We start from the raw sequence: 117,846 nt of genomic DNA on the forward strand, positions 1-117,846 counted from the left end.
GACCAAGAACTCTGCAGGCTGAGAAAGGAGAAGAGAGCATTCCAACAGAGACATCACCATAAGCAAAGACTGTTTGGGAGACAATCAGAGGTTTAGGGTGACAGAGAACCTGGTGGGGAGGACGTTAGGGGAGTGTAGAAACAAGTTGGAGATGGTGGTGGGTGCCGGACCATCCAGGGCCTCACACATCTTCGGGGACTCCAACCAGACATGTCCAAGATGGAAATGGTCTTCTTCCATACCCCTGCTGCCCCTCTTCTTGGACTCTCCAGTTCACAAAGGAGACCATCACCCACCCAGGTGGCAAAGACCTGAGCAACTGGCATGATTGTACCCCACTCTCTTTGCATCTCCTGAATCTGCCTGTCCCCGCTATTCCTGTGCCAGGCCATCACCACCTCCAGCCTGTACATTTGCAATGCTCCCCCTCTCCTCCATCCCTAGCACCCCAGTTCTTGGTTTCCAGTCTGACTCACCTCTGCTCCGTCCTCTACCTAAAGCCACAATGTTCCATTTAGAAAACACAACTAATCCTATCATCGGGATGGTTGTGTAAAACTATAAACTATTTTAAGTTGCTTACAAGTTTCTCTGCAATATGCCTTCTGATCAAAACACTACGGACACTGAGGAACTCATACCAGAAAGCAATAGTGTTCCCTGGGGCTGCAGGATGCTTTCTCCCCACAGAGCCTCTTTCCACCAGTTCTGGGTTTTAGCATTTCTGGTCCTTATTTCCATATCCATTCTAAAAGGAGAGAAAAAAAAAAAAAGTTAGCAAGGAGAAGGAAAGATACAGCATTCAGAAACAGTGCCTACAGCCAGGGAGGGCAGTAAAGGGAAGCCCAGAATGAAAGCTTAGAACTGTCCTGCAAGCTAGGGGAACTTCCAGGCCAGATGGTCCCCAGAGCTTTTGTGGCAGGTTGGGTGGTGGGAGATTGGGGCAGAGTAGTCAATAGAATAGATAGTAGGTTCGATGGCTTGGGAGAATGTAAAGAAGAGGAGGAAGAGGAGGAGAAGGAAGACAGGCAGGCAGGCAATTACACTCCCAGAAAAACAAAAGAGTAAACAAGTGTGAAGCAAACTAAAACAGCACAACCAGGTGTGGTGGCACATGCAGGTAATCCCAGGGAGGTTGAGGCAAGAGGATCACAAGTTCAAGGCCAACTAGGCAACTTGTCAAGACCCCGTCTCAAAATAAAATATAAATGGTTCAGTTACTAGCAGACCAAGTACTCCCACACTAGGCACACCGATCCCACCACATCAAAATAAATAAATAAATAAAGGTATTGTGTCCATCTACAACTAAATAAATAAACCCAGAAGTTATATATCATAATATCATAGAGGGCAAACTCTATGCTATTATGGAAAACTTCAAACATATATAAAATAATATAATGAATACTCATATATCCATCAACCAGCTCTAGAGATTGTGAACTCTTAGCCAACCTTATTTCACCTACACTCTGAGCCATGACTTACCACTCCCAGGTAACTTTGAAGCAAATTCCAGAGATCATACAGTTATCATATCATGAGAAAATATTTAAGAAAGTATCTGGAAAAGATAAGGGCTTTTAAAAAAACACATGATAATTATACCATGAATTTACCTAAAATTAGCAATAAGTTATTGTCATCAATTGGTGTTCAGATTTTCCTGATATATATAAATGTTTGCTTTTTTGAATTGGATCCAACTGCAGTTGTTGATACTTGTGGCTGTGTTGTAGGGAGTGTCTTATAATGTTTTCCAGAGTCTGAGTTTTGCTGAGTGCATAGCTATTGTAACATTTGACAAAGTCCTTTATCCCCTGTAATTCCTATGCATGAGATCTGCAGTCTTCTTCAGATTCAGGTTGGATTCCTCCCCAACCACTTCCTGGGTACTGGGGACAAAACCCAGGGCCACATGCATGCTAGCCAAGCAAACTACTACTGAACCACATACCCAACCCCCGCTTTTTTTTTTCCTCGTAGACAGGGTCTCACTAAATTGCCCAGACTGGTCTCAAACTTGTGCCTCCTGCCTCAATCTCCAAGTAACTGGGATTCAGGTATACACCAGCAAACCTGGCTCAGGTTGGATCATTTTAGAGGTACCTTCTTCATAGGTGGTGTTGTGTAGTTCCAGAAAGAGGTACAACATGTCCACTAGTCTCTCTATTATGATGTGAGCAGCTATTGTTGATCTTTGCATATATCTATTATTATATTAGGGGTTACAAAATGGTGATACTGTATTCTAATTCTATCAACCCTTACTTATTAGCTGGAAGATTTCTATGATAAAGAGAAATTTCCTCTCATCTACTACTTACCCTGAGATTCCTGTGGCAAAGGTAAGATAAATTCTTGATCTTTTTCCTTTTATTTAAACATTTTTAAAAAATAATGAGTCCATAGCAACTTCCAAAGCCAAACTGTGAGGTTTTTAAAACATAAAATGTGTTTCAATTCATTGCACTTATAATCCTTAATAATGCTCCCATTTTCCTGTCTATTGCCAGTGGAAACATCTTTCAGTTAGCTCTGAGGCTCCTGCCTTGATTCTTCCTTGATATCTGAAATGATTTGATGTTCCAGTTTCATCTTTTATTATTTCCTACCCTTTAGCTGGAATGAACTATTATTGTTACTGGATTGGTCATTTTTTCTAGGCCTTTTCAGTTGACAGAGCTAGAAATGCAATTGTTTAAAGATAAAATACATCATCAATTCATACTAAAAATTCTAAATCCAATCAAAAACTAAGGGTTTTTACTTAACTTTATTGCACCTATTTCTCCTTTCTTTTCACAAACTTTATACCTTTAAAACTGTTTCAGCATGCTCTTTTCTCCTTTATGGTGAATTGACAGCTTAATTCACTACAGTTCTGAGTTGAAAGTCAAATTTTGATGACATCACTCCATTTTCTTGCAAATAATCAGTGTCGCTAATTAGAACTCAAAGGTCATTCTGAGTTCTTTTTCTCATATGTGTCCTCCCTTTTTTTTTTTTTTTATTTAAGGGAGCCTTTAAGATCTTACATATTTATCCTTGCAGTTCTGTAGTCTCATCATGCCATGTCTAGGTATGGGTCTTTTAAAATTAACCTTGATCCACACTTGTCTAGGGAAGGTGGGTGGCGGAAAATATTCAATCTGCAAGTGGTCACTCAGTCTCTGGCTTTTTGCTCCCACCTCTTCCAGTCCCCTCTATGGCATCTATGGCTTCTGAGTCCAGAGTCTGTGAGGGTCCACTGGCAGGTGGATGCAGCCCACATCTGTGAGAGTTCTGGACTTCGCCCACTTTGCTTCATCCCTGAACACACATGCTTCCACATTCTGTCATCTAGAAAGTTGTTGAAATCCTTTATCTGCAAATATCTCCTCCTATTCTTTCCTGCACTATGAAGAAAAGAAATAGGGCAGGGAAGTAGCTCAGTTGGTGGAGTGCTTGCCTAGAATTTGCAAGGCCCTGGGTTTGATCCCCAGCACCACCAAAGGGGAGAGAAAAAAAATGTGTGTGTGTGTGTGTGTGTGTATGTGTGTGTGTGAAAATTCTTTCCTTGCAATTATTATAATGGGATCTTAGAGAGACAGGAGAAGTCCAAGGACTGGGAAGCCCCAGCCTTGTCTCTCACCATCTTGCCTTGCCTCTGACCTGGCTCTTCTCATTTCCTGGAGGGGAATCTCACTGCCTCTTATTCTCGGACATTTGCAAACTCTTCCATCGTCTGGGAATATTTCTCCTTCTCTACCTCCTGCCCTACACCCACTTTGGGCTTGGTTAATTCCTATTCACCTTCCAGGCTGTGCTCCTTCCCTGAGAAGGTCTCCTCTGACCCTCCACTAGATCAAGTCCCCTTATTTATGCTCTCATCACAGTCTGTACTTAATCATCACATTTCTAGACCATTCTATAACAATGTCTCCAGCTATTGCAATTACTTCTTCAGTACCTGCCTTCTGACTCTGAACCCCTTGAAGGCAAGAGTTCATCTGTCTTGTTCAAAATCTCATCTGCTTTAAAGATGTTCCATGTGATTAGCCAGGAGTCAGTGCATGGCCATCCCAGCCTCTCGGAAGCTACCTGGAGTCTAGGTGGTGATAAGCTGAGAGATGCATGTCAGAGAGGTGGACCAGGAAGTTATCTCTAGAATCCATAGGAGTTGAAAAAGCCTTGGACTAGAGGTAAAGAGAGAAGGGAGTCTGGTTTAGAAGATGTATCTGAGACTGACTACAGTCAAAATTTGGTGCTCTTTCATAGAGGGATGAGGGAAAACAAGCATTCAAAGATGATTCCCTATCTTGTGAGAAGAGAAAAACCATAGCTGTTTGCTGAGATAGGAAACAAAAGGCAAGGTGCAAATTGAGTTTGCACCAGAAAAGGTTTTAAGGTAAGAGGTGTTTGTGGGTCACCTGGGAGGGAGTTGCAAATGAGAATCTACAGCTCAGAAGAGATGTCTGGGCTGGGACATGGGCATCCTTACCTTCTTGATGCTGAACCCATTTAGGGAGAAGGTTAGCAAGCAGGAAGGAACAGTTGGAACCCCCAGTCCCAAAGGGACTTTGGAAGAACACCCATGAAGGGGAAGAGGAAGGGATGGGCAGAGAGACAGGTGAGGCAGGAATGCCCAGGGGACAGAGTTTCAAGAAACAAAAGACCTGGGGAAATGGCTCAATTGTGGCATGGCCATCCTCTTGGAACATGACAAGCAACAGAGTACGTACATGATATTTGAAAAACAAAGTCATCAACTTTATTCACTTTACCAGCATTTCTTAAGGACCTACTAAGTTCCAAGTATGGCTCCAGGCCCTGGGGATGCAGTAGGGTGCAAAACAGATAAAATCCCTGCCTTAATGGAGTTGGCCACGCAGTGAGAAAGACAGATGATGAATAAGATAAATAAATGAAACATGCTCTATGTTAGAAGATGATGAATATTAAGGAGAGAATTAAAAAAAAACAAAACAAAACAGTGAAGAAGGGTATGAGATATAGGGAGGGTTGGGATTCATAGCATGGCCGGGGGAAACCCTGCTGACTCAAAAGTAAGGACATGAGCCACCTGATGTCTAGGTAAGAGCATGCCAGGTAGGCTAGAAGTGCTGGAGGGACAGCAGAGTGCAGTGTAGCTGGAACAGAGAAAGCAAGGTGTCAGTGAAGTATCGAGTGGGCTCCAATCATATACAACCTCACAGGCCATAGTAAGGATCTAGGCTTTTACTGCAAGGGAAGAGGGGAGCTATACAGTTTTATGAGCATAGTAGTAAAGGATCTGCTTTAATTGAATCTCTTACTGAGCGAAAGCATTGACATTGAAAGTTCATTTTTTTTTTTTTTTTTTTTTTTTTTGTCCCAAGGTAATGATAGATAAGCAAAGAAAGAGAAAAATTCAGAAGTTAGAGGTATATTCTAACTAGGTAGAAATTTCCATGGACCAGAAATAGACTGTAAACACAGAAACTTTAGGCCACAGGTTTGATGGGTCTGGAGTCCAGATGTGATGGAGCTATCCAGGACATTGGCTCTTGGGAACTTCCTAGGCTACCACTTCTTACAAAGTGGGGGCTTGAGTCATGCCCGCTGTGAGGAGTTGGGTGCTGGGATAGAGCTTGTAAAACCACAGATATACTTTTTCATGTTTTAAAAATAATCCAAACTAACTGGGTGTGGTGGTGCATGCCTGTAAATTCAGTTACTCGGGAGTCTGAGCAGGAGAATTCCAAGTTCTAGACCAGCCTTTGCAACTTAGGGAGAACTGTCTCAAAATAAAAAGGGATGAGGATGTAGCTCAGTTGTAGAGTGCCCCTGAATTTAATCCCTAGCACTGCAACAATAATAATAATGATAATAATAATAATAATAATAATCATCATCATCATCATCATCCAACTCTAAATGTGTATGAATTCTACCTTTCTTATGCATGGACAAATGTCTAGAAAGATGTGTTAACATAGGAAGTGCTGTAGGGGGCAGGAGCAGGGGTCTCCTGCTTTTTCCTTTGTGCATACTCATAGATTTGACTTTTTTCCTCTCAATGAGGAAAGAAACAGAGGCCTAGTGCAGTGTGGAAGAAATAGCATCAGAACTGAGCCAGGTGCAGCAGAATATGCCTGTAATCCCAGGCACCCTGGAGACTGAGGCAGGAGGATTGCAAGTTCAAGGCCAGCCTCAGCAACATAGCAAGACCCTGTCTCAAAATAAAAAATAAAAAGGACTGGGGATGGAGCTCAGTGGTGGAACATCCCTGGGTTCAATTCCCAGTACTGGAAGAAGAAGAGGAAGGAGAAGGAGGAGAAGGGGAAGCTGCCACTGGATTTGGCCACTAAGAGGACTTTGGTGGCCTCAGCAAGAATAATTTCTTGGGAGGTATAGAGAGAGAAGACACAAGTCACATGAATGAGTTGAAGAGTAGATCGTTCTTTCAAGAGGCTGCACAGGAAAGAGAAAGAGAGCAATAAAGAGGAATCCTGCTGGGAACAGGGTCAAACAGGTCAAACAGGTAGAGGAGACTTGAGGGTGCTGGCCTGATAAGAAGACAGGAGAAGGAGGGAAGAGAGAGTTTAGATATGGGAAAAAGAAGCAACAGTTGAGACTGTAAGAGGGACTACCCCCACAGAAGAGCTGGCCCACTTCTTTCTTGGGGTTCAGGCAACTCTATCTCACAAGTCCTGGGCTGGGTGAGTGGAGGGAGGCTAACTCAGGAAGGCTTGAGGCTGGGCCTGGCAGCTTTGGACAGAACAGCATGCCCACCTTTACTTTTCTGACCCCCACTGTACTGTGAGGGCAGGAACCAGGCCTGCTTTGTCCCTGTGGCTCTAGGGCACACAGTAGGCCTTTAGTTAATGTTTGTTGACTAGATGGATTTTCTCCTTAAAAATGAGGCCAAGATATCAACTGAGTGTGGAGCGGGACAAAACAGGGGAGAGTGATTAATATTTGAAGCAGCAACCATGGGGGGTGACTAGGAACGCAGGCAGGATTTCCAAGCAACTCCAGGAGCTGTGCCCAGCATGGCACTGTTGGGATGTAGTGCTGTCAGGCTGCAGGGCTGTGAGACATTTCTTTTCCCACTCATGCAACTCTGGGCAGCTCAGGAACATGCCGAGAAAGCAGATGGATTTTTTGTAATGTGAGTTGACCTGCTGTCATTCTCTCAGTGGTGGCTTGGAAGAGTTTGTGTAACTCCCCAAGGCTCTGGCTTCATTCCTGGAGGGTGTTTATGCCTTGGGTGGGCTTCTCCTTTGTGTCTGAAGCTGCTGCTGACCAGAGCAAATTAGAGTGTAAGCCTCAGTCCAAATGTCAACCCCTGGGACGCCTTCTCCTCCCCCCATCGCTCCTCTCATTCTCCTCATTCCAGGGTGCCTGGCAGCGGGTACCATACTCATGAACTTCCTGATTTGTGCTTGTCTGGGTCCCATCAGGACATCCTGTGCAGGGGGGCGCAGATTCACCAGAGCAGGGCCCACACTGACCGAACAAGAGCCAGGCTGAGCCATCAGTTTCCTCAGCAGGCCTTCTGTAGGAGGCTATGCCCAGGGAAGCAGAATCAATGGTGTTAGCTGCATATGGGGTTCTAGAGACCGATCACCCGAGGCAGACTGGGAGAACAAGGTGAAGACCTGGCAATTAAAAATACGAGCAGGTTGCAGGTGTAAGGGTGCCTCAGGATTTGGGATTCATGATGCTAGTGTTTGTACCCTGTTATCTGACTCATTTTGCTTTGCTGAGAGCAGACTCTTAAAGAGATGTCCAAGTTGAGCTGTATGTATTATAATTAATAATCATTATGTTTGCTCTCCTGTTGAACTCTGAACTCTGGTAGGTAGTAACATGCCTTATCCATCTTCATGCCCAGAGCACATAGTAAGTGCTCAGCAAATCTTTGTAGTGTAAATGACTAAATAACTTCAGTGTTTAGTCAGTAAATGTTATAATTTGAATCTGGAATGTCCCCTAAAGACCCACGTGTTAAAGACCCATATGTTAAAGACTTGGTCACCAGTCTATGGTGCTATTTGGAGGTGTATTAGTCATGGTTCTCTAGAGGAATAGAGCCAACAGGAAGTATGATTATAAAAAGGGGATTTAATAGGTTGGCTTACATGACCAGAGCTGGATAGTCCTTAAAGGCCGTCTGCAGCTAGAGAGCTGGAAGAACCAGTAGCTGTGCAAGCCCCAGAACAAGAAGGATCAACAGTGCTATCCTAGTCCATGACCAAGGCTTCTGGGAACTACCTGGAGAATCACTGACAGAGTCTGCTTTGGAAGAGTGAAGAAGCGAGAATCGGATATCCTCAGATGATGGAAGCAGCAATCAAGAACCTGTTTAAGCAGAGTTGAGCTTGCTTCTGCATCTGCTTCATTGTCTCCTGTTGATGCTTAAAGACTCAGTTTTGTTCAGATAGCAATGTGCCCAGTCCCAGGGAACAAATCTTTATCATTTGTCATATATGGAATTATCTTGTTACAATTTAGCCTCCAAGTTCTCCATCCTGCAAGCTGACTGGAGGTCTTGAATAGAAAGACTCAGAACCAGTTTAAGAGTTTTAAATCACTCAGTTTATTGATTCCATTTCAAACTTATGGGGAGAAACTAGGAAACAGGGATGGGGCAGATTAACCTAGTTAGGACAAGGTATAAGCAGGGTGATAGGAACACACTGCCTGAATCCTGTGTTCACACGCTGACCCCCCAAGTCCCTCTCTTACATCATCTGTCCCCACTGACAAAGTGGTTTTGAAAACAAAAGTCAACATTGAACAAAGGGGCTGAATAATCAGAAGGTTCCTAGAGCTAACACATGCTCTCTCAGAGAATCAGGTACAAATACACCTGGCTATAGCTAACACACCCCAGTGACCCGCCACACAGCTAGGGAAGAGTACAGGAGGGACCAGAGTGGGATCACAGTGGTGGGGGAGTGTCATTGTGACAGTTGTCAATCTGAAATTAGCATGATCTTTACCTTGGGGTTTCAATCCCTATCTATAAGTATCCCTTGTGAGTTCTACTCTTTTCATCTATTTTTTTTTTTTTTTTGGGGGGTGCTGGGGATCGAATCCAGGGCCTTGTGCTTGCAAGGCAAGCACTCTATCGACTGAGCTATCTCCCCAGCCTTCATCTATGTTTAATACCCATATGTCTCATTCATTCTATGCCTAGCATATCTCACAAGTTACTAACTTAATATCTACACTTCACACATCTTCTGAATTTTACCTACTATTTTTTGTTTTTCTTGCCTTCTAGCAGATTTAAATATTCTCACTATGCAGACAACACACATTACATCAATCTGGGCATACCTTTGGAGATCTTGAAACTTCTGTGCAGTTAATGAGACCCCAGGGAGAACATTTAGGGAGGTTTCTGGAAAAGCTTTTCTTCCATGACAAATGGCTAGAGTAATGCAGGGAGGAAATCCTTTGACACCTTTTCTCTCTTCCCATATCTTCAGCATCTGAAACAGTGGCTGGCACATAATAGTCACTTGCTATTGGATGTGGTTTGTCCCCCAAAGGTTCATGTGCTGGCTAGAAGCATGATCCCTAGTGTAGCAAAGTGGAGGTGGTAGAATCTTTAAGAGATGGAGCCTCGCTGGGCACTGTGGCAAATGCCTATAATCCCAGCAGTTTGCAGGGCCGAGGCAGAAGGATTGCAAGTTCAAAGCCAGCCTTAGCAATTTAGTGAGACTCTAGGCAATTAGTGAGATCCTGTCTCTAGATAAAATATAAAAAGAACTGAGAATGTGGCTCAGAAGTTAAGTGCCTCTGGGTTCAATCCCTGGTCCCCCCCCCCCCAAAAAAAAGGAGGTGGGGCCTAGTGGAAGGTCATGGAGGTTCCACCCTCACAAATGGATTAATCCTATCTTGCAAGAGTTGGTTAAGTCTTTTGTGACTGGATTAGTTCTCCTGAAAGCAGATTGTTGTAAGGTGAGGCCACTCCATGGGATTGACCCCTTTTGCACACAACCAGTACCTTTCTGCATCTCCACCATGTTGTGATACAATCAGGTGTCCTGGCCAAGATGCTAGTGCCATACTCTTTGGGACCCTGAAGACACCAGAATCATGAGCACATAAACCACTTTTTAAAATACATCGTACAGTGTCAGCTATTTTGTGATAGCAATACAAAAAGGACCAAGGCAACAAATACATCATTGAATGAGTGAATGACTGGTGCTTACATTCATTCTTAACCTCTGTGTCACAGAAATCAGTCTTTGTCTTATGATTGAGCTTCATTTCTTAGTCCAGGGTTAAATATGAAAGCAGGATGGTAAAAGTAAGTTTGCAATGCTAATTTAAAATAACGCTGATATCAACAACAGCTAACATTTATTGGAAAGCCTACTCTGTCAGAAAGGGTTCTAAGCACTTCACACAATCCTCACAATAGCCGTAGAAGGTGGCAATTATTATTATACTCACTTTGTACATGAGGCACAGAATGTGAGGTAACTTACTCGAGGTAACTCTGCTGGCAAGTAGTGGCCCTGGAATCAGAATTCCGACAACTTGGGCTCAGAGAGCACACAGTGCCGTCTGTATTAGTTTCCTCTTGCTCCTGTAACAACTTACCACAATGACTGTGGCTTTAGACAACATGAACTTGTTACTGTAAGTTCTGGAGACTATTTGACTATTAACTGCTTAATGGGCCAAAATCAAGGTGTTGGCAGGGCTGTGCTCCTGGGAGCCCTAGGGAAGAACCCATTTCCTTGCCTTTTTAAGTTCTGGAAGCTGCTCAAATTCCTTGACATGCAGCTGTCTCCCTCTCATCTCTGTTTCCACCATTACATCTCCTCTGACTCTCCCGGTTCCCTCCTACACGGACCCCTGTGGTGATATTGTGTCCACCCAGATAATCCAGGATTATCTCCCCATCTCAATTTCCTTAACTTAATCACATTTGCAGAATCCCTTTTGCCATGTAAAGTAATATACTCTCAAGTTCTGGGGATTAGGATGTGGACATTTGGGGGGCTGCCATTACTCTACCATCCTGCCTGTGGGGGCCTATAACCCATCTGTAGCAGCAGTTCTGCTACACACTAAGGAGTAGAGGAGTGTTCCCTGGAACCTGCTCTACTTTCCCAAAGGCTTCTTGTTACTCCTCCTTCACAAGCCTCTTGCTGCAGCAGGTGAGGAACTCTTAGGAAGCCAGGAGTGTGAACCAAAGGAAGAGAGAGTTAGAGAGAGTTATGGGCCTTGGCCTCCCCCTCACCATCTATATGGCTTTCTATACATTCATCAGGTCCTTTGCTTTCTCTAGTTTTGTCCCCCAGTTAGTCAGGCCTATCTCTGTGTGTGAGTGTTCCTTCTTGCTTATTTGCTGTTATTTCTGCTCCTACCACGAGTTAGAATCATTTCTCCTGGTTCCCTTGAATTTTCTTCCCGTCGCCCCAGCCAACCCCTTGGAGCCAGGTGAAACTCTACCTCTCAGCCTCCTAACTCCCTCTAAGTGGTTTCTGTTTCCTCCTAGCAGCAGCCTTTTCCAGACCCGTTTTGTCTGAATAAATTCTCCCTAGAGATGTAGTTTTCAGACGTATTTTTAGCTGCCGAAGAATGCTTTGTTGAAATGAGACCCTAATATGTAAAGCAGATGGAGTGGAGCTGTTTGGGGAGGGGGTAGAGTCCCTCCCACAGAGCTCTCTCTCTGTCTCCCACAGCTCATCTGGGCCCAGTTAGAAAATCATTGCTCTGCAGGGTCTTCACATTTTGAGTCTTGCCTCTTGTTAGTTAAGTAACTCCTTCCCTAATGGCTTCCTTTAGTGCCTTATACAATTTGAAACATTCTTTCTCTTTCTACTTCTCTCATGCTCTTTGATGGTCACTTTTTCCCAAGAAAAGTGAGAAGTTTTAATTTTCTCATCTCTGCCTAGCAATGTCACTGTGTGGGACTTCCTCTCACCTGCTTGTATCCCACCTACTCAAGGCTACCAAGATGAAGGTCACACTGAAATGGGCAGGCCAGCCAGCTGTGCATCACCTGGCCACCTCCACAATGTGAGTATCATACAGTCCTCCTTTATATAAATTGTGGTTGCTAGACAATTGACATAATTGACACAATTTTTCTCCAAGCTTGGAGTGGGGTTTCTGAGAGAAACCCCTCTGAACCATGGAGTTGCTTCAGGGAGTCCTGTAGCATGGGGACAGGGGATCTGTGGGTGTTTGTGTGGTTTATTTACTGAGGGTGGCTTGGACCTCAGGAACACCATGAAACTTACATTTCCAGGGCTCTCACTTGCAGGCATCCCTTCCTTTTCTCAGTCTAAATAAACAACTGCTTTGTTTTTGTAACTGTGCACTTTTTTTTTTTCTTAAGGAAAACCTTCCAAATTCTATAAGCTTTAAGCTCCTCAAAACCTGGTTGCATCCCTGGGACCATGGACTCAGATCTCTCTCAGGGGATCCAGGGACCCATATACAAGGGGATCCTCTTCTATGAGAAGAAGCAGAGATTCTCATTTCCAGGGCTTTCCAAGGGATCCCTAGTACTATCTTCAGGGCATTCATGCCAAATTCTTGGGCAGAAAGCAGGAAGGCATGCAGTCTCCCTCTGCAACATCAGGGTCCATGTTGGGACTCTGAGGCAGAGGACAAATAGAAAGTTAAGAGGCCAGGGAAGGACTGTTTTCTACTGTCTGCCTCCCCAGCCCCCAACCTGGTGCTACGCAGCTCTCACACCAAGACTTGGTGCAAACTCTGGCCAGTTTTCCTGGCAAAAGGTATCAGAACATGGTCTCTTACTTCTGAACAGCTTTCCATCAGACTAGGATTTGTGGTCTAGGCCTCAAACAGGCAGTACTGCCATTTGACTGTAATCCCTAAATCTGGGTTTTAAGAACCATATTTTGCAAAATGGGAAAGTTTACCCATCTGGTTGGGAGACCATGGAACTTGTGAACCCAGTGCCCAGTACCTAGCAAGCTCTCCAGGTCTCCCTTGCTTTGTATTATTTCTGCCGCTGTTGACACAAGTAAGACCTGGAAGTCAGAGACAGCAAGTGTTACTTTAAAAATGTGTAGGGACATTTCCATAATAGGTAGTGGATTAGGGCTTCCCATAGTTTTCCTTCTCAATTCCTAATGAAAGAGAGCATATAAAGTCAAGGGGGAGTTGGGCATGGTGGCACTCACCTGTAATCCCAGCAACTTGGGAGGCTGAGGCAGGAGGATTGCAAGTTCAAAGCCAGCCTCAGCAGATTAGCTAGGCACTTAGCAACTCAGCAAGACCCTGTCTCTAAAAAAATATTAAAAAAGGGCTGGGGGTGTGGTTCAGTGATTCAGTGCCCCTGGGTTGAATCCCTGGTACCAAAAAAACAAACAAAAAAACCAAAGGGGAGATTTACTATTAGTGACCAGTACAGTAAGTCTCAAAAATAGCATCCAAAGATATGGAGGATTCTGGAGTGGCCAAAAGTGGCCTGGCACACCTCTCTCTGCTCCCTACCCTACCCTCAATGCCAAGAAATTGACAAACTCCTGAGCATTCTATCTACTGCTCCTGCTCCTGAAAAGAAGCAGGTATGAATCATGCCCTATTCTTCCTATTCTGAATGAGTTCTATAAAGTGTGCTGGGGAGACTGGGGACAACAGAGCTTGGTCCACCCAGCTGTCTTGGCTAATAGAAATATAGTCTCCAGAACAACACTCCAGATAGGGACAGTGTTATCCTCCTGAGTTACCCCCCTTTTTGGGGAGAAGTATAGTGTCTTCATCTCTAGCCCCAATCAGGTGGCATGAGCCTTGTACAGGACTTTAAACAGAACCTCAGGACAGGAGCATGCCCAGGTATTCCAACAAAGTCTGCACTCTGCTTTGACCAAATGCTTCCCTTCTCCTTCCTTCCCTTCAGACTACCTAAAAGTGTAGAGAGTCCACAGATCCAGCCTTGCACTTAGCTCTGAGGGAAAACCAAACTGGACTCAATCAGTGGGGTGATGATCAGTAAGTCCCTTTCTCCCATCACCCTATTTCAGCAGTATAAAAAAGATCTGGACAGAGCCACCAAACCAAAATGACAAGAAAAGGATTCAGACAAATGGGAACAAAATATAATGATAAATAATGGGGAATCAGAGGGCAAAAGAAGACAAGAGTTCCTCCTTCCCACACCTGGCAAAATAAATGTGTGTGTGTGTGTGTGTGTGTGTGTGTGTGTGTGTGTGTGTAGGGGATGTTCAGGTTGGATTGATTTCTTCCCAGAAGAGAAAGGAGCAAAATCTACCACCTTTTATAGGAAAGGAGGTGTGACTCAAGAATATTATACCAGCTAAGATATGGTTCCTACAAAGAGGCAATAGATAGACATTCTTAAACATACTTAACTCTTCTTGGAAAACAGCTAAACAATGAAATTCATCCCATTAAGAGATTAATTGAAATAAAGAACTTGCAACTGGAAAAGGTTGGTAAAAGACCAGCAATGAGCATTAAATTAATTTAAATTTATAATGTCTGCTAAGTAACTATAAAATAGTGTTTACAGAGCACAATATGATCGTTGTAAGCCTGGATATTGTAATAAGAACAAATAACAAAGCCAGCATGTAGGATCAGGGTAGATGGAAAGAATCACAAAAACTAATATTCCAGAGCAATGAACACACACACACTCACATATATTTTAAATGTGTAACATTAAGAAAATGACTCTAGCCTCTCATTGTTTTTCACAATTTTTGTTTAACCTCAGAGGTATCTTTTAGGAAGTAATATTTCTTGTGGTCAAGAAACATTCTTTGAAGTTCAACTCCTCCTTCAGTTTCACTTCAACTTCAAGTAAAATGAAATGTAATACTTTTATTTAAATAGCATCAGTATTATGACCCACACTTCTATAAAATATCTCTATTATCTTTCCTCCTATATGTAAATATTCTTAGCCTTCTGGAATGTAATGTTCATGATGGGCATTTCTTTGTGATGGTATTGGAATAATTCAAACTTTTCTGTTTAAATTACTTAAAGTGTGCATATATAATTTTTATTAAAAAGGGGTGGATAAAATAAGATATTATTTTTGATTAATTCTGAATGGCAATGTCTGATTATTTTGTTGCTTGTCATTTTTTATGTTTTAATTTTCCAACAAATAAACAAAAGAAGTTTTCAAAGTGTTGGGAAAAAAATTTTCAGACATCTCACCACCCAGAACTAGATATGGTAAAGATTGCTTCTGTCTTCCAATATCTCCTTTCTTTTTCTGATATTTAAGGACGTTCTGGCTGTGCATACAATGAGCAGAAAAGAACCCTATTTCTTAGTTTTGATCAACGGGATGTAAGCAGACACACCGTGTGGCAACTTCTGGAAAGATTTGAGAGTGTTTACTTCTTTTCTCTGTAACTTTCATACCCTCTTGTTGCCTGGAATGCAGATACAGTAACACCATGTTGAACCATGTTGGTCAGTCCATTCAAAGTAGAGCCAAAGGGCTGGGAATGTAGCTTGATGGTAGAGCACTTGCCTAGCACCAAAAGAAAAATAGAGGTGGGGAGGAGGGAAGAGTCTATGTTTCCCACAGAAACTTTATTCTTGTAGGGAACTCAGTATTCCCCATGGCTATTTGACTATGGAACCAATCTTTTCCTGAACTTCCCCTTGGAGTACAAGGAACACTTGGAAATGCTATTGTAAGAGATAACAATTTGCAATGTGAGAAATGATTGTTATACTCACCTTTGAGTCCCCATAGATAATTAGCACTCCTTCATAAGTTCTGACAAGCAGCAGCATACAAAGAGAAGACATGTGGAGTTTGGAAAATAGGGGTAAATTCTCCTGGTAGAGTGAACATATCCTAAGAGAAGGAAATTAGCTGAAGTCTGGGTTTTTCCTTCTCATAGGCACTGGGTGTAACTTTGAGGAGTAGATGCTTTTAGATATGCCAAAACAGGGATAAATGACCATTTTAAAGATAATTTAGGACAGATCCCAGGAATTGAGATGCAGAAAATGGCAACTGGGAGTGACTTCTTGCCACTTAAGAAAAGGATACAGCAAAAAAGGTCTAGGGTGATCAAATCAACATTGATTGATCATTCATTCATTCATTCATTCATGTTTCTTCTCTCTCCTCCTCCTCCTCCTCCTCCTCTTCTTTCACTCTTTCTCCCCTCTGACCTTATAGTCAAGAGAGAGCTATTATTAAGCACTATATTTAAACTACAGTTTAAAGCCCTTAACTTATTTTATCTTATTTAATTCTGTGATATAGTTATTATGGATAGTATATTTACTTTTAGGGCAAGGCAAGGGAAGTGCAATTAAGTAATTGCCTAAGTAATGTTAAAAAACTAGCAAGGGGTAAGGCAGGATTCCAACCAGGAAGGTTTGCCATAGATTCAGCTTTCCTAATCACTACTTATACACAAAAATGTCCAAGAAACAGCCACACAGCTAGGTAGAGAGGAACCAAGTGAATACACGTCAGGAAAGTCCAGCAGGATGGGATGTCAATTCATCCGGGTGATTAAACTACTGTTTGCTAGGGAGAGAAAGGAGGGGGAAGTCACCTCAGGGCAAAAAGGTCTGGGGCAGGGAGGCCACTCCTCTTAGACAGGGGTGTGCCAAGTCCAGTTGTGGTCCCCTGGCACCTCCAGCCCGTTCAAGTTTCTGACTGGGATGGAAGGTTGTTTCTTAGGAAGATATGGAGAGAGGGGTTGGAGGGTGGACACACGTGGGATGAGGCCACGGGAGAGTCAAGAAACAAACCTTGCCATGTTACCAAAGAAAAAGCAGAGCCATGCAGAAAGAAAGGAAAGAAAAGGAGGGTTTCAGGGGATTTGGAATGGTATTTAGTACGGATAGTGAGAAGGACGGCGCAGAGCCCCTTGAGGCCTCTGGCTTGAACATAGCTCTTAGTTTTCCGAGTTTTGTGCACGTTTTAGGTGGGGAGCTTAGCAGCGAAAATGTTCATGCATTGGAAGTCGTGGAGTTCTGCACAGAGCCAGACTTTCATTAATATACTGTTCCAAGCTCTTGGGACAGGTAGGTGATGGTCACTAGAAACATGATGCTTTGACTGTTGAGCTTCGCTTTCTATTGCAGGATTCCCGGGCCGAACTGCGCATCCTGCGCATACATTGCGCAAGAAACCAGAGATTGGTCCCTTGCCCGGGAAGGCCGCCCGGCCGGCTGCGCCGGTCCTGCCCGGGTTCCCGCCCTAGCTCTGGCGGGAGCATCAGGTGGGACCCAAGACGTTGGCAGACGAGGCTGAAGCGGCCCCTCCAGGACCGGGTCGGCCGCCTGCAGCCCGTCGGCACTTTGGCTACTGGTCCCAGTACATTTGCCAGTCCAGTGTGCATAGGCAGCTTGGAGAGGGAGCCCCCATGGCGCGTACACCACCTCTCCCTACTCCCCACGCAACCCGCTTCCTAGCGCGGGGACCTAGGACACTTCCCACCCCGACTCGGCCCCACGCTCCTAGGTACACGCGGCAGGCCGCTGGGCACCCGCCCCAGCCCCCCGAGACAGACGTCCCAGCCCCCCAACTCGCGGACTACAAGTCCCAGCAGCCCCCGCAACTGGCACCTCCCGCCTCGCCGTGGAGACCCCCCGGAGGTCCCAGCGGCGGGGCTCCGCTGCGCTCGTGGCCGGGCCGGGCGGAGAGGCCGGTCCCGCGGGCGGGGGCGGGGGCGGCTCCGCGGCTTCTCCCGCCGCTGCCGCCAAGGGGAGTTTCCAGGAAGTGGCCATATTGGATCCATTCAGCCGCAGCCGCCCGGGCGGAGCGCGTCCCGCAGCCGGCTTGTCCCCGTCGCGGCCCCGGCGCTCGCTCCAGTCCGCCCGCCCGGTGCGGAGCTCACCATGGCGGCCACTGACCTGGAACGCTTCTCGGTGAGGGCCCGGGTGGCAGCGGCGCGCGCGGGGAGGCGCTGAAGGGGGCCGCCCTGCAGCTGGCCGGGGGGCGCAAGGCGGGCTGTCAGCGCCGCGCGGCCGGGCCTCGACGCCCAGCGGGCTCGGGGACACTGGAGCGGGCTCTCGGCAGCGCTAGCCCGGGGTCTCGAGAAGTCGGGCGGGGTGACTTGCCCGGTGGTTAGCGAGGCAAAGCCCCTTCTTGGGAAGAAGCAAGGACCCGCCTGACTCTGGGCAGGTGTGAAGATAGACCTGGATCCCGGAGGCCAGAGGAGAGGATCCGGGGTACTCTCGACCCCCATCTCCCAGGGTTTTTCTTTCTGCACAGTTGGGGAAGATTCCTAGCCGCGCAGGTGCTGCTGGATGGGCACAAACGGTGGGGATGAAGCCCTAGGGATGCAGGGAGTCCCCCCAGATCGCTCGAGGTAGTTGCCGACTTAGATCTTGAAGACCCTGCGCCCACTTTTCTTCCGCCTTTCCCCTCCACTTCCCTCCCTGCGCCGGGATCTTGGGTGCGACTCCCGGCAGGTCAGGCCTCAGTGGTCGGGTCTGCGGCAGCCATTCCCCAGGAACAGGAGCAATTCCAGATTGGGTGTTTGGGTTTCAGTCCAGGTCTGCCTTCTCCTGGGCTAACATTCCTGGTGGTTCCTGCAGGGGTCTCTCTGGACCTGAGCCAGGCCATAGTCAACTTCCTAAAGGTTTTTATAATTCATTTGGGGAAGGGAGGCCTTTTGGGGGTTGTGTTTGCACGTCCCCTGGTTCCTAAGGCTGGATCTGGGTGTGTCTGAGAGGCTAAGCTGTGACAGTGAAGGAAGCTGTGTCCTCTTGGCCAGCATGTGAGGCCCTGGTCGGCTGGAACGGGAGGAGGGAGAGGAGAGGGAAGGAGGGAGGGGAGGGAGGGGGAATTCTGACTATGTGACCGATAACGAATTGGTTGTGGGGCTAAATAAGGGAGCCAGGACTTATGTAATTAATGCTATAAATACTGTCATCTGAATTTATATATGTAAATTTCCCCTTTAATCTGAAAATACATTTGTTGGTCTACTTTGGAAATATGCATAACTAAGCAGGAGCTCATGGTTTCATAATTTTTAGACTGGGGTGTTTTATTCCTCTTGGGGAAGTGGGGGCATGTGTCTGTTAAATAAATTTAACTGGATGAGGAATGATTCAGAGGCTGGTCGAATCTGACCCACTTCACCCCTGTGCAGTGAATTGGAATTTATATACTCAAGGAAGGCAGTTCTTGAATCCTGATAGACGTGCTGGAGGCTGAGAACCTTGTGTGCTTGTGCGTCTCTGTGTGTGTCTGTGTGCATTTTCTGAGCCCAGCTGACCAGAAAGTTATGTCTGGTTCTTGTCTGTTGCCAGAGGTTGCTCCAACAGTTGATCTTGTAGGTGGGAGTGGTATGTAGGGTAACCAGAATCAGACGACCTGATTTGAATCTTACATGCTACTTGTTGGCCATCTGACCTTGAGCAAGTTATTTAACCCCTTGTTGTTCTTATCTGTATAATAAGATAAAAAGGCATTATTTCTCATTGGGTTATTGTGAGGATTCAGTGAGAGAATTCGAATGAGGTACCAGAGTGTGGCACCTGGTAAGGACACAGAAAATGACACATGATATCTAGTATTCATGTGGATATACAGACTCATTCTCTGTGAGAAAGCAGCAGAGAACATGTTTGCCCCTATGTTGCACTTTCTGGAAAGGCTTCCTTCTATCCAGAGATAGTTCTTAAAGGGTCAACTGAGAGGTCTGCCTGCACAGCAGTGGTCTGGAAGGGCCTTCCTTTGTGTTTGCTCTTGGACCATTTCTGCAAGGATTTTGGATGTTATTATCCCTGTGGTGCACTGAGGCACTGAGAGGGCACTGTGAGTTAAGAGTGTGGTGCCTGAGTACCGTGCCAGGTTGAAATGGAGAGATGGACACCTACCACACCCTCTGTGCTTTGGGTTGTCAGCCACCTGGGAGGACTTGGACGGTTGAATTTGGGTGGAGATCTTGGGTGGAGTTTGGCCTGAATTTTAGAGCCTGGACACCATTCTCTCCTCATATCTTGTCACCCTGGGAAAATAATCTCTTATCTTGCTTTTCCCTTATCTTGCTGCAAATTGGGCACAACTATACTGAGTCTTCAAAGAGTTCATGGAAAGTTAATTGTAGTCGTGGTGTGTTTGAAGATGTCTCAGGTGTCTCACCAGCCCTGGGGTCTAGATGTAGCTGTGGCAGGTCTGCACTGCCCCTCTGGCCAGCACAGTGGTGAGATCAGCTTTTAAGGGCCAGGCACTGCCTTAACCTGGAGCTTAGAAGAGCATATGGAGTTATGCTTTGAGGTCCAGGTGTGCTGAATTCCTGTTTCCCCTATAGCATGGTTGTAGGTACCACAAGCCCAGGAGCCTTTACCCCTGACTGGGCCTGCTCAGCCCTAGATCAACCCATCAACCTTGGGGTTTGGGTTGATGCCCATTGTATGTGCATGTTGGGGGACAGCCCTCAGGAGTTTCTGTTGCCTCTTTCTCCTTGTGCAGTCAGACTCCTGTCCACTCTTGCTTAGCCTCTTTTCTCTACTGGACCCTGACTCTGAGGCTAACCCCTTTCTGCCCTGAGGGCCAGTTCCTGTGTTTCTCCTATCAGAATCTCATGATGCAAGATTCAGACTCCATGGTGAGGAAACTTATAGGGCCTGGGGAAAGTAAGATGTGAGGCAGGAGGGAAGAAACGTGAGGCAGCCTCATGCTTGGCATTTTTCCCAGCCAGTCACCCCCCCAAACCCCCCCCCCGCCCATCTCGGCTTTATCCCCAGCACCATCTGTTGCTTCCGTTGTCACCCCTGTAATCTTGACACTTCCCCAAGAAGCAGACTATCTGAGAGTGCCTATTCTGCCCTGAAGCAAGAGATGTGGGAAGCAGCCCTCTCACCCAAGTGGTGTTTCAAGGCCTCTGTCACAGTGTGGTATCTCCCTGTCCTGTAAACATGGCCAGGGACCTCCTTGCCAAGCCTTTCTGAGGGGGAAATGAGAACTGAGCAAGAGATGTCTCTGCAGCTCTGAGCCTGGTGGCTTTGAGGGGTCACGTGTGAGCACCATGCACAAAACTGCAGCTCTTCCCCCTCCGCTAGCAGTGGGTCTGCCCTGCCCAACTCTCTCAGGACATCATGCCACACTAAGGTGCCTGCCTTAGGACAGTCTGTGTGGGATCTTGATTGGAATGGGTAAAGACGTGAGGCTGGTGGGGAGGCAGTGACAGTTCAAGGGAGCACTCCATAAGGGGCTGAAGGAATAGGTACAGAGCAGTGGTGAGAAGAGTTTGATCTCAGTGTCAAAGAGAATGGATGGACCTGAGCACCCAGGACCTGGACTTGTGTCAAAAACTGGAGGCAGAAACAGCACTGGATGATTTGTGTCCATCATCTTTTTTACGCCAACAGGTGAGGAAGCCAACTTTGGTCATTGGCCAGTGAAGGAAGGACTAAAGGCCCAGGCTGGAAACTGAGGACCCTTTGAGATGACCAAGAGGGCAGCCCACTATGTTTTGAGTTCTAGGATTGGCCAGATGGAAGTACATATTTGGGTCAGTGACTACCACAAATGTCCCTGTGACCCCAGTCCAGCTACCCTGAGGCAAGGCAAGCAGTTGCAGGATGACAGAGCTAAGGGCCGAAGGGCTGGCTGGTCTCCATGTGTTCCTTATCACCTACTTGGGCTTCCTACCTCTGTGCTGCCCCTTGGGTCTGGGGATTTCCAGGCATGGCCCCCAAGGCACAAACTTTGGCAGACAGCAGGATGTTGGGCTGTGCAGGAAGGAGGGAGATACATCTGCCTGCCTTGCTTCTCAAGATCAAAATTCCTTCATAGTAGAGCTGGGTGCTCTTTACTGGCTTCCTTAGGAGCTGTCTGCATCCTCGTGGCTCATGGGGAACTATGGCTGGGCAGAAGCATTGGAGGACAGGTCAGGGGACATCTTGGCAGTGACTGCAATTGCCCTAAAGGTCTTGGGACAAGTTAGATGTTCTCCTCCTCAGAACATAACTTCTAGGTGCTTCTTAGCCCCCATCTTAGAGACTTAATAGGGATAGAACAAAGGGACGAGGGAGTAAGGACCCATTTCTGATTGTGGCAGTTGACTGTTCTTGAGGGGCCTCCTGGGTGTGGGCCACCAGGGTACTGGGGTTCAGGAGGAGCAGTGCTTATGGACCTGGGTCTACTTCCCAGACCTGGCTGTGGAGCTGACCACCAGCCTGACCCTCTGTCTGGTACTGGGGTCAATGGACAAGCAGCAGAGACATGTAGCAGTGCCTCGCACACTTCTGTTCTCCATGTTTGTGCTCATAAATCCCTCTGTTCCTTGCCAGTTCTGGCATCTGTACTGGGGTGGGAGGAAAGAAAGAGGCACCTTTGCTACCCATGTTCCACCTTCCAAGTCTGAAGTCTCATTTTCTGTGGAGCAAAGACTGCCCCCTCCTTCCAGTGATGTCAGACCCCTCATGACTTTCTCTGTTGTAAGTGATGTCTGCCTCTGGAGTCCCTGGGCCAAGTGAAGAAATAGGGACACCTGGGTTTCAGTACTTTCTATAACCAAGAGCACCTTTCCCATCTGCAGAGCGTAGGATAGACCAACCTCTTAGACAGCACATCAAAGCCCAAGAATGTCTGCGTCCTAGGCCTGGGGACTAAAGGTGACAGGCATGGACCCAGGAATCAGCAAGTATGCTCTTGGCTCCTGGAAACCTGATTTTGACAGGGACTCAAATCATTCTCGATTAATAAGCTGCAGCCTGACTTGATGGCATGCAGGAAGAGGGAGGAAGTGCCTTCCAGAGACAGGGAAGCAGAGAGATGGAGAACTAGAATCAGGGGAGGGATGGTCTTGGCCTCCTGCAGATAGTTTTGCTCCCAGAGTTCCTTGTCTTCTTAGGATGAGGCGGGGAACAACCGGCTCATAGAGTTCTGGTGTCCCATCTGCTATCTCCCTATTATTCTGTCTGCCACCGCCGTGATGCTAGGAAGGTTGATCCCTGCTTGAACCTTCTCTGATTTTCTGTTGTGGAAGGGAGAGACACTTTGGTTCCTAAGTGTCCTGTTGATTTGGGACAGGTATGTCCTGCCTCTGTTCTTCCCTCTCTGCCCTGGGTGTCAGTATCCCAGCCTGCCCTTCCACACGTAGTCCTTTTGGTTATTTCCCGTAACCTCTGACCTGGGTTTTAGAGGCTTGTTGTGGAATCCTGGGACCAGAGCCTAAGCCTTTCCTGGGAAAATTCCTAGGATTCCTCTTGGGCTCAAGGACAGTTGTGCTCATTACCAGACCATGCGTTCTGGCCAGAGGCCTCTGCTCTGGCTATTTAAGGCCCCAGCTCCTAGGAGTAGCTGGAGTGGGGGTAGGATGATTTGGGTCAGGAATGCTGGTAGAGAAAGCCCCTGTGGTGCAGTGACTCCTGGTTCCTATGCTCGGTGACTTAGCAGGGCCTCTCCCAGGGCTGGAGCTCTCCTGGGGTGAAGGCTTCCAGTCTGCCTGGCAGGGTACAAGGGCCAGTGGATGCTAGACATAGGAACCCAGGTGAAGAAAAGTGTCCCAAGCCCAAGGCATAAAGAACTCTGTGGAAGGCCTGGGGTGGAGTTGGGAGCTATTCTTTGTTTAGGATTCAGAAACCACATACCCCCATGTGTATCCCCTCTGCTCCCACCCTAACAACTGAATTGGTTGGGGGTCTTTACCCACAGCTTTCCTGTCTCTGTTGGTTTGGACATTGATCAGATTTCTGTTTTTTTTCTGGATAAAAAGCTTTATTTGTGTGCTGGTAAGCCACAGCTGTAATTTCTTCCCTAAATCCCATTTTGCTTCTTGGTAAAATGGGCAGCTCCTCTTAGCTGGCAATTAAGTTAGGGTCGATCCAGAGGACTCAGAGAGCATTTCCTGATCAGGAATAGGACGTCCTAGTTATCCACTGGGCTGCATAACAAAATGCTGTCCTCTACTTTGTTCTGGATGCCCAGGCATGGAGGAATACAGCCGGCCCTGAGTAGTTATTATTTTGGTTGTTGTCTTTGATGTGCCAAAGAAATGATGACACCAAAGCCAGGGGCTTGGCTTAGGAGCCGAAAGCTTGTTAGTGATTAGAGAGGGGATAATGGCCCCATGGAGTTTCTCATTGTGTGTGTAGAACCCAGAGCTGCCAACTCTCACTGTCCTGGACTTTGAAAACATTAAGAGCTCCATGGGTGAGCACCCCAAGTTGCTGGGCATGTGGAAAGGACAGAGGCATCAGGGTCTGCCTCTCTCCACGGTCCAAGTTAAGTTGCCCACTCACCCAGGCTCCTCCCTGTGGAACAGTCTCCTGCCAGTCTCCACACCTGAGAACGGAGACAGGGGTGTGATAGTTCCAGCTCAGTCCCTTTCCAGACCCAGACTGCAGATTGTCAGGCCTCTGGTCTAGACTTGGCCCCTGACATGTCGTGTTGGTCCCTCCCAGTATTCTCAGGTTGTATTTGTTGCCAACATTTAAAATTTAGAGGATCTCACATAAAGATTTAGATTTTTGAATTCTCTTGAAAAATCAGATTTGGCAACACTAGATTTGCATTCCCACAGTTGGGGAGTCATGGAACCGTGGCCACCACAGGCCATGTGTGAACATGGACTCTGTAGCTCCCCACTATTTGCATCTCTTCCTGGGGGATCCCACATCTGGCCATGTCAGCAGCTGTCTTTGATCCAGTAGGCAGTGGAGCCATGTGGCCAACAGTGTGGGTTTCTCCTTCATGCTGTCTCCATTGAGATCCTGGCCTCACCCTCCTGAGCAGCATGGTTGTGTGCAAATTACTTATTCTAGTGTTGCCTCAGTGACTCATCTGTTCAATGGAAACTGTGTTACAGTCAATCTTATAGGACTGATGTGTGGATTAAATGATATTAAATTAGAGCTGTAAATAGCAAGTGCTCAATGAATGTTAGCTATTATTTTTGTTCTTGCCATCAATAGTACTGTACTGCTTCTCTTTGTGCATTCACATTACCTGCCTGGCCTCTAAGCATTTGAGTTTAGAATGAGCCTTTTGAAGACAAAGGATCTTGGGCCCTGTTTTTATTGATAGTCATCCCAGCACCTGGTACACAGCAGGTGTGTCCACTAGGTGTGTGATGAATGACAGTGAGGTACCAGTGTGGTCAGGGGCAAGGGCTTGGTTTACTCTCACATCCCTGCTGTGCCCTGGTTAGTTCCCACATAGCTTCATGGGCCTCAGTTTCCTCACCCCTACAGTGGTGTCTGCCACACAAACTAAGGGAGAAACTGTATAACTCACTTGGCCAAGTTCACACATAGTGGTCCTCAGTGTGCTGCTGGTGTCATCTTTGACACCCATTCCTTCCTGTGGTTATGAACTCTGTGACACTTGACCTTCCACATCTTTCCACCCTAGGATCTCCCTGCTCACCCCGCCCCCATTCCTATGCATCCAGAGTTTCACAATAGTAGTTAAGGTTCTTTCAGTTGTAAGTTCTAGAGAACTCCACCCAATGGACTTAAGCAATTAAGGGCATATACAGCCAGGAGAAAGGGGAAAGCCCAGAGGTAGGGCAGATATTGACTCTGGTTTCAAGATGGCTGTGAAAGTTCCACGTGGGTCACCTGCCTGTATCTGAACCAATCATGGGACCATGCTGAGTGATTCCCACCAAATGGAAGGGCTGGTAGCCAGTGGGAGACTCGATTTTATTTCTGAGGCATGCAGGACATGACTTAGGAGGCTTCTTGTAGGCTGTGACTCTGCTCAAACTAGCAGACACCTGGGGTGAGCACTTTGGAGCAAGCCATGCATCTTGGATCACATTTTGTTGATGTCAAATTTATTATCAGGGAGGCTGACCTCAGTGAGTGTCACCATTGATAAAATTGAGAGGTCACATCAGTCTCCTGAGACCATGGAAGAACACTGACTGTTTCTATTAGGGCCATTTTTTGCATGTGCTCCATAGAGTGACACCCCCACTGTCCCTGAAGTTTCCTGGTAGCCATTGCCCCAGGTGTGTGACCTTGGTGACAGAGTCCAGCCTGTGCAACAACTGGGGCATAACAACCCACGTCTTCCACATACTTCCACAGAGAGCTGAACTGAATGGATGAAGTACAGGCAGGAGCCTGGATAGGTGGGCTTATGTGAGCCCCCCAGTGCTGCTCTGAGCCTCTGAAACTTGGAATTGTAAGTGGGGTGGGGGTGGGGATCTGAGGCACAGGATGGCCTCTGTTTCTCTGCAAGTATTCTGCGCTGGAGTGTGTGTGTGTGTGTGTGTGTGTGTGTGTGTGTGTGTGTGGTTTCCAGACACAGCTGACTTGGTGGGTTTTGGCGGCAGACTACAGGATGTTGGATTGCATCCTGATTGTGTCACCCTTGGAAGAGGAGGATGAATAAACACATAGCTTCTCTGCAAGCACAGCACGCCTTAAATTTTGGAGATTTTCAGTTTCGCCCAAAAAGAAAAAAGCTCCAGACTGACTGTTCTGTCCTCCATTTGATCCTTAAGCTGCCATGAGCAAGGGGAAAAGAGACCAAATAACAAAGCCCTCTGTCAGGTGGGCAGATGCCCCTGGCACAAAAGCAGTTGAAGATGGCATAGAGTAGCTCATAAATGGGTAGTGTTGTCCAGCATTGAGCACAGTGGTGAGAAGAATGGGAAACCTGATCTCCTCCAACCTGCAGCCGACTTCCAGAAGCTATGGAATAGGCGGAGAACCAAGATGCATAAAAGGTAACAGTGCAGGCCAGGTGAGAGCAGTAATAGGAAAAACTAGAGAGCTCTGGAGCCCAGGGAAGGGGCAGAGCTTGAAAAGCGAATTGAGAAGTAACCAGTGAGGCTGGAGCTGAGCCTGTCAGGAAGGCCTGGAATGCCATGCCAAGGGGCTTGGGCCTGGCAGGCACAGCTGAGGCTCCATGCGCTGTTCTTGATGTGGACGCTGCCTGGGGACTCCTTTGTCAGATTGTGTTTGCAGCCCTAAGGGTGCCTGGGCTGCAGTGGGGAGCTTGGGCCATGATGCCCTGGAGATAGGGTAGGGAGGAAGGGTCAGCTATAAGAAAAGAGGTGCCATTAAGAGAGAATCACTGGAGAAAACAAGTTTAGGTATAACCTGTACTTATTTCGGGGGGAGTAGTACACTTCCCAGAGAGGCCATGTGGGGTATAGGCTGCCAAGAGACATACTTAGGAGTCATTGGTGCAGGGCTGCCATGGGGAGGTGGGCATCAATGGGGAAGGAAAGGTTGGGTTTGAGAGCCAGATGACTCTCCTTGTGAGGAAAGACTGGCTAGAGGGGTTTGGGTGGAGCTAAAATGCTGTTGTTGCCGAGGTCAGACACCTAGGTACAGAGCAGGAACAGGGCCTCCTCCTGTCTAATCCTCAGTCCCTCCGCCCACTCTGCCTGTATCCACATTTGTACAAGAGCTCTTGGGCCAACCTCCTCCAGGCCTCCTTCCTCCCCATGGAAGCTCTGGGCAGTTGAGGCTCTGAACCCACTACCCTTTCCTGTCCTTGTTCTTTCTTGCTGGTGGTCAGGGCAGAGGGGCTCAGGAAAGGGGAGGCATGTTTCTGCCCAGCATTCTAATCCAGAGGCCCTACATTCTAATCCAGAATCTTCTGTGTAAGCAACCACAGCTTGGATTGGGTTGGGAGGGTGACAGGAGTCAGTGCCTGGAGGTCTCTAGAGAATACCACTGAGAAGGAGGTAAGAGGCTTCTCTGAGCCTAAGTGGTGGACTGTCTTCATGATCACTAACCCCTTTAGCAGGACCCATGTGTGCATTCCATACTTGGGTGCACAAGGAATAGGGGGTGGACGTGGAGGAACATGAGCCCAAACTGATGGGGGAGTCCTCTCTAATAGAGCATGAGTGTAAGGGGTTGGGAAAAGGAGGCTCTGGGAGGGGGCAGCAGTACCACGGTCTCATCAGGGCTGGCCACAGGAACAAACATAACAGTCTGGCCTCTTGGAATCTTTTTTTTTTTTTTTTTTTTTTTTTTGGGTACTGGGGATCGAACTCAGGGCCTTGTGCTTGCAAGGCAAGCACTCTACCAGCTGAGCTATCTTCCCAGCCCAGGAATCTTTATTTTAGGTCCAGGTATAATCTAGGGCCTTCTCCTAGGCAGGAAGACAGGTGAGCCCTCTGAGGTATCAACCATAGGTACTGGGATTACCTGTGCCAAGAGAGATGGAGCCTGTGGCCCAAGTGCCCCTGACCATGCTAGATGGAGCAGAGTCTCAGAGGGAAAGGGCCATGCCTTTCTCAAGGTGGATTCAGGGTCTCCCATGTTGCTGGGCTCCCTTTGTGGGAGTATTGGTGTGGAGTTGCAGCTCTGGGGCCCTCAAGGTGTGCTGATCACTGGGACAAGAGGGGTGGGGCTTGTTCACTCAGGTACTGCCTTCCCCAGTGGGCTCACTGCCTTGCGTTGCTTCTCTCAGCAGAATGCAGATCCAGAGCCCCGGAACCTTTCTCTGGGTGGTCATGTGGGCTTTGACAGCCTCCCTGATCAGCTGGTCAGCAAGTCCGTCACTCAGGGCTTCAGCTTCAACATTCTCTGTGTAGGTGAGTGTCACGGCCAGACCAGGGGCATGCTCAGACAGAGGATGGATGAGAACCTTCTAGGAGATGGGTCACTGCTGCCTTGACCACCTGTCAAACTGTGGGGGGGTGGGCTTCTGAGGCAGAGGAAGAGGTTTGGTTGGTGTCTCTGCCAAAGTCAAGGAGACAGGATTGGAGTCAAGGGCTGACTCAGTTGTCATAAAGAGTAAACAGGATTAGGCACAGGAAAATGCTTTTATAAACTGTGGGTATCTAGACAGAGATTTAGATTCATTTATTCATTCATTTAAAAAAATTCACTCATTCCTTCTGTGTCAAGGACACGATGGTGAACCAGACCCTGCCCTTCATCACAGTAACATGTAATAAAATCTCCAGCACACATCTGAACACAGTCCTAAACAGGACCTCTGGGAGGCATCATGTGCTTCAAGGCCTGGGACTCCCAGGAGGGTGCGAAGTGCTCTGCCAGACCCGCTGCCAGCATCCCTCAGGAAGAAGGCTATCTGAGCCTCCACCTCCCCCAGTTAAAACTACGTGTAGCTGGCTGGGTGCAGTGGCACATGCCTGTAATCCTAGCAACTTGAGAGGCTGAGGCAGGAGAATCACAAGTTCAAAGCCAGCCTTAGCAACTTAGCAATGTCTTCAGCAACTTAGTGAGATCTTGTTTTCAAAATAAAAAATATAAAAAAGGACTTGGGATGTGGCTCAGTGGTTAAGCACCCTTGGGTTCAATCCCCAATACCAAAAACAAAAACAAAAACTACATGGAATTGAAGTGACCCAGGGCTTGTGGGCCAAGTTATTGGTGACTTTAGATCCTGACCCTGCTGGCCCCATGACCATCTGGGATCTAGGGGAATGGCATGCATAGGAGGATATGTGTTTGATGTCTGGGTCCCTCCAGAGCCAGCATTTGGTGGTGACCTCACCACTGTCTGACTGCTTCTCCACTCTATGAGGAAATGTCGCATATTCTGCACAGCTGTGTCTTATGTCCAAAGCTTCCTTTTAGCTTTCTTCCACACATTATTTCTTTTCCTCCGCCTGTTGTTGTTGTTGTTTGTGTGTGTGTGTGTGTGTGTGGTGCTGGGGATCAAACCCAAGACCTCATGCAGGCTAAGCAGGCACTCTACCACTGAGCTTCATCCCCAGCCCCCACACATTATTTCTGAGGCTACTAAGAAAGGAGATAGTACCTAGGGAATAGGGACAGAGAGGGACGGAGTGGGAGGCCTGCTCCTTTCTCTTGTATCAGGGCTGAGTGTGCCTGAGCCTCCCCTTGCATCCCTGGCCTAGCCACCAGCCAGGGACAGCCCCAGTTCCAGCCTTCCACATCCACTTCCCTCCCTCCTGTCGCCTCTCCCCAGGGGAGACAGGCATTGGCAAGTCCACACTGATGAACACACTTTTCAATACAACCTTCGAGACTGAAGAAGCCAGTCACCATGAGGAGTGTGTGCGCCTGCGGCCTCAGACCTATGACCTCCAAGAAAGCAACGTGCAGCTCAAGCTGACCATCGTGGATGCTGTGGGCTTCGGGGATCAGATCAATAAAGATGAGAGGCAAGAGATGGGAAGGGCAGCCCCACCTAGCCGTGTCCATCTCACGCGTGTCAACCCCAGTTCTAAAACTGCCTGGGCATACCTCACCTTAAACTGCCCCTACTTGAGTAGTTAAGCCTCCACACTTCAGGGAGGCCTGGGCAGGGCCTCTCAGGGAATTCTGAAGCATTGTGGCCATTAACTGACCACTTGGGAGTGGGTCAGAAGAAGGGGTCAGCCACCTGGACCAGACAGGGTAGAGCCATTTATGCCCACAGAGGAAAGGAGGGGCCAGGGTACAGCCTGACTTGGCTCTGAGCTCTCCAAGCAGCTCAGCTACCTGCCTCCCAGGTGATGGAGCTGTCTGTAGTTACAGGCCTATAGTCGACTACATCGATGCGCAGTTTGAAAACTATTTACAAGAGGAGCTGAAGATCCGCCGCTCCCTCTTTGACTACCATGACACGAGGATTCATGTTTGCTTGTACTTCATCACACCCACGGGGCACTCCCTGAAGTCCTTGGATCTGGTGACCATGAAGAAACTAGACAGCAAGGTATGTGCCCCTTCCTTGTTCCCTCTGTCATTACCCACTAAGGTATGATGTGGCAGCTGCAGTTGGGCAGTCCACTGTGGTCCTCAGGGACCTGGCCAAGGGCTTGCACACAACTCCCTTAGCTGGTCTTCTTTATATTGTATTTTGCAACTGTCTCTACTACTTCAGTGGGTCCACATCCCTCTGGACTCTGTCCCAGGTCTGGCCCTGAGCCCCTTCCAGCTGAATCATTCCTCATTATCAGCCTGCTAGTTCATTTCCTCCTTGTAGAATGACTTCCACCTCCCTCTGATGCTCTGCCCCAGAACATCCTCTTCCCCTTCCCATCTCAGTCTTTTTCTGCTTATTTTCTCTCTCAGTTCTGTTTTCCTAGTTCCCACTTTCACTTCCCCTTTCTTCGATGACATGGATCCCGAGCCCTCTAGCAGGAGGAGAGTGAAGCCCCAGAATTGGGATATGAACAAGGAGTGGGTATTGTGAGAACAAGAGGGCATCTTCACGGGGATGTAAGGAAGGGTTGGAGATCCTGGAGGACCTGTCCCCCTCTTAGGAATTAACTGTCACTGTGAAAAATGTGATAATCTTGGCCTGCGAGATTTTGATATCTTCCCATAGCTTCTGCTGATATAAAGTCATCTTACCTGCTTAGTGGGGAGCTAGGTCCTCCATCAGTGCTTCTGGCAGATTCCATTCCAGTTATGACTTTCAGATCATGCTGGGTCAAAGCTGCCTGTGGGAGTAGTTTCATCTTCTTAGCTTCCTGTTCCTCAGTTTGGAACTGTCCAAAGTCAGCGACCATTGCTCAAAAAAAATGAACTAATTTGCTGTGTGCCCCACAACCCTGTTGCCTGGCAGGTGAACATAATTCCCATCATTGCCAAGGCTGATACCATCTCCAAGAGTGAGCTCCACAAGTTCAAGATCAAGATCATGGGAGAGCTGGTCAGCAATGGAGTCCAGATCTACCAGTTTCCCACTGATGATGAGGCTGTTGCAGAGATTAATGCAGTCATGAATGTAAGTGTTGCACAAGGGTCTCAGGGCTCCGGGGCTGGAGAGCTTGGAGCCAGCACAAATCTCAGACAGCCCCAGGAGATCTTTGTTCCCCAGGATTCCAGCGTTAGCTGCTCCAGGACAGGCTGATGGGTATCTGGAACTGAGGGGTCCTACATCCTGTGGGCAGGGGACCAGAGGACTTGGATATTGGGCCTGCACTGGAGCTCCCCTAGGTTTGAGTGCCATAAGATTTTTACTCTTGAGTAGGGACTGAAAGCCTACGGGAATGAACAGACATAAGGCCAAAGTGAACCTGGAAGGTCCACGGGTCCTTTTGTGGAGCTCTAATAGCCCTGAAAAGAACACCCCAGAGAGTCAGTAACATCAGGGAGGGGGTTGAGGCTTCAGACCCCTACCATGTTTGGAAGGTCTAGAATGTTTCTCCAAAGAGAGCCAGGAAATGAGCATCTGGGCCCAGGGCCTTTGTTCAGGTCTGACAACCCCTCCCTGGGACCCAGGGGCAGTAAGGGGGAGTCTGTGTGTCCCCCTGTGTAGCACAGCACTCACACGTACTTGGGCCCCTTTCCAGGCTCACCTGCCCTTTGCTGTGGTGGGCAGCACCGAGGAGGTGAAGGTGGGGAACAAGCTGGTCCGAGCACGGCAGTACCCTTGGGGTGTGGTGCAGGGTGAGTGTGAGGAGAGAGCACATCTCCATCTGGTAATGTGAACTTAGTCCCCATCCTGTCCTGCTGCCTGTGGCACCCTGACCACTGTTCTGCATGCTGTCCTTCCCCTGCCCAACTGTGTGCCTGCTATGTGCCTCATATGCCTCCTGCTTTTAGTGGAGAATGAGAATCATTGTGACTTCGTGAAGCTAAGAGAGATGTTGATCCGGGTGAACATGGAGGACCTCCGTGAGCAGACCCACAGTCGGCACTACGAGCTCTACCGGCGCTGCAAGTTGGAGGAGATGGGTTTCCAGGACAGTGATGGTGACAGCCAACCCTTCAGGTGACAGCCTGAGCTTCATAGCCACAGCTACTCATGCCACACTGGCATCTAACCTCCATAGTCTTATGAGCCAGGCAGAGGCTATTGGAAGCCCAGCCTCCTTCTCTCCATAATCCTACCCTTAGTCTCTGGGTCTCCACAGCCTACAAGAAACATATGAGGCCAAGAGGAAGGAGTTCCTGAGTGAACTGCAGAGAAAGGAGGAAGAAATGAGGCAGATGTTTGTCAACAAAGTGAAGGAGACAGAGCTGGAGTTGAAGGAGAAGGAAAGGGAGGTGTGTGCCAAGTGTGGGGCTGTGGGGAGGAAAGCAAGGAGAGCCACTGACCAGGCCTAGCTGTGGGGCCCAGCACTTTCCCTACCCATGCCAAGGTACCTCCCCTTCTGTCCCAGCTCCATGAGAAGTTCGAGCACCTGAAGCGGATCCACCAGGAGGAGAAGCGCAAGGTGGAGGAAAAGCGCCGGGAACTGGAGGAGGAGACCAATGCCTTCAACTGCAGGAAGGCTGCCATGGAGGCCCTGCAGTCCCAGGCCTTGCATGCCACTTCGCAGCAGCCCCTGAGGAAGGACAAGGACAAGAAGAAGTAGGTGGAGGGCTCCTCCCCCACACTGGCTCCTCTCTTCACTGTGCCCTACCATCTCCTTGTCTTGGAATCTTGCTTCTGCTTTGTTCCTGCTCCTTTCTGGCTCACCTGGCCTTCTTCTGGTTCATTCTTGTCTTGCTCTCTCTCATGTTCACTTGTTCTCCCACCTCTTCCTTGCTCATGGGTCTTGTTTCTGCAGTAGTGCTCTTAAAGTACTGTAATGTGGATCTCTCTTTCTGATGCCTGTGCTCTCTTGCATGGTGATCTTGCCCTCTCCTTTCCTGGCTCTTCCTTTCTTTTTCTCACCCCTCCACTCTTTTGCTCATTCATTTCTTTTCCTGCAGCACCCCAGCAACTGGGGCCTCTCTGATGCACATAGGGAAGTCTGATCCCCAGCCCTGGGTGGAGCTCCTGGGGTCTTGGGGAAGTCTCTGGGGCCAGGAGAGGAACCAGGCCTGGTACTGTCAGCATTTCCAGCCAGATTCCAAAACTTCCTGTGGTTTCTGCTTTGATAGCCATAGTTGTCTCTCCTCAGCCTCTGAGATGGTGGGTGTGGGACCCATATTGGCTGGCAGATGGTAACTGAGAGCAGCCAGGACTCAAGGCCAGCTAGCACTGACCTGGACACTGTGATCACTACTCAGCTATTTTGAAGGGCATGTGGGGCAGAAAGGATAGCAGCTCCCTGTGGGACTCTGGTTTTGCCAGGGAGCTGGGCTGCCCCTCCAGGAGAGGTTGGAGCTGTTCATATAGAGTAGAGAAGAAAGAAAAAAGAATGCCAAAAATTTTTTCAGCCTCCACAAGTGCTGTCAACTTATTAGCCAACTGGGGCAATTCTGAATCCCTTCTTGACTTTTTATTTGTTGTCTTTCTTTTCTTTTTTTTTTTTTTTTTTTTTTTTTGAGGTGCTAGAGATCAAATCCAGAGCCTCACACATATTATGCAAATACTTTACCATTTTGTTATACCCCTAGCCCTCCTTGATATTTTTTATATCCTATTTCCACACCCTTAGCTGGAGTCCAGATGCCCTGGCTCCTACCCTACTTCATTCAGAGTCCCATGCCATGTCACACTGCAGGGCTCTCATCTGTCCTTATATCTCCCTGCCTCCAACCTGGATCTGGTACCATTATTTTCTTACCTGGGAAATAAGGAGGTTTACCCATCTTGGACCTCATTCCGGGGCCAGGGGAGGGGGTGAAGTCTGTGGCACTCAAGCTACTTTGCCCTTCTCCTGAACAGCTTGGCCCAGGCCATCTTGTTAAAGAAAAAATAGGCACAGTCCCCTAGGAAAGATGCTGTGGAGATGGCACTCATATTGAAGACAAGGACCAGTTCAGGCCTGAGGGTCAATATGGGTGGGGTGCAGGCTGGCTACAGGGGACCAGCACAGCTCTCAGTGGGGGCTTGTCCCTGGTGTCTAGTCTCCATGGTACATTGTTGTCTAGGCTTAGGCCTGGAAGACAAGCCCTTCCTGTTTGCTGGATATGCCAGAAAGCTTCAGTCAGTTTGGCCCTGGGAGAGAGAACTCCTCCTGTGTTGGCCCATGGAGGCCAAGGTGGGTGGGTTGGGTGGCTGGGGGCATGTCTTCCTCTTGCCCAGGTCAAGGGGATATGGTAGGTTGGGAGTGCATTTTAGGGGTGGGTATTTTTCATGACCATTTAGTTGAACAGCTTTGATTGGTTGTACTTGTTCTTCAAATTTTAATCCGTTTTTGCAAAAATTACTTCCCAATCAGATCTTGACCCTCAACCTGGGACGTCACAAACTGAAGCGAATTCTCTGCTTTACCCGTCACAAATGCCAAACTGACTGCCCTTTCCCAGTGTCCATCTTGCTGTCTTTTGCTTCTGTTTGATTTGGTCTGTGTATCTTTTAATGTGTCTGTTTTTGTTTTGTTTGTTTTATTTTTATTTTTCAGTTAACGCACGCACAGACTTACATGTCAAGAGCGGACTTTAGACTTTCATGTGTTAAGTTGCTTGAGTTACACCTTGTGACCCTTCTCCCATAACATGGTGTGAGGACGGACTGGGAGCCGGTACAGACTCCAGTGTTTACAGCCTTGCTTTGCCCCCACCCCAACCTGGCCCCAGGCTGGCCACCCTGGGGCCTGGCCTGTTGCTCCTATCTATGCAACTACGTAAAAGCCATGAATGCTGGAATCCAAAACTGATGAGGTTTATTTTTTTCAGAGCCAGTGGCTGGTCTTCCATTTACAGTGTCACTATTCCTTGATGGAGCAGTTATGTGTCGCTCTAGTGAAGGCCCCTGCTGGCGATGCTAGGCCTAACTGTTCAGCGTCAAGATGGCAGCTCACGCGGTGCCTAGGTGTGGCCTGTGGTCTGGTATACATGCTGCAAAATTTGCCTGATTCCCTTTCATTTTAATTTTTCTAACCTAGAGTTTAATTTCAATAATAACTTTGAAACACTTCTAAATTTTTATTTTGGCACCAGAGTAAAGACAAATAATATCCTCTCCCATTATTTTCATAAGTAACACAGACTCCCTGGTTTTTTAAAACTAAAAATATCTCTAAACCTTCTTATGTACAAAGTACCCCTATAATATAAAGGGAGAGGCGGGTAATAAACATCCTGTAATGACAGTGTTTGGAATTTCTTTACGGAATGAAAGCGGAACATGAACAAGACCACGTCCAGCGTTTTTACTGTGAATGTAAATGGAACAGCAGCCCAAAGCCATTGTCTCTGTGCCCCAGAGGTGCTGTAACCAGGGACCAACTCCATGTATGTGTATTAAGTGTTCAACTCCAAATAAGTCTCCCGAACCAATCCTGTATATTCCAAATGTGCATTTCCAGTGGGGAAAGAGCTGCTGCTCCAAACTCATTGTTTCTTTTTTCCTGGCTGAGTCGCAGGGCAAAATGAAGGTATCTGATGTATTTAGGACAATTTGAGAACAAATTAGCAGTCAAGGTGCTTTCCCCACTTCAGTTGCATTCTCGAGCAAAACATTTTATTACGTTGAATCTTCTTTGCTTCTGGTGCTTTGCAAACCACCGGGTATGTGAGGGTTAAAAATCATGGCTGGGTAAATTGGGAGGTGAAAAATGAACAGATGAGAAGAAGGCTAGCCTCAAGGTTGCTGCAGCACTGTGCAGTCTGGTGCTACCTGGAGGAATGGCCATCCCTCCCCCAAGGAGCTCACAGCCTGGCACACCCCCTCACCAGGAGTCTTAGGAGGCTGTGCTGATTTATTGCTGGGCTGGCAGTTTTTCATGCCCCCATCTTCCATCACCATTTCCCCCTTGGGCCTGGCCTTGCCTGCTTTATTGATTTCCAGAACCAAGTTGGGGATTCCTCCTGCCCTTGTGAGAAAATGTTCCATTCCAAGTGAGGTGGAGGTGGGGAGCTGTTGAATGTCCACTGAGACACAGCCAGAAAGGGACAGTCTGTATATGGGAGGCGGGGTTCCATGTGCCAGGAGTAGAGCAGGTTTTACTTATGCTCTAAGTGTTGTGCCATGACCAGTGTTGTGCATCCCAGAACCATCCCATGACCAGGGGTGGATTCTGATTTTTTTTTTTTTTTTTTTTAACTGAGCTGGAAGCTTGAACTATTTAGGAAGACTATTTTAAGAAAAAGAATATGAATGAAAAATTAGGTACAGGTCCTTGGAAGGGACCTTGAAGATTAAGCTTCATTAGCTTCACAGTTAATCCACCTCTGGTTGTGAGTGAAAAGTGGTACTTCATTCTGGGTATCTGAAAAGGTCAACTGCAGATCTAAGGCAGTTGTGGACAGTGAGCGGCTCCTCGGAGTAATTGTATGTCTGAAAGTGTATTCAGTTGGGTCAAAGAATGACCTTTAAAATACCTTCTTTTAGTTAATGTATCTCTGACGATGAGGTTCAGTGACCCAACAGGTTCATTAGTTACGTAAGAAATGAGGCCAACCTGAGGCCTCTGGAATGGAAAGATTCTGCCACCCATCCACCGCACCAGCTGACCGTACCCCAGGAATACAGGATGGCCACACCTGTGGCCAGTTGCTTGCCTGTAGGCCCAAGACATCTCTGGGGAGACCTGATAGACTTGCATTTTCTGGGGTCTGAGCTGCCCACCCCCGAGTCCCATCAGCTTTAGCAAGTCTTATTGTGCCTCTCCCATTCCCATTTATTTGGAATTTTGTCATCTTTACCTGAGACCAAATGAATCCTTGGCATACAAGGTGAGCATAATGCATGCCATTACTTAATCTACCCTCATGTGATGTGGCCCCCATGTGCAGGTCTGATTTAACCCTTTTATTTCTTGTTATCATTTGTTGGCATTACTAGGAATGTCATGTAGGGTCATGTTGGCATTTACTGTCATCCCTGAACTGTGTTGGTTTAGGGTAGAATCACCATATAATTTATTGTCCAAACTAGGACTTTTGTAAGAGAAAGGGGATGCTGTCAATAAATAAGATCAACATTCATAAACCAGAACCATCCCAGACAAACCAGGATGTATGGTCTCCCTCATCAAGGGTGACCCAATTCTAGATGGCTTGTAATTGTGCAGACTGATTGCATTTATGTTTGTATTTATCCACATGTGGGTTCCCTGTTTGGTGGGTTTTTTTTTTTTGTTGTTGTTGTTGTTTTGTTTTTTGGGTTTTTTGTTTTGTTCTGTTTTTTACTGGATAAGAGGCCTGAGGGAAGCGTGGCTTGCTAGTCTGTTATGTTAACATGCGTTTCTAAAACTGCTTCACTTGTTAATTCATTTACTCCATTTGTTGACTGTTTTTGTTCCTTTTAGTTCACTTTGTACTTTTTTTTTTTCTCCATTAAATTTTGCATTTATTTGAGTTTTTATGGTGTCTTTTTTGGGCAATATCTTTTTTAACAAGTTTCCTGAGCCTATTAATATGCTACAACTGTGTTATGATACAGCTTGTCTTTTCTGTGAACTTAGTGGAAGTTACCTACTTCTGCAGGAATTACGTTACCCTAGTGAATCCTGCTATTGATTGACATCTCTGAAGAGCTTTTGTATGGGTGTGGGGTAGAGGAAAGAATTGCAAGAAAAAGAAAATGCAGTCTATGGCATGAATATTGGGCAACTGGGTTAAGGACACGAGACTGAAACTTGCTCAAGGAGTTTACAAGGAGGCTTGACACAGGACAACTAACATTTGTGTGCTCTCTACTGCCTTACATGCATTAACTCCTCTAATCTTCATCAATTTCCTAAAATTAGATACCATTATTCTCTGCATTTCATAGGTGAGGAACAGAGAAGTAATTACCTAAGGTCACAAAGCAAGTAATGGGAGAGTTGAGATTGGAACACTAGTTGTCTGTACCCTTAATTCCCAAGCTGTAACTGCCTCTTGGCATCCCAGTAGCATCATGTAAGAAGATTGGAAATGTGGCCATTGTTAGAGCATATTCTTTGGCAGTGTGGGCTGCTGGACGTGGGAAGGTTTTGTAGAGTGGAAACCCTCAGAGACAGGTAAATGGCTGAGGAAGAAAAGACTACAGAAAATGACAAGCACATGGTTGGTTCATTTGTTGAGAAGCTTTCTTTCTGGAACCTAGTCAGATCCTGGAAAGACCAAAATGAGAAAATGGGGACTGAGGTTGGGGAGTTGATAGCCCAGCAGGAAGACTGGGATGTAGACACCCCTGCTGAAGGTGTAGTTCATCACCAGTCTTTGAAGGACAGACTCTCCAGGAAGCCAGAGGGAGCTGGGTCTCCTTGGTGCAGGGAGTAATATACAACTTGACTCACTCATGGGGGAAGTACTGTTTGAACAAGTTTAAGAAAGATCCATGATGCTCCCCTACCCTGCACCTCCCTTAGCCCATTGACCTTTCCCAGATGCTATGGCATCTTCCTCTGGGCTTTTTCCCATCTCCATTTTCTGTAGCCTCAGTCCTTCACCAACCCTCGCCCATTTGTATGTAGGTGGGGGACAAAAGATGGATTGTGTCCATATCAATCTCCTTACAGAAGATCCCTAGTGTCTGCTCCAAAGTGGAATGAGTTAACATCAGGAGGAAAAAAATGTTAGAGGGGAGTAGCACAGACCTGGTGCCCCAAGGCAAGTGTGAACAGTACAGACTTACAAAAATGCACAAGTGGTACTTTGGCAATCCAAGCATGAGCTTCCCACCAAGAGTTGCATCATTTGTAGAAAGGCAGAGCAACAAGGCTGCCCCCTCACCCCAGTACTGAGATCACAGGTTTGCCTTCTTTCTCTTAAGATTTACATAGAGCCACCTAGTTACAAGGCCCAGATGCCTCCCAGCAGATCCCCAAAGCCTGTGACAGCCCCAGCTGGTGGTCCTCAGCATGAGCTCCTGACTCACCCACTGCAGTGCCCACTCACACTGGAGGGAAGGATGCTGAGGGTAGTGGTGGCCATGAGAGCATGCAGCTGCTCAGCATCTTCATTGGCAAAATGATGGGTGTCTGGCTTCCCTACTATCCTGCTGCCCAGAGGTAGAGTTGAACTACACCTTCACTGAGGATGTTTGCATACCACTCTTTCTTTAGGCCTGTCAGTTCCCTAACCCCAGTTCCTATTTTCTCATTTTGGTCATCCCAGGATCTACCTGGAAGATAGTTATTGATAGGACCCAGGAGAGTGTTTCAAATGCATTTGACTCCATGAAAACTGAATGCACAATACTCCATAATGCAAAATAAGATTCAAGACAGTGTTGAAAGCAATTAAAGTTTATTTTTACAGAAGCTCCAACAGGCAAACTTGTGTCAAGAAAAGGTAGAGATGTATACTGACTCTAGTATAGATATTATAGTGTATCTGGTCCTTTCCATACTGACCTAGTAGCATACCACACCCCGCACCTGCCATGGCTTAGCACATTCAGGAAAACAACTGTTCACAGTGGAGAGACTTCTAAATGTGTGTCCCAGTCATTCAAATCCCCATCATTGCTGACACAGCCCCAGCTGGCCTCTTGGCCAGCTGGGCTCCACAGTTTAGAGAAAGGCCCCATAGTATCATGGCTTCAGAGAGGCAGCTGGCTTCTCCCCTAACCAATCAAGTAACCTCCTCCTGGCAGCACAGTGGTTGGAGCAGGCTGGGTCTCACAACCTGCCTCTTTATCCCAACAAAAGCGCTCAGAACTGCTGCCTTCCCCTCACAGGTGTTACCCAGGAATCTCTGTCCATTAGCATGAAATTCCTCTAACTAGACTAAGAAACTACTATGTTTCAGAGTAACAAAGGGAAAACAGTGCTTAAATCATTTGAGTTACTGTACCCTAAACAAAGCTTACTCAAAAGATCAAGACCTTGTGGAAAAGATTTAAGACTACATCAAGGTAAATGGGTCTGGAGAGACTGTCCCAATATTGAAGGGGATGCAGGGCAGCTGAGATTGGGACTATGAATTTGGAAAGACCTGGCCGACTCTGGCATGTAGAATAGTAAAAACTGGTCAGGATCAGGACCAGCCCCAGCCCTTCAGGTCTAAGCAAGGCCCAACCTCTGGCCTCTTAGTTCAACTCTGAGGGGCCAGCATCAGCCCTTGCTGGAGAAGGAAGGAAACAAGTGCAGTTTGAGCATGCATTTATTATCTCCTGGGTGATGGTGGGGGTTGGGGGAGAAGGCAAGGTAGTATTTGTCAGACCACCCTTATGTCTGCTGACCATGACCTACCCTCTCCCTCCCCTCTAATTTCTTAGGGCCAAAGGAACTTTCTCAGTGGCTCTTCCAGGCCTTCTTCCTGTCTTGTTACAGGATTCATAAAGCCAAAGAATTTATAGGAGTTCACGCATGGAGGGTTCCCACTATGCTGTGAAGGCACCGGGTGGAACAGAGCTGCCTATGCAGGAGGCTGATACAAACTTCTCAGGTGCTGCTCTACAAGTTCTTTGCAGCAGCTATACTGCTCAGTACAGCTGACCTGTGTTAAAACAGTGGCCAACCTTCAGCAGAACCATCTTTAGATTCTAAAGATTAGGCAATTGAGGATCCAAGCAGGGTACAACCACCCAACCCAACAGCATTAATCCTACCATGTCAGGAACATCCCTCCCCAACCTCAGTAAACTCATGAGTCTAACTGCACAGCCCCATCCTAACCTATCTGTCAATAGGGCTTCTGACCCTCCAGGGCCTGGTGCCATAGATTCAGACTGGGGGAGGAGGGTTTGCAATTTACAATTACCAATTTTAAGCTCAAGGTTGCTTCCTCCTGAGCTGGACATTCCCCCCACACCCAATTATCTTGGCTATAAGGGTTGCCATTGAGATAAAATTTCTCAATGTCAGGGACCCACACCTGCATTGATCCAGTGAAGGTACAGGTGTTCCATACTGCTGTCCACAGAGTGTGGCAGACTGTGGAATACCGAGCCCCTAGGCAGATTTTTGCCAGAATCACCAAGGCCAGAGCATCTTCTGGAGCTTATAAGGGCCAAAAAGGGCCATAAGGACCCTTTCAGGGGCAGAGTATGTCTTCTAAAGGGGCAAAACTCAGAGCTAGGCCTGGGACAAAGTTGATGTCTACCTGTGCTTTCTTTAGCAGATCAGATATAGGAGTCCACCAGTCGGGCATGAGCCTCTCCAACTCTAAGGTGATGATGACCAAAGCCAGTGTGGAGCCCTTGAACTGCAGCAGCTGGTGGCCCGCCATACAGTGCTGCAGCTGCCTGGTCAGGGACGCGACGTGGAGGGAAGGATTCCTCTGAGGCAGCAGCTCCACCACATGGGGCCGGCTCAGGACCACCAGGGCGTGGAACTGGAGACCATGGTTTTTAATGTTAGAACAGAAAACCCCATACTTTTCATATATCAATGACCAAAAGTGCAAACAATCTCCGTTTCCTTCAGGGAGCATCAAATGTGGCCCAACCCTTCTCATCCCTACCCATGGCCCCATGAGGGGCTTGAGGCTAAATGCCCATTCTGTGGCCAACTGGAGCCTCAACCCTGGAGAGAAAAAAAAGACAGTCTGCTTTGTGACAGTCTTTACAGGCCTAAAGTACTTAGATGACAATGTTTCAAATCTGAAAAATAGAAACATCCTATTCAAGATCAAGGTAGCAGAAAAGTTACTTGTATTTGCTCGATACTAGAAGAAACTACAACTTGGCAACAGTGGCCAGTTTTCATAATGAAACATTCCTTAGTAATTTAATCTTCATGCTTCATAACAGACCAAAATCCCATGACATTTTCACATTGCATAATTTTTGCCTTACTAACAGAATCATATCCTTGAAGATGACGATCATTCCCCTAACTAAAACAAACCCAAACTAATGTATGATATTTTTTTAAGTGCCAGATCAATATGGTCTAAAGCCTCAATAAGGATTGTGTTGTAGGTGAATAAAGACAGCTAAGTGAATGTGTGTAAAGTGTAGCAAAAGCAGACAGATATTTATGTATATTATTCATAGAATGGAAAGTTAAATATTTTTGCAGTGTGTATTTAAGAGAAACTCACCGGAATAGTGCCGTTTAAAAATCTTTGTCAAGTAAACTTAATGTCCTTCAGAAATGGGAGTCTGGTGGAATGGTGTTGGATACATTTTCACTCCCCGTATGTTTGTGAGCCTCATGGGTCACCTCACCGTGGTGCATGTGCAAGGACGTGTGCACGCCTGTGCTTTGCTGTCCTATGTTGTGAACAGCTGTTCCAAAGGCACAAATGAGTCTCAGGGAGACTCTGCAAACTCCTCATGCTTACTATAGTCAAGAAGTCCAGCGGCGTCCCAATGTGGAGGTCCCAGTGCAGTCTGTCCAGAATAGCCAGCTCCATCTTCAGCAGCTCATTTGGGGTGTAGCCAGAGCCATAGTGCTTTATGAAGTCTTTTATGTGTGGAATCAACTGTAAAAAGAAAATAAAGAGGCCAAAGCCCTGCATTATGTCATAGTAGCTTTTGTTTTCTTACCCGTGGGGATTGGGCATCCACGATCTGAGCAGAGTTCTCTTCCAGTGGCATGCCACAGAAAATGCTTCTAAAATAAGCAAATCAGATCTTGACTGTCAAGTTCCCAGAAGTTGTGACACTGTAGTGCATGTCACATGGTCACCCTCTGCAAACAGGTCTTGATCCCCCAATGGCATGCCAGCTCAGACCCAAAGGTGCTTTGGAGACTGGGTGGGGGCTGTTCTATTTCCTGTGTTCAGCTACAAGCACTCACTCAAAGGTTTTCAGGAGCCACGGGCTTGGACCATTCTTGTTCCCGCTTCCTACCATGGCTACTTATAAAGTTTGTGCTTTTGAGCTTGCTGGTCCACACCAGGCAGGCATGTTGACAAAACCTCCTATGGTTTTTACAGCACTAAAACTAGTCACACCTTCCCTTCAACCTATGTTGAAGGTGATTTCGTTTTGGGAAAAACAGGACTTTCCTCCAGAGGGACTTCTTAGTCCAGAGGAACAATAAAACTTGTCTAGGAGTAAATATTGATGTACCAAATATATTAAAAACTTAGTTCTGCTTTTTGAGGTATATAAAATATTGCTATAACCTTCCAGGATTAGTTCTTTTAAAGGTAATTTACTTGATTTTTTTTCATTAGGTAAAACAACTTTTAGGGAGAATAAGGGTTAAAAACATTTTTAACTGAAGGTTTGGAATTGAAAACAAGCCTTTTGTTCCCGCTTCCTCAGACTTAGAGATCAGCTAAAGGAGACCCTGTGGAAAGGGAAATTGTTTCCCCGTCCCCAAAGTAGAAGAGGTCAGAAGGTGGGGGAGATCTGGGAAGGTATTGGAAGAGTCTCCTCCTGAACAGAAAAACAGCGAAACTGTGGCCAAGCAAGCCAGCCTGAAGCATTCATCAGGGTTTCTCCTCTACCTCCATCACATAGCCTTCCTGCCCCTCTGAGGAGAAGGGTCCCACAGACCCCAAGGACCAAGTTTATAACCAAGTCCATAAGCCTAAATCAGCTTTCTTAGACATAGTTTCAGGAGGTGGACTTTAAGCCACATGGGTTCTGGAAGCCTTTTTTCTCATTAGCAGATGCCTCTGTTTAGTGGGGGTGGCACATGGCATCTACCAGTGATATCAGTATATGTGCCAGGAGGTCGGGCCTCTGGGTTTGCTGGACCAGTCAAGTCTAGGCATTTGTACTTCTCCGTTTGTGGAGGCTGGGTCTGCAAGCCAAAAGGTCAGGGCAGGGGGGCAGCACAGGACCTGAGGGGTTAACGTGCCTTTTCCAAAATGCCCACCATTCCCAAGGGCATAGCCTTTCAGGAAACCCAAGTGCTCCGGTGTCATACCCCTATCCTTCAAATACAGCCCAGTGCAGACTTCGAGGGATGCATACCTCCTCCTCTTCATTCATTTTTACAGCAAGTCTCAAGGAGGTAATTGTGACAATTTGGAGTAACCTCTCTTTTATCTGCAGTATGAACACATTTGAGAAGACTATAAATGCCAGAAACAAGTTGCAAAGCATCTGTGGGGATTTTCTTTTAAAACAAATAAACAACCCATACCCCTTTCTTTTGCAGTACTGGGCATTAAACCCAGGGGCACTCTACCACTGAGCCATATCATCAACCCTTTTTATTTTGAGACAGGGTCTTACTACATTGCCAAGCCTGGCCTTAAACTTGTCATTCTCTTGCCTCAACCTCCCAAATAGGTAGAATCACAGACTTCTACCATGGGGCATCCAGCTGGTGCCACTTTTAAATATGACCAATGAAAATGTTTGATTTCAGAACCACTGGTGACTAGTCAGTGTATCTTTGTTAGGGGACGGATGGAGGTGGGAATACAGTCCTGTTCTGGCCTCAAGCCCAACTGAACAGGTCCAGACAGGCACTTCCTACTTCAACAAGAAGTCCTTTCCCAACTAGGTCCTCTGGTTCTCAATCCAACCCTGAGGATCACAGGACACCCAGACAAATGCCCAGGAAGGATATGGAGAGGTTCCTGTCCCAGCTCTACCACTTGGGTCATGTGACTTAGTTTATATGCAGTGGTTCATGCTTACGGATCGCCCACCTCTCAGGGAGCAATAGGAAGCAGGTTAGTTTCATGACCTCCCTACCTTCACTGAAACCAGGAGGCGGTGGAAGATGGTGAGAGCCAGGTTAAAAGTAGTCTGAGAGAAGCGAAAGATGTTCTCATGTTTCAGGAGCCACAACACGATTCTTTCGAAGGCGTTGCAGATATCAACCTGACTGAAAAGGTGGGCAGGGAGGGCAGAGGTATTTCTGGGTTAGGGACAGCCTGGGTCCACCAGTAGCAGGAGCTGCCTGCTTAAGGTGAACAGAGGGTCTATGAGAAGCCCCCTCATCTTAATCCAGGGATGGGAGTAAGTGTCTCTTGCAGACCCAGCGTCTCACCCTTCGGTACCCCAACTCCAAGGGCACCTGCTTTTCATTCTAAGTAATTCCCCAAATGCAACAGGGCCTGTTAGGAGGCACTTCCTAGCAAAATTGCCTCCCGGTGGGGGAAGTCAGTGAATCCCTCTTAGTGCCGCGAGCGGAGGACACACCTGGTGAAGGGCCCGGCCTCCAGAGTTTTGAACACCTGAGCGTGGTTGAGGATGGAGCCGGTCCGCAGGTGAGAAGGGCCCCACCCGGGGGACAAGTACCTGGGGTTTGCCGCCCCGCCACAGGCGCTTCTCGCGGTCTTGGGCCAGATGCAGGTGAGCGAGCAGCCGGCGCTCGTCCAGCACGTCACTCAAGTCGCAGGGCACAAGACGATCGGACTGGGAGGACTGCAGTGCGGGCGGCGGGGACCCGGCCTGAGCGGAAACAGGGACCACCTCTATGGCTGGCTGAGCTACCGCTGCCCAGTGCTGGGACACCAGGGGTCCGCTCGCGGACGGCGCAGAGAAGGACGAAGCTCCGGGCTTGCAGACCGCCTGCAACTCGTTGGAGGTCGGCGCTGAAGGAGAGGCTTTGCTAGGAGAAGGCGGGAGAAGGCTAAGCCCTCCGGGGCTCTGGAAGGCGCTTTCCTCGGAGGTCGACCGCTCCGGTGGGAGCCCCGCGTCCGAGGCCATGGCGTGGGAGGGATCCTATGTCTGGGTCGTGGCTTAATCTGGCTGTTTATAGCTCAGTACAAGGGACCCTGCAGCTGGGACCCCCGGGATAGGGGCGGGCTCGGCGGGCCCCACCCCCAGCTCTTACCAACTAGCCCGGGGGAATGGGCGGCGCACACCTGGGATACAGCTAGACTAGACAAAGTGCGCTCAGGTGAGTGAGAGATCCCTCCCCGCCTTTCTTCCCGTCTCCGCATAGACCTTCTGTGAGCCTCTTCTCCACTTATGGCATGTGGGGTAGCTAGTGGCCAGACGAACCCTGGATATGCATGCCCGACCGACCACACATCTCACAGTACAGGTTTAGGGATACAGGTGGAGGAGCATCAGGAGCTCAGCTATTCAGTCAGACAGGTTTGAAATGGAATTCCCAACATGCAGTGTGTGTCTGACCTCACAGAGTATCCTTAACCTCTTCTCTGAAAAAAAGTGATGATACCTCCCTCAAAAGGTAGTTCATTCATTCAAGCATTTATCTTCCCAGTAGTTATTTATTGAAGGTCTGCTATGTGTTAGGTGCCAACAGTGATAAAATATGCCTGAAACTTACATTCTAGTTTGGAGAGAGAGATAAAAAAAACTGCCCTTTTTGTATTTTAAAGACAGAGTCTCACTGAGTTGCTTGGGGCCTCACTAAATTGCTGAGACTGGCTTTGAACTTGCAATGCTCCTGCCTTAGTCTCCTGAGCCATTGGGATTACAGGCAAGAGCCACTGCGCCTGGCTACACTTGTGATTTATACACTTCCTTACACAAGTTACATTCTGTTAAAATTTAATCCCATTAAATTTATGGGCGTATTAAAATATGTGGGAACACTAGAAGGAGAAAAAAGAGGAAGAAATACTTAAGGTAATGGAACGAGAATTTTCCCCCAAATAATGTCAGATGCCAAACCACAGATCTATGAGGCTCACAGAACACCAAGCTGGATAAATGCCAAAAAACAAACAAACAAACAAAAATCTGGATGTTCACCTTAAAATTGTAGAAAATCAAAGATAAGGAAAAAAATTGAAATAAGCGGGGGGGGGGGGGCGTACCCTTATCTAGAGAGGAGTAAGAATATGAATCACATCAGAATTGTCTTCAGAAAATATGCAAGCCAGATATGAAATGGAATATTTGAAGTGTGGATTTGAAAAATCCAACCAACCTAGAGTTCTGTACTCATTTAAATTAGCCTTAAAAAGTGAAATGCAATATAGACTTTCTCAGGCAAACAAAGTTGAGGAAATTTGTCATAAGTAGATCTGTCTTGCAAAAAAAAAAAAAAAATGTAAAAAGAATTTTTTTCAGAAAGAAGGAAAAATCACATAGACCATAGACTCAGATCTACATAAAGGAAAAAATAGCATTAAGGATTATATGAAGGTAAAATAAATTTTTGTTATTCTTAACTAATCTAATTTGTTGAAATTAAAATTTATTTCCCTTATAATCATAGGTTATGGGTAAGTAAAATGAATGGCAGCAATGATACAGGCATGGAAGCAATGATTAAGAATACTTTACAATAAGGTACTTGCATTATTTGTAAAGCAGTAAAATGTTAGTCAGAAGTGGATTCATTTTTAAATGCATTAGTTTTAAATGTATATTGAAAATTCTAGGGCAACCACTAAACGATTTTTTAAAAATGTAATTAATGTGCTAAGAAAGGAGAGAAAACAGAATTATAAAATACTAATAATGTTAGATGGTCACCTGAATCCACAGATAAATGAAGAGAAATAAAAATAGTAAATAAGAAGGTTAAGGTAACAAACTATAATTTTTTTTTAAACAAACTAATAACTTAGCTCTCTTTTTTTCTCTCAACTTCTTTCAAAGATTGAAAAGATAAATCACTGGAGTTAAATTAGTATAAATTTGTAGTAGGTTATGATAAATGAAGATATATATTATTATAAGCTCTAGAGTAACCACTAAGAAAATAACTCAAAAATACAGTAAAATAACCATGAAAGAATTCAAAGTTTAAACTAGAAAATATTAACTAAATGAAAAAGATGATGAGTAGAACAAAAAGACATAAGACATTACAGAAAACAAAAAGCAAAATGGAAGACTTAAATCCAATAGTATTGATAATGTTAACTAAATGGATTAAAGAGTTGTATTAGTCTACTAGGATTGTTATGGACTGAAAGTTTGTGTCCCTTTAAAATTCATAAATTTAAACCCTAATCCCCAATTTTAGAGTATATGGACATGAGGCTTCAGAGAGCTAATTAGGATTTGATGAGGTCATGACAGTAGGGCTGTCATGGTAGGATTGGTTTCCTTCTAAAAAGAACTTGCTCCCACCCTCAGATTATTCTATGAGGCCAGGATCACCCTGATGCTATAAGCAGTGAATAAATGAATGAATAAAAGACTCTTCCAGAAAAGAAAACTACAATGTTGGTTTAATATCCCAAAATGTATGTGTGTGTGTGTGTGTGTGTGTGTGTGTGTGTGCGCGCGTGCGCACATGTATACATAACTATCTGATAAAGGACAATTGAGTTGCACAATCATCTCAATGGATCCAGAAAAATCATTTGACAAAATCCAGTGCCCTTTCATAAAAAAGCACACTCCAGAAATTAGTAACTTGTCCAACTTGATAAAAAGCATCTATGAAAACCTACAGCTAACATCATCCATAACAGTAAATCACCAAATGCTTCCCAACTAAGACAAGGATGTCTGTTGTCATCATTTCTGTTCAACATTGTACAGGAAGCAATTAGACCAGGAAAAGAAAGAATAAGTTTGGATCCAGACTGAACAGAAAGAAGTAAAACTAACACTACTTTTGGATGATATGACTTTGTACATAGAAAATCTTAAGAAATACACACACAAACTACTATTAGAAGAATAAAGAGGTTCAGGAAAGTTGCAAAGCACAAGATCAATATACTTCAAAAGTCAATTTGAGCCAGGTGCAGTGGTGCACACCTGTGATCCCAGTGGCTCAGGAGGTTGAGGCAGGAGGAGCACAAGTTCAAAGATGGCCTCAGCAGTTTAGTAAGGCCCTAAGAAAGTTAGTAAGACCCTGTTTCAAAATAAAAAAAAGGGTTGGGGATGTGGCTCAGTGGTTAAGCACCCAGCATTCAATCCTTGATACCAAAAAAAAAAAAAAAAAAAAAGTCAATTTGATTTCTATACATTACCAGAGAACTATCTGAAAAAGAAATTTAAAACAATTTTCATTTACAACAACATACAAATATTTAGAAGTAAATGTAATATAAGTGCAAAGCCCGTACATTGAAAACTACAAAACATCACTAAAAATAAGTGGAACATTATCCATTTTTTTCTGTAAGTAAGGGAAAAGACATTCTGTGTTCATGGATTGGAAGACTTAAATTGTTAAAGTGGCAAAACTCCTTGATGTGTGGATTTGACAGAATCACTGTTAAATTTTTAGTTGCCTATTTGCAGAAACTGACAAGTGTGTTCCTGAAATTTCTTTGGAGATGCAAGGTAAATCCCTAAATCAAATGGCCAAAACAATCTTGAAAAAGAAGAATAAAGTTGGACACTTACACTATTATGATTTTTAAAACTTAGTATAAAATCACAGTAGTCTAGACAGTGTGGTACTGGCATTTGGATTCATGTATAGGTCATGAACTAGATTCAAGAGTCTAGAAATGAAACTTTATGAACAATTCATTTTCAACACAGGTGCCAATGCAGTAGGAAAAAGAATAGTATTTTCAGCAAACTGTGCTGGGATAGCTGGAAGAGACCCAAGCAGAAGAATGAAGCTGGATCCTTATGTAACATCACATATAAAAATATATATCAGTAGTAGAGCACCTGCCTACCCATGTGCAAGGTTAGTTTGGGTTTGATCCCCAGCATCACAAACCAAAACAAACAGAAAGTTCTTGAACTAGATCATAGACCCGAATGTAAGAGCTAAAAGTAAAAAGCCCACAGAAGAGAAAATCTTCATAAGAATGGGTTAGGAAAGGTTTCTTAAATTTGTACCAAAAGCCCAAGGACAAAAAAATATAGAACTTGAACTTGACCAAAATTGAAAACTTTTGCACCTCAAAAGTCATCACAAAGTAGCCAGGCGTGGTGGCACAAGCTTGTAATCCCAGTGACTCAGGAAGCTGAGGCAGGAGGATCAAAAATTCAAAGCCAGCTTCAGCAACTCAGTGAGGCCCTAAGCAACTCATTGAGATCCTGTCCCTAATAGAACATAAAAAAGGACTGGGGATGTGGCTCAGTGGTTAAGTGCCCCTGGGTTCAATCCCAAGTAAAGAAAAAAAAAAAAAAAAAAGACATCAAAACTAAAAAGACAACCCACAAAATGGGGGAAATATTTGCATATCATATATCTGAAAAGAGATTTGCACTCAGAATATATAAAGAACTCAATGAAAAGACAAATAAAATGGGTAAAGGATTTGAACATTTTCCATAGAAGTTTTATAAATGGTCAATAAATACATGAAAAGATGCTGAAGACCATTAGTCATCAGGGAAATGAAAAATTTAAAGCCACAATGAGATACTATTTTACACAAAGTGTTGGTGAGTGTGTAGAGAATTGTAAACCTTATACATTGCTGGTGGGAATTTAAAACAGTGCAAATACTGTAGAAAACAACTTGGAAGTTCTTCAAAATGTTGAACATTAAAGGTACCAAATGATGCAAAAATTCTAGGTATATATACACAAGGAAAATGAAAACACACATTCAAATGTTGGGAATGTGGCTCAGTGGTGGAGCACTGGGTTTGATCTCCAGAGCCTGAAAACAAAGAAGTTGGCATGTATATCCAGTATATTCAGCATATCAGATGATGATTAGTACGGAGAAATATAAAGTTGAGAGTGGAAATAAGATCTGGGGCTAAGGGTTGAAATTTTAAATAGGGTGGTCATGTTAGGGCTCACTGAGAAGATATCTCATGAACAGAAATTTTCTGAAGGAGATGAGGGAGCAAGTCAGGTGTTGAGGGGAAGAGCTTCCCGGCTGCCTGAGTTTGAAGCTGGACTTCATCATGGCCCACAAATTATGATCTTGGAAAAGTTATTTAATGGCCTTATGCCTCAGTTTCTTTATTTGTAAAATAAGGATATTAAATACTGCCTATTTCAAAAGGTCATTGTGTGGTTTAAATGATTTAAGAAGAAAACAAAGCACATAGAACATTACACTGGCACTAAGTAAAATGCTTTATAATTATTTTCATTAGTTTTTACTGCAAGCACACAACCTTTGCAAGCTAAGATAGAAGCATGCCTGGAATGTTCAAGAGGCCTGATGGGGCTGGTGAAGAAGAAGCAAGAGAGAGGCTGGTAGGAGGTGGAGGGAGGGTTTGTGGTTTTTACTCTGTGAGATGAGAAATCAATGGAGGATTTGGAGCAGAGAAAAGATAAGATCTGATTCATGTTTCAACACCATCACGCTGGCTCCTGTGTTGAAAATATAGTCATCCCTCTCTATCTGTGGGTGATTGGTTCCATATCAAAATCTGTTTGAGTTTCTTCTATAAAATAGCATAGTATTTGCATGTAACCTACACTATATTTTAAATAATCTAGATACCTAATGCAAAATAAATTCTATGTAAGTAATAGTTACACTATATTTTTTAGGGAATAATGACAACAGAAATGTGCATTTTCAGTATAGATGCAATTTTTTTCCCCAAATGCTTTTGATTTGCTGTTGGTTGAATCACGAATGCAGAATCTACAGATATGGAGGCCTGACTGTACACTAACAGAGGTCAAGGATGCATTCAAGGACATTAGTTCTGAGCTGTTGTAGTAATGCACCTGAAAGATTGTGGTGGTAAGTGCTAATATTCTGGTTCTTAACCTTGAAGATAGTCTGTTGAAGGATTGGCTATTGGGTGTGAAAAGAGACTGCAGGTTGATCTGCCTAATTGTCAGAATTCAGCTTCCATCAATTGAGATGAAGTTGAAGGAGACTATTTTTTTTGGATGAGGTGGGAGCAGGATTAAGGTAGAGCAGGGGAGGCAAGTTTAGAGGGGGTGAGGATTTGCATTTTTTTTAAAATTTTTTTTTTAGTTGTCAGTTGACCTTTATTTTATTCATTTATATGTGGTGCTGAGAATCGAACCCAGTGCTTCACACATGCTGGGCAAGCACTCTACCACTGAGCCACAACCCCAGCCCCGGATTTGCATTTTTGATTGTGCTGAACTCCAAATGTTTGTTACACATCCAAGTGAACTGATGATCAGGGGAGAGACTAGAAAGAGAATGAATCATTGGTTCTTCACAACTATTTATTGATATCCCACCCCGTGCCAAGTTCTACTTCTAGGTTCTGGAGATAGACTGGAGAATACTGAGTCTTCTAAACTCACTTAATGGTAAAACAGGTCATAAACAAGTTAGCAATCAAGTGAGGTAACATATGTAAGGTCTTTAGCTTTCCAGGTGGGACAATGTACAAATGCTATTGTTGTTTTCAATATTCGTGATATTATGGGTGTCAGTAGATAGATAGGCCTTGAGACCTAGGAGTCCTTTTCCCAGCCGGGGACTGCCAGGTATCCCGCCTCAGGGATAACCAATCCTTCAGCGCAGGGGATTGGCAGCACTGCGCAGCCGCAGCCTCAGTCTGGCGTCCTAGGAGATGGACTCGAAAAGCCTCCGCGCAGGCGTAGTTCAAGAGACCGAGGGAGACCGAGACCCGGGATTGGGCGGGGCGAACTCGGAGTGCGCCTGCGCACTGCACGCTCTGGCCAAAGAAGCCGCAGTCTCGAGAGCGCCAAGGAGGTGTTTCAGTAGACTCTGGCCAACCTCTTCAGCGAACCCGGTGTCGTTGGGCTACACCCCGGGAGGGGACGTCTCCCGGGCACGGGAGGGGGCCACGATGCCGGTGAGGAGAGCCGCTCAGCCGCTAGGGTTCCTCATCTCAGCGGCCTGGCTCGGGGGCGCGGCCGTTGCCATAGAAGCGCGGAGCAGGCTGGGGGCCCGGGGTGAGGCGGGGCAGGGCTGGACCCCGTCGGCCTCAGCGGTTAAGGGAACTGGCAGGTGGGCCCAGGTCCCGTAGGGGTCCAGCCCACTTAGGGAAGCACCCGGGAGCAGGCCCTGTCGCCTTTGTCCCTGCTGCATCCCGTGGGGCCTGCGCTGTTTGACATAAAGGCGCTTTGCCAGAGGATGCGTTCTGACTCCCAGCCCCGCCCGCTGGGTAGGGCGTCTGGGGGCGGACACAGAGGGTCGTTTGAATGCTCCGCACCTGGTGGGGTCCGTTCGGCGGAGCCAGGCCCGGGAAAGTGACCAGGAGAAGGTCGCCAGTTCTTGTTTCAGGGCCCTGACTCAAGAACTCCCTTAGGTTCGAGCTGTCATTCCTCTCGTGGCGCTGTAGCGTACCATGCAGAATATAACCTGTAGGTGTCTTTGTGTGTGTATGGGCAGGTGTGGTTGGTGGTACGTTTACTTTCAGGGTTTCACAGTTATCGTTCTCTTAATAAGGGAGTCTTTTAAGCCCAATAAAGGGTCATGGAGAAAACTTGAGCCTTGGCGAATTATTTATTGTTTATGCGACCTCGGATAATTATTTGATGTCTGGGTCCCTAGTTACTGCATAATGAAACTTTTCTTCATGGGGTTTTTATCAGGGTGAAATATGATAATACACTGGAGATGAAGGACAGTTTTTGCATTTAGCATTCAATACTCTATATTTGTTTTGATTTATTGCTTTCAAATTATTAATTCAGTCAATATTGGGCAACAACCAGATGTTAAGCACCGAAGATACAATATTGAGCAAAAAGATTGGCGGGGAAAAGAGACTCTTGGGTAAAGGTGAAAACCATACAGAGATAAGACAATGAATGAAATGGGTGGGTGGCATACAATAGAAAGAAGTTGATTCTGGTGATTGAAAAGTGTTGGCATGTAGGAATGCTAGCCTACATTGATATAAAATCATCTATTTTTAAAATAAGAGATCAACTATTTTTAAAAGACTTTAGAAATTGTGTGTGAAATTTTAGCAACTGATATTTTAAAATACTATGAGACAAAAGAAATTTTGGGGCCAAATTCAATCCCTTGACTATCATTTGCATCTCTGGTGTAGACAGAGAGAACGACATTAATCAAATAAAAGTCAAATTTTGTCCTTGGAAAAGAGAGCAGGGTGCTCTGAGAGCCTATAAAAGCTTTTGACCTAATTAGAGAAGCGTTTCCAGAAAAAGTGGCTATTGAGTTGAGTTCTGAAAGATAAGTAGATGTTATCTAAATGAAGAGGTGAGTAAGGAATGTTCTAGGCAGAAGGAACAGCACAAGGAAAAGCCTGTGGTAAAGAAGAAGCATGGTGACTAGAAAAGACCATAAAACCCAGGGTGGATGTAGTTGAGAAAGCAAGTGAGTATCTTGTGAAATAAGCTTGGAGAAGTAGACTTGGGTGACAGACCACCTTAAACATTTTGATTTTTATCTTAAGATCTATGAGAAACTATTGAAGAATTTTAAGTAGAGGAGTCAATGTTAGATTGGTGTTGACACTGACTTCCCGTGGACAGACTGTAGGACAATCTAATTTGATGCAGGAGTAAAGGGCCCAGATGATGGTGACCTAGACTATCATAATGACAGTAGAGTTGGAGAGAAATGTGTTGTATTGGGATTATGTGTTACTTGTCAATGATAGTTTCAAAGTCAGTGGCTTATATGTGTTTCTCTTTAATGTTTAGAAGAGTATCAGAAATAGGAATTTGATAAGTATATGACCAATGGAACTGTTAAACTTCATTTCAGTAATAGAATTGTATTTTAATCATGTAAAATTTCAAAAACAAACTTTATATATGCAAGTTTTTGTAAGTTTAAGTCATACTAAGACATACTTCTCTGTCTGCTGTTGTACTTTTTTTTTTTTTTTGCCCTCAACTTCCTGTTCTCTTCTGTAGAGAAGATAAGCCCTGAATAGAGCTGTATTTAAGAACAATTTCATTAATTTGTTACAGAAAATAAAGCTAGATGTGTCAGGGGAACGAGGAACCAACTATATTCTTGAATTAAATTTATTAACCATGCTCAGTTGTGTTTTCCTACAGGCAGGAAACTCAGGATGTCGAGGACTTTTGTGCAGAAAGACAGTCTATAATATACTAAATCATTTTCTGCATTTACTATAGATGTAAATTAGATTTTTTTCTTCCCTCTTTTGCATGCAAAGAAAATATATTTCTTATTTATTTATTTTGGTACTGAGGATTAAAGCCAGGGTTTACCACTGAACTATATCCCTAACCCTTTTTGTTTTTTATTTTGCAATGACTCTCACTAATTGCTTAGGGCCTCCATGAGTTGCAGAGTTTGGCCTTGGACTTGCAATCCTCCTGCCTCAGCCTCCCAAGCCCCTGGGATTGTAGGTGTGCACCACCAGGCCTAGCTTAATATCTTTTTAATAAGCTTTTTCTGTATACATAAAAGATCTTTAATTGCATTTAACAAAGACTTATGAAGTCCTAACATATGCAAGGCACTAAAATGGCAACTTAGCCCTTTTAAAATTATTAATTTAATAGGTTGATGGCAAAAGCAAATGTTGTCTTCATTATTTGTAAATATTGTCTCCACCAGATCAATAAATCAGAGAAGCCGGAAAGCTGCGATAATGTGAAGGTCGTTGTTAGGTGCCGTCCCCTCAATGAGAGAGAAAAATCCATGTGTTACAAACAGGCTGTCAGTGTGGATGAGATGAGGGGAACTATCACTGTACATAAGACTGATTCTTCCAATGAACCTCCAAAGACATTTACTTTTGATACTGTTTTTGGACCAGAGAGTAAACAACTTGATGTTTATAACCTAACTGCAAGACCTATTATTGATTCTGTTCTTGAAGGCTACAATGGTAAGTGAATATATAGTTTATTTTTTAAAAAACTTTATTGAGGCATAATTAATGCCCCATAAAGTCACCTATTGTAATAGTACAGTTAGATGAGTTATAGTAAATATATAGTTGTGAAACCATCACTATAATACAGTTTTAGAGCACTTCCATCATCCTCAAGTTACTTTATGCCCTTTTGCAGTTCCACCTCCAGGTGACCATTGATCTGCTTCTGTCACTATAATTTTTACCTTTTCTCGAAATTTCACATAAGTGATGTGTCATCTTTTTAATCTATTTTCTTTCGCTTGGCATGTTTTTGAAGTTCACCCATCTTTGCATGTAGTTTGTGGCTTTTGATTATTGAGTTGCATTCCAGTATATAAATCTAGCAATTTCGTTTATGCATCCAGATGTTTGGCTATGATAAATAATGCTGCTATACATTCATTTATACATCTATGCACAAACATATTTCAAAGTTTCTTGAACATGTTTTCAAAATTCTCCCATGTCATCAGAATGTAGCAGTACTTTATTCTTTCTTATGGGCAAATATCCTCTTGTATGTTATGCAGACATAACATATTTTGTTAATGCATTCATCATTTGATGAACATTTGGATTGTACTTTTTAACTATTATGAATAACGTTGCTTTGAACATTCTTATACAACTTTTGGTGTGAATGTGTGGTTTTAATTGTCTTGAATATATATGGAGGAGTGGAGTGGAATTGCTGAGTCATGTGGCAACTCTTTAACATTTTGCAGAACTGTCAAACTTTTCCAGAGTGGCTGCATAATTTTATATTCCCACTAGCAATGTGAGATTTCCAATTGCTCCACATCCTTGTTAACGATTTTAATTGTCTTTCTGATAGAGCCATTCCAGAGGGCAGAAAGTGGTATTTCATTGTGGTTTGCAATAGTTTTTTTATATTGACCTTGTATCTTGCAACCTTGCTAACCTTGCTTACTAATTCTAGTTTTTTTTTTTTTATGTTTTTCTTTTTTCTTTTTGCAGTCCTGGTGATAGAACTCAGTACCTTGCACATGCTAGTGAGCTACACTCCTAGTCACTATATCTTGTTGCTGCTTTTTATTTTTTTTAATTCTCTAGGATTTTTTACATGTAAAATTATGTCATCTGCAAATAAAGATTTTTTTTTTACTTTTTTCCAATCTTTATGGCTTTAATTTCTTTTTGTTGCCTGATTACACAAACTGGAACTTCCACCAAATAGAATTTGTGAGAGTGGACATTTTGTTTTGTTCATAATCTGAAGAAAACTGCATTCTTCTTTATTTTTTTTTGTTCTTTTTAGATATACATGACAGTGGAGTGTTGACATAATATATGGAATATAATTTATTCTAATTAGGATTTCATTCTGTGGTTGTACATGATGTGGCGTTTCACTGGTCATGAATTCATATAACATTTATTTTTCACTAATATATTACCTATAGTTTTTTTATAAATAGCTTTTATCAGTTTAAGATAGTTCTCCCTTATTCTTAGTTTGCTGAGATTGTTTTTCCAGTAAAGTATATTGGATTTTTTCAAATGCAATTTTGAAACTTTTAAAAACGTTTTTCAGTATTGGGAATTGAACTCAGGGATACTCTATCACTGAGCTACAACCCCAACCCTTTTTATATTTTTTATTATTTATTTAGATACTAGGGATTGAATGCAGGGGCACTTTACCATTGAGCCTCATCCTGTGCCTTTTTTTTTTTTTTAATAGGTCTTACTAAGTTGCTAATGCTGGCCTTGAATTTAGCAGTTCTCCTGTCTTAGCCTCTTGAGTAGCTGGGATTACAAATGTGCACGACTATGTCCCACTCTCTGCAACTAATGAAATTATTTTTTTCTCTGTGTGTTGATTGACTAGTTTTTCAATGTGAAACCAGCTTTGCTACTAGTCATGAAGTGTTACCCTTTCCAAATATTGTTATTTTGTTTGCCAAATTTTTGTTTAAAATGTTTGTATCTGTGTTCATGAGGTACATAAGAGTGTTGTTTTCTTGTAATGTCTTTATCTGATTTAAGTATCAGAATAATTCTAGTTTTATAGAATGAAGTGGGGAGTATTCCCTTCTTTTCAACTTTTAGAAGAATTTGTCTAGAATTAGTATTATTTCTACTTTAAATATTTGATAGAATCCATCAGTGAAGCCATCTGGGCTTAGAGTTTTCTTGTGGGAAGATTTGTAAATTTTGCCACAGATTTAGTTTCTGTAATAGATATAGGACTTTTCTGGTTATGTGTTTTTTCCTTGAGAGTTTTGGTAGTTTGTCTTTCATAGAATTTGTCTATTTCATTGAAGTCAATTTATTGGCAAAAAGTTGTTTATATTTTATTATTCTTAGTATGTTACAATCTTAGTATGTTAAAATATAGTGATACACCCTTTCTTATTCCTGATATTGGTATGTGTGTAATTTGTGTCTTTTTTTTTTTTAACTGATTACACTGATAAGAGCTATATCAATTTTATTATCTTCTGAGAGAACCAACTTTTGGTTTAATTTTTTCTATTTTTTTGTTTTGTTTTCTTTCTTTTTTGGGGGAGGGGGTTGGTGGTACTGGGAATTGAACCACCCTGTGTCTCCTCCAGCCCTCTTTTACTTTTTTTTTTTTTTTTTTTTTTTTTTTTTTTTGGCAGTGCTGGGGATTGAACTCAGGGCCTCTATCAACTGAGCCATATCCCCAGCCCCTCCAGCCCTCTTTTAAAAAATTTGAGACAGGTCTTGTCAAGTTGCCAGGCTGTGTTTGAACTTTGATCCTTCTGCCTCAACCTCCCAAATTGCTGGGATTACAGGTGTACTCCATGGTATCTGGCTTGTTTTTATTTCATTGATTTCTGCCCTGATCTTCATTGTTTCTTTTCTCCCACTTACTTTAGGCTTAATTTGCTCTTTATTTTCTACTTAAGGTGGAAGCTGAGGTTATTGTTTAGAGAACTTTCTTCCTTTCTAATATAGAAGTTGAACGGTATAAATTATCCCCCAAATTCTCTTTTAGTGGCATCATACAGATTTTGACATACTATGTGTGTTAGTTAACTATTCTGTCACTTGACCAAAACACCTGACAAGAACAACTTAGAGGAGGAAAAGTTTATCTGGGGCTTGTGGTGTCAGAGGTCTCCGTCCATAGATGGCAAACTCGATTGTTCTGGGCTTGAATCGTGGCAGAAGGGCTCAGTGAGCAAAGCTGCTCAGTTCATGGTAGGTCGGGAAACAGAACAGGAAGGGGCTCCAGGGAAGATTTGCACCCTTCCAGAACTTACCAGTGGCTCATCTCCTCCAACCATACCCCACCTGCCTATGGTTACTACCCAATCAGTCCATTCAAACTACGATGGACAGATTAGGTTACAGTGTTCACAATTCTATCATCTCACCTCTGAATATTCCTGCATTAACAGGAGCATATCCAAACTATAACACTGTTTTCATTTTTATTCTATTCAAAATACTTTTCTACTTCAACTCTTGATTTCTTCTTTGATCCCTGAGTTATTTATAAATATGTTATTTTAGTTCTTAGGTATTTCAAAATTTTCCAGAAAATTTTCTGTGGATTCTAGTTTAATTTTATTTTAGTCAGAGAACATACTTTGTATGACTTGAATCTTTTTTAAATTTATCAAGACTTGTTTTATGTCCTAGAATGTAATTTATCATTATTAGATCTTTGTGTATACTTGAAAAAGGGTGTATATTCTGCTGTTCTTCAGTAGAGTATTCTGTAAATGTCTATTTGGTCAATTTGTTTGATAGTGTTCAAATCTTCTATGTATTTATCTTCAATCTACTTGGTCTGTCAGTTATTGACAGAGAGGTATTGAATTTTCTGAGCATATTTTCAGATGAGCCTATTCCTTTTAGTTCTGTCAGTTTCTGCTCCATGTGTTTTGAAATTCTGTGAGTACCAGTGTAAATGCTTAGGATTTTTAGGTCGTTTTGATGAAAGAACCTCTTTCTTATGAAATTACCCTTTTCCTCCCTAGTAATATTCTTTGCTCTGGAACTTACTTTGTCTGACGTTAATATAGACACTCTAGCTTTCTTTTGATGAGTGTTAACATGTATAACTCTTTTCCATTCTTTTAACCTTTGTGTGTTTTTAGTTAGAAGTGCATTTCTATTAGGTAAGCGCACTGGAGACCTTCAGGATCATTCTAGATTCAGCGATTGCTCAGAGGACTCACGAGACTATCATATAGTTGTACTTATAAAAAGAAAAAGAAAAAAAAAAAAGACTAGCAAAGGTAAAATGTGCTTGGAGCAAAGTTTCCAGGAAACTAGATGCAAATTTTCTAGAATCCTTTTCTGTTGGTCACTCAGGATGTACAATGCGCTTAATTATTTTAGCTTTGAGTCTGAAAATACATATGAAATGTTGTCTGAGGAAGTGTATTAGAGACTCAGTGCCCAAGGCTTTTTTTTTTTTTTTTTTAAAACTGGGGACTGGTCACATGGCCAGCTTGAGCCTAGACCATGCTAGCATCCCAGACTCTTAGCAGGAAAGCAGGTGTTTACCATAAATGACATTGTTTTCTGCAATTTAGGCAAAATGAGCCCTTCTTATCAGCCTGGGATTGGTGGAGACCCCCTAAATTCAGATTCCCAAGGGCCAGTCTTGCAAGCAGGGCTTTCAGAGAACAGCAGTCTCAGATTGACTTTGTTAGTTCTTTTCTGCACAATAGCATATAATTAGTCTTGCTTTTTAAATTCAGTTTTGCTATTTTTTTTATTTGTTTGTTTGTTTTGTGGTGCTGGAGATCAAACCCAGGGTCTCATGCATGCTAGGCAGGTACTCTACCACTGAGCTGCACCCCAGATCTATCTTTGCTTTTTTTCTTTTTGTTTTTTCTTCTGCTTTTGTGTGTGTGTATGTGTGTGTGTTTTAGTTTTGTTATAACTTTGCTTTTTAGTTGGGTTATTGTGGTTATTAAGACTATTTACATTTAATGGGATTATGTGGTTAGGTTGAAATTTACCATCTTGCTATTTCTTTTGTCTCATTTTTTCCTTTTTTTTTATATTAAGTATTCTTTTCATTTTGTTTTATCTTTGTTGGCTTATAGGAATACAAATTTTAGTTTAGTGGTTTTGCTAAGATTTATGGTGTAAAATTTTAATATATTATGGTATACCTTCAATTGATATTAATACCATTTAATGTATGAGAATTTGGGTTTTTTTTTTTTTTTTTTTTTTTTTTTTTTTTTTTTTTTTTTTGGATCAGGGACACTTGATCACTGAGCCATATCCCCAGCCAGACCTATTTTGTATTTTATTTAGAGACAAGGTCTCACTGAGTTGCTTAGTGCCTCACTTTTGCTGAGGCTGACTTTGAAATCATGGTCCTCCTGTCTCAGCCTCCTGAGCTGCTGAGATTACAGGTGTGTGCCACCGTGCCCAGCTGTATGAGAATTTTTTAACAGTAGACTTCATTTCTCTCCTCTCAAATTTTATGCTGTTATTGTCACATATTTTACTTTTACATATTGTAAATTCCATGCCATATTGTTATTATTTTTGTTTAAACCATAGTTATCTTTTAAAAGTATTTAAATAAGAAAAAATTTTGTATATTATCATTTTTGGTACTCTTCATGCTTTGTGTAGATTCATATTTCCATCTAATATTATTTTCCTTCTGCTTGAACAACTTCCTTTAACATTTCTTTTTTTTTTTCTAAGTTAAAAGTTTCCTTTAACATTTCTAATAGTGCAGATTTACTGTTGTTGAATTCTTTCAGCTTCTGTAGTCTATAAAAAGCATTTATTTCACTTTGTGTGTGTGTGTGTGTGTGTGTGTGTGTGTGTGTAGTACTGGGTGTTGAACTCTGGGGATTCTACCACTGAACTGCTTCTCAGGCCTTTTTGTTTTGACACAGTCTCACTGAGTTGCTGAGGGCCTTGCTAATTTGCCCAGGCTGATCTCAAACTTGCAATCCTCCTACCTCAGTCTCTTTGAGTCGAGGTCAGCAACTTAGTGAGACCCTATCTCAAAATAAAAAATAAAAAGGACTGCAGGTGTAGCTCAGTGGTAAAGCACCTCTGGGTTAAATCCCCAGTACCAAAAAAAGATAAAAATATTTTCACTGGGTACACAATCGAGGTTGACGGTTTCTTTTTTCAGTACTTTAAAGAATGTGCTACTGTTTTCTCACTTGCATTGTTTCTGATCAAAAAGCTGCTTTCAGTCTCATTTTTATTCTCTTGTACATAGCATGTCTTTCTTTCTCTATTTTTAAAAACCATTTTTATTAGTGCATTATAGTTATATGTAAATAGTGGGCCTCTGGTTTGTTTTTAAGATTTTCTTTAGTGTTGGTTATGTGCAATTTGATTTATGGTATGCTTTGGTGTATTTTTCTTTGTGTTTCTTGTGTATGTGGTTTGTTAAACAGCATTTTGGATTTGTAGTTTGTAGTTTTCATCAAATTTGGACAAATTTCAGCCACTATTTCTTCATTTTTTTTTTCTGTCCTCCCTCCCTCCAACCTTTTGGGAAACTCCAAAGATATGTAGGAAGACTCAAAATTAGGCTGTTTGAAATTATAGCACAGTTCACTGATATTCTCTTCTGTTTTTGTTTTTCTGCTTTCTCTCTGGGTTGTTTCTGTTGGTATGTTTTCTAGTTTGCCAGTCTCTTCTACTACAGTGCCTAGTCTGCTATTAACACTGTCTACTGTATTTTTCATTTCACACATTGTAGGTTTCATCTCTAGAAGTTTCATTTGGACCTTGATGTTTTCCATCCATGTTTTTACTTAACGTTTTAACATATGGGATGCAATTTTTATAACCGTTTGAATGTATTTGTCTAATAATTCTCACATCTGTGTTAGTTATGTTTGTTTTGATTGATTTCTTCATTATGTGTTACATCGTTTTGCTTTTTTTGCAAAGTTGGCGTTTTCTGGTTGGATGTAAGACATTGTGAATTTTACCTTGAGTCTTGGATTGTTTTTTAATTTTTAAATTTGTTCTAAATTAGTTATACATGACAATAGAATGCATTTATACATTTGATAAATAATATATAAATGGAGTGTAATTTCTCATTTTCTTTTTTTAAATTTTTACAGACTGCATCTTGATTCATTGTACACAAATGGGGTACAACATATAATTTCTATGGTTGTACATAATGTAGATTCACACCATTCATGTAATCATACATATACATAGGGTAATACTGTCTATCTCATTCTACTTTCCTTCCTGCAACCCCTCCTGCCCCATTTTCCTCTATACCATCCAAAGTTCCTTCATTCTTCTCTCCCCCACACCACCAACCCCCTCAGTATGTATTGTCATCCACTTATCAGAGAAAACATTCAACCTTTGGTGTTTTGGGCTTCATCTATTTCACTCAGCATGATATTTTCCAACTTCATCCATTTATCAGCAAATGCCATAAATTTTATTCTTCTTTATGACTGAATAATATTACATTGTGTTTATATACCACAGTTTCTTTGTGCATTCGTTTGTTGAAGGACACCTAGGTTGGTTCCATAGTTTAGCTTTTGTGAGTTGAGCTGCTATAAACATTGATGTGGCTGTGTCACTGTTGTATGCTGATTTAAAGTCCTTTGAGTATAAACCAAGGAGTGGGATAACTGGGTGGTTGCATTCCAAGTTTTCTGACTAATCTCCATACCACTTGCATCAATTTGCAGTCCCACCAGCAATGTATGAGTGTACTTTCCCCCCGACATTCATGCCAGCATTTATTGTTGCTTATATTCTTTTTTTTTTTTTTTTTTTTTGCGGTACTGGGGATCGAACTCAGGGCCTTGTGCTTGCAAGGCAAGCACTCTACCAGCTGAGCTGTCTCCCCAGCCCTTATATTCTTGATAATTGCCATTCTGAATGGAGTGAGATGAAATCTTAGGGTAGTTTTGATTTGCATTTCTCTAATTGCTAGAGATGTTGAACATTTTTTCATATATTTGTTGTTCGATTGTATAGCTTCTTCTGTGAAGTGTCTGCTCAGTTCCCAGCCCTTTTATTGATTGGGTTATTTGATTTTTTGGTGTTAAGTTTTTTGAGTTCTTAATACATCCTAGAGATTAATGCTTTATCTAAGGTACATGTGGTAAAGATTTTCTCCCAATCTGTAGGCTCTCTCTTCACATTATTGTTTCTTTTGCTGAGAAGAAGGTTTTTGATTCCTATAAATATTTATGAGTTTTGCAGTTACTTGAAAACAGTTTGATTCTTTCAGATCTCTCTTTTAAGATTTGTTAGTAAATATCAGAGCAGTGCTCAATCTAAGGTTAACTGTTTCCCGCTACTGACCTAATGACCCTTTTGCATACTTGTACCTAATGTCCTGTCATGGGCTTTTCCAGTCTGTCTGTGGAAATAGATACTGTTTCTGGCCTGTGTGAATGCTGAGCTCCCTTCCTTCCAATCCGTCTAGCTGATTCTCCCATCCCCACTATTAAAATAGTTTCCTCATACTCATAGGCCTGTCAGTACTCCACTGAATACTTGAGGAGGACCCTGTGCAGATGTCCACAGCTTGCTCTGTGTAGCTCTCTTCTCTCTGGTACTTTATCTTTCAAACTCTTGCCACTTTGGACTCTTTGGTGCTCTCTTAGCACCTTCGTCTTAGCTCAGGGTGTCTGCTAGCCTCTGAGTCCTCCCTCTTCATCCATGGTTTGGATTTTCTCTCAAGGCATTAAGGTGAGAAATCAAGAGACATACCTCACTTGTGTCTCATCTTTTGTAAATCATAGTCCTTTGTTGACTGCTGGTGTTCATCGTTTTGAAAGCTGGTTTGGGGGCTGGGGTTGTAGCTCAGTGGTATATTGCTTGCCTAGCATGTGTGAGTCACTGGGTTTGAACCTCAGCACCACATAAAAAAACAATAATGATAAAAATAAAGGTATTGTGTAAAAAAAAAAAAAAAAGAAAAGCATGGTTTTGTGTACTTTGATATACTTTTAGTTTTAGCCAAGAAGGTTAATTTAGTCCTTGTTCATCTTGTTTGGAAACAGAAATGTCACTAGTTTAATTTTGAATTAACAGAATTATGTGTTTTTAAAAATAAATATATAGAGAGAATAGTATTTTAACTATCAGGAGTTTATAACTGCTTTTCAATGTCTTTTACTAACTGAAAATCGTCAGTAACAATATAAAAACATTATGAAAAAGGACAACAATTGGTAATGCTATAATATGTAATGCAGTTTATTCTCCATTATTGAAATATTATTTAGCTAAAACTTCTTGGATTCTCAATGACAAGTACATAATCTTTTTACTATTTTAAAATAATTTTAGCCAGGCACAGTGGCATGCCCCTATAATCATAGCCACTTGGCAGGGGTGAGTGGGGGGTGGTGAGACATGAGCCTAGGAATTTGAGATGAGCTTGAGCAACATAGTGAGACCCTTTCCCAAAAATAAATAAACAAATGTAATAAAATAATTTAAGGTAATTAATAAGTGTTATTTTTTTGAGTGGTTTTAGGTTCACAGCAAAATTCACAGCAGAAAGTAGAGAGTTTCCATCTAACTCTTATCCCTATACATTCATAGTCTCCTCCTTTATTGATTACCTCCTACCAGGTTGGTATATGTGTTCAGTTGAAGAACCTTTATCAACACATCGTTATCATCCAAACTCCATAGTTCATATTAGTGTTCACTCTTGGTGTTGTATATTCTATGGGTTTAGATAGATGTATGATGATATCTACCTACCATTATATCATACATAGTAGTTTCATCACCCTAAAAATTCTGTGTTCTCTGCCTGTTCATCCCACTCTCCTTCCTAACCTTGGCAGCCACTAATTGTTTTATTGCCTCTATACTTTTGTCTCTTTCAGAATGAGATAAAATTGGAATCATATAGTATATAACCGTTTCTTTTACTTAGTAATATGCTTTTAAGTTTACTCCATTTCTTTCTTGGTTTGATAACAGCTAATTTTTTGGTGATCAATAATAGTTCATTGTCTGGATGTACTACATTTTATTTTTCCTTATGCCTACTGAGGATATGTTGGTTTCTTCCCAATTTTAGCAATTATGAATAAAGCTGCTATGAACATGTTTAGGTTTTTAAAAATTATTTATTTTTAAATTTCTACAGACTGCCTTTTGATTCATTGTACACAAATGGGGTGCATCATTTCATTTCTGTGGTTGTACATGATGTAGATTCATACTATTCATGTAATCATACGTGTACATAGGGTAATGATGTCTGTCACGTTCCACCATTTTTCATACCCCCCTCCCTCTCATTTCCTTCTATGTAATCTAAAGTTACCCCATCTTATCTCACTCCCCACACCCCAACTCCCATTATATATCATTCTCCACTTATCAGGGAAAACATTCAGCCTTTGGTTTTTTGGGATTGGCTTGTTTCACTTTATCATGATATTCTCCAATTCCATCCATTTATTTGCAAAGGCCATAATATTATTATTCTTTATGGCTGAATAATATTCCATTGTGTATATATACCACAGTTTTTTTATCCATTCATCTGTTGAAGGGCATCTAGGTTGGTTCCACAATCTAGCTATTGTGAACTGAGCTGCTATAAACATTGATGTGGCTGTGTTTCTGTAGTATGCTGATTTTGAGTCCTTTGGGTATAAACCAAGGAGTGGGATTACTGGATCAAAAGGCGGGTCCATTTCAAGTTTAGATTTTTGTTTGGACCTTTTACCATTTTTAATATATGACTAGGTAATAAGAAGACTGGGTAAACACTTCAGTCCAGTTTTAATTTTTTTGTTTTGTTTTGTTTTGTTTTTGTGGTGTAAAACCTAGGAGTGTTTTACCAATGAGTTACATCCCAACCCTTTTCATTTTTTATTTTGAGACATGGTTTTGCTGAGTTGCCTAGGCTGGCCCTAAACTCACAATCCTGCTTCAGCCTCCTGAATAGCTGGGATTATAAGTGCATATGCCACCACATATGGCTTTTCCTCTCCTCTTTTCTTTTTTCTTTGAGAGAGGATCTCATTAACGTTGCCCAGGCTGACTTTGAACTTGTGATCCTCCTACCTCAGCCTCCTGAGCACAGTTTTAGATTTTAAAAAGTAAAGGTTCAAGAGAAATTCATGTTGAAGGAAACTATGTGCCATTAGAGTTGTTAAGTTTGACATTTAAAAACCAGAAATTCTGCCTCTCATCTCTAAAAATGAGATGAGAGTCTCTTATTCTAGGGAATCCCTGATCTTCCTTTCTCAGGTCTAAAAAGTATAGATTAATATCTTTTTAAAATTAGATAACTTTAAGTCTGTAATGCATTTACAGAAATTGAATTAGGAACCAATTTTGAGGTAAAAACCTTTTTTGGCCATTGCATACTGTTGAAAAAATATGGGGTCTGGAGCCAGATGACTATGTTCACATCTTGTCTCTATCACTTACAACATGGAACAAGTTACTAAATTTAAGCCTTCATTTCCCTAAATAACTATGAGAATACAAGTAGTGTCTATGCCTTAGGATTGGGGTAAAAAATGAAATGTAATTGAATGTAAAGCGCATGGCCTAGTACTTAGTAAATGATCAGTAATAGTAGCTATTGTCATTATAGAGCTTATTATTTAGTAATTTATTGTATCTCTGTAAGTTACAATTCTTTCAGATCCTTTAAAATGTAATAAGTTATATTCCTAAAGGCAGAATTTGAAATAGTGAGTTTGAAAAAACTGAGACTTTATATTCCAATGTGTAAAAATTGTTTCTGGTGTTCTTGATTTATTTTTTTAAAAATGTCTGAAAATGATGATGTCCTTTGATATTAACTGAATAGAGTATTCATAATTAAGGAACTTTTTTCATTTATGCTGTCTCATCCTAGACTATCTTATATCATACCATCTCCTGACCAAACTACTCCAGCTCTCTGACTGGTTTCTCTACACCTAACCTTGCTTTTTTCTAGTTGTCCACAATATAACCATAGAAATATCTTTCTGTGGGTTCTCTTTGCTTTTAGGATAAGGCCTAAAAACTTTAATATGGTTTTCATGACCCTGTGTGATTAGGACTTTGCTAGTTTAGTTTCTCTTGCTCTCTCTGCGTCTACCTACATTTTGCATCTGTTTCTTCCTTTCTGATCTCATTTCAGTGCCTCAGAACCTCCATTCTCTTTCTTCCCTCTTGCCTCTTCCACTCTATTCCCATCTTATATATGTTTCAGATGTTACCTTAAACCCTTCTTTTTCTGGAAAGCCTTTCCTGACCTCTTGCCCTAGCCATACCCCTCTGCCTGGTTTATGTCCTACTCTCATCAGGCTTAAAATTGTTTCACCAGTACCTTCTCCCTAAGATTATATACACCTTAAAATTAAGAATTTTATTAGTGTTGTTCGTGACTTTGGTCCTGGTGCCTAGCACAATGCCACACTCAGGTTTGTGGTAAATATTTGTGGAATGAATGAGTTTGGGTATTTAGAAAGTTTTAAGTTGTGTCTCTAGTTATCTGTAATAATTGCATTGTCACCTTTTTAGTTAACATGCCCTATTTCTTATAGATATTACTTCAAAACAATTTCTAAAAAATGAATTTATTTTAGGATTAAGAAGGAACCCCCCCCACCATTTATTGGTGTTTTCTATCAAGCACAGTGTTGGTTATTTGAAGTAAATTGTTTCATTTGATTCTTAACTATCAATGTAGAATATTCTTTACTCTATTTTACCATTAGAGAGACAATCTCTGGGTAGATAACTTGTTCAAGGTCAAGTGGCTAAAAAAGGACAGATATGGATTCAGCTAGAAGGCTTTCTGCTCTAGAGCCTGTATTCTTCTGCTCTACTTCTGCTATCTTCTCCAATTTAATATCTGCAATAAATAATATATATATATTAAAAGAAATTTCTTATAATTAACTATAAGATTCTTGCTTTTAGGGTTTGAGATACTTTTTTATTAATAATTAGTAATATTTCATTACAGTTCTTTAACAGTGTTTTACTTATGTGACATAGAGTACATACTGTATATGTTGATAATAAAGATGAAATCTGCTACAGTAATTTTGAATTCAGGGAAGAAATTATATCACAATGTCAAAGGAATTAATTTTAAGAGCTATTGTTTTGTCACATCAGGCTGTAAAAAGTGGCTGATTCTCTTGATCATTTTCAGGAACTATTTTTGCATATGGACAAACTGGAACAGGCAAAACTTTTACCATGGAAGGTGTTCGAGCTGTTCCTGAACTTAGAGGAATCATTCCCAATTCATTTGCTCACATATTTGGTCATATTGCAAAAGCAGAGGGTGATACAAGGTAAAAGGGAATTCTTTTATTTTCTATTAATGAGAAATCAAACACAATAAAGTTGTACAGTTATAAACTTTATAAACACATTTTAAGACTGGTCCCATAAATATTTCACTGCTTTTTATGTGCTTAAAATATTTTATTTATAGATTTTTGGTTCGAGTGTCCTATTTGGAAATATATAATGAAGAAGTTCGTGACCTTTTGGGCAAGGATCAGACACAGAGATTAGAGGTAAGGGTAACTGAAATTGGAGTACTTTGCAAAGCAGTAGAATGTTCACTAAATTAAGAACCTTTTTGTCCAAAAAATACTTTTAATATCATAAATAATCTTGTACATTTATTTCTTACAAGTATAGACATGGGAGGGGAGAGTTACTGAAGCAAGACTTCTGAGACAAGTAGTAAATGATGTCAATTTGACATTACTGCAAATTATTAACCTTTTAAAATAGACAATATTAATATTAAATTTTTTATTGAAATCGCATTTTCAGCAAAACAGGTGAATAACATGTAGAATAACAGTAGAATGGGATGTAGAATAATAGTAGACATTACTGTAGGATGGTGTGGAATATATGCAGAACAGCCATGGCCACCATTACTGAGCTTTTCCAATTGTGTAGGCATTTGATGTAGTCAATGGTAGTTGATAGTAGCCATATTTCATTTCATTTAATATTCTTGGCAGTTTATTTTTACTGATGTGGAAAATGAAATTTACAGGGGTTTCATTAATTGCTTAAGGTCATGTAGCAAATGGATGGCAGTTTCATCTAGGATTAAGAGAATGGTTTCTGGGGTCCTGCTATCTTAGCTTGTTCTAATTCTGATCTTGATCAAATTACCTTAACCTCTGTGAGTCTTAGTTCTGTCACATGAAAATGGAAATAATTATAGGATCTACTTCATAAGATAGTTGCCATCATTAACAAATTAAAACCAAGTGTTTAAATCGGTGTATGACATGTAATAATACTAAAATAATATATTTTTAATGATAAAATAATACATTTTTTGTTTTAAGCCTATATAAACAGTTTTGGTACAGTGTATTGGAGCATTAAGAATTTTTTGTTGGGCTGGGGTTGTAGCTTAGTGGTAGAGTGCTTGCCTAGCATGTGTGAGGAACAGGGTTTGATCCTCAGCACTACATAAAAATAAATAAATAAAATAAAGGTATTGTGTTCATCAACAACTAAAAGTATTTTTAAAAGAATTATTTTTTGAATAATGAAGGCATATTTTGTAATAACATGTACATGGAAAATTGTAGAAACAAATTTCTTTGTTGTTAGTTATCATCTTTAGTTTTGATATACTGTTTTTTCCTCCAAAAAGTTTATTGTTTTATCTTCCAAACTTTTAGAGAAAAAAATTATTTAGAAGAAACCTTTCTGGTTTTGTATTTTTAATTATAGATCAGATTTATTCTTAGGAACATTCTTGTCAATGGTTCTCAACCTTATTAGACCTAGTGCTTGTTTGTTTGTTTTGTATTCCGGGGATTGAACTCAGGATCACTTGACCACTGAGCCCCATCCCCAGCCCTATTTTGTATTTTATTTAGAGACAGGGTCTCACTGAGTTGCTTAGCATCTCTCTTTTGCTGAGACTGACTTTGAACTCACGATCCTCCTTCTTCAACCTCCTGAGCTGCTAGGATTACAGACATGTGCCACCATGCCCGACTAGTGCTTGTTTTTTATAACATTTTGTAATGCCCTATTGACTATCCTGAAATGTAATTCACAGATGATAAAATCTACCAACACACATAATTTAAAAAAAGTTAGTATACTGCCCTACTGTAATAAAAAAGAGAATAACAGTAATTTAAAATACTAGTACTTCAATATGGAAATGTTTAGATGGAGGATCACAGTTGATGACATGATGAAATAGTTAGAGGCATGGAGAATCACCATGACTGCAAGAGCTACAGATGCAGAATGTTACAGGTATGTCGTATTGGTAATCTGAACACTTGATTGGTGTCATGGTCAATAACATGGTCTTTTAAAACAGTGATTAGCTTTTGGTAGAATTCTGAGAAAAATGAAGTACATTCTTAGTTTTTCTATATTTCTGTATTATTATTACTATTTTGGAAAAGCACCTTTGTCTTTATATCTTAGTCTCAAATAATTATGAATAGTTTTTCAATCCATATAAATATCTAGTAGGACATTCAAACTTATATGGGACACTTGTTCTTTGGGTGAGCCCTCCCACCCTTTTCAGAATGTTTAGTATCCTTGCTCCCTGCCTATAAATACTACTTGTATTTCAAGTGAACCATAAACGCCCCCACAGATTTCTAAAACATTCTTTGGCAGCGGGGTGAGTGCCTTCGTGAGATCCATTGTTTTAGTGTCATAAACTGTATTTGTTATAGAAGTTAAATTTTTTATGACTTTGTTTTGGTGCTAGGAATTGAACCCAAGGCTTTGTACATATTAAGCGCATTTTTAAATCTTTAACAAATTCAGGATTGTATTTTATTTCTTCATCTTTCATAGCTAATCAGTTATTAATTGAATTTTAAATTAATATATGACAGGAAAAGACCTTTGAGTTTATGAAGACCAGTGGTTCACAGATGTGAGCTTGAGGAATGTTTCCAATTGGTAGTGAGGTGAATGTAGAAAGTGCTTAAAGGGCTGGGGACATAGCTCAGTTGGTAGAGTACTTGCCTTGCAAGCACAAGGCCCTGGGTTCAATGTCCAGCATAGCAAAAAAAAAAAAGAAAAAAAAAATGCTTAAAAACTTCCATAGCAATTTGGCATTGTCATTGCATGCAAGTACTTTTGTATTTTAAAACATTTTAGTTTACCAGATTAGAAATGTACACGTTGTCCTCTACCATAGATTTTTTTTTTTTAGAGGCAAATTATAAATAACAAATTGTGGAAGAATTACTGTGATAAGTGTAAAGTCTTACTTTTTTTTTTTTTTAGGTTAAAGAAAGGCCTGATGTGGGAGTTTATATCAAAGATTTATCAGCTTATGTGGTAAATAATGCTGATGATATGGATAGAATTATGACGCTAGGCCATAAAAATCGTAAGTATGGTGCATAATTGCGATTGAATGTATACATGTTGAATAGACTGGTCAAAAGGCAAAACCAGTGTGGTCTTTGCTGTATAGAGATTGAACTTTAAGGTTTCTTGAAATTCTTTCCCTTTGATTAGTTACTATGTAGAGAAAATAAATAAAGATATCAGATTGTTTTCCTTGCTGACCAAAAGTTTTCTTTTTAATCGTGCTAATCTTTGAAACTCTCATATAATTGTCTCTTACTAGTTATACTAAATATTTATTGAGTACTTAGTAAGTGGGAAGTACTTGTGCTAGTGCTTCATGAGGATGATGTCTTTTAATCCTCACTGTAGTCTATGGAGATATTAAATTCCTGCCTTTTGAATGAGCAGTTGAGACTTAGTTTAAGTAACTTTTTAAGGTTCTCTGTCACTTAAGTTGCCAAGTGACAGAGTAAGTATTTGAATATAGGCTATGAGTATTAACCAGGCACTATTTTTTTTGGTGCTGGGGATCGAACCCAGGGCTTTGTGCTTGCAAGGCAAGCACTCTACTGACTGAGCTATCTCCCCAACCCCACTGCTTCCTTTTTGTTGACAGGGAAAGCAAAACAAAATTATATCAAAATCATATTTATTTCAGTAGTTGTTTTATGTTTTTAATCTAAAGAAGAAGAAGCTTCAGCAATATTTAAAATATACATGCCCAAGGCCTAGTACTAGTGATGTTACCAATAGCAATTAGAGGTTAGAGATAAATGATGAATATAGAAAATGAAAAAAATTAAGTTTGACTTAATTAAAATTGACTTGACTATAGACCTAGCAAACACAAAGAATTTAAACATTAAAATATTCTGTTTTTATATACAAACTAACAGAAAGAAAAGTGACCAAATCTTAACAGAAAAATGAGCAAAAGATAATGTGTGTTATTCACAGAAAAATTATACAGAGCAGTAAGCATATGAAATGACTTCACAAGTAATCAGGACAAAGCAGATTAAAACAACAGTAAGAGATATGCTTTTTGGTGCGGGGTGGGAGGCAGGGGATTGACTCAGTGGCATTTAACCACTGAGCTACATCCCCAACCCTTTTTATTTTGAGACAATCTCACTAAGTTACTTAGGGCCTCACTAAGTTGCTGAGACTGGCTTCAAACTTGCCATCCTCAACCTCCTGAGCTGCCAGGATTATAGGCCTGTGCCACTGTGCCCAGCTCCAGATTGTTTTATGCTTTAAAGAAATGGGCACTGGGGTGGGAGTGGAAATTGATATGGCATTTTTGAAGGGCAGTATTAACAGTATCTATTAACGTTTAAAAAATATGCTCCTTTTGATCCAGTATTTCTAACCCTTGATAGTCTAGAAAAATATTTTTAGATGTAAACAATCGACCATCAATAAAACAGTTTTTTATAATCATGGTTCAAAAATACTATGTATCCTATGTATGTGTATAGGAGATAATGTTAAATGAGGGAAAAACAAGATAAAATGAGACCTAACATACTGTGGAAGCATATTTGTGTATCACTACTGATCAAATGATGTTTGAAAAGTGGCTATCAAATTTAATAGCTATATTTTTTGGAGAAAATTCATAATTTGATTTAAAAGAAGATAGAAAAATATAGTATGGAATCTCAGATCCCTGTGTTTTCTTTCATTAATTCTATCTATCCCTCATATATATCACTTCTTTGTTCTTTCACTAATTTTTTATTTACTTTCTTTCATTGGACTTTATCAGTGCAGTTTACATTATAATTATATGACTTCTAATATAGTCACATGCTAATATACTCTTAATATCTGATTTCTAAAATCAAAGTTAGCATAGAGAAGTTCTGCATGAATATGTAGTAGGAAAATAATTTCAACATTAGGTAAAATGAATGCTTTTAAAAATACTTTGGAATTTAAGATAAAAAACTAGCATGTTACTATTGTGAAAAACCAAGCATGTTTATGCAATATATTAATGTAAAAATTTACATATACATGAATATTATGTAAATTTTAAGTGAACGCTTTTGTTTTTGCCTTATAGAAATGGGATCAAACTATATATTCCTCTTACTTGACTTTAAAAAATTCAAATGCTAGATGGGCATGTGGTACATACCTGTAATCCCAGCAGTTTGGGAGGCTGAGGCAGGAGGATCACAAGTTTAAAGTCAGTATCAGCAATTTAGCTAGGCCCTAGGCAACTTAGTGAGATCCTGTGTCAGAATTAAAAACAAACAAACAAACAAATGAAAGGGCTAGGGATGTGGTTCAGTGTTAAGTGTCCCTGGTTTCAATCCTGGGTACTCCCAACTCCAAATTCAAATGATATGAACATCTTCCACACCATTGGATACAGATGTACTTTTTTTTTTAAAAGACTGCTTAGTAGTCCATAGTATGACTATTCTGTAATTGATTAACTGTGATCCTATTTGTTTCTGGTCTTTCATTGTTGCGAACAATGCTACACTGTATATTCCTGCATTATCTAAAGTACACTTGCAAGTGTTTCTACGGTTTAGTTTGCTAGAACATAATTCTCTTCAGAGAGAGCTGAATCAGCAGTAATTGTTCCAGTTATTTAACATGTGTTTCTTCTTTATGTGTAATTTTTTTTTTTTTTTAATTTTCAAGAGTGGGAGGAAGGGGGTTCTGAATATTTTGCCCAGGCTGGTCTTGAACTGCTGGGATCAAGGGATCCCCCTCCCTCAACCTCCCAAGTACCTGAGACTATATAGGCACACACCACCATGTGTGGCTTTGTAAATTATTTATTTTTTAGACAGTAATGTTTGAGATTGAAATTTAAGTATTTCATGTTAAAATTGTCTTTAATATGAGAAACATTACAAATTTCTTTTGTTATCAACATAAATTGTAAGAGAAACTTCATATAATGGCTTAATACACACCTTTTATGGTTTAGCTATGTTCTTCAGCTTTTACTATGATGCTATTAAACTAATCTATTACTATGCATATTACTATGCTATTTTAAACTAGTCTGGGTATTTAATTATTATTGAAGGCACTCTCTGTTACAGTTTTTAAGGATTTCCTTCCTTTATTAAAGGTTCTGTTGGTGCAACTAATATGAACGAACATAGTTCCCGTTCCCATGCCATCTTTACAATTACTATAGAATGTAGTGAAAAAGGCGTCGATGGTAATATGCATGTCAGGATGGGGAAGCTTCATCTTGTAGATCTTGCTGTAAGTAACAGGATATTGCTCAAGGAATAACTTTTGCTATGAGATCCATTTATCTCATAAATAAGAATTAAGATGGAAAGGTATGAGATTTTTAAATTGTTACTTGTGTTTAACTTACTACTTCTTATGGAATATTTCAAATGTAAATGAAAGTAGACTAGCGTAATGATTCCTTATGTTCTCATCACCCAGCTTTAACAGTTATCAATTCATGACCAGTCTTGTTTCATCTATTCTTATCCACTTCTTCCCTTCCTTAATTTTTTGAATTCCAGATGTCATATCAGGTATTTTACTATTAAATTGCATTTAAAAAAAAATCCTTGAAAAGAATATTCTGTATTATGATTTTAATTTTAACTTGAGGTTTGTCTCTGTATATTGCTAGGGCTCAGAAAGACAAGCAAAAACTGGAGCTACTGGACAGCGCCTGAAGGAAGCTACAAAAATCAATCTTTCACTTTCCACCCTTGGTAATGTAATTTCTGCCTTGGTTGATGGAAAAAGCACTCATGTGCCTTATCGTAACTCTAAATTGACTCGTCTTCTTCAGGATTCTTTAGGAGGAAACTCAAAAACCATGATGGTAAGACATAATTTGTGGTGTTGTTAACATCAGGCAAATATAAGATTCTAATTTCTGTCCATAAGTTGTATAAATAACATTTTAAAAACTGACTGATTTGGACTGGAGCTGTAGTATACCATATGTATTAGTCTGCAGTAGTATCATTTGGAAGCCCATATAATTGACACTTTCTTTTTCTTTTTAAATATTTTTTTAGTTGCCAGTGAATCTTTTATTTATTTATCTGTGGTGCTGAGTATCAAACCCAGGGTCTCACATATGCCAGGAAAGTGCTCTACCACTGAGTCACAACTCCAGCCCAACACTTTCTTTTTCAAGAAGGTCAAAGTGCATATGTGCTTCAGACATTTGTTCTGATTTATTTGTAGTGGTGCTATTAATTAATGGTAGTGTAAAATGATTTATATTTCTAATTCAACAGTGTGCAAATATCGGGCCAGCAGATTATAATTATGATGAAACTATTAGTACATTACGGTATGCCAACCGTGCTAAGAATATTAAAAATAAAGCTAGAATTAATGAAGATCCAAAGGATGCTCTGCTTCGTCAGTTTCAGAAAGAAATAGAAGAACTGAAGAAAAAACTGGAAGAAGGTAACTGCTTTGAAAAATATTAATTTTGGCTAAAAGTTTGTTGGTTAACTGGTAAGTGTTCTAACAGAAATCATCTATTAAATTTTTTGAGCCTCTAACATTAATATTTAAAAGAATATTTCTGAAAAATAACTTTTTTGTTTTTTGTTTTTTTGGTAGTGATGAGGACTTGAACTCAGGGCCTTAGTGCATGCTAGGCAAGCACTTAGCCAACTGAGCTATATCCTCAGCTAGCCCTGAAAAATACTTGATACCTAGCATTTTCATATTAAGTTTAAGATTCCATAATATTTGTATTTTTTAAAATTAAAGCTGTCATCTTTATTCCGATAATCTTTTGTAGATTTCCTATGTCCACTTGCTAAATAATGAATTTTTATCTGTGTGTAAACGCAGATTCTACTGTGGATGTATTATAAAAAAGACTAGAGTTCTGGCTTTGTGATTAGTATTACTCACTTTTGTTTAAAGTGAAGAAAGATATCAGACAGTTGTTTTTGATATCAGTAAAAATGCATTACATGACCTTAAAATATGCTTTCATACTTAAATTTGGATGTGAGGGTCTATTTTGGAAATTCTTTTTCTTTTTCTTTTTCTCTTTCTTTCTTTTTTTTAAAGCACTGGGGATTGAACCCAGGGGTGCTTTACCACTGAGCTATAACCCCAGTCTTTTTTATTTTTTATTTTGAGACAGGGTCTCACTGAATTGCTTAGGGTCTCACTGAGTTGCTGAGGCTAGCTTTGAACTTGTAATCCTCCTGCCTCAGCCTCCTAAGTTGCTGGAGTTACAGGTATGTGCCACTGCACCTGACTGGAAATGATTTTCTAACATGATAATGCAAAATGGTTAGGAAGTTTAAAGGTCTTATTCATGAGGGTAAGAAACTTCTCAATCATCATTAAGTACCTAGTCACTCCCTGCACCTTCATGTTAGGGACAGATAGGTCTTTCTGATTGGCATAGAGCTCCTCTGTGTATCACATAAATAGAGGGCTTAGAAAGGCACTTTTGTAGCCTTTGGGGAAACTAGTTACATCACAGGTGAAATTTAGAGATGCTAACCCCATCACATGTTTGGAGAAGGTGCTGATTCAATCGACTAGAGTAAAATAATTGAGAAAAAGCAGAGAGTGAACTAATGAAATTTGGTGTTTTAAATGTGACCACTAGGTGGTATTTATAGCCACTATGTTTTAAAGAGTTTTAACTTCTTGGTTATGTTGATGTTGAGTGCATATCTTTATTTTGCATGTCTTTATTTTTAACATTTTTAGGTGGCAGAATATACTTAACAAAATGTACCATTTTAACCATGTTTAAGTGTGCAGTTTAGGTGCATTAAGTGCATTCATATTTTTGTGCTAGTTATTATCTCTCTTCATCTCCAGAACTTTTTTATCATCCCAGACAGAAACTCTGTACCCATTAAATACCAATTCTCCATTCCTTTCTCCCCCAAGTCCCTGAGAACCACTATTCTACATTTGATCATTCTAGGTACCTTGTGTAAGTAAAATCATACAGTATTTGTCCTTTGATCTGGCTTATTCACTTAGCATAATGCCTTCAAAGTTCATCCATGTTTGTAGCATGTCACAATTTATTTCCTTTTTAAGGCCGAATAGTATGCCAGTGTGTTTATGTATGTGTACACACACACACACACACACACACACACACACACTCTCTCTCTCTCTCTCTCTCTCTCTCTCTCTCTCTCTCTCTCTCTCTCTCCCTCCCTCCTCTCTCTCCTCTCTCTCTCTTACACTCTACAATTTGTTTATCCATTTATCTATTGATGGATATTTGGGTTGCTTCCACCTTTGGCCTGTGTGACTTGCTGTTGTGTTCATGATGCAGATAGTTCTTGCTTTAAATGTTTTAGATACAAAACAACAGTAGAGGGGCTGGAATTGTAGCTCAATGGTAGGGTGCTTGCCTAGCAAATGTGAGGCACTGGGTTTGATCCTCAACACCACATAAAAAATAACAAATAAATAAAATAAAAATTAAAAAAAATAGAATCACTGGAAATAGGTAATACTATTTTTTAGCACATTTCATTTGTTCTGTAGTTTTGTTTTTATAACAGTTAATAGAGTTGATCATATAAACAATAAAAGGTAGGCAAAAGCATTAATTTTATAAACTTTATTTTAAAATTATTTGACTTACAGAAAATTTATATAGTATAGAGAGTTTCTATATACCCTTCATTACCCTTCATCTGGCTACCTAGTGTTAATGTCTGTCACAGTACCATTCATTATTAAAACTAGGAAATTTACATCAATAACATCTCAATTAATCGATATGCTGTATTAAATTTTGCCAGTTATCCTTCCAGTGTCTTCTTTTAAGACCATGACTCAATCCAGGATCACACACAATAGGTTTATTAGTCATTCCCCCCCCCCCCCCCCCCGTCTTTTTAATCTCCTCCAATTTCCTTAGTCCCTTTTGGTTTTCAAAATCTTGACACTTCAGGACTAGGGATGTGACTCAGTGGTACAGAGCTTGCCTAACATGTGCAAGGTCCTGGATTTGATCCTCAGCACTACAAAAAGAAAATGAATAATCTTGACTTTCCTGAAGAGTACTGGTCCTATATGTTTAGACTGTCCTTTAATTTGGACTGATCTATAGTTCTTTCATAGTTATTCTGAAGCCTTCTCCACTGTAAATCTATTATTTTTTTCATTAGGAATTAATATGTACCTTGTGGGGAGATAACTTTGAGATTCTGCAAATATCCTATTTCTCCTGCTAAGAAACAGGACTAAAGGTGGTACTTCTAATTTTAGCATCTATCAGTGGTTCATGCCTGTGACAATAACTCTGTTGCATTTTTCAATGATGATTTTCTATTATCATTCATTTTGTTTAGTGTTTGGAATTCTTTTCCTAGGAAGAACAGTCTCTTTTCCATTTATTTATTCAAATATTTATTTAGCCTGTGGGTTACAGTCCAGTACTTTTATCATTTATTATGTTGCTCATATTGTCACAGTTTTGGCTATTAGGAGCTCTAGCAGGGTAGTTCCTATATCCTTTCAGCATGTTCTCATCAGGCACCTGCTTTTTTTTATGGTCCTGCAAGATGAAGTTTTAGGCTCATTTTGTATCTTCTCTACCATGACCTTAGAATACATTTCTCCCTGGTTCCTTTTATTGGAGAATGGTATATAGAACAGGACACTAGATATGGTCATTGCTGATAAGGCATCATTGTGTCTAGGCTCAAAGAACAAAACATTTTAAATGATTCCTTTACCTAAGACACTGTGTTCTCTTTCCAGCCTTTATTTATAAGTATATTATTATTTAGTTGCAATTTGTATGTATTTTACTTTTTTCCCCCAGTTACCTTTGTTTTCTTAAACATTTCATGTGTGGACAGTGATGTTTTTAAATAACTAATTTGAAGTTAATTTGGTGCTTCTCTGTATTACTATTTAATTGTTCCATTTTATTGACTTTTTGTCTTTAAGTCAATATGTAGTTAACACTATCTTTATACAGACAAAGCCCTCTTTGAAATATTTTTTCTGATATAGTCCTAGAAACAGGATCGCTTTGTTAACTGACACTTTTGTGGTTCAAAAAATAATCAGATTGAATGAATTATTTGAAATTTTAAGCAGGAAACAAGGAGAAAATGCTCCCTCAAAGAGATCACATTTAAAAAGGCTGAACTAATAATTCTAACACATAAACTTTTGTATTTGTTTAGAGCTCTACTTAAAATAATTATTTGAATTTTTAAATGTGTCAGATTTTAACTTCTTTTTAGCAACTCTAGAAAAATAAAGTCTGAGTATACGTCTTAGCTATTTCTGAGATTAGCACAACTGATACACTGTCTAGGAGCATTGAAATATTTAAATTTGTATTTGGAACCAGGTTCAGTGGTACACTCCTGTAATTCCAGCCATTCAAGAGGCGGAGGCAGGAAGATTTGAATCCAGCTTGGGCAACTTAGTGAGACCCTATCTTGAAATAAAAAAATGAAAGGGTTGGGGTGTCACTCAGTGGTAGAGCACCACTGCCTGGGTTCAATCCCTAGTACTTCAGAAAGGACAAAAAATGTATTGGTGGCAACAAAAGTTTATTGAAAAAAATCAGTATAGGTATTTCTGAAATAACCAATGACTTGTATAGACTAAAATACCTATTAAATTACTATCCAAGGAGAAGAAATATCAGGCTCTGATATCAGTGGGTCAGAGGAGGAAGAGGATGAAGAGGGTGAGATTGGAGAAGATGGAGAGAAAAGGAAAAAGAGAAGGGGTAAGTTCTGTTAACTGTTCTAATTGGTAAATTGGTAGAGATTAATTAGGATTGTTACCCAATGCTGCTTTCACATTCCTAAGGCAGTAGAGTGCATGCCTTCTATTTTGCTCTTTTTATTTATAACAATTAGAACAGAGGATGTATGCCATATACGTGGTTAACTTTGCATTTATTTTTTCTCAACTAACCTGTTTATAGCTTACTCAGAATACCATATGGTCTTTTTTTTTTTTTTTTTTTTTTTTTAAGAATTTAGAATTATAAAACTATGAGAGTGGATGCACCATTTTGAAATTTTAGGTAGGGTTTTAATTTTGTGTGAGGGCTTTCATCTGTTATGAACCTATGTATTTTAAGAAATTAGGATAATGTGAAATTTTTTTCTCAAGTAAGGTTAGTCTTTAGAAGTCATTGGATTTTTAAATATTAAATTTGTATAAAGTTTATATTTTTAATTTAATTCCTTTTTATAATATGTACTCATTCTCACCCCATGTGGGGCATGTGTTATGTGTGAATTAAGACTGTGTCATGCTAAGGATATAGATAACATGCAAGAGATGGACATATTATAATGGCCTGCATTTCAAGCCTTTTTATTCTAAATATTTGTTTCAGAACTCTCTTCCATTAATGTGGATCATTGTTTTCCAGCTGGTGCATATTTTGCTTGTCTTATTTAAATGATGTTGCTGAAAATAAACCCATCACTGTTTGATCAGGAGTCCCAAATTTAAAAACTGTAAAGATTGTATAAATTCAGAAGACAGGAAAAGCATGATTTAGAGCAAGAATTGGTAAAATACAACCTGCCGGCCAAGTCTAGCCCCTAACGGTTTTTGTAAATAAAATTTTATTAAATCAACCCTGCTCATTTGTTTACATATGGTCTGTGGCTGCTTTCACATGAGGCCTACAAAGACCAAAATGCTTATTATCTGTCCTTTTGCAGAAAATGTTTGCCAAACACTGACTTAGAGAACTGTATTTTTGTTTATATCTAGTTTTTCACAGAATAAACTATTCTTTAGAAAGCTATAAAGCATACAATAGATTTATTAAAAATAAAAGATTGGGGGGAAGGAAAGATAATGGAATGAGACAAACATCATTACCCTATGTACATGTATGATTACACAAACAGTGTGACTCTATTTCATGTACAACCAGAGAAATGATAGTTGTACCCCATTTGTATACAATGAATAAAAAAAAAATTTAGGTAGAAAAATGCCACTGTTTAATATTTTAAAATATTTAATGATAATATGCCTACCAGGCTTAGAAATTTAAAAATTTTCAGTGAACCTTTTCAGTTTTACTGTCAAACCTTAAACATATATATTTATATTTGATAATTTGATGCTTTGAGGGGAGAGAGGGAAATTGATGGCAGATCTGTAACATTAATTGGATTTGACTTTAAGTTTTAAAAGTTCCTTTGAATTACAACCTAAATAGTTTAAATAGACTTAAATGTCACCACATAACTTTTTTTTTTTTTTTTTTTTTTTTTTTTTGCGGTGCTGGGGATCGAACCCAGGGCCTTGTGCTTGCAAGGCAAGCACTCTACCGACTGAGCTATCTCCCCAGCCCACATAACTTATTTTTTATTCTTGTCATTTCAATACACAGTGTTTTAACTGAATAGTAAGATTTGCACACAGTGAATCTTAAATACAGTTTTAATCCCCCCTGTATGGCTTTGTGAAGTAGAGAACATTGCATAGAGTGCTACCAAAACTGGTTTTAAGGGAAAGTTTAAGTTTTGATTCTTTAATACAAAACTTGATTGTCCTTAAAATTCTTTCTCTGGAACTGAATTTTTTCTCTGTATGTGTGTTCATATTCCTGTTTTTTTCTTTCTTTGGTTGGCGTTGGGCTCATTTCTTTGTCTTCCAGGCAGTAGCAGCAGCAGTAGTTCAGACTCCACATGTTCTGTCATAGAGAAACCTCTGGATAAGTTCTTAACTAGTGAGTGGTAGCTCTTAAATTCTCTAACAGAGCTTTGGCTTCTCCATAACCCATGGGCTTCATTTGAGCAATGCTGCACCGCTCCCTGTCATTATTTGAAGAATACATGTTTGACTTCTCAGTAGAACAAAGCATGTGATGATTCCCCCGCCCCTTCATTGCTTCCAGTTAACCATAATTGTTAAAACATATGCTTTAGCTTATGTTTGAGACAATGGAAGAGAGATTCATGCTTTTGCAGTTCAGATAATGTAAAGAGAGCTAGTAAGCTGTATACAAGAAAAATTCTTATGGTTGTTTTTTTATGTTTCATTACCAGTATTTAATCCTGGTCAGTATAAGGGACATTAAACAACAAATTCTGAATTTCTGAAAGTACCAATTATATTTGGCAGTACACCAGTACCCATTATATCATGTCATATGGCTATAAACATTTTACACTTTGGTGTCCTATTCTTAGCAGTAGCTTAAGATTGAAGACTCCCAAATAAAAATGTAATGTTTCAAGCAAGTAAAAATAAATTTTGTAGTATTTTTATTCCAAATGGACTTTATCTCCATTTCTAAATTATCTGATAGGTTTTAAGAAATTTTCTAAGGTGTGACTAAAGAATTGAGAACCACATGAAGTTTATTCAGGGCCCATCTGGACTTATTTCAGACTTAAAGGCTTTTTCTCAAACTTTAAGTTGAAAAGTATTATTTAATTTTATCTATTCATATTTTACTCTCAGAAGAAAAGGGAAGTGATGCCTTCTTGTACCAGCTTGCAGCTTACTGTCTTTTAAAGCATTATCTATATTCTTACCTTTCCCAAAACTAATAACAAAAATGATCGCTTATTGTTCTTATGCATTTTGTTTCCTAGAGGAAGAATTCCAAGAATAGCAAAACTCTGTCTATTGACAATTCTTAAGCAATTTACCAAAACAATTCACTTCAGAGTATAATTTGAAAAAAATACATGACATTACTTTAGAGACCATAGAGAGGTTTAATTTTGTATTATAAACTGAAATATGAGAAAATATCTCAGTAGGAAACATTGCACTTTTTCTATTTCAAAACTTACCTCAGTTCTTAAAGAGTTGTTATATGAATTTACAATATGAAATGAGTCGTACTTTGTTCAATTCAAGAAGTTTTCATTGCTGTTTGCATACCTAGCACATAATATGTTGTTGTAACATGGGTATATTGATGAAGTGGAGAGATAGTTGTCCCAAGCATGTGGTTGCTGTGTGTAACTTGGTAATGTATGTACCCTCCCTTTTATAAAACATGAGTGGCCTTTTTTTTTTTTTTTTTTTTTTTAGGTCCCTTGCTTGAATCATCAGTTGTCATTTACTTCTATAATCATTATTGTAATTACCTTTAACAGTCTACTAATAGGTTGAATGTAAGTTTGTTACTATACAGGTGTACTTCATTTTATGCAGTAAATTTTTTTTCTTTGAAAACATTGCTTATAAATCAAGTTGGAAAATAGCGTATTGTGAACTTTCTGTCTTTAAAAATTCTTCATAAAATCTTTTGGTTACTCAAATAGTGCAAATTATAAACTTCTCTCTTGTTGGTTTGGGTTTTTGAGTCAGATTTTCTTAAAATGGGGCACACCTGTAATGGATTTTTAGGAGACACATTGAATTGGGAAATTTTGGAAATGGATAATGTGAATTTTGTTACTTTCAACTTATTAATTTTAAAAATTGGCTTAATTTTCTGTTTTGCTCTTTTAGAATTTCCCAGGTCTTAACAGGTTCCCAATTCTATGTCTACCATTAACATAAACACGTGCTGCTGAGTTGTTACATTTGCAGGAATTTGGGAGTCAGTGTGAACTCTTTGAGTTGTAATCTTAGACTCAATCTTCTCCTTGCTGAAATTGTATCTCTCATATTCAATATGCTTTCTTTTTACATGTGTTCTTATTTCCATTTTGATAATGATTTGATTTATTTCTGTACTTATACTATAAATGAATGCTATTAAACATTTTTCTTTGTTTTACAAAGGAAATAATGTTTTCCTTTTTTTCTTCCTCATCTCTGTGCGTATGCTTCCTGTCTACGATTTGCTTACCACTTCTTATTGCAAGATCAAGCAGGTTGGTGTGATTGATTTGCACTCCACTTGGTAGTTATTTATCTTATAAAGAACTTTGTTAATTAAATAACATTTTTTAATTTAATAATTTTTTTGCAAGGTAAGTATCCATTTTTGTTTTTAAAAATTTTTTTCAACTTCAGCTTAAAAAAAAAAAAAAAAAAAAAAACAACCCTGGGAGGCTAAGGCAGGAAGATCAGGCTGGTTCAAAGCTAGCCTCAGCAACCTTTGTGAGACCCTACGCAAGTTAGCAAAACCCTGCCTCAAAATAAAAAATAAAAAGTGCTGAGGATGTAGCTCAGTTGTATAGCATCTATGGGTTCTCAAACCCCAATACTAAAACAAAATAAAACTTCTTTTTTTCCCAAATTCTTAAAGTCAAATTTTAGAAATACAATTATAAATAATTTCACAGACATTTCCCACTTTTTCTTTTTAAAGCCAAGAATCAAGTGCCTGTGAGCTATGTTGGTGGGTACTCATGTAATAAAATGAGATGAATTCAGTTAACACTTCCTTAAAGTTCCTCCCTTCAGACTTCCCTTGCCAGTTCACCATCACAGTTTTGGTTAAAACACCTGACAAAGGGCAACTGAAAAATGTTACCGTTCTGTTTGTCTTAATTAAATACTCTTTATGGCGTTAACTTTGAAAAAAAAATTTTGTCCTGAATTTTGAAGTTTTGTGCTGAATTTTATTATATAATATTAGAAAAACGTTATTGTGGGTTTTTGTTTTTGTTTTAATTGAGTGGTTTGGTTGATAAAAGGGTGTGTGTGTGTTGCTAGGGATCAAACCCAGGACCTTACCAATGCTAACCAAGTGCTTTACTTGGAGCCGTATTCCCAGCCTTACTCCCCTACCCTTTTAAAAAATCTTTAAAATATTTGTAGTTAGAAGGATCAAAGTCCTTACTTAAGGTGGTGAGAGAATTGATCATGTTGGTGCTCCTGTAGTGCAGGCTCCTGCCCCTGGAATCCATCTTCCCCAGGAGTCCACAGGTCAGCCCCCTGAAGGCTAAACCTTTTTTGTATCATAGGGAGCAAAGGGTAAAAATAATTAGTTTAAAAAGTACATATAAAAGTGACTGTTAGTGATGCCTCACTTTAAAATGACTGGTTAAAATATTCATGTTTAGCTTAAAGTATTATTTGAAGAAATATAATGAAACTATATCCCTAACCTTTTTTATTTTTTATTTTGAAGAAGGGTCTCACTGAGTTGCTGAGGTTGACTTCGAGCTTGAACTTGTGATCCTTCTGCCTTAGCCTCCCAAGTAGACTGGGATGACAGGCATGTGCCACCAGGCCCCATAAAAACTTTTTAACAAAACCAATTAGAACTCTAAAGGCCTAAAAATACTTATGTTCACATATTGATCATATCATTTCCTTTATATTGTTAAGCATCCATGTCTTCATACCTGTGTTGTTTTGATTTTAACATGTTTGCCATTTTTCTTTAAATATTTGTAATTCTGAGGTGGAAAGGAAGTTACAGGTTTTTAAATGTATGCACCTAAATTTATCTTTTCTCCCTCAAATTTCTAAGAAATTGTTTTACTTATGGGAAATTCTTTCTACTTATTCATTGAGAAAAGGAGTTAAATTATTTTTAAAAGTTATTTTTTAACCATATTATCCAGAAGGTTCCACCCAGGTACTATGACAGACAAGCCAACAGATTCAGGTCCACATCCTGACTTTTGGAATGCAATGAATCACACCATACCAAAGCATGAATTTGGATCAGTGCTTTTATTTTAATTTGTTTTGTGGCTTAGGTTTTGCTTTGAACTTACAGTTCTGTAGAAATGAAGGATATTGTATTTTATTTAATTGTGTTTTTTTAATATAATTTTGGCCTGAAGAGTTAAATGAAGCTATGAATGATTCTTCCTCCCGTGGTTCCTGAAAGACTATATTTTGATATATGTCACCATCATAGTTATTTTTTAGTTTTTTTTCCTTGTTAATAGCAGAAGGGGTTGGATTTTGGGTGGAGACATTAACAATTTATAAACTCTTCTGGTTTACTCTGTTCTTCTACAGTCCTTTGGGAAGGAAGTTAAGAATGACAAAGCTTTCAAGAGAGCCTCAGACCAATTCTGTGAAAAGTTTGATTGGTTTTCTGAAGGAACATAAGTTTCTGAGAAATAGTATTGCCAGAAATGAATTGTCATTGATTCAGTTCCATAACCATTTTAGTAAGCTAGTTTTTATTTTCTTTTTGATTTTTCATATGAATTTCATGATTTTTGAAATTCATCAGTAAACTTTCATTGAGTACCTATTATATGTATATAAAACACTATTAGACATTGTAATCAAAATGATCAATTGGAAGCTGTATTCCAGCTTTATTATTTGGTAGTATTTCTGCTTATATCTGATACTTGTTTAATCTGAGTTAGGGAGATTTAGAATACTGAGTTTGACATAGTATTGAGCGTTTTAGTTGCTCATTTAGGGTCTGATGATAATCATGACAGCTCATCAGCTATAAAATGCCCTCTTAATACTATCTAACTGTCGTATAATTAGTGTAGAATTTCTTTCTTTAGAAATGTACTATGGTAGAAAATACTTTCTAGTAATTTAAACAAAAATTTTAGAAAAACCCTGAAGAATAAATTTTAAAAACTCACAAGAATAAAAACTACTTGATATAAATTCTGATATTTTTATCTATTTTATTTTTGTTTGTGACTTTGATTTATGCATTTATTTTATGTGATTTGAGAGGTTTTTAAGAAACCACTTGTTATTGTATTTGTCAGGAGAAAGAAACTGAAGAATCATTTTGCTTTCTTTTTTATTTGGAGGACACAGAAAATTTTGCTATTTTATTTGGCTTTCCTATTCCACTTTCTTTCCCTATTTTCAGCCCATCTGTTTTGCTCTCTTTCACTTACTTTTGTTCTTAGGTATCTTTGCACAATTGAGCTTGAATTTAGCAGGGAATTTAAAAAGTTTTTCTAGAACATAAATGGAAATGAGTGATACTATCCATTTGATTTTCTTAAAATGTTGATATTTTGTAGTATTGAGGAGTCTAGACAGTTCTGTATCAAAGATTTTACATATCTGGAACACTGACTTGTTTTAGTGATTGTTGCAATTAAATGACTCAAATAGGTAAAAAGAAAGTTTCTCCAGATAAGATGGTTGAAATGCAAGCAAAAATTGATGAGGAGAGAAAAGCACTTGAAACAAAGCTTGACATGGAAGAAGAAGAAAGAAACAAGGCTAGAGCTGAATTAGAGAAGCGGGAAAAAGATCTTCTTAAAGCTCAGTGAGTTTTATTGAATTGAGATGAATTCATGATTTAAATTTCTAGTAGTTTTCCTAATACGTATAAGCAGGAAAATTGAATAGTAACTAAAAGCTTGATTGTTGTTTTAAGTGTAGCTGTTATGGGGTAGAAGATGCCATATGTGATGTATTTCTAAAAATTAAACGTTTCAATTGTTTAATCTCTGTGAGAGGAAAAATATTGGTGAGTTTGAATTATAGGTTAATGTATTAATACACACAGAGTTATTTCATAGAGATGTTATATAATTTTTAGTTTTGAAATTGTACATCTAGATTCTTACGAATTTTGGGAAATGCCATTATTAGAACAATAGTTGTTCAGTGAATTTAGAGCATTGTCATTTTAATCAATAGGCAAGAGCATCAATCTTTGCTGGAAAAATTATCTGCTCTGGAGAAGAAGGTAATTGTTGGTGGTGTTGATTTGTTGGCCAAAGCTGAGGAACAAGAAAAACTTCTTGAAGAATCTAACATGGAGCTAGAAGAAAGGAGGAAAAGAGCAGAGCAGCTTCGCAGAGAACTTGAGGAAAAAGAGGTAATGTGACTTTTTGCTTTAATATTCTTTGCCTAAGTTATTTAGCTTTTTTTTTTTTGGCGGTGCTGGGGATCGAACCCAGGGCCCTGTGCCTGCAAGGCAGGCACTTTACCAACTGAGCTATCTCCCCAGCCCTAGCTTTTAATATCTATAATCTTGGTAAGATTTTGAAATAGAGTGTTGAGGGGCAGGTACTAGGGATTAAACTAGGGTGCTCTACCACTGAGCTACATTCCCAGCTTTTTTTTTTTTTTTTTGAGACAGGGCCTCACTAAGTTGCCAGGACTGACCTTGAACTTGTGACCCTCCTGCCTCAGCCTCCTATATAACTGGGAGATAGGCACTAAAAGCAAATTTCTGGATTATTTTAAAGATAATAGTCACTAACATTTTTTTAAATAATTTAAATTTGTGTCTTAAAGTAATTCTGAAGTTTACCAATTTTTATCATAGCAAGAACGTTTGGATATTGAAGAAAAATATACCAGTTTACAAGAGGAAGCACAGGGAAAGACCAAGAAATTAAAGAAAGTTTGGACTATGCTGATGGCTGCAAAATCAGAGGTTGGTTTCTGAGAAATGACCTACTAATATAGTTCTGAATTTTTAAAGAAGAAATTCCTTTGATTAAGAACACTTAAGTAGTCATAACGTGTTTACAGTTTTAAAGAAATAAACAAAATACTTTGTCTTTATGTGCAGTTTCTAATTTTAGCTACCAAACCAAATTGTTTTTTCTGTTTTGACCAATAACCTGAAGTAGTCAGTGATAATGTCAGTCTGTCCATTATTTTTGTAAAAGAACTACACGTAAGCTCTCACAAGCCAGTGCCCTGTGTCAGAGGAACTTTTTTGTATTTAAAATCTTACTTGTTTATAATATTTTAATGGATTTTCTGGTAGATGGCAGATCTCCAACAAGAACATCAGAGGGAAATTGAAGGCCTACTAGAAAACATTCGGCAACTTAGCCGGGAGCTTCGACTTCAGATGCTTATTATTGATAACTTTATACCTCAGGACTATCAGGTAAGCAGGAAGTGCTCTGATCTAGATGTTAGGTTACTGGGGTTAAAGAAAAAGGAAACGAAATTTCTAATTTAGTTTAATTTAGCTATTATATACAAAACTTTCTTGAACAATGCCATCATACTTCAGTTAACTTCCCTTAATGTCTAAGTATCTAATTAAGGATTCCTTAATACATAAGTATCTAAATAAGAATTTCTTCGACATTCAGAAAACTCAGGTTTATGTAAATGCAATCAGAATCAAGGTATAGGTCCAGTAAATAGAACCCCTAGGCTAACTGTTTTACCTTGTTTATGGATACTAATTTGTGTGTCTGTGTGGTAAAATAAACATAACATGAACTTTACCATTTTAACCATTCTTAGATGTACAGTTCAGCAGTGTTGAGAATATTCATATTCTTGTGCAGCCATCACCACCATTCATCTCCAGATGGATGATAATTCTTTATCTAGTGTAATTAAAAAATCTCATCCTCTTTTTCTTAGCCAAAAAATTCTCTTTCTGATACATTTTAATCAATGTTAACATGTTGATTTTCTTAAAAATCTGTTTTGAATCCCAATACAGCCTTAAGAAATTTGTCTGAAGATAAGCCTTAGTATTTTTTTTTCCTTTGAACCTTAGGTGTATAGAATTACTCCTGGATTCGTAGCGCACTCTCTTTATTGGTCCTTAGATGGCCTGCTTTAATTTAATTAGTTATTTTGTAGTAAGCTTATCACCCAGAACAAAAGCAAGGACCTTGACAGTAACCTACTTCTAACCAAATGGTTCCCCACACTTACCCTTCTCTGTGCTTCTTCCAATCAAATCATCTTAATTCCTGTGTTTTCATTCTTTTGACATATGTATATATACATATGTGTGTGGTGCTGGGGTTTGAACCTAGGACCTCATACATTCTTAGCAAGTGCTCTACTACTGAATAATAATGTCCCCAGCCCTATTTTTTTTATAGTTTAATAGTATCTACACATGTTCCTAAGAGAACATGACTATGACTGTTTTCAATATTTTAAATACTATTAAATATTAAAAATGAACTGTCCTTGACTTTTAAAAGGAAATGATTGAAAACTATGTCCATTGGAATGAAGACATAGGAGAATGGCAACTAGTGAGTATTATTTTCATCCTTTCATGAAATACTGTGAAGTATTTCCTGTGGATTAGAAATTGGGCTGGCTGCCATGAGGTGGGAAGTGGTTCAGAGGATGAATCAGATGAGAATCTAGTAGGGCATTTAAGATGGTTTTCTAATTAACCGTAACACAGAGATTATGATAGAAATGGCCTAGGTCAGGAGCTGCAGACCTGACTGACCTCTTGGTCCCTTTCTTTAGCAACATTCAGACCATGTTTTACTAGTGAAACATCAGGATATCTCACAGAAGTTTGCCTAATTCACAGTACTAATTACTAATTAAGACGTTTCTTCCCCCACCCTTTCCTTTTTTGAGAAATGTGTTGCCTATACAGGAAATAACATGAGGAAGCAAACACCAGTACCTGATAAAAAGGAGAAAGATGTAAGAATACTTTTTTCTTTTTTTTTTTTAATTACATGTGTTTCTTTGTAGGAATGTGAGTCATTAAAATGTGCTATCACCTGGTATCTGTTAATCAATCCTCTAGGATGGAACCCTTTTTAGGGTAGTTCTGTTCACTCTCAGCCTTATCCCAATGGCTAGCTTATCATTTTCTGTCACAAGAGTGGATTCAGATCACTCTTTGGAGTCTTCTTTTCATCTCTTTGGGTCATGGGGTTATGATGAGAGACTCAAATGCATCTGCCTTCCTTTTCAAAGGTAGTTCTAGTCCTAGGTCAACAAGAAGAGAAGCCAGTTTTAGGGAAAATAACAACATTGGTGAATACATTTTAGATATTAGAATTAGGTATCTTTTGATATTTAGTTTATCTTCTCTGGCTTTTTTGCTAGGTATTTGTTCAGTATTTTAAATCTTCCCCTAAATCTGGTTTAACTCTTTAAGAATGCCTTCTATTTTTTCTTTCACTTAGCCCTTTGAAGTAGATCTTTCCCATGTGTATCTTGCCTATACTGAGGAGAGTCTGCGTCAGTCTTTGATGAAATTAGAAAGACCACGGACTTCAAAGGGGAAAGCAAGGCCCAAAACAGGGAGAAGGTAAGGACTAGCCTTGAATCCCATGAAAAGATAACATTGAGATATTCTTATTAATACACTTAAAGGAAATTAAAATTTATCTAACATATATATTTTGGTTGATACTTTAAAAATCAAATCTATTACGCAGTTATAATTTGATCAAGTAAAATCTAACTAAAGAGTTAAGGTCTTCCAACTTCTTTAGCCTTCTTGAGTAAGATAATTTAGTTTTAATCTACTTTGATCTTTCCAAATGTATGATGAATCACTATCTTGTTTAATTGCTTAATTCTTACACTAGTTTTTCATTAGTTTGCCTGGTTAGACTCCCAAAATACTATACTCAGCTGGTTAGTTTTTCTGTCATAAACATAACCCCAGGAGCTTTTATTTCCTCCATCCAAAGTTAAAGGAAACTTCTCTGATCATCTTTCCTGTTCCTTTGGACACTGGTTATGACCATGGAAATGTACATGTACAGTCCTGGACTGGAGCTTTTTCTCAGTCTTTCCTACTTAAGTACTGTGCAGCCTGTTTAGTAAGCTGATTGCAAGACTTTGGAGCTCCTGAAATTGTAGCAGATAATGAGCTTCTTTTTTTCTTGAATTCATGTACTTTTTTATATAGACCGAAGTTGTGTGTTTTTAATTTTTTTTTTTTCTTGTTACATAATCTCAGATGTAACCCAACACTTTTTAACTTGGGGTAGTTGAACTAGTGGTAGGGAAATCAGTTGTACATTAAAAGTGTACAGATTTTTGCATTCTTCAGCATTTAGATAAGGGGTTTAAACACGTTCACGGGCCAACAGAAGCCACAAGTGTAATATTAAGGGATGAAGCAAATCAGTTCTAAGAAACACAAGTTCTTTTAGATCTTTTACTTTTCCACTTTTACTAGAAATATTTTCCTCTTAACTCTGCAGTTAGTTGGAAAAATGATACTACAGGTCTGATGGTATAGCAGTTGGCCTTGGCATAGTAGAAAATAACTAATGAGGGGACTGCAGCAGGCTGGAGAGCTGTGCTGTGGGTAGTCACCATTCTGTTCTTAGTTAGTTGTGGGAGTAGAGGGCCCATTGTTTCTGGATCTTCTCTTTTCTAAGGAGAAACCAGAAATTCAGATTACTTACATGAGATCCCTCAATTTTTAGTTACTTTTTTTACTGTGTAGACCTAAAACATCTAATTTGATGAGCTATTTAGATATAGCTTCCATAATGCCCATTTTTAAATGTGTACTTTTTTTTTAGCTTAACCTAAAAAAGAAAATGTGTGGGCCAACATTATGTGAGCCATAGTCAGCATCTTTGTATACCAGAAATATCCTGCTGTATGGTGAAAATCCTACAAAAATTGTAGATAGCCATAAAATTAGGCAAATATACACAATAAATGATTTATTGATATTATATTATATGTTTAATGTGATATTCCTCATTAGAAATTCATAATTCATTGTGCTGGACTTAACTGCAAAAACAGTACACTAATGTAGCATTCCCATCAGTCCCTACGTATGTATCTGTGAGGTGTTGCTTCAGATAATATGTGTCTGATTCTCAAGCATTCCACCTGTGCCAATAATACAGTCCAAAAGAGATTAGCAAGAGATTCCAGTCTGGTAGCATGCAACCCACTTGATGTGGTCATATTGTCTAGTCCAGTTTTGGACACTATCATCTGTCCAGTCCCTCACTATTCTACATACTGGGGTGTGGTGTCAGTTCTAGGTGAACTTCCCCTGGCCTGAAAAAGTGGGCATTGATCACTTTTCATGGTCAAAGAAGTCAAATATTGGCCAATTTCCGGACTCTCTGGCCACCCTGTATTTTCTACTATATGTTGTAAAGTGTTTGCATTTTAGTCTTTTTAAAAGCATTCATGTTCTCTTTTTTTCTTCTTCAAACAGAAAGCGTTCTGCAAAGCCTGAGACCGTAATTGATTCTTTACTTCAGTAAATGTTATAGGCTTAAAGTCACAATAAAAATTAGTGATGTTCTTATGCCTGGACAAATCTTTAATTAAAACACAAAAGACTTCTGTGTAATTTCAGATAATGAAAACTATAAATTATAAGACTGGAAATAATAATTCACATAATTTTTAAACATATATATATATTAAGTTAATGTAACATTAAAATTGTACAATTGTGATTGTTGAGATTGTTACACTACTCTTGAACTGTACTGTGCCAGAAAGTTGGGGGGGCAGTTCCTTCTATACAGTTTCAGTTTGATGTATATGTAAGTCTGTTAGCTATTTACCCAACTACTGTATATTTAGATAAACAATTTCAGAGTACAGAAAAAAAAGTATGTCCTGTTTTGCATGTAGAAAGTAGCAGGTTGAATTACCCTGTGTTGTGCTGCTGTATGTGAATGTTGGGCTGCAACACCTAAGAAATGACTCCATCCTACCCTAACCCTAACCCTGTTCAAATATATTTTAATTCTTATACTAACATTCATTGCATTTAAGTATGAGATGACTGATCTTATTCATGTTATAATTCAGTGGTCAGTCTTTGCAAGTATATATTTTGAAGCCAAATATTGAAAATATATTTCATTTCTATCTCTTCTGACCTTTGAGTCTTCTTGCTACTTTGAGTTTAAATTAAATACACTCTTTTTTTATTGTTCTGACTTCATCTTCTCTTGAAATGTTGAATTGTACTTAAATGTAAAGGAATATCTTTGCCTGTATTGTCTTTTTTTAAAAATTCTCTTGTAGGTATGATTTGTGGATGCTTTCCCTTTCTGAGTTTTAAATTTTGATGGAAATTACCTATATCTCCCAATTGAAAAGGGCCTCAATTTTCCAGAAAATGCAACTAAGCAAGAAAAATATCTTTGAATCCTTTGCCTTTGAAACATTTTATTTTTCAAAGTGTTATGGTGCATACCTGTAATCTCAACCACTCAGGAAACTGCAGCAAGAGGATCATAAGTTTGAGGCTAGCCTCAGCAACTTAGCAAGACCCTGTCTCAAAATTTAAAAAAATAAATAAAAAGGGCTGGGGAGGTAGCTCAGTGGTAGAGTGCCCCTGGGTTAGATCTCAGTACTGCAAAACAAAAACTAAACATCACTTAATTTTGTTTTTCTTCATTTTTATAAAATAAAATATTCTCTAAATTTCTTCTATTGATAAATCCAGTTGGACTATATTCTCCTCAAAATAAAAATTATATTTGTTTCATAGTAAACTTAAAGTGTAATAGATAATTTGTTTTTGGTTGGCTACTTAGCAAAAAAATTTTTTTGTACAAGTTTTCTACTCTTAAATCACCTAGTTTTCTGTGAGTTTTAAAATTACATAATCATCCCAACACATGTCAGTTGCAAAGATTTATTCCATTAACCTTATTTAAATAAATTGATTAAATATTAGTTTAATAACTACAGAGTTGTGTGTAGAATGATGGTAAGTGCAGGTGGAATGCTTGTGAGATGGTAGTAAAGATGTGTCCACATGTTTGAAGTACTTTCTGGAAGTGGAGTACTGAGTGTCCTGTGTGGTGTTTGCTGGGTAATTAGAATTGCATTTCACTGGCAGCATTTTCTTTGTAGTGCGTAAGAGTTAGAAGCTTACAACTTTGCTTAGAGGGGCATTGTTTAGGTACTGTGAGACCTTGAGGTGAGTATGTCTTGTCAAGACTATGTGAGTAGAATATCTTGGTAACTGTAAAATGTTTTTGATGCTGCACATTTAACTTTAGTAATTACAGAAATCTTAATTTTACCAGTAGGAAAAAAGTGCTTTTTCTTTTTAAGAGTCCATTTTTCTAGCCTTCAACAGTTTATTTAATAGAAAAGGAATAGCTTTTGAATTAAGCTTAAATCATTATAGAAATTTAAGCCACAGTGTGTCAAATATTTTTTTCTGTCCCACCCATCACAATAACAAAAAGAAATCTATGAAGAGTCAAAATGTTGAGAAATTCTTCAGCAGCCTGCTTTAGCAGTCTTTTTAAAAAGAATTCATGCTAGAACCAATTCTACCAGATGGACATTAAATATTCAGATATAACAAAATGAGATATTCAAGCCAGGTCTGAATATCCACTTAAAGATATGGACACTGACTTCAGGGCTATTCACTTAGCTCTACTCATGTACTTCTATGGTTTTTACACACTTACTGTGTTTTGTCCACAAATGAAATATTTTATAATTCAGTGTTAATTTCCTGAAAGAATATACATGAACAAACTTGCTCATTATTTGAAATAAATGCACAGCTTGAAAGTGAGTGGCACACATATATAAATAGGTTATTATTGAATAATATTTGCTTTTCCCTTTAATTTAAAAAGTAATATTTACTTATAAAAGGAGCCTTGGTACAATGTTTAGTTTATAGTATGATCTTCAGTAAACCTGTATTTATATATACAAATAGTTGTAATATTAAAATATAATGGTATTCCCCATTTGTGTTTAGATTCTTGTGAAGTATAAAATTCTTTAAGTGGATGTGGGAGTTTCTGCATCCACATATTTGTTGCACAAGAATTCATTTGACAAGCTATTTTATGTACTTTTTGGAAAAAGAAATTTTTTCTTCAGCAAGAAATTCAAGGTTATTTTGGGGAAAGGAAGTGTTATGACATCATCTGTAACATGTTTATAAAACTATTATGATTTGGGGGTTTTTGTTTTTGTTTCTTTTTTAGTCTCTTTTTAATATCTTCCCTCTTAATTCCTTTTTTAAAATTAGTACATAATAATTATATAGAAAAATGGGTTTCCTTGTGGCATATTTGTTCCCCTTAATTTTTAAGGAAAGTCCCTCTCTTTCCTATGGGGCTGTGAATTAAGGAATGGGTAGAGTTTACATTTAAGTATGCCAGTGTCTGCCCAATTTCTTAATGTATGCATTTATTTTCTGTTTTCATTTTTCTTTGTTCTTAAAATAGTAGAAGAAAACATAGATCTTTTCTAGTGCCTTTAAACTTAACTGTAGTCTGACTAATTTAAATCCTTAATAACTTCAATAGCATTACTAAAAATACTGTATACTGGCCAAAATTACAAATTGTACAAATTTGTTGCATTAATTTTAAAAGCCACACTTTCATGGTATTTCATGTGTAAATTGTATTTGTTCAAGTTGTATATATCAATATTGTATGTACACATGCAGCATGGTTAGATAAGAAATAAAAATCTTTTACCTTTATAAAGCCCATAGTGATGGTCTTCTTTTCTGAACTACTTCTGTGTTTATTTCCATCCCGATATTAATGAGCAGTTTCTTTGTGCTTAGCATCTCAATTTTGTGTAGTTAAATGAGGCCTGTGTAATTTAAGAAATTCTTAATGTTGTGGGTCTTTTAAACAAAAATCATCATGAAACAGAAATTTGGAAGAAATATTTTTAAATGTACTTTTTCTCATTGATAAAATTTACTTTTCACCAAAAATATTTTAAACAATTTTTCCTTTCATTAGGTTTTTGAGAACAGAAACCAGTTCTTAGATCATAACATAAAGAAACGTGTTTGTAAAATGTATCCCATGGAAAGTAAGGGTCAGCATTGCCTGCCGGTAACAATACTGTGGTCTCATTCAAAAACTCTTCATAAACTTAGAGCATCTCTAAAACAATCACAGTTCTTGGATTATATTCAATCATATATTCTTTTGACAAACATCAATTACTCAGCACTGTGCCAGACAGCTATAAGAAATTCAGAGTGGGCCTTGAGAAATTTTGATTTGTGGACTAGTTTCAAAGGACATTTCTTTCTTTCTTTCTTTCTTTCTTTCTTTTTTTTTTTGATACCAGATATTGAACTCAGGGGTACTTAATTAACCACTGAGCTGCATCCCCAGCCCTTTTTTGTATTCTATTTAGAGAAAGGGTCTCACTGAGTTGTTTAGGGCCTCACTAAGTTCCTAAAGCTGATTTTGAACTCTCAATCCTCCTGCCTCAGCCTTTCGAGCCGCATGCACCCACTGTCAAAGGACTTTTTAAGTGTGCTTTTTTGGCATGGAGAGGAGATTGCTGTGGCCTTTCTAGAGATTGCTCTCTTTCTTTTACCAATGGCCAGCTTATATAAAATTTCTATATGCATGCAGAACATGACAATAAATGAAAAGCCTGCCATGGCATTTGCAAGGTAGAGTAGCATAAACTTTGTGGCTCTTCCCCACTCCCCTTCAGAGCCATGATAGATACCCAGTTTCTTCCCACAATACCACTAAGGTGCTCCTTTCTGCAACTGCCTGTGTCATCAGGCAGCGGCTGAGCACGTTGTCCATTATGTCATCTCATTAAATCTTTTAAAGCTAAGTACCAGCCAGAGGGACTGTTTTCTCCTTGTGGATGATGAGAACTAGGTAAAAGAAGGCGGTTTTCATTTTGCTTTGGCTGATGGGACTATGAAATCTGATGGCCTCTGGTATCATCTGTGTGACTCTGGATCACCACTTCTCCCTTTCTTCTTTGGTTCTAATAACATTTCTGTTATTTTTCTGCCCTAATCTTTTCCTATAAATCCCTTAGAATCTACCTATAAAACAAATATATCCAAATAAAGACCACAGTCTGTGCCTCGATGAGAGTAATTAGCACAGCTCTGAAGCCTCAACCTTAACTCAAAGTGAACTGGATGGAGCAGCCTCCAAACACATATGTTAGAATATTAGCTGAATATCTTGTTCTTAAGCTCTTTCATTTGCAAAGCAAATCAGGTATTCAGTCTTCCTTCGGAAGTTGAACAAATGTGTGGGAAAATGATTATGAAGAGGCTACTTCAAAAAAGAACTTGTTTCCTCTCAGCATTTATCTTGGGCTTCCTGTGACCCAATCTTCATGTTACTTTTATCAACGTTATCAGAACATCAGATTGTCTTACCCAAACACGTTTATGGCTCTGACTACAGAATATGACAGATCAGACATTCTTCCACACCTGTTTCCCTCCCCCACCCCTTTATAGAGGGTTGGGGAAATTTTAGTTTGTAATCAAAAGCTCTTATTTCTCCAATTGTACAAAATAACTGGGACTTTACAAACTGAATAAAATATTTCTCAGGGTCGATATGAATCTTAGCAGGAGGATATTGCTTAATCCAACCTAAAAGTGCCAGAGTCATTGCAGAAATTGTATACTGGCCTTAATTTCCTCTTTTTAATGTATCTCTTCTGCCTTGGCCCATTATGTATACACATACGTCTCCTCTTTACTTACTATGCCCCTGCCCTGTGCTGAGTAGAATGTCCTCGGAAACACAGAAATGGCAGCCCTTGCAAAACTCAGTCTTCCTGAGGATGGGAGTTAGACTCAGAAATGGAGAATGAACGAGTTGAGGGCTGAGGTAAAGGAAGATAAATGGTGAGCTGCTAGGTTCAATGTTCTTTCCTGGCAGTCAGCTGAGACATGTGGCAGAGGGTGAAGGAAAACCAAAGGCAGAGTCAACAGCATGGACAGACCAAAAATAAAGTCACTGTGGCATTTTTATTAGAGGATGGCATTTCTAATTATGACCCAAGAATGTTTCAGGGAGACACAGCTGTAGATACGAGCCTGACGGGCTTTTCCATTCATTCATTCATTCATTCAGTAAATATTTATTACCTACTACTAGCTGTCAGAGGTAATCTTCCTTGAGGAAATGTGGAGGTGGCCAGGTCAGGGCATGGAGTTCGGCCTTTGCTGCCAATGTCACAGACTGCATAAACGGGAGGCTCATCCCATGGAGCAGACGCTGGCTGCTGCTAAGTTGCCTAAGTAACTACTCAAATGCCATCTTAACTTTCACTTAATCTGATTTGTCTTCACTCACTTTTTTAATGTGTATCCTTGATTCATATTTTCGGTAAATTCAAAGACTTCTTGTTGGATGTTTAAATCCAGATCCCAGGACTTCCTGTCCAGAAGTAAATAGGAATGTTAGTTTTGTCTTGACCATCCAGTTTCATCTTATCACAGGCCTGGGGCGGGCACACGTGTCCTTTCTGTGGCCTCTTCTAATTCTTTCTTTTTGACAGCCTTTCCTTTATCATCCTGGCCTCATACCCAAAGTGTAACCCACAATTCATATCCTGTGGCAGACTACAGCTCACATTAGCCATTGAATGCAAATGAGTCTCAATCAAAGGAGAAAGGAAATTAAAATTTTCAGTGTGTATCTTCTCCGATTGGCCTTACAAGCCTCCATAACTCTCTCTGTTACTTATTGCCCTTGGCATGCTGGTATTTTATGTGGGCAGGGTGAAACTGACTGTGGTCAGGGTGAGACTAAGCTTTTGATTTTTTCCCTTATTTTGAAAGGGTTAAAAAGATGTTATATATTTTGGTGTAATTTTAGAACTAGTATTAATTTTTGTCACATACGTAAACCAGGATAAAAAGAGCGCTCAATCACTATTACGTGATCCATATTCTTGCAAAGAGGAAAATTTCAAAAGGAAAATTTCGATGACTTGACACTTGATTTTGTTTTTCTCTCCCTTTAATTTCATTAAATAAGAACTTTATTGAGATATAATTCACATTCTATAAAATTCATCCTTTTAAAGCATACAGCTCAGTGGTTTTTAGTCTATTCATAGAATTGTGCATCCTGTGCCACTGTCTTATATCAGAACATTGTCGTCACCCCCAAGAGAAACTCCATACCCATTAGCAGTCAGTCCCCATTCATCTATCTACTGCTCCACCCCAGAGCAACCAATATTCTGTTTTTGCCACTGTGTATTTTCCTGTTCTATTTCATACAAATAGAATCTTAACGGTAATATGCGGCCTTCTGGACCTGGGCTACTTTCACTCATCATAATGTTTCCAGGGTTTATCCATTTGGGGATGGTATTAGTACTTCATTTCTTTTTATCATCGAGTACTCTTCCATTTTGTGGATATACTACATTTTGTTTAGTCATTCCTCAGTTGATGGGCATTTGAATTACTTCTACTTTTTTACTATTGTGAATAATGTTGCCACGAACATTTGTGTAGAGGAGTTTGTGTGGACATATGTTTTCAGGTCTCTGGGGGATGGAGGGGATTGAAATTGCTTGGTCATCAACTATGTCTAAGCATTTGATGAACTGCCAAACTCTTTTCCAAAGCGGCCACACCACTTTCCAATACACCAGTTCTGTATTCCAGTTTTTCCACATCTTCACCCACACTAGTTTATTATTTGGTTTTTAAGTTTTATTTCTTCTTTTATTTTAAAATATGTGTAATCACTTAGGTATATGTGCATGCGCGCATGTGCGCACACACACACAGGAAGCCTACAGTCTCTAGCCCCACTTCATCCAAATAGCGTTCCCAGCAAACCATCCTGCGTTTGTTTTTGTTCTTTCCAGTGGCTATCATCATAATCTAAAGACTTCTTGATTCATTACTGGATTTTTTTTTCACTTTTTTAAACAAAAACTTATAAGTATGCATAAAAGCAGATGGGTACCCCCATGACCCCATCCCCAGCTATGATGATTGATAACCTGTGACCACTCTTTCCAACTATTTTTTATCAACTTCAAATATTATGTATTAACTTCCCCACTGAAAAAATGAGGGTTAACCCCTCACTTACACCTTCCAAGTGTATTTTTGCTTGCTTTTGTTTTGTTTTTGAGATCGGATCTCACCATGTTGCCCAGGCTGGACTCAAGTGATCCTCCCTTTTCAGACTCCTGAGGAGCTGGAACCACATGGCTGTACCACCATGCCTGGCTTCCCTTCCAAATTTTTTAGAGTAAGTTATTTTGAGTTCTATTATGTTGGCAGTTTTGAGTACCTTAATCTCTTGATCTTGTTCCATCAACTTTATTATTATCGTTTAATCGTACCTCCCCGTGGAGGCTAGGGGTGTTACTGCTACACCTCTTTCTTTGCTTCTGCTTTGACGGTTGCCGGCTGTGCCTTTATATTGTCAGGTGGAACACTGACAGCCTGATCTCTAACCATAAGTCTTCTGGACTTTGTCTGTTGGTTGGTTCTTGGACTTGAAAATCAAGAGAGTCTGCATTATTGTGGCTTTAGATGTTGTTCACGGCAGAACCAAATGTTGTAAAAGGATTACTGTTTTTTTTTTTTTCTACAGACTCAATAAAACGCTCCTTGTTCCAGTGGGGGAAAAATGTTCTAATCATCTGTTTGATACTTTTCTGATTCAGAAATATGTGGTAGTCAGGAGGAATCATGGACTCACTCTTCTACCACTTACATTTCATGTGACCTTTATTCTTTAGCTGTCTTGTGCCTTATGTTCTCAACTGGACAGGGAACTCCTTAAAAAGAAGGTGGTCTGTTTTGTTCCTGCACTGTTTGTAGCTTCTCAGTAAAAATTAAATCAGTTTCCCTAAAAGTTGCAAACTATAACTTCATTTGCTGAGTAAACAAACATAGTCAATACCATTAAATGTCATTAATGTTAGATTCTACATATACTTTATTTTATAATCAGTTATAAATATATAAATATTTTTTAAAATAAATCTATTAAAAACTCATAAATTAAAACATTGACCTTCCACATTCTGAATATTTCTTTTGCATGGTACTTCTCAGACTTTCCAAGAAGTCTTTCAGGGGTCTCTGCTTGGATTCACTCATAGGACAGTTGTGCTGCAAAAGAAACATTTCATTAGCTTGCATCAGTAAAGCATCCAAGTCCCGCCATTATGCTTGTCTACTTGATCAAGTTTACTGTGACCTGAACAATGGGCAAACCGGGACCTCCCGTCTAGCTTGACTGGGAGTCTGACTCTGCCACTTAGCCAGCAGGATACTCACTTCCACTTCCAGAACTGGTTACTATAGCACAACCCCTGCCTGCCTTCAGGGGTGCCACAGTCTCTGGAGAGTGTGTCACAGGTAGGTGAGGCTCAGGCCTGCCCATTGCCATCCTGGCCTCCCAATTACCCTCCTGCTCATGGAACAGCTGCAGCACAACAGAGTGACTAACTGTGGGAAGGTGTCCAGGTTCCTACCACCAGGTCTGCGCTCCAGTCTGAATCTCAGCTCTACCATTTATTAATTGCATTGCTTAGGACAAATGACTTAATTTACAAAATCTTCAGTTCCTTCTTTTGTAAGGTGGGGACAATAGTGCCTACTTCATAAGTCAGTTAAGAGGATTAAAGGAGAATGTGTGTTGTGCCAGCTCCTATTCGTTAGCTTTCCTTATAAATGATGCAGTGAGCTCAGGAAGGGGATGAATGTCTAGCCCTTCTCCAAAGCCAGTTCCTTCACTTGGCGTTTAGACAACACCCACCCTTGGCTGCAAGATTTCTGGCCTCATTTATTCTGCCTCTTCCCTTTCCTGGGGCATCCATTTTCTCTTCTTCCTGCATCACTCCCATTGGAATACTGACATGCTGAGTAGACCCCACCTTCAAGAACTTTCCTTGCTCCAGAACTGTCCTTCAGCTGTGATTTCATTTCTCTGCAACCTTATAGCAAAACACTTCAAAAGAGCTTTCCATACACTCAGTGACTTCTTTATTACCTCTGCCCACCTATCCTTTACTGAGCCTGCTCCAGGTGGGGTTTCATCCCTCCTCTCCACTTACATAAGTATCGCTGATGGCCTCCATCATGCCAAACCCTGTGGCCACCATCCTCAACTTCCTCTCACTTGATGCATCAGGATGTTTGACATGGTTGACCCCCTGCCCAGGGGTTTCTTCATTTCCCTTCAGGGCACCACACTCTGATTTCTCCTACTTCCCTGGCAATAGTCCTCGGTCTCTTTTGCTGACTCCTCCTCTTCCTGACCTCTCTATATACAACGGAGTACCTGTGGGCTCAGGCCCTGAATCTCTTGCTTTTTCTATTCTTTCCTTTATACTTTAAATAGTTCTTATCAGAGGACTCTCCATTTTATGTTATGAGTCCTGACTTCTCCCCTAAGCTTTTTAACCCTCTTCTCAATATCTCCACTTTGCTATCTAATAGGTACCTTGGTTTTTTTTGGAGGTGGGGCATGTTGCTGGGGTCGATCCCAGGACCCTGTGCATGCTAGGCAAGTGCTCTACCTCTGAGCCACATGCTCTGCTCAGAAGCTTGCATTTATTATGAACAATGTTGAACTCTTCATCTGCTGGCTCTGGCCCTGCTTTGCTCCATCTTCCATGTCTATAAACAATCTCAGCCATCCCCAAAGGGGTCAGACGGGAACCAGGAGGGTACCTTTTACTCCTTTCCCTCACCCCTCACAATTGACCTGTCAGCAAGTCCTTTTGGATCTATTTCTTGTTATATTCCCCATCTAACCACCCCCCTGGTCCCACCCTGACCAAGCCACTATTATATCCAGCCTGGTCTGCTGTGGTAGCCTCCCAGCAGGCCCCTGGCTTCTTCACTTACCCCTACTCAGTGTGTTCACATGGGAGCCAGAGGGATCCCTGTGAGTCACATAATCACATCATCATCTCTGACCTGCCTGAACTTATACAGGTGTTTCCACCACACCTGGGGCAGAATCCAAAGGCCTGTGTGACCTGATGGGGTAAAGTCTCCCTCTCTTGCTCTGCTCCAGCCACACTTGAAGCTAATTTCCACCTTAGGCCCTTTGCGTAGTAAGTCATGTGGCCTGTAACTGCACTTAATTCAAGTATCTGCTCAGAGAATGTCACTGACTCCTAAATAACCCCCTCTCCTATGACCTATGTTCTTTACTCCTATATTTTTGTTCATAGCCAGTATTACAACTAGACATCTGATTACATATTCTTTTGTCTAACTCCCTCACTAGAACATTTCATGAGTCCTACTCTGCCGCCCCTAATCTTTAATGCTGCATCCCCAATACCTAGGTCAGCACCTGGCACTTGTAGAGCCTCAACAAATACTTGCTGAATTAACAGGTTTATTAATCAAGGGCATTGCAACTAATATGGAGGGTCATTTACAAGGGACGCTGCTGTCCACCAGGAGCCAAGCTCTCAGCCCACCAGTAGTACAGATCAGCTTACCAGCTGGGCCATACTGTGGAGGTTCCTGTAGAGTCCTCGCAGGAATTTGAGAATGTCAAGTTTTCCATTTTTGTTCAAACATGTAGGCACTGGGTGGTTTCGATAGATCTGCCGAAGCACAGTTGTAGCCCTGCAGAGAATTTCTTTCTCGGTTGTGTTCTAGGAAGAGAAATGTCATCGATAACCATGTGCTACTCTATTTTGAGCATGGGAGAGAGAGTTTTCCTGTTTGTTTCTTCCTATGGAGAAGGCGAGTTTGCTCACCTACGGATCTATATTCAAGTCTTTCTGCGACATGAATAAAGGCTGTTGTCAGTCATGAATCTCTAAAGAACCTTTCCTTATTACCTGGAAATGCAGCCACCTTCTCTGAACCTCCAAATTTCTCTTCCCTTAGAGGGTTTTGCTGAAGGGGTACTTGAATAAAGTCACCGGCTAGGTACTTGACAGTGGGGATTTGAATGCAGGACACCTGGCACTGCAGCTGGAGCCATGTCTATGCACCTTGTGAGGTGCCCACATGAGTTTTTGGGTGCTTTCATTCCTTCAAGGGGTTAAAATCCAGCTTTCCCTGGAATCCAGCATGCTTGTTGAATAAAGCAGTGCCTGTCCTTTGACCTGGACATGGCTGCATTGCACGGTCCTTTCCATGTGACCCTCCCTGTGAGATAGAGCATTGTGTGTAAAAGGCCATGGTCCAAGTAAGAAATTCAGGCATGTCCCCATGTAGCATGAGGTAGATGCCAGTTCTGGGAAAGATGCCCAGGAGTCTGACCTGGGGAGATCGGGGGAGTTCCTGGGAGAGGCATCACTGAGGTGGGCCTTGGACAGAGCTTCTGTAACAGGCCTTTGGCCTCAAATGGTACAGAATGAATGCTGACTGATGTGGGTCTGGCCACATGGCTCTTCCGGGGGACAGAGATCCTTAGAAGAGGGAATGTACAAGCAGCACAGCAGCTCTCCTTGGGAACCTATGTCTCCGTCTATACCAGGCCTATGTGTCCTCCCATTTTCCATTGAAGAACACAGGCACAGAACCTAGAGTAGTCTTAACTTGAGCCCAGTTTCTTTATCCAGGTTTGATGAAAAGCTGCTTCTAGCCTCTTCTAGGACATGACCAGGGTCCCCATTACTCAAAGTGTGATCCATGGACCAGCAGCATGGACATCACCTGGCAATTTGTTAGAAACAACACTCTGACCCCTACCCTGGACCCACTGAGTCAGAATGTGCGATGACAAGATCCCCGGAGAATTTACATGAGAAGCACAGTCCAAAAAGCATCTAAGTTCTTACAGTTATGTTTTTTCCCCATAATTATCAAAATAATGTAGCATTACCTCATTCATTAAAAAAATTAAATTCATTCAACCTGCCAGAGATAACTACTGTTACTATTTTGGTAAATATCTTCCCAGGTTTTTTAAAATACATTTTTCCTCCCCAAATAGGAACCAACTGTTTCATAATCTTTTCACACTTATCATAGACTAAAAACACTTTCTTAAGTCATTCAATAGTCTTTTAAGAATGTGGGATTGTGCAGGGTGCGGTGACACATGCCTGTAATACCAGTGGTTTGAGAGGCAAAAGCAGGAGGATTGCAAGAGGTCAGCCTGAGCAACTTAGTGAGGCCCTGTCTCAAAATTTAAAACATAAAAATTAAAAGAACTCGAGATGGAGCTCAATGGCAAAGAACTCCTGGGTTCAAACCTCAGTGCTGCTTTAAAAAAAAAAAAAAAAAAAAAAAAAGCGGGACCGAGAGCTGCAGAGGAACCTGCTGTTCCCATGGTATTTGTACCATGACTTATCAATCTTCTGTGGTAGCAGGTTTTTTGCTTCTGTAAATAATGTAGCAGTGAGTGATCCTCATGTTCATCTCATTTCTGTAGATTGAATTCTAGAAGTGCAGATTATATTCTAAGGTTTTTCCAGGAAGACTTAGACCCAGACTGAGGCGCCAGAACCCCAGACTGCACAGGCCTTTCCTTTCCCACGCGGGGTTGGGGTCCCAGGGTTGGGCAGATGGAGGGACCCCTAGTGAACTGGTTGCAAGTCACTCCTGATCTCTGGCTCTGGTGGCAAAGGTGAGAGCAGTGCCAGGGGCTCGGGGCTCGGGGAGGGTCAGTACAGTTCTCTGTACAGAGGACGTGAGATCCAAGAGGGCCGAAAGAAGAACCCCTCTGCTTATCTCCCCATAAAAACCTAGTGAGAATTTTCTGAAACTTTGCCCTGGAGCCTGGGAATTAAAATACCTCTTAGTTTTAACCAGTCTATAGCCACATCACATAGAAACAAACAAACAAACCAAAAACCCTCTAAAGATATTTTTCAAAGAGCTTTCTAAAAGTAATTAAGATAAAATTGTAATTGAAAGTAATCTGCATCAAATGGAAAAACTTTAAAGGAACTAATTTAAAGGCAGTTTTAGTTAAAGACCTTAAAATTTTAGCTATTGGTTGTGCTGCCAAAGGGTGACAGAGCTTTCTAAAAGTAATTAAGATAAAATTGTAATTGAAAGTAATCTGCATCAAATGGAAAAACTTTAAAGGAACTAATTTAAAGGCAGTTTTAGTTAAAGACCTTAAAATTTTAGTTATTGGTTGTGCTGCCAAAGGGTGACACTCTCTCCCATCCCCGGCTTCTTGCCATCTGCCTGTGGAACTCTCTGCCAGTGGTCTGGCTGTGGCTCATGGAGCATACTTTGACAACCCAGCAGATTTTGCAGTTCAGAACTGCTCAGAAAGAGACTCCAAATGTGACCATTGGCCCCAAGGGCACTTTTTCACTGAGCTACATTGTCAGTCCTTTTATTTATTTATTTTTTATTTTGAGACACATTCTAAGTTGCTTAGCACCTCACTCAGTTGCTGAGTCTGGTCTTGAATTTGTGATCCTCCTGCCTCAGCCTCCTGAGTTGCTGGGATTACAAGTGTGTGCCACCACACCTGACCAAGCTACTGGAATTCTTGACTCCCAAAAGAAATAAAATGAATACACTGGGTTTTGGAACGGTATTATCTTTTGGGAACACAAAGAAGTAACTTTTCCTACCACGCACCACGTTTGTGGGTTTTTGAAAATAACACTCTTTCTCCACTCAGAAACGTCTTAATATTTAAGTAAGCAGTGCTGAGTGTTTGAAGGAAAGAAAAGAATGGAAGAGTGAGCGTGTTAATTCCAGGAGGAAGTCTGGGGAAGGCTGTGAGATGGGTCAGCAGAAAGGCAAGCAAAGGGGGCTTGTTTCGGACAGGCCTACGTGTGAGAAGGAGTCAGTGTGCTCATCTAGAAGCAGCCCAGAACCAAGGAGGGAGGGTCCCCTCATTTCCAACCGTTGGTCCTCCTTCTCAGAATCATTGCTTTTCTATAACCAGTCTGTGCCTCTAATCAGGGTTATATTATCTTATATTAACATTGTCCACTAACTCAAGAGCTAGATTCCAATCAACCTTAAAATCACCTTCAGAATCACTTTCATATCCTCAAATGTGGAAACTTAGGCTCCGAGAGCTGTGAAGACTTGTCAAAGGCCAGACAGATAGTTAACGGCAGCAATGAGGCTAAAATTTCACACTGTCTCACTTCCAGACCCCCATACCTCCTCAAGGGCCAGGTGCTGGCAAACTGGTCCCTTCCCTTGGCTTTGGTACAGCCCTCTCTGCATGCAGCAGGTCTTGGAAGAACCCAAGGCACAACCCGGGAGACTCTTGGCTTCCAGTGGATACTGTGTGGGTTGGAAGGACTTGGAGATTTTATATATATATAAAGTGACATATATATGTGTGTGTGTATATATGTATATGATTTATATATCATCCTTCAAAATCTCATCCTGCATCAGAGTTTGGAATATCTTTAATGATATGAGATAGTCCAGATAAAGGCCTGAAGAAGAATTTTCCTTGTGGGGTAGGATGGGCCCTGTTCGTGGCCTGAGCGCTGGGAAGGGGCTTCCCTGCTGGCCAAGTCAGCCCTTAGTTCACATGGAAAGCAGGTAGCTAGGGGACCACTGGTGAATTGAGGCTTTGGGGCTTTCATTCTCAGTTGTGTGTTTCCATGAAAACAGGAACTGAAGTGCACAAAGCTATTGATATGGCTGTAGTCATGTGTTTGTCAGAGAAAATGCACTATCAGCTGTCACATCTATCTCCTCCCACTACAGATGGGGGGTGGTGAGACAGTGCAGGAGGCAGAGAGGCAAGATGCCCAAGCAGTCAGAAGCAGGAATATGTTGGACTCTGTCTGACAGGATGGCTGCAGACCAGGCTGCAGGGGCTTTGGCAGGACCAAGCAAGCTGAGGTCTCTGGATAGCCAGCCCCAGATCCCACTAGACTGCTAAGTGACCAGGCTGTGAAAGAGAAGGGACTCTGGCAATACCTTCTCTGTTGCCATAGGAAGTCTCTTAGACAAAGTGAAAGCGCCCTCAACCTGTAATCTCAATATCTGTTTTTGTGAGAGTATTTGGTTCTCAAAAATGCATGAGCCAAAAAAATTCTCCCATTCAACAGGCATGTATGGAGTCCCTCCTGTGTTCCAGGTACTATACCCAACACTCAGTTAAACCCTAGAGAGCTTTTCCTTGACAAGTTCTGAATTAGGATTACAAACTCCAAGCTTAGGTATCTTCTAAATCAGGTGAAACCGAAAACTTCAAAACATGCTTAAGAGTAAAAATCAGAATTCTCATTATATTAAAACATTTACTACCCTATAGTTAATTTGTGCCCATTCATATTTCATTAAAGAAATGTCTTGTTCAAACATTTGTGGGTGGCCCTCCTCTCCCAAGTCACCCGTTTGCCAAAGCAGACCACGGGACAGCTTCTTACCTGGGGGACAGCAAAGACGTCTGCTACCATCAGCTCCATGCATGTAGTCTTTGGCACAGGCAGGAACAAGAGAGTGAGAGACAGAGTTAGACTCCAACAGGACAGAGGAATCCTTGATAAGCATCTCCACTCCCTCACACTGGAAAACTTCCCAGAATTCCCCAGAAGAAAGTGGCAGGGAGACGTCTGGCTATGTTCCCTGCCTGGCCACCAACCACCCGCTATCAATTTCTCCGGCAAACTGTCCTCCTCATGGTCTGGAACTACCCACCAACATCACCAGAACATCTGGAGAGATGGGACCAGATAGGCTACTCACCTTTTTCCCTGAGAGTGTGTTCAAAGTTTTGATGATCTCTTCCAAGGTAACATCGCATCCATGGGTGAAGTCGCCAGAGCATACTAGAAGACAGCAGAGAGTGGCAATCAGCTGGGGGGTGAGACCCATCAATAGATGTCTCTTGGCAGTGACAATGTGAGACGATTAGTTTATCAGGGGAGGTTAACAATGCAATTATGACAAAGATATCTCTATATATAGACTTAAAATTGCTGAAACCAAAGGAAAATGAGTTTACATTGGAAATTTTCGTTACACCAGAGTGCCAGTTATTTGAGGCCAATCAGTGCTTCTCTTCCAGGAGAAAAAATGCTTCATAAAAACAGGTAAAATGTTCCTGTGAAATCAGACCAATAGGAAAATGAAACCTTTTTTTAAAATAAACTACAAAGTTTCAGCATAGGAAATTACACCATAATTTGCTCTTTAGATTAATCTTATCAGCTTGGGGTTGCTGCTGGCTTTTTACTTTGCATAGAAGGAAGAGGCCACAGGTGTCCGAATTTGTGTTAGTGCCATCCTCCTGGGGAAAGATCGAGTAATGTCAGGAAAGTTTGACTTGCATGGTATTTCTACCTGGCTTCTTCCAGGTATGGGGGGAATCTTGGAAACTCTCCTGTCATGGGAAAGCTGACCTGGGTTGTTCTCTGAGTGGAAGAACACAGGCCTTCTCCTGTCCTAGCACAGGGCCTGCTCTTCTTGCAAATTGAGGTCCTCATCGAGGGACAGGTAACATCAGGTGGGGCCCAGCTTGGATCCCATCAGGTCCATTAAGGTCTTAATCAGGAAGGAAGCCCTATCCTGAGGCTTCAGAAGTGACCACTTTTAAAGTGAAACTTAGACACATTCCCAGCTAGTTAGGAAAAAGGACTCAAATCTTACCAAGACACTCATCAGTTCTCTTTGTGGCACCCACGTGCTCTTTTAATCCAATTTGTGTGACCCTGGTGAGGTGAACATTGCCTCACACTGTCAGTGAGCCTAAGGACAAAAATGGAGCCTAAGGACAAAATATTTATGGCAAATGAAATTTTTGTTGTTGTTTTGATTTTTTTGTGATGCTGGAGACCAAACCCAGTGCCTTGCACATCCAAGGCAAGCGCTCTACCACTGAGCTACAGCCCCAGCCCATGAATATATTTTTTTAAATGTGTATATTGTGGAACTACTAAATGAAGCTATTTAACATATGCAGTATTCATTTGTAGTGAGAACACTTAAAATCTACCTATAGACCCTGATTATTAACTATAAGAAGAATTGTGTATGTCTTGACCTTGACCAGTATCTCCCCAGTCTTCCCTCTGCCTCCTCCTGGTGACCACCATCCTACTCTGCTTCTGTCAATTTAACTTTTTAGATTCCCCAACTAAGGGAGATCATATGGTGTTTGTTCTGGACCTGGCTTATTTCTCTAAGCATGACATCCTCTGGGTTCATCGGTGTTGTCACAGGTGTCCGGGTGGCACTCTTTATTAAGGCTGAATAGCGTTGAATTGTGCACATACAGCTTTGGAACTTTTCACAGTGTCTCAGACTCTGAGAACGTGAGACTCTGGAAAACGTGTCAGGAAGTTCTTTAGACCTGGTTCAGGATCCTTCTCATGGGACCACGCAATGACGTGGCCAAACTCCGAGTTGTGACTTCTGAGGCCAGCTGCCTGGAGTTGAGCCACACTTCACACTTAAGGGCACAGCTCTCCACAAGACCAGCCCCCGCCCCTGCAGATATCAGCTGTAAATTCAGGGGTCCCCATCCTACCCTCACTTCTGATCATCTGGCTACAAATTTTGGGGTTCTACTATCCCTCAGGTTCAATAATTTGCTAGAATGACTCAGGGAATCAGAAGAGTGCTATATATAAAGTCACATTTTTTTTTTCTTTTCCTTTTCTTTTTGGTACTAGGGATCAAACCTGAGAGCCCTCAACCACTGTGCCACATCCCCAGCCCTTTTTTGCATTTTATTTAGAGAGAGGGTCTCACTGAGTTGCTGAGGCTGGCTTTGAACTCTTGATCCTCGTACTTCAGCCTCCTGAGCCACAGGGATTATGGGCGTGTGCCACCACACCTGGCACAACTTTTTTCCCCTTGGAATAAAAATATAAATGAGAACCAGCCCAAAGAAGAGATGTGGAGGGTGAGGTCTAGGAGGGTCCCAAACTCAGCTTCCATTATCTTCTCTCCCTGAAGTCCCATGCCTCACCTTTTCAGCATCTCAGGATGCGACAGAATGCAGAGTATTTCCAAACCAGGGAGACTCCCCTGGGTGTTGGTGTCCAGAGTGTTTCCTGGAGTTGTGCTGTGTAGGCATGGTTGACTGGACCATCAGTCACTCGGTTAAAACCATCCTCCAAGCCCCCTACACCCCCAGAGTCCAGGCCAAGACCACAGTATCAGTGGTGTGGCCAGCCTCGTCCTGATTCATCTCATTAGCAAAAAGTTTCTAGGGAGCCACCAGGAGTCTCTTGACTGGCACAAATGATCACATCCCTCCACAAATAACAAAGATAGGCCTATGGCTCAGGAAATTCCATGGATTTAGGGGTTACCTTCCAGGCACTTGTGACAAAGAACAACTGCATTCTTTATTCTAAGGGGTGTAGCCATTGGACCAAGAGCCAGAAAGGCCAGACCTCTCTGGGTGAAGCGGTTTGTGAGAAGAACATGAGGTTTCTTGCAGGACAGGTGGGGACATCAGCTCAGATCAACGCTCACGTGGAGTGAGGCAGAGCAGAGGCTCCAGTGTGAGCAGGAGGGAGCTTGTTGACAGCACGGCCATACCGGAGGAGTCCTGCTAACTAGCGTAGGCTCTCGAGGAAAGGCCAGGCAGCAGAGCCGCCTCTGGAGGTAGTCTGTGTCCTGGAGCATCTGAGAGGCAGCGGAAGATGAGTCAGAAAAGGAATATAATGTGGAAGCCTGTAGCTCAGAAGCAGAACACTGACTGGGTTCTGTTTGTTTCAATAGTTAAATGAGGCCAGAGAAAAAAGGATGAACTTCAACAGTGACCAGAAGTTTCCCTCAAAGGGTAGAGGAAGAAGGTGACTGTCCTGCCCCGCAGTGTGAGTGTGGCTGGCAGAGGTTGGGAAGACAGGTGTCTGCACTGTCACACACAGAAAGAGCAGCAGCCACCACCACAAAGGAACCACCAAGGCAGCAAGAGCTGTGGGCAGTGACTGGCGGCCAGGTGGGCACCAAAGTTTAGGAGGGAAGTTGAAGACTCTCCTGGGCTCTGGCAGCGTCCATCTCAGACCCTTGCCCTTGCCCTGCAGACAGCTGGGAACCAGCATAGCCCCAGAAATTTCCTTTCAGACCCTGAGACAGCAGTTACAAGCCCTGGGTGGTCCCCAGAAAGCGAGTTGCTTGTTGACTGTGTGATGTGGGCAGAGCACTAACTTTGGGTCTCAGTTTCCTCAGGGATGATGCAGCTCTTCCCCTTGAATTCCTCTGAGGAGCAAGGGAAAGATTAACACTTGGCACATGTCACTCTTTAAAGGATGGCTGTTCCCAGAGGCTGCCCGAGCTCATGTGGCTAAGAAAGGGGACTCAGCCCCACAGCACTTCAGGCCTGGCTGCACTGTCTTCCCAAGTGACCTCAGATGCGCCCTCAGCCTCTCTGAAGTGGGGGGACAGCTGTACCTGGCTCTTGAGGTTGTTCCGAGGAATAAATAAGTTAAAATTTAAAGTACTTAGAAAAGTGCCCACACGTGTGAGTGCTCCGGAAGTGGCAAGATTGTTACCTGTCCTGTCTCTGTAAATCGGGTGTTTTAGAAAACCCAAGCCTGGCCGGGGCAATGAGAGCCTGGTGGACACTGTCCACCCGTGTCCCTCCCAGGTGTCTCCTTGTTAGCCTGGGTGTCCCTCTCCTTGTTTCTAGTGAGTTATAAGTGTTACTCTGCAGTCCTCAGTCTTTCATACCTGGATTCCTGGCAGGAAGTAGACACTGCCACTGTGTTCTAGTCAGAAAAGGACTTGAGGCAGGCGCTTGCAACTGCATTGGGAGGGAGAGGAGCAGTCTCCAGCCGGGGCTCTGGAGTCTAAGGGCTGACCCGCAGCGGGGCTCCAGCCTCGGAGGCTGTGGTCATTGGCACCCTACCCTGCAGGGCTGCACGGTGGGGACACTGCTCCAACAGCCTCCCATCACCTATGAAACTGCTCCAGGAGAAAATCTCATCTCCCCACAGCCCAAAGGAAAAGGAAGATGGTGGTGACCTCTTCTCCCCCGCGTCCACAGCCCACTGGAGAAGCCAGTTTACACCCAAACCCTCACTTCAGGGGAGTCTGAGAAGTGCCACTGTGCACATTCAAGTCTGCGGTGTTGGAAGGGGAGAGGAACCGGGGTTGTGCCAGGCAGCCATCCCCAGAGCTCCTGCTCACCCTGTGCCCTGGGAGCCTCACCTTCCTTCCTCCTACCTTTCTTGGGTGGCAAGAGCCCTGTCCAGCTCCTAACAGGCTTACCAAAGAAATGATCATTCTCTGCGTGAACGATATTTAAGCAGAGATCAGAATAAATGACTTTCTGCTACGAGTAGGGGGCTGGCAGGGTGGGGACTAGTGTCAGGGCAGGGAGTCGTCCCTGGACAGAGGCTCTGGCAAGGTCGGGCTGGAAAATGTGCTGTGGGAAAGAACGTATGGATTCCAGTCACTTGGCAGCTGTATAGTGTCCAAGTTAAGACCTGGGATTGAGGGCACCTAGCCAGTTCTGATCTTGGAAAAGCTACCCCACCCAGGCATCTCTGTAAAACTGGGTTAAAAGCCAGGCACAGTGGCACACACTTGTCATCCCAGCAGCTTGGGAAACTGAGGCAGGAGGATCACGAGTTCAAAGCCAGCCTCAGCAACTTAGCAAGGTCCTAAGCAACGCAGTGAGACCCGATCTCTAAATAAAATATTTCCTGGGGATGTGGTTCAGTGATTAAGCACCCCTGGGTACCAAATCCCCAGTATCAAAAACAAACAAACAAACAAAAAAATCTGGCTTAATAATAGGGGTGGGAGATTGTGTGAGGTAATACATAGGAAGTATTTGCATGGTGCCGGGTACATGGTAAGCCTTCGGAAAAGCCAGTTGTCACCACAAGCAGCAGCAGCAGCCAGCATTGAAATTGGCTGAATCGGGTGAGGGAGAGTGGGGAATCATGGGGTCCCAGGTTCCTGACTGGGAGCTGCCCTTCACGAAGATGGTGGGTTCAGGGTGGGTCACAGCTCTGAGCACAGAGGAAAGTCTGCAGGCAGAGTGACTAAGCCACAGGGAAAAATGTATAGTCAGGGGTCAAGGGAAGAGGCAGGACAAGAAATGACCTAAGGTATTTAGTTCAAACTGGAAACACTGGAGGTGAGGGGGCAGAAGAGGGGGGCAGGTGGCCTGACAAGGGACCCCGGCGGGGCAGGCTCAGAACCCAGACATGAGAGCCTCAGGAAGGAGAAGCAAGTGGTCAGCACATCAGATGATCCTCATAGGTGAGGCGAGATAAGGGCACAAGCCTGTCTGCTGGATTAAGTGATGAACTGATAAGTGGTGACATCAGAGAGATGGTTTCCGAGTGTAGTGGGAACAGATGCAGACTGGAAGGAGACTGTGGTATGCGAGAGGGCAGACTGCTGGGGTGCAGGCTGCAAGGGGATCTAGGCCCAGTTGATAGTTGCATTCTGATGGAATCTTCTGGAGCACAGGCCTCCCCAGCTCAGCAAATGGCAACTCCATCCTTCAGGTTGTTCCTAAAAATCTCACACACCCACATTCAACCGCTCCACAACCTCTGCACTGTGTTCAGCACTTAATGATTCGATGTTTTGGGGGAGAAATGAGGGTGAGAAAGATGAGATGAAACTGACCATCAGTCACTAACTGATGAGGTTGGACAATGGACACCTGGAAGTCATTTTTTTTTTTTCTTTTTTTGGTACTGGGGATTGAACCCAGAGGTGCTTAACCACTAAGCCACATCCTCAACCCTTTTCATTTTTTGAGACAGGGTCTCACGGAGTTGCTTAGGGCCTTGCTTAGCTGCTGAGGCTGGATTCAAATTTGTGATCCTCCTGTAATCCCAGTTGCTGGGATTAGAGGCGTGTGCCACCACGCATGGCTTAAATGTTCGAACTTTTCTATAATAAAAGACTTAAAAGCCTTAGTGGAGCTGGGAGTGTAGCTCACTGAGAGTGTGCTCACCTAGCATGGGCCAGGCCCTGGGTTCAATCCCCCACATCTCAAAAAGCAAACAACAATGACAACAAAAACTTGTATGGATAGCAAATTTAAATGTATTTACTATTTATTAATGTGTCATGTACACCTTTGTGTATATTTATATCCATAACTTGTTATATATCTATGTAAATGTGTGTTAATATTTATATTAAACCATGCGTACATGTCACACACTCCCACACACACCTTTCTCTAGAATGTGCCCCCCTCACCCCTCCATTGCCATGTCCGCCATCACTTCCCACCTGGATTTCTTTGGGATCCTACCTGTTCCAGCCCCCATAGACCACCTTTCTTACTTCTCGTAACAGCCAGAATGGCTGAGAGTGACTCAGCCCGGGAGCATGGCCTGTCTTCTGGCCCTCACCAGTGGCCGCCTGTCTGGGCTGCAGCCACGTGGAGGAAAGGGGCCCACTGGCAGCACTCTCTTGCTAGCTTTTCCTCCCATATGTGAATGACTCTGCCCTGTCCTTCCCTCCCTCCCTCTGGGTCTCTGTTCTCATCCCATCTCATGGGGGAGGATCTCCTGGACCTCTCTGGCTGCCTCTGGAGCACACATGGGCCACCTGACATGCCCTGTGCTGCTGCTTCACATATTCTGCCCGAAACTAGAAGTAACCTTGTTTGGTTCATGGTGGATCCCAGTGCCTAGAACAGTGTTTTACACCTAGCAAGGCCTCCATAAGTTCTTGTTGAATGAATGAGTGGATGAACTCCAATTCGCAGAGGGGCAACTGAGACAACAGAGGTCTGGGTCACAGTGGGACTTGAAGCCAGGGCTGGGTCTACTTGGGAGTCCCTGCTGCAAGCCTTAGGCTGCATGTTTTGCCTGCATCCCTGAGAGGGCAGGGAAGGACCTCTGAGCACAGATGCAGGGAGGACCCTGCTCAAGGACACAGGGACTAGGAGGAGGGAAATAAGCTGGGCAGGGCTGGACTCTGGCTTCAGTGAGCATATGGACACATAGCTGCGCAGGCTGCTGTCCTCTTTGTTCTTTGAGATGCAGGTGGAAGTCTTTCTCTAGAGAAGGGGAATCTGCTGAGGAGTCAACAGGAATCTTCTGTCTGTCCTAGGGTCACCCTCAGAGCTGAACTGACCACCCATCCTTTCCCATCTCACTCCCACTGGCTCCTCTGACCCAGATCAGGGCCGGGTGAAGATCCCCAAGAATAGAGTACCCTCCTCTCTCTTGGTCAATGAAGGATATGAGGGGCCCAAGAGACTCAGCCCCGGTAGGAGGGGCAGGCTCCTGGCCAGGTTGTAGGTGCTGCCTCTCAGGCCTCCTGCAGGTCCCCAGCTCCTCTCCTGAGAGAGCCAGGGATCAGAGGAATACTGCTAGGCCCTTCACCTGCT

At 41.4% G+C, this 117,846-nt stretch overlaps 4 protein-coding genes across 8 annotated transcripts; 2 read left to right on the plus strand and 2 right to left on the minus strand.

Moving 5' to 3' along the window:
* Positions 1-17,692: 17,692 nt before the first annotated feature.
* Positions 17,693-35,759, plus strand: Septin8 (septin 8). Of its 4 annotated transcripts, none has more exons than XM_047555393.1 (10): positions 17,693-17,859; positions 28,334-28,457; positions 29,825-30,020; positions 30,370-30,556; positions 31,412-31,573; positions 32,142-32,238; positions 32,395-32,563; positions 32,706-32,838; positions 32,955-33,145; positions 35,070-35,759. In XM_047555393.1, exons 1-10 carry the CDS (start codon positions 17,830-17,832, stop codon positions 35,071-35,073), a joined length of 1,293 nt encoding a protein of 430 aa, XP_047411349.1. In that variant the 5' UTR covers positions 17,693-17,829; the 3' UTR covers positions 35,074-35,759. The 4 variants fall into 4 exon arrangements, with proteins under 4 accessions (XP_047411349.1, XP_047411346.1, XP_047411347.1 ...); XM_047555390.1 differs by having other exon boundaries at positions 35,344-35,759; XM_047555391.1 differs by having other exon boundaries at positions 30,376-30,556; positions 35,344-35,759.
* Positions 35,760-40,682: 4,923 nt separating this feature from the next.
* Positions 40,683-46,111, minus strand: Ccni2 (cyclin I family member 2). Its single transcript, XM_047555394.1, has 5 exons — positions 45,602-46,111; positions 45,152-45,280; positions 44,420-44,494; positions 42,832-42,972; positions 40,683-41,877 (listed from the first exon to the last, which is right to left on the minus strand). The coding sequence occupies exons 1-5, from the start codon at positions 46,109-46,111 to the stop codon at positions 41,578-41,580; spliced, it is 1,155 nt and encodes a 384-aa protein (XP_047411350.1). The 3' UTR covers positions 40,683-41,577.
* A 6,771-nt stretch (positions 46,112-52,882) lies between these two features.
* Positions 52,883-95,135, plus strand: Kif3a (kinesin family member 3A). Of its 2 annotated transcripts, XM_047556698.1 has the most exons (19): positions 52,883-53,026; positions 55,744-56,017; positions 69,174-69,318; positions 69,462-69,546; positions 72,278-72,383; positions 75,450-75,589; positions 75,978-76,175; positions 76,600-76,774; positions 80,970-81,068; positions 82,974-83,045; positions 85,147-85,155; positions 88,292-88,448; positions 88,826-89,006; positions 89,460-89,570; positions 89,910-90,035; positions 91,105-91,158; positions 91,502-91,570; positions 92,062-92,186; positions 94,080-95,135. In XM_047556698.1, exons 1-19 carry the CDS (start codon positions 53,021-53,023, stop codon positions 94,126-94,128), a joined length of 2,181 nt encoding a protein of 726 aa, XP_047412654.1. In that variant the 5' UTR covers positions 52,883-53,020; the 3' UTR covers positions 94,129-95,135. The 2 variants fall into 2 exon arrangements, with proteins under 2 accessions (XP_047412654.1, XP_047412653.1); XM_047556697.1 differs by lacking the exons at positions 82,974-83,045; positions 85,147-85,155 and having other exon boundaries at positions 52,895-53,026.
* Positions 95,136-102,653: 7,518 nt separating this feature from the next.
* Positions 102,654-110,393, minus strand: Il4 (interleukin 4). Its single transcript, XM_047554796.1, has 4 exons — positions 110,265-110,393; positions 109,946-109,993; positions 105,116-105,274; positions 102,654-102,764 (listed from the first exon to the last, which is right to left on the minus strand). Exons 1-4 carry the CDS (start codon positions 110,391-110,393, stop codon positions 102,654-102,656), a joined length of 447 nt encoding a protein of 148 aa, XP_047410752.1.
* Between the last annotated feature and the right edge of the window lie 7,453 nt (positions 110,394-117,846).

This window comes from Sciurus carolinensis, chromosome 6 (genome assembly GCF_902686445.1).
Source record: "Sciurus carolinensis chromosome 6, mSciCar1.2, whole genome shotgun sequence".
Lineage (NCBI taxonomy): Eukaryota > Metazoa > Chordata > Mammalia > Rodentia > Sciuridae > Sciurus > Sciurus carolinensis.

Excerpts from the sequence above, each read along its gene's own strand:
- Septin8 (XM_047555390.1), top strand. The coding sequence starts at position 17,830 with ATGGCGGCCACTGACCTGGAACGCTTCTCG. Across the intron at positions 17,860-28,333 it reads CTGACCTGGAACGCTTCTCG|CAGAATGCAGATCCAGAGCC; the intron begins GTGAGGGCCCGG and ends TGCTTCTCTCAG. Across the intron at positions 31,574-32,141 it reads AGATTAATGCAGTCATGAAT|GCTCACCTGCCCTTTGCTGT; the intron begins GTAAGTGTTGCA and ends GCCCCTTTCCAG.
- Il4 (XM_047554796.1), bottom strand. The coding sequence starts at position 110,393 with ATGGGTCTCACCCCCCAGCTGATTGCCACTCTCTGCTGTCTTCTAGTA. Across the intron at positions 109,994-110,264 it reads ACACACTCTCAGGGAAAAAG|ACTACATGCATGGAGCTGAT; the intron begins GTGAGTAGCCTA and ends CCTGTGCCAAAG. Across the intron at positions 102,765-105,115 it reads TCCACAGTATGGCCCAGCTG|CACAACTGTCCTATGAGTGA; the intron begins GTAAGCTGATCT and ends TTTCTTTTGCAG.
- Kif3a (XM_047556698.1), top strand. Across the intron at positions 89,571-89,909 it reads TGATGGCTGCAAAATCAGAG|ATGGCAGATCTCCAACAAGA; the intron begins GTTGGTTTCTGA and ends ATTTTCTGGTAG. Across the intron at positions 91,159-91,501 it reads ACATAGGAGAATGGCAACTA|AAATGTGTTGCCTATACAGG; the intron begins GTGAGTATTATT and ends TCCTTTTTTGAG.
- Ccni2 (XM_047555394.1), bottom strand. The coding sequence starts at position 46,111 with ATGGCCTCGGACGCGGGGCTCCCACCGGAGCGGTCGACCTCCGAGGAA. Across the intron at positions 44,495-45,151 it reads GCCTCCTGGTTTCAGTGAAG|ATAAAAGAGAGGTTACTCCA; the intron begins GTAGGGAGGTCA and ends TTCATACTGCAG. Across the intron at positions 42,973-44,419 it reads AAATGAATGAAGAGGAGGAG|TTGATTCCACACATAAAAGA; the intron begins GTATGCATCCCT and ends TTCTTTTTACAG.